Source organism: Fringilla coelebs (genome assembly GCF_963513975.1).
Source record: "Fringilla coelebs genome assembly, chromosome: 10".
Lineage (NCBI taxonomy): Eukaryota > Metazoa > Chordata > Aves > Passeriformes > Fringillidae > Fringilla > Fringilla coelebs.
In genome coordinates, this window is record NC_140036.1 from 17,812,284 (window position 1) to 17,956,462 (window position 144,179).

Here is a 144,179-nt window from a genome sequence, read left to right on the forward strand (position 1 = left end):
TGTTCTTACTTCAACCTGTGGGTTTTGCCCTTTTTTCCCCATCCTCCTCCCCATCCCAGCAGGAAGTGAGGGTGGTGAATGAGCAGTTGCATGGTACCTAATTGCTGGATGGAGTTAAACTGTGACAGACCTTTTTGGTGCCCAATGTCGGGCATAAAGGGTGGAGATAACAACAGATCTGACCAGACTGTGTAAAATAGATTTGTTACCAGCATTCATTATATTAATTTAATAGTCAGTGGTCACAGTGTTGTTTGTTCTCAGAGCTGTTGTACTTGTTCTCAGGTTTGTGTCATGTGATGATATCTTTGGTGTCCAAGTTGCCTTTGTGATGTTTATCACCTCCGGGGGCTGGGCTAAGGTCGATTCTGTTGTACTTTATTACACTGGCCTGTGATATGATAGAATTGCTGGTTCTGAAACAAAGAAAAAACAATTACAAATGGGGTACTTCCAGGAAAACTGCTGCTCCAGTCTCCAGTGGGCAGACTCCACACAGAGACAAAGAGCTGATCTTACTCCTGATCCTATGGAAAAAATGAATCTATATTTACAAGAAGCAGGGAATCCTAAGACCAGTACTAGAGGAGCCTTGTGTCTCTAGGAGAGAGACAGTCAGGTTTGTGTGACTGTGGATCAGATGGCCTGGCACAACAGACCCACAGGAGTGTAAGGCTCTAGCAGATACCCGTGCACAGTGCATCCTAATGCCATTAAGCTGTAAAGGGGCAGATCCCATTTTCCTTTGCTCCCCATCCCACTGGATGTGAACAACTGCGTGGTACTTAGCTGTCAGCTGGGGTTCAACCATGGCAGCCTCTTCTCCTGTGGTGCCACAGCAAAGCTTCAAAGAGTGGTGAAAAAGGCTGCTCCTGAGACCTGCATCCCTCTTTGGCCTCTCTGAAAGGAAGGTGACATCTTCTCCTGGGCTGTCCCCTTCTGCTCACTCACATGCAGGAACACTCAGTGACCAGTATGGGTGGGATCTGCTACCAAAGACCCCATGCCTGTTCAGTTTCCTGGGCTAAGCATCCCAGAAACATCAGACACAGCTGCTGCTCTACAGAGTTGTAAAATGAGGTAAAATAGGAGAATAAACCCAGCCCTGTTACATACAAATGTGGTTAATGCACATTTTCCTTGAGACCTGCCCCACTGTTTGATGCAGGCAGCCAGTCACGTGCACAGAGGTTACAATCAGGATGATATTTTTGGCCAGGTGGTGTAGACATGAGCCGAGGAATCAGTTTGCTCTTATAACATGGAGAAGGCCAAATGTGTGTAATGTGACAGGAGGCAAGAGCCATCTTACTGCTCTTGCTTTGTACAGCTGCAGTGTACCTACCTGCAAGGCAAAAGGCTCTACCTCCAGCAAAAGTGACTTAAATTATTGTTTTGTATACTAATAGCAAAGTATGTGCTTTGCATTGGGATGGCTGATTTTTATTACACTGAACAATTACAGATGGCACATACAGAAAATCAATGGGACAGGGAAATAATTGTGTCTCAGTCTTCTAGATTCTTGAAATCACTTGCAGTTCTTTGTAGTGAGAATGGAAAGCTGCTTACAGTTCAGAGGTTTTAATCATGAAGCTGTGATGGCACCATGTGGATTACAGCTTCGGAAAGTTTCAAAGAATTCTGGCTACAAACATTGTACCTTGTATTACAGAAGTTCTGTACTAAGAAATGTCCATATGAAAATCAGCTAGCTATGTCATTCTTATTGCCCTCCTATTTGCTAACTCATAATACTTAAAATGCCTTGTTTTCAGTACGTAAAAAACTAGTAAGTACTCAGTACGTGTATCTGAGTACTTACTAGTTTTAAAAAAATACAGAAGCCTAGCAGTCTGTTGCCTTTTAGGTGTCCTGGAAAGTCTCAGTTTATTCAGTCCTGCCAGAGTATGGTGGAATACAGGAGAATTTTTCAGATTTTCTTAGGCTCTCTGGCCTGATTTTGCTTCATCACATACAGCTGTCCTGCTCCCTCCCAGAGATGCTGTCACATGGAAAACTGCTCCTAACAGTGCCTTGGACTGGGTGTAGTAACTTGTTAACCTCTTGTGTAATGCAGGAAGGATGAAAAACTTAATAGAAGGTGAACACCCTTCCCTGCAACCTATCAACAACAATCTTCTGATATTGGTGCAGTGTCACTGCAGGTTAAATTGCTCAGACACCTACAGGAGGACTCACACTGTTTACTTCCTCTGTGCTTCTTTCAATGCAGAAAAAACCCGTAATGGGCTGATAGAGACATTCCAACTGTATCAGCTGAACAGCACAACAGGAGCAGACCGTTGGGTCTGCACCTCTGGATGCCTGCAGAGTGGCATTAACTACCCTTGTGCAGGATAGTTCAGGGGACTTTGTTCTCTCTTAACCATGGGGTCAGTTTGCAGGCAGAGGGCCATAGCTGTTATCACCCTATGGCTGTTACATCAGTATGTAATGATTTGGTGGTTTCATTTTCTAGAGCACAAAGTAGCTGCTAAAAAGATGTGATTATAAAGACACGTCCAGCCCAAGCTGCCCCAGGTTATTGTTATTCTTCATAAAGCTTTGGGCCTCTTCCTCAGAAAGTGCTCTAAGTTCTCAGCCAGGGGATTACACTAAATGGATTCTGCTTTGACCCAACATGAGACTTATTTGTCTGCTCAAGAGCAGAGCTCAGGTCAGTGTAAACCAGCTCAGTGTTATATTCAGTTATACACTTCACACAGTTGGTTTTAAAAAAATAAAATCACTGCCTCCTTTTCCTGGGGTTCACGCGAGAAGATAAAACATCACTGGATCACACAACAAAACAAGGCAAGTGTGTCAGCCTTAAAATAAATTGAACAAGTCATCATGTTACCCTGGTCACGGTGATTATGCTGCGTGCACGTTGCACAATGAAATTTCCTTCTCGTCTGTGTCGCTGAGGGCACGTGTCACGTTCACAAGCAGCAGAGCTGGGTATCCCTGCTCTGACCTGGGGCTCCATCCCGCAGGGACCTGTACAAAAGGCATCGTGTAAGCCCAATTCAGGTACCTTACACTTTTTGGTGGCCTCATGCTGCCTCTTGCTTTATAAAGCATCTGGTTTTGCTCAGAAATGGTGAGGGTGAAATTCATACAACACACACATCATGCAAGTACCCATCTCCATCTGTAGGCAGGCTCAAACATGTGGATATGGGTGGAATTGGAACAATCTGGCTGTGTCTTGAGGTGTGTGCCTGCCCATTGCAGTGAGCTGTGTTTGGAGAATAATTCAGCCTAGTCAGATCATGGTGACCAAGAGCTCTGGGTAAGGTAACCTCAGATTGAGACATTCAGCCATATCCCCATGGAAGCAATCTGGAAACCAATACAGAACACTGCAGCTCCCACTAAAATCAGTAACACTAGACTTACAACTTTTTCCCAGGTACAGTTTCTCCTGAGGAGTGATCTTGAATTGGAAAAAACCCACAAGTAGTATGCATGTTGTGAATAGCAGCAATCTGCATTTCACATTTTCTAATATATTTCATTATCATATCATGGGATTATCTTGTTATCTGGCCTGCTCAGAAGCAGTTAAGTATGATTTCCATACCTTATACAACTGGAATTCATAATATAGAGCAATCTATTAAGTTAGGGAGATCAAACCAAAAGCCAGTCAAAAAACTAAACACAAATATGATGTGCCCCCATACACTCAACAAAACCCACAGAGATACCCTGCATTACAAGAAACCTGCAAGATCTGCAGGTATTAGAAAAAAACAAGTCACTTAAAAAATCCTCTTTTCTCCTGAGGAGTCTCCTGCATGCACAGCTCATCTCTCAGATTATTGTTACATGTCACAATAATTCTCCAGGTCTAAACTGTGTCTTCAGCTGGCAAGAGGGCTGTCACAGCACGTTACACTGATGGCAATTAGCTAACTCAATCAGAGATTTCCAGGTTTGGCTTTGCCTCTCCTGCCGTGGTTACAAGGACTGGGCTGGTGTGCAGTGTTCATGGCTGTTCACGGGCCAATTTGCATCCATCCCCAATTTCAAAATTATGTTCTTTGGTAGGATTCAAGGTATCCAGGCAACTGCTGTCTCCAAGGATAGCTGAATTCAGCTATATTCCCATATACTTGACATCAAGCTCTTAATTTTACTGTTTTGTACACCAGCAAAATTGGACACTTGACAGGACAGGCCTGATTTTCCTCACTAAATACAACTTAACTCCTCACACTCCCATCTAAGCTTTGCTCTGATTTTCAGGAGCTAAGCAAGAAACTTAAGCAAAGAAATTCAGACCCTTTTCTATAAAAACACATACATAAACTCTGGACATCCATGATGAGGAATGGGATTGGCTTTTTGAAGTCTTAATTTCTCTGTGGTATGTGCAATCATACGAGTCATAATAAATACAGAAGCTTACTTTAATAGCTCCAATCTCAGCAGGAGATGAGAGAACAAGATCAGATCTCAAACCTTTGTCCTTCACAACAGCAGTTTGCCACCACTGTGAGTTTTATCAGCACGTATTTTGCTTCCCCAAACTCTCTCGGCTGCCAAAAGCCTGCAGTAGGTAGAGTAAGCTTTCCTGGGAAAAAACAACTGTCTGGAATAGTGGTACAAACCGTGATTTAACCATTGCAACCCCTTCTGCTAGTACAGCTATGCTACTGCAGAAGAGCTACATCTGTCCACAGCTCCCCAAAGGCGATCACAGCCTGGACCAGGGAAATCAGGGAAATCTTACAGGAGTGGAGGTGCTCCTCTGTAAAGCTGCTGCCCCGAGACTTCACCTTCCCCATGTGTCCGTGGCTGCTCAGCAAGCGATTTTTGCCTCTTCGGCGAATCCATCCTGGGAAGCCCGGGGGTTTTTCCCATCTCGCCCTTTCCGTGTTCAGGCCCCCGGGAATGGCGGCCACATGACCCTGGCGCTCACACTGGATGCTCGAAAAGTGTTTGACCTTTTGATATTGACGAAATAGGAACACACAGGGAGTTTTCCCGACAGAACAGCAGGTCCCGGGTTGAGGAGCCGCTGGGAGCCCGCCTGCCCCCGCCGCATCCCCTCCAAGACCACCCCGTAGTAGCCTCCAGGAGACTGGGGGGGACTTTTCCCTCCCCTTCCTTGCTCGGGCCGACGCCCCCCTGGTGCCCGCCACGACCTCAGCGCCGAGCGAAGGCCGCCCGCCGTTCGCCGCCGCCGCTCCCGGGGAACGCGGGCCGGGGCCGCCCCCTGCGAGGGCTCCCGGCTCCCCGCACTGCGCATGAGCGGGGGAAGGCGGCGGAAGGGCCCGTGAGGAGCCGGGAGCCGCCGCCGCCGGAGGAAGCGCCGCCGCCGCCGCCCTCAGTGTCCGCCCGAGCCGGGAGGGGAGAGGCCCGCACAGCCCCCACCATGGTGAGCGGCCGCCCGGGGCCCCTCTGGGCCCAGCGCGGCGCCTCGGGGCCGGGCAGGGGCAGCGCGGCCTGGTCGTGGCGCGCTGGGTGTCCGGGAGCGGCCGAATGGCCGGTGTCGGGGGCTCCGCAGCCGGGCACGATGTGGTGGCCCGCGGGCCGCTCGTCCTCCTGCCGGGCACGGCAGGGCCGGCGTGTGGGGCCAGCGCCGGGGCCGCGGGGCGGGCGGCAGGGGCTGCTCCGGGCAGGGGCCTAAGCGGGGGGCGCCGGGATCCCGCCCAGGCTCCGACCCGCGGGGCCCCGGCAGGGCCCGCACGGCGGGGAGGGGCTCGCTGGCACCTGGTGTGAGGGTTCAGGAACCTCTGCGAGACAGCGGCCGCGCTGAGGGCAGCTCTGTCCGGTCTGTGCCCTGTGCTTGCAGCAGCACTCAGGGAGTGCAAGGGGCTGCCAGGAACCAGGGGCTGCTCGGAGTTTTTCCGCAGGATTTCAGGTGTCTCAGGGCCCATTAAGTGCTGTCAGCTCACAGAGAAACTTGGGGGTGTTGATGCTTCTTGAGCTGGGCTTATGTTGGAGAATTTCTGGATAATTGTTCTAGGGTCTTGTTGTTTTCATAGAAGTGTTGTAAAGGAGGGCCTTGCAAAGGTCATTGTAATAAAGGTTTTGTAAAGGTTTATCTTGCATTTTCTCTGTAATACTGTTCTTGTAGCTGAGGATTTGCTGTGGACTCCCAAATCGACTGACTTTCTCCCTTGTTTCTTGTAGGGGGAAACCACAGTGTTTAGAACATTTGCTGGTTTTGTTTGCCTAAACAAAAGAAAAATATATTCCTTCAATTTAATTAAGGGGGCCCTCATTGGTTTCTTGCGCAGTGTCTTATGCACCAGAGGGAACAGTTTATAGCAGTACTTCCAGGCTTTCTCCATATTCAAATGTTGTAACAGTTTTAACTACTACACCTGTACAATTTAAAGCAGTACCTTTCTGTAGCAGTGTTATAGTCTTAGGAATGGTGTAGGAGGGAGTTGTAAGACCTACTGGTATATGCTTATTGGTATAAAGATATTTTATACTTCTTGTTAATATTATTCTGACAAGCAGAGTTAAAAACATATTTAAAAAAATTACAACGTCACCTCTAATTGATGGAGTTACGTCGGCATAAAAATTTGGTTAGCCAGCATTTAAATTAGTGGTGTGCAGACCTCTAATAAACTTGTCACTATGTAACTAGTATAATTTTTAATTGAATAGTTTGGTGTAGATCTTAATTTGTTTTTTTTTTTTATGAGAGCTTAAGACTAAAGTCTGAATAAAGTTCAGACTGTAAACTTTTCTTACTGTAATTCTGCAGGTCTGGGACTGTCTGAAATTGTGCATACACAGTGATGTTGCACAACTTTTTATGAAGACTTTTTTCCATAAAAATCACCTCAAGTTGTCTCACAATATATCCAGTGTAGGTAGGCAAAATAAATACACAGTTGATGAAATAGGCAGTTAATGTTTTGAATGTACATATATTATTGGCTGGCTATGAGATTAGAAATTTAAACTGAACTATACTGTAGAAAGTGGCATTATAACAGAAATAGTGAGGCCCATTATTCAGAGAATATCTTTTTGTGAGAAACAGCAGAGTTCTGTCTGCTTGGTCTTCTTGGAAGCACTTAACTGAAGAACCAGCAGACATATTCTGTGCAGCAATTCTGTACTGGTAGACTGGTATTTATCAGATGGGAGGGAGTATGTGAATACTCCACTCATGGCCCCGAGCAGAGCTGTTAGGCCCTGTGCAAACAACTGTCTTCCAGGTTGTGCTTGTTGGCTCCAGCACCCAGGTGAAAGGATGACACTGAAGAGGGACTAAATGACAGGCTGCAGCTTTTAGTAGTAGTAAATACAGGTATGGATGGTTTCCAGTGCCTGGGTGTAGGATTCTGTACCTTACTTGTGGAATGGCAAAATCCTGTCTTTGGTTAGGGGAAAGGTAGGGAGACTTCACAGAGATCTGAGGATGCCCATCCAGAAACATGAGATTCCATGTGCCATTTTTCTGCCCATGTACACAGCTGCTCTGGCTTGTCCTCCCAGAGGCTGTGGCCAGGTAGCTTGTCCAGCACAGCAAATGCCTTAGCACAGGCTCCTGCAGCTGGGGCCTGGCTCCTACCTGTCCATGCAGCACTGCCAGATTGAGCACTGCTGGCTCTGCCTCAGTCTCACCAGTGTCCATATGGCCAGAGCTTTGTGCCTTCAGGACAAAGGTTTCCTGCCCTTGAACCGTCTTTGTCCTAGATCTGGAAGGGACACCACCCTGCCAGTATTCCTTGGGCTCCTGGGAGCAGTCAGCCTTTCTTACCCACTCTTCATTTGAGCTGGCTGAGCAGCACCTGTAGAAGTGCTGTCCTTCACCTTCCCTGTTAGTGTTAGTGCTTCATCTCATCCTGAGGACAGTGCTGTGCCCATGAATCAAGACAGAGCAGTAAGCTGGTCCATTGTACTCTGAGACATCTTCACTGCCTGTACAATTCTGAATGATTTAGTGAATTTAGAACTGTGTGTGGTAATCGAGGCAAGTGTGTGATTATCTACATCTTTATCCAGAGCCATGTGCTAGCCTTGTCTCTATTTATATTATCTATTATAGTGTCCAGTTTGTGTTCTCTGAAAAATATTTCTGTGCTGATAAATACATAATTTCTTACAGCAAACCTCAGCTGACAGGAAGTTGTAAAATTTCATATTACAAGAATTTCATGTCTGACGCTGTCTCCTGTAATGTTAGTGTACTTCATGACATTGTTATGTGGTGTTTAGCTCCATGAGCTATTCTGCAAGGCCAGCTGTTTATACATGTAAGCAGTGGTGCATATGCATATCTGAAGCAGTTTGTTGACGTTAAATATTTGAGGTTTGGTTGTCCCATGGTAAAACTTTAGATTCTTGGCATTACGCTTCGGATGGAGTAGTCAGAGTGCTAGACAAGATGGTGCATGATTTTGTTTCCTCTCCTAGCTTACCAGAGATCCCTTTGAACTAATACTTTAAATCACTTTTAACTAGAGCCATGAAAAAAATATTCAAGAATATGAACTACTCTGAGAACAAGGTGTGAAATTTATTATGTAGTTCTTGATATTTTACTCATGTTTTATGGTGCCAATGCAAATATACAGTATGAATAGAGTTTGTGCCCCAGACCAGAGTTAAGAATACTAAACAACTGGCTGCTTTATGTTGCCCTTTTTTATTTGGAAAAGCCCTGATTTTTGTGTTTCCTTCACCTCTCAGGTTAGCATGAATTACCATTATATCTACAGCAATATTCTGAGTAGCTGCATATTGACCTTCTGCCTGCATGTGAATACTGATATTATTATATCCAGTAAATGACCATTATAGAAGGTGAAAAGCAACTTTATTTTTATGTTGTGATTTTTCCCTTGGATTTTATGTCTCAACAGACTTTTTAAGTGTTTTTGTTCTGTTCCATGGCAGCCAAGTAGATTTTACATCAGTTTGAAACAAAAGCTTACAAATGTCCTGACTGTCTTACTTTGTGTGCCCTCTCTTAGAGAAACTGCTGTGGAAAATAAAATGTAGTTGAAGGACATGTTTGTTTACATTATTCAGAAACTGTGGCTATTTATTTACTTTCATTGTTTTTGTCTTTACCTTAGATTTTTTTGGTAGTATACCTGTGTGCCATCAGTGTTGGTGGGTTAAGATGCAGTTCTGTCTATTCGTAGATTTTTGTTGTAATTAACGTTTTTCTTACAAAACAAAGAAAAATACTCATGACTCTGCCTTTTAAGCTTTAGCCATTTGTTTGTTGAATACAAGCAGTAAAGCAGACATTTTTAGGTGTCTTTGGGTCCTTTCATGGATACAGTCCAAGGTGGATGATTCAGGAGCAGAACTCCCCTGGCCATTGGTGTCACATCGAGGGACAGAAGCGGCAGTCGGGTGAGGGGCTGCATGCCTAAGACTGTGGGATTGAGCTGGGTCCTTGTTTGGAGCAGGGCTGCTTCCCACAGCCACAGCTCTTGCTGGAGTCTGAGTGCAGTCAGTGTAAAGGCCGAGACTTCGTGGAGGTTGATACTATTTTAGAAAAGGCTTTTACCTGTCACGTGCATGAGAACTTAACAGGCTTTTCTTTGAGTCCTGCTTGAAACAAAAACACAGATGTCACATCGTTCAAATTCCTTTGCTTAGCAGTGAAACTCACAGGATTTGGATGGTCTGTATCAGTGACTAGGAAGGGAAAGGTGCGAAGCAGTCACTCACTGATGAGTGACTGTGTGAATGCCTTCCTTGGGGACCACAAGGAAGTTTGGGCAGCAAAACTCATCGAGCCCTGCTTGTCTCGCTGGGGCCGCATGGGACCTTTGAGCAAAGTCCCAAAACAGGCTCCAGGAGGGTTCCTCAGCTCTCCAGTCCAGGCAGTGTGGGGCAAAGGTTGGTGCTGTTTCCCATGAACCTTATCCAGGAGAGTGGAGCCCTCAGTCAGCTATTAGCTGTCTGCAAAATGTTGATGACCAGTGTGCAGAACTTATTTTTGAATCTGGGATGACTAAAAACTGTGCAGAAGATAAGGAAAAATCATGCTGCAGTCAGGGTTGGTAGAGAAGTTCTAGCATTTTTTGTACCTGAGACTAGGAGAAAAAAATACTTGGAAAAATAAAAGTCCAAGTATTTTATTTTTTATTTGTAATTTTTCACTGAAGTATCTGATCAAGGAAAGGATATTGAATTAGAATATTCAAATTTGGTACTTCATAGTAAGAGGCAAATCTTCGTTTTAAAATCAAAATTATAGAACCAGATGTTAATTAGAATGAGTGTAGTTTTATGAATTGACACAATGTAGCTTTTCATTTGGAGAAGTTATTCTGTGTTTTAAAAGTAAGGTTATCTGTCTTGTGACATCCTTATTATGAAAGGTAGCTTGGATACCACACAAACTTAGTCAAAGGCTTGCAGAACTGAATTTTTCCTTTTGAGCCAAGAAATAAGAGTACAAATATGTTTCATTTGCTTTCCATTGGTCTTCATTTGTATATATAGGTAAGACACATCTCTTAAATAAAACTCTTATCTTCCTTTTTAATTTGTGTTAAAGTTGAGATGTTTTAAGTGGATTGTGTTGCATTACAGTGAGCACAATTTCAGTGTCAGGTATTTGTTGCCTGATGACTGTGGGATTAAAGGGTATGTGCTGCTCTGTATTGCACTTAAAACAATAATAGAGTATTAGTGCTCAGTGTCTAGAAATAGCCCTTAAAAGTGCAGAAGGTTTGGAACCTGTTCCTGCTTGAAGTGTGGGTTTTTAATGTGCTGGAAGAAGAGCTATAATAGGATAATAAAAACTCAGCAGTAATTCCATCTCCTGCTGTCCTGTAGTAGGCCTGCAGAGAGTGCCCAGTCACTTAGGATGTGGAGTGTCTTGTCCATATTGGCAAGGTTCTGCAGAAGCATTCATCAAATATAAAGGAAGGGTTTTGGCACTTCTTCACAAAAATAAGCTCATATTTGACCAGGAAAAATACGAATATTAAAGAGAAAGGTTATGGCTGAACAGTGTGATTTACTGCATCTTATACCTTACTGAATGTTGCAATTAGCTGCTTGATTCTTTGTGACTTCAGTCTTCTTTTAAAAAGGTTTTATGTTGTTGCTATCACTTAGGGAGCCCCAAGCATGGGAAAATCTCATGTACATATGTAGAATTTAAATTTTATCATTAAAGGCATTTAAGCTGCAAGTTTTTGTTCTAACAAATTGCACTCTTCTTTTATGTGACAAGATGCAGAACATACCACCTTCTGTGGTCCTGGGCATCCATGGTAAAGCCTATTTAAACCTGTTCCTTGACTTTTTCTGGGATGTCACTGCTTTTAGAGTTCACCCTTGCAGGAGCAGGGAAGAACAAAGCCTCCTGAGCTTTTACAGAGTAGTCACTATTAAATGGGCTATGCGTACTTATGTGTACATGTTTATAAAAAAAATCAAAATACTTAAGATTAAAGGCAATAGCTTTGTAAAGAAAAAACAGAAAAGCTAAGATAATTAAGTGTGGCTGCCCTATAGTGCAGCTGAGTCTGTGGTGATGCAGCAGTCTGGCTGTGTGGAACTAATTAGAGGAAGCTGGTAATTGATAGAGAAATTTAAATTTGGGATTGTTTCATCTTCACTTGGTATTTCTTTCAGTGATTTGTTTTCAATAGTCTGAGTTTACAATACATTTTAAAAAGCTGCAACTAAAAAGCCATTAGTCACTTCTGGAAGTTGTTCCACATGGCCTTGTCAGTGTAAGAGATTTTTTTGGAAGTGTGAGCTCAGTAGTGCAAGGCACTGAATGTCTGCTGTGGAGCCAGGCATCGACACATGGGGTGCACAGGAGCTGCTCTGGTGGCTTGGCCTTTACCAAGAACCACACCTGAGAACCTCAGTTTCAGAAATGTGTTTGTAGCCAGAGGTCTAGTGTGACAAACTTGGTCAAGAGACTGAAATAAAGCAGCAGCACATAATAGCTTTAAAAATGGTATGGTCTAATTAATACCACTCTGTTTGAAGTCTGCAGTCTGAGCTAAAAGTTTGGCTTCAGTTAAGTGTTGTAGATACAGGGTGGTTTTGGTTTGGGGGGGATTATTTTTATTAAAGGATACTGAAGGTAAGAGTATTGTTCTATTTAGTATATTATATTGGTATCAGTTTAAACCAAATGTGATGTTCTTGTATTTTTTTCCAGTGGTGTAACTCTGAAGCTGGTAAAATAACTATTCTTACAAATAAAAGTGTTCACACTTGTCATCAAGCCACAGAAAACAAATCCTGACTTTTAGGATGGATGAATTTGTGTTCAGAAGCATTAGTTCTTTTTTCTTATGATGATGTGATTGAACACTAATTAACACTTTGGAATTAAGAGCTTGAGCACATACTGCTCCTAAATCATTCTCTGGCTGAATTTTATCTTGTCATGGGATTTTTTTTTTGCCCTTTTTCTCCATATTCACTGAGAAGGAGCTGTCGAAATTACAGTTACAATAATGAACAGAATATACAAGCTTTGGTTAGAATACAAAGTAAACTAAAAATGAAATACTTGTGCCATGTAAGGAATTCACTCCTGACTTTAAATTTTGTCAGAACTTCTGTGTACCAAGTTGTAACATTGGGAGTGTTTGCTTTGACTGTATTGAGTGAACTGTGGAACTGAATTTGGGTGAAGTGCAGGAGCTGTGGTTGCTTTCTCCTGATGAGCAGTTAGTTGTGTGTAACTCATACCCTTGAAATCCTGAATGTGCTTCTCATCATCAGAAATATCCTTGGGAATACCTCTCTGCTGGGAGCAGCAAGTCTGCGTTCAGTTCTGAGCTAGAGCAGGGCAGGATGGCTGGGTCTGGGCAGGAGGCCTGGAATTCCAGAGCTCTCACCTTGGCTACTCACTCCCCCGCCTGCCTCAGGCACCATTGCCTCTTTTTTTCTTAGCTTCGGTTGCTGCACCTGTGAAATGGAGACAATGCCTCCTCGTAAGAATGTTTTGCAAATTATGTAGGTGGAGCTGAGAACCTTCAAAGTGAAAAATCTCTTTAAAGGAAAAGAAGTCTTTAAGGTATTTCAGTGTGTAGCTCCCTGAAATGGATGGCCCAGCCTAGTCCCTTGCTGCCATCCAGAGGCACCTCAGGAGATCCCGTTCCAGGTGTAGCCCTGGTCCTGCAGTAGCTGGGACCAAAGGGACACCAGCCTGATGCTCAGTGGTGCTAAACTGTTCAGTGGCCTGCTCTGCCCCACCTCTGGAGGAACTTGATCAGATATTTTAATATCCTGATTGCTTGGGAAAATTATACTAATTTAAAAAGCATTAAGAGACTGGTTTTTATTTACTGGTGGGTTTTTTTTTGTCCAGTAGACGTTTCTAGTTACAGTATTGTCTGTTTTCACTAGAACAAGTTGAAATCATCACAGAAGGATAAAGTGCGTCAGTTTATGGTCTTCACACAATCTAGTGAAAAGACAGCAGTGAGTTGTCTGTCTCAAAATGACTGGAAGTTAGATGTTGCAACAGACAACTTTTTCCAAAATCCTGAACTTTATATACGAGAGAGTGTTAAAGGATCACTGGACAGAAAGAAGTTAGAACAACTATATAACAGATACAAAGGTGAGTACCCTGAATTTTAAGCCTTATTTCATACTTGTATGATTCTTATTTACAATGTGTTGGTGATGTTGTGCTCTTGTGCTGGAAAATCTTAACTCACTCTTTCAGCTTCCTTTCTGTGCTAATAATACAAATTAGAAGGGAAATACAGGTAGGTTTCTGCTTTACAGGGATTACATGCAGTAACTTTATGTACTCATAATGTATCTACATTTATAGGACATTAGGGTCTGAGCTGGAACTGTGTGTGCAGTGAGTAATTGTGATGGTTAATGAGGATTTTAGGTAAGTCTCCTGGGGAAGGCACATCGCACAGGACTTGATCCTGACAAAGGACAAGGTTGCATACTAGGGATGGGTTCTACCTTAGTTGTTATTCAGCTTGTTCTTATTATCAGGTAGTTACAAAGAGAGTGTAAAAGAAAACAGAGTCTCTGTATCTGTTATATCACCAGTGTTCAGCCGATATCCTACTACATAAAGTGGATTCAGTAGAGCAGAACAAATCTTGTGTTTTAGCACTTAATCTAAAAATGAGTGCTCTGTTTTCTGTCAGTTTTCCTATGTTTTATATGTATAATCCAAATACCATTTTTGTGAAGTCTGTGTTGGCTTGTGTTAGTAGAGCTTTGTTAGCACAGTTGAAATGTGAGCATCTTACTTCCAGACCAGATGTTGATTCCTTTGTGGAAAGAGAAGTTGGCCTGGCTGACTTGGAATCACTAATGGAGCAGCATAACTTCCCCCTGGAGATTACTGTGTCCAACATCTGCATGCTGGAAACCTCCTGTGTGCCAGGAAATGCCTAAATCTGCTCTTGGGGTAGCAGTGGATGGGCAGATTTGGGTGTTGGTACAGCTTGGAAATGAACACGGCAGAATGGCTTCTATGGGAACACTGGTCATCAGTCTGACCAAAGAGGCCAAAAATTGAGTGTGCTGGGGGGAGAGAACCAGTGTGCTCTGTAGGGAATGAGTCAGAAGATCCTGCATATTATTAGGCAGAAAATAAATGTTTGTGGTGCTTTTGTGTCTCAATTAAAATAACATGATCTTCATTGTATGGGAGGCTTTATTGCAGTAACTGCCTCAATTGTTAAAGCTTAACCATTGGGAGCACTCATTTAATTTTGTTTTTAAAATATTCTCTTATAAGGGTAGATCCCAAAAATGGCTTCTTGAAAAAGTTTCCTTGTCTTAAATATACTTGTTGAACAAATTAACTTTTTCAAATATGTTTTTCTTGATACTTACTTTTATGTGCCAAAGATCCTCAAGATGAAAATAAGATTGGTATAGATGGAATACAGCAGTTCTGTGATGACCTAGCTCTTGACCCAGCCAGCATCACCGTACTCATCATCGCGTGGAAATTCCGGGCTGCAACACAGTGTGAATTTTCAAAGCTGGAATTCATGGATGGAATGACTGAGCTGGGGTAAGTGCTCACTGAGTGTTTAGATGGTGACAGTGTGATCCAGTGTCATGTTGTGGGGAATTCTCAGTCTTGGTCCTTTCTGAGATGTTTCAGAGCCCAGCATTGCTTGTCTGCCTCTGGAAAAACGCAGCCTGGCCTTGGTTGTGTGAGGGTTGGCACAGAGCTGCTCTGGCAGGTAGAGCAGGGATGTTGGGCAGACCTGGAGTTTCTCTGCCTTGCAAGAGTGCAGGAGTCTTTATCACATTTTCCTAAAATTTTTGTGGATTCTAGAACCTGCTATGTCAGGTGTATGTGCAAATGCGACACGAAGAAGTAACAAATGAAATTCTTGTAGAGGGGCAGACTCATCAAAGGCTTCCTGAATTCTGTTTTGATAATCATATTGTATTCTACAAACAGTTTATAGATTTTTGTTTAACTCACGTTTTTATGGCAAAATGAATAATAAATAAATATACAAACAAATGTGCTTTTTAAAATGCAGATGTGACAGCATAGAAAAACTGAAGGCCCAGATTCCTAAAATGGAACAAGAATTAAAAGAGCCAGGAAGATTTAAGGATTTTTATCAATTTACTTTCAACTTTGCAAAGAACCCAGGACAGAAAGGTTTAGGTATGTATTCTAATTCATAAGCATTTTTTTTCATAAATATTGGAAATGGCTAATTAAAGCAGTAAATCAATGTATTATTGTGATCCAATGAATCTGAAAGATAATCACCCTTGGGATAAAATGCATCTCTGTGTTTTGAAAGATAGATGTCAGTTTAAGGTATTCAAATTGATTATTAATAAAGGCTTGAGAATTTTATGGGAGAAGGTTTATTCGTTCACTCAGAGTGAGTGCAGTTCTCATTAAGCACAATGGATTATGTTCTTATATTGAAGACATAATTGCACCACTTAGAATTTGCAGCACTGAACAGATTAATTGAATTTTTACTTTTAGGATAAATTGAAGCTTGAAAACCATTTTCTGTGTAAGCACATTTGTACAATCCCCTGTAACACCAGAAATGCTTGAAAATGTCGTAGCAGGATAGAATTGGAATGGCACAAATGGATTCCTGTGTTCTGGGCCTGATGCCTGCTGGTGCCAACCTGCAGAGTTTTTTTTCCCCTTACCTCACTGAAAGCTTTTTGTCATTATTTCAGAGTTCACACGTGGAGTGTGGCTTTGGTTGATGTAACAGGTGGAGTGGAAAAATAACTTATTAAAAATAATTTCAGAACACCACAGTTTGGATGGAATTCAAGCACCAAACTGTAGCTCTGTCTATGCAAAACAACAAAAATGAGGGGATAGAAATTTCTTTCAAGCAGTGATGTTAAACAGCCAGGATGTACATTCATTTCTCTACAGTGAGATTCGGCTATTAGCCATAACTAGCCTTTCATGATCCTGTAACTTCTTAAGTTAATTTTTCTGGTTTTGAGAAGTAATAAAATATGGAAAGGCTGGTAGGTTCTTCCTTGGCAGCTTGTGAATTTGTTCTTCTCAGAAATGAAAGTGCTCTAAACTGGCTGCCACTGGACAGCTTTGCATTCCCAGGCTGTGTAAAGATGACCTTTTTGCTTTACTTTTACTGGCTTTTATGTGCAGACCAACTTTTGGCTTAAAATGAGCATTAAAAAATAAGTAAGTAAGCAAAAGCTCTATGTCCTTCTTTGACCTCTGGCTGTATCTTGTTTGTTGTTTTCAGTGGATTGTGTATTTCATTGTAGCTAAAGGAGCTAAAAGTGCTGCTAAACCATCTGAAAATACTTGTGCATGCTTGTAGTCATTTCTGAATCATGCAAATAAATGAATAGGCTGATTTGTATTTCTTGTAGAAAATCATCATATTTTTTTTAGGCTGCTACAACAAGGAAAATGTGGACAGCAACTGAATTGTGGGATTAATTTCCCAGGAAAACTCATTCACTTGCTTTATTTCTCATTCCTCATAAAGCTTCTTGGTGCATGTTAAGCTCTAGCAGTGGCAGACAGGTGTTGTTTTCTGAGATCCATATAGCATATACTTAGTGTAAGATAGGTTTTGAAATTGTTTTTGTTTTAAAGTCTGGGTCTGGAAGTCTGAGCCTGAAGTCTGGATGTTTACCAGCCATTTTGGTGATCATAAATATACAGTTCTAGGCATGAATTTACAACAGGGCAGAATAATTCTGGAAACCCTGGAGCAAAACAATACTGGGAGAAGTACAGAGCTGCAAAGTAAGTGCTGCTGGTTAGGCAATTAATTTTGGTGTGTCTAAATAACTGCTTGTAGGAACTTGCCAGATTGATTTTAATGTATATTGGCCTCTAATCTTGCAAACATTGTGCAGTAGTTCAGGCACAGTTCTGGAAATATATTTCCTCTGCATAATTCCTTACTACTGTGTAAGTAGGAGGGTGTCTGAAAAGTTCTTGTGATATTTGCATCTCATTGGAGAATACCGTGTAGCTGGTGTTCATCTCAAACATTGTTTGCTTCTTTTGCATCTGTCTGGATGAAATTCAAAATGGAGGATGTATTTTGAGACTCATATAGATCCAGGAGGATTTCACTGAGCATTTTCACACTTATAGAAATCTAAAATTTATATCTTTACCTTCCAGTTTTGCTATTTCATATAATTTATTTTTAAAAATGTAGTTTGTCCCAGGGTGTTATGTCATCATGCTTTACATGTTTGGACTCATACAGTGAGTTTGAGGTTGCAGCATCCTGAGATTCAGTTTTTAACAGCCTTTGCTTACCCACAAGAGTTACCTCAAAATTGTATAAAAATGTCAGAATGTACAGTTTGTTTATAGTGATTGTTTACAAACCACTGTAAAATGCAGTGATTTTATCACCTTGCCTTTTTTGTATGCGCACCCTTAATGCAGCACAAGTAAATAAAACTGTTTTCAATTGTTTTCCTTGAGGAACTGATCAGCTTCCTCTGAAGTTTGTATCTATTAATTTTTAGAAAGACAGTAGTTTTAGTTGAAAGCTAAAATGCTTTTTTTTGTACCTGAATCTCCTGGTAAAGAGAGATTTTGAGCCTCTACAGTCTTAATGAGTTGCCATTTTCAGAGACAGCTTTATTTACTGAGGAGTAGTGACTTCTGTCTAACTTCTCTCCGCTTCTTGCACTTTTGTCTGAAATCCAACCTCTTTGCAGCTTTACAGCAGAAAACCCTCCACAAATTTTATTCAGTACTTTGGTCAGGAGATATTATAATGTGACTGCTGTTTGAGAACTTTTAATATCAGATGCTAAACAATTCAGAAACTCCTCATCAGCTCCTATTTTCCCTCCAGCAATGCAGATTTCATACTTGGTTTTGTTTGCTGTTGGTTTCACCTCCAGGATCTACCTCCCTGTGTTCTTTTAAATATTTGGGCATCTTGGGGGGAGTGGAGTTCTTGGGTTATTGGTGTGGATTTTTTTCTTCTTTTCCTGAGGTGTGCAGTTGATCCTGTGCCTTCTCCCCCTGCTTCCACAAGGGGATTGTTTATAGAAGAAATTTGCTAGATTGCCACAAGAGTTTTTTGTTAAAAAGAGGCCGCTTACCTAGGCAGCTTTTTGGGGTCACTGTGTGATCTCCTGTGGCTGAGGATACTGAATTTGGTTAATTGACAGTGAGTGGGGTTTGCTGCTGCAGCAATCCCGTGGTAATTCCTGGAAGTGCAGGTGACCCTGGGCAGAGTTGTGGGTTCCAAATCTCTTTACGTGCTCACAAGCTCCTGTCTGCCCCTCCTGGCACTTCAGCCTTTGGCCCTCCTCAGGGAGGGGGGAGCTGGCTCTGTCCCTCCCCTCCATCCAGACCAGCCGGGGTTTTTGGGAGCTGCTGCCCTCCAGCAGCTCTGACAGGCAGGGGGGCTGCTCTCAGGCCAGGCTTCACTCAACAAGAAGGAATTTAACAGGAGTCTTGGAAAGAAGAACAAAAAAAAGCCAACCCACCACAAAAAACACCCAACAAAACAAAGGAAAAAAAATCCCAAACCAAAACGTCCACAAACTACCCACACCACCAACTAAAAAAGAACCCACAAAAGCAAAAACTCAACCAAAACAACACTACCAACAAATAAACCAGCTATCTATCTTCTGTCTGCTCAAGGACACTACCTAAAGATTCTTTTTCAAACGGAAATCTTGACTACAGAAACGAGCACTTGAAAAAATATCATTACAAAGGCAGCACTTGTAATAAGGTTCCCCTAAAGTGAAATCATTAAAAGTTGGTTTTACCTAAGTTATATTTTGTACATTTAAAAAAAGGTAAGTCTCAGTACAAAAGACTACAAATTTTCTTTTCAAGCCCATAGCATCTTCAACTGAAAATATTTTGCTGACTTTTAACTAAAGTATTGTTAGATAGCCAAAGGCATATGAAATGTCCTGGGGGGGTTTGAGTATGTTAGATGTTAATATGGGCAGTTTTCAGTTCTGTAAAATATAAAATTTGTGTTTAACACTTTATTTATGGTTGCCTTTTTGTAAAGGATCCATGAGTATATTTGCATTAGTTTAATCTTTTCACATTTATGGATACATGGTTCATCCTGGTGTCAGATACTTGTGGAGATTATGTATTTGGTATGTATATCTCTAAAAGTAATTATTTTAATATTACAGATTTAGAAATGGCCATTGCCTACTGGAATTTAGTACTTAATGGAAGATTTAAATTTCTAGACTTGTGGAACAAATTTTTGTTGGTAAGTTTTAACCTTTACATAATCTGGACTGCAGTATTTTCAGAACTTGGAAGAGAAACATGTTTCAGTTATTGAGTAGATGAAATAGACTGTCTTGACCTAAATCCCAGATACTCATAGTGTGTACAATAGAAATATGTTTTGGGGATATGGATGTGTTTGAGACAGTAAAAATGAATGTATAATAGGGTTTTAATTTATTTTTTTAATATAAATTTTTCACCTCTCCAAACAGGAACATCATAAAAGATCAATTCCTAAGGATACCTGGAACCTTCTTCTAGACTTTAGTACAATGATAGCAGATGACATGTCTAACTATGATGAGGAAGGTAAACATTGCCATTTTCTTCGTTAACTTCTCACTGTGTTTTATGTTACATTTATTACTGTATATCTGCTTTGGCACAATCTCAAAAGCAGCTCCATTAGAGTATTTCTGGTGATCTGAAGTCCAGTTAAGGCTGCTTTAATGCATGTTGTCACCATATCTGTTATTAATGTTTTAAAAAAGAAATGCTGAAGCTTTCATGGAATCCATTTTCTTTTTCTGTTCTAAGCTCAGACACAAATTCTTTCTTACTGAGACAACCTCAAATTCTTTCTCATTGAGACAAACCCTGCTATATGTCCATTTAAAACCCACAGATTCTCTGTTGGTGCAGTTCTTGGCATCTTCATCCAAGTAACTGATCCGTGGTTTGTGCAGCTCTGTGTAGGGTCCTCTGGTTACTGCATTTTGTAGCTGAGAATGTTTTTAAGTCTGGTTGCTTCAGTTTATGTGAGGCTTGGACATGCTTTGACATAGAAGTGAAGCTGGCAGCACACAGGGGTTGCTGAACAGAACTCACTTCCTACCAAATGTGTTTCTTGTAAATTTTTGTATCGATCTTTCCTCTTCAGTCCCTGTGCAGCCAAGAACAGCTGATTACCCTCAGCCCTTGGCAGCACATCAGTTCAGTGAGGGGGGAAACTAAACTTGGGATACCTCCAGAGCAAAGGACAGCAAACTTCTCCAACTTTATTTAGTATGGACTGTCCTCATTCTCTTGTCAGTTTTGAGTTAGGATTTTGGCCAGGTTTTTGGTTTTGTCTGGAAGATGACCCTTGAAAGTGATGTGTATTAACTGGCTTTAAAGGAAGCAGAAATCTTTAATGGGCTCTTAAATTTCAAGCAGGAAAATAAAATGATATTTTTTTGCTTCAGACTCTGCCTAGTTTAATACTGGAAAGCAAATAGCTTGTCTGGATATGAAGCTTGCCTTGTTGAAAGAATGCCTTGTTGAACCAAGTTCTTACATTCTGGTGTTTTCCTCTTTTAGGGGCATGGCCAGTTCTTATTGATGACTTTGTGGAATTTGCACGCCCTCAAATTGCTGGGACAAAAAGTACGACGGTGTAGCACTAAAGGACCCTTCTAGAGTGTACATAGTCTGTACAATACCTGAAATGGAAAATTGCACAGTCAATTTCTGCTGGCTGGACTGAACTGAAGATCAATCCTCACAATATGGCTGAGGGTTGAGACAAACCTTTAAGGATACATCTTGGACCATATCATATTTCATTCTTCTACTGGTGGTTTGGGCTTTTCTTCTAGTCTGGACCACTCTTGCCCGTTAAAATTCCAACACTGTGGATTTCATCATGGATTTATTTTTTGTTGGTGGATCAGCCTAATTTCATCTCCCATAAGTCCTAGAAGCTTTATTATTATTTTGAGGTTTCTGATTTCACATAAAGCACAACGCTGGTCATCATCAGACAACTGTTGTATGGCATCTGAATTATACAGATCAACATCAAAACAATTTTTAAAAGAATCCTTAAATACACACTTGGGGCTAGTTGCAAAGACTGTACTGATAGCACTTCCTGCAAGGGTGATATATTTAAGTGTACTGGGTCCGAGTTTTTTCTTTTCTGGAAAAGTGCAGGTGTCGTCTCAGTTTGAGTCTCTGGTCACAGCAATGGCAGGAATGACCCAGGAGCCCCAGGGCTGTTGATTGGAGGTCTCTGGTGCCTGGCTGAGGTTTGCTGGTGGCTCAGCTGCTCTGGGGACAGCGTGGGGACGACACCACTCGAGCACTTCCCCCCGTGGGCCACGGCAGATCCCGCAGTGGGCCGAGCTGTGTCCTCACAGAAGCCAGCGTTCTCTAGGTTACTCTCTAAGAAATCAGATTTCGTTACAGTTTTGAAATGCTTATCTGTCTGTCAAAGAAAGGTTTTTCATTTCTGTGGAAATCAAACACTTGAATATACTGAATTTGTGTCTTAACTGTTTGCTACACAATACAGTATTTTAAATTGAGACATGTGACTTTTATGGCTGAAGTGTGACAAAGCGAATGGCCCTGTTGTACAAAAAGCTGGTGAGGTTGATGTGAATCTGGGTTTTGAAACCATTATCCTGGTAAGTTAAATCTTCGTAACATAGAGGTACTGCCATTATGGATGACACCCTTTTAAAAATTATTTTGCTGAGTTTTCCTTAAATTGACGTATCACTGTGGTTGCCAAATACAGAAATTCAGTGTAAAGCTTTCCCAAACGAGCAGAGATCAGATACAAACTACTACACTGGCTTTGTTTGTTTAAATTATTTTGTTGATCATCACTACTTCTGTCTTGCTGCATTTGACTAAATCGCTTCATTTGGATCAAAGCAGGTTTTATCAGATGCAATTCTTTAATAATACAAGAGCTCTTGAGCTGCTTTTTTGGTCTTTTACTCCTCACTGAGTTACTTGGGAAGAGACCTGATAAATCCTGCTCTGGAAAACAAGCTGGAAAGAACGAGCTCCAGGAGAGGAGGCAGACCATACTTACAAGTGAGAAGAGGGGGTTTAAGTCCATGCTCTAAATAGTGCCCTGATAATGCAAGAATTATTCTTGAGATGAGTCACTGGTACTTGCACTAGACTGCAGCACGATTTTATGCAGCTGCTAAAAGTATTTTTTAAGAAAATTGACTATTAAACAGCTAAGATTTTTATTTGTACTCTGTGCAGTTGACCTTAAGGCTGGCTCCCCTTTTGGCAAATCCAGTTGTGCATTTTTTCCAAAAATACAGTTCCTCAAAAACATTGCAGACTGTCTCCAGCTACTGGAATTGGCTATGCCAAAAACTGTGTGTTTTGCTGCTTTCAGTATTTCCTTTCTCAGTTTTGTGTAAATAAAAATGGGGACTTGAAATTATGGGGTGGGTGGGGTGGAAAAAAAAAAAGCTCGACAAGGTTATCTCTGCGTGCTGTTTTCTGTCTTGAGGGTTTTGGTACTGTTTCAGATTGATTAGTTCAAGTATGCTGTGCTTGGAGAGGAGAACTGACTTGCTTTTCATCCCAATGCAGACTTGTCCCTCAAAAAAGTCTGGGATTGGGCAATGGCAAAATGCCGTGGTGTTTTAAGACTCTTCCTTTTGAATGCAAGATCTTTCCAACAAAATAGTGTTGTCATCAGTTTGGTACTACATGCTTATAATTACTGTGTAATTATAAAGAAATACATAAAAACTTTGACTAATTATGTTGCAGAAAAGGGTTATTTGTGCTATCATGGCATCTTAAAAGTTTTTCAAAATAACTGAAGTTGAAAGAAACATTGATTTAACAGGGTGTTGTTCTACGGACAAAATGCCTGGTTACAGGGAATATTTTGTACTGAAACGTGCTCGGATGTGGCCATGTGGTTTTTTCCTTTATATTTGTGTGGGGTTGTTTTTTGTTTTTTTGTTTTTAAGAATGCAGCCAGTTGCTTACTTGGATTGCTTAAATTCGTAAGTGCTTATGTCTTCAATTTGATGATCTCCCCGCAAATGGATTGATTTAATTTTGCCAAATGTCAAGAAAAAAAAAAAATGAAGATAAACATCAAGTTTGTAAACTGTTTTTATACATTAAAATATGTACAAAATTAGAAGTGCCCTGATATAAAACACTTAATCTTGAGATTATATTTAGTAAAAACCCATCATTTACATATCTCTGTAAGTTCAAAATGTAACTTCTTACAATCCCTCTCATTACCAACAGAGGCAATAAAGCTCCAGTGAAATTGCCATGACTGAGGTTTGTACTGCATTGTTTCAGTGTATTATTTGTAAAACTTATTTCTGGAATGTGCTTTTAGGGAGTCGGGGGGGGGGATAAAAGCATGGAATACATGTGTTCTGCATAAAATACAGCTCAGGACAAGTCTTTCTTTTGGGTGGGAAAAAAAAGTCTAAAAACTGCTCCTCCACCTTGCCTGTTGCTTGTTCCCAATGTTTACAAGTCCCACCTGGAGCTGATTCTCCCAGCCCTGGGCATGGCCGTGCCCCAGCTTGTGAAGGAAGACACCACACACTGCAGTGGCTCAGATATGCCTCAAGTACAGCAGTAAAGCCACTCCTTATTGATCAGCCTGTTAATAAGTAACTTATGACTTGCCTCAAAACTGTTTTACAATGAAATCCGTACTGAGACGTCCTTATTTAAGAAGTATATAATTTTTTTTAAAGAATGCATTTAATAAACTTTTGTCATTCACACTTTTATTTAAATAACGTTGCCAGAAGTCTCTGTAGATTTTATTGAGGACAGTAAATTGTCTGGGTTGGCTTTTAAACAAAAACCAGTGATGCCCTTCAGGCCTCTGAGCTCTCCAGCAGTTGACCACACCATTAAATACTTGATGTAATTATAATTGAATCTATCAAAAATAGGCCTTAGATTTGTAAATATGAAGCTGGTTTGCTACCAAAGTGTACTAAAGTAGAAGTAGCTGCAGAAAATAACCAAGAGTTTTGCTCCTGAATAGGCACCTGTACCTCAGGCCCAAGTCTGACCATTTAAACTGGCAGAAAACTCAACAGCCAGCCTCTGGAATTCTCAGTAAGCAAAAGCTGCCTAAATGCAATTTGAATGTTTTGCATGAAACTGCAGCTATCTCTTTTCTAAACTCAACTCTGTGTTTGTGGAATATACCGTTTAAGCCTTTTTCAGCGTTCAAAGGACAACTGGCAGGAGTCTGAGGGATCAAATTAGGGTGAGAGATGAGGGGGGCTGTAAGAATTGTGTGGGGACAGGCCCAGCTTTGTTATCTTTTTCTTGCTGGTGATTTCTCTCCAGCCCTGCTCCTGGGCCAGGGTGCAGCAAGCCTGGTTTTGCTCTGCCAGCTTTTCCTCTACCAGTTACATAATTAAAACAATGACTCAGCTAGAAGTGAAAATTTTATTTAATAAATATAATTTTCATAAACCATTTTCAAAACAACTACTGACCAAGCTGTACAAGGAGCAAGCACACGGCCTCGCTGTCAAAGGAGCAAAAATAACATGAGGCAGCCACAGTGTCAGAGGTCCAAAATTCTTTGTATTACTTATTGCTCATTTCCAGTGGGCAACGCCCCAAATCTGCCTAAAATTATAGATCAACAGCTTTTAAAATTACTTCTTGCAGAAATGAAACTATTTGTTTTTTCCTTCAAAGAAGCAAGCTCAATCCCTCTTCGGTGAAAAATCAGGAGTCTAGATGATGATTTGTTATTTTTGTATGCATAAAACCCTAAATCTGTCTCGGGGACTGCAACTAGGAATTGTAAAAATATAGTCTTTGAGATACAAATTAAAATCCTCCTGGAGTAAGGTACGCCTCATTTTTAACCATTTTCAACTGCATGCTCCACAGATCATCTTTTATCCTGTTGTCAAAATGTAAAAAGGGTGAGAACCTGCTGCAGTTCGAAGTAATTTCCTTAAAAACTGCTGAGGAGAGATGAATAAAGCCCCAGGCCACGGAGGTGCCCGCCAGGGTCTCTTCCAGGCAAGCGTCGCTCGGAGCCTCCGGGAGCTGCGCGTTTGTGCCCCCGCGTCCCGCTGAGCTCTTCCCCCGCGGGGACACGAGCGGGCTCCGCCGCAGCCGCGGTGACAACAACAAGGTCCCCGAAGGAGCAGCAGGCGGCCGTGGCAGCACACACGGCTCTGAGCCAGTCCTGGCGCCTTTGGAGCAGCACTGAGCTGAAGGGAGAGAGAAACCCATAGAAAGCAGAAGGAGCTGCCAGAGCATCCCCGCACCCCGGCCCTGCCCCTGCTCCAAACCAGAGCAGAAACCAAACCGTGCCACGGGGAACAAACAACAGAAGCAAGGAACGTGCGAAACAACCAACAATAGAAACATTTTCAGGAAAAAAACCCAGCCCAGAGGTGCAAAGGAGAGAGTCTGGCTGGGAAATTAGGAACAGGATAAAGGTTAAAATGAGGCCCCGGTGAAAGGTTTGCCCAGCTCTAGGAACAGCTCCTTTAAGCAGTGCCATCTGTGTAAAAAAGCAGTGGTGAGGGCAGTGACAATGGTGAGGTATTAGGAATTCTACACAAAAAAAAAAAAAAAAACAAAACCTCAAGCATTTCAAAAGCACATTTTGCTTGAGCACGTTGGCAGACTGAATTTCACCAAAATCACAGATATTCAGAAATACAGCAATAGCAGACAGAATGATGAAAAATAATTTAGGCTGCAGCTTTGAGACACTTCTAGCACTAGAAAATTATATTTTATTCCTATAAAAAATTATAGGTGCTTAATATGCATTCTAAGTTGCATAAGCTTTTCTCCAATCTTTCTGAAAATGGAAAACCAAAGTTTCCAGCATTCCTTCCTTTGAAGCTTCTGTTCCCCCCTTCCCTGCTGTAATCTTAAAAAATACAGAGTATTTTAAAATGGAATATTTACATTTTAGTTTTTGAACCAATTCAGAACATCTTAGGTTTTTTTCCACTGCATCCTTTTAAAAGCATGAGTTTGGCCACTAAAATTTTCCTAAGCAACAAAACCAAACCCTGTTTTTCCCAGAGGCAGAACTGACCTGCAGAGAACACGATCCCATGGAGAAGGTGCTTCTTCAGGGACACTGCATAGTAAAGTGAGTGCACACTACTCTTGCTTTGAACTACAAATATCTGCTACAGGCTTTTATGGATTTCAAGGCTAAAAGGTAAATAATAAAACTTTTCCTCCCCATGGCAAAGCCTCCCCCACCCGTTCACATTTGCACTGGGAGGTGAATGCCAGCATTACACTCAATTTTAGCTGGATTTTTCAGTTTCCCTCATGAAGGACTCTGCACTGTGCCCAGGGCACAGTGAACTGGCTCCTACACTTCAGCTATCAAAGAAATACACAAAGTCTTTCTTCCTTGAATAGGAGCATTTTTAAAAGATTTGTGATACCGACACAAAACCCCGGTGACTTCCACACAAAATATTTTTCACACCAAAAAATCTGTCCTTAAGCAAACCACATCTATGCTCTTACTCAATGAGACATTACTGACTTAGATTTACTGCAAATAGAAAAATATACCTTGGCCGAGGGATGGATTCTTAAGTCCTTCCTGAATTGTTTAAATGCAAGTTTCTTCGGTAACCTTACAAACACTGGGAAAAGGGAAAGTAGGGGGAAAGGGAGGAGAGGAGATGGAAGGTTTTAAAGAAACACATCATGAGTGCAAATTATTCTTTAAATACACGACTGTGCTGCTTTTGAGCAAATCTACTCAACACACTGGTGTGGTAAAAGCCAAAATACATCACCTACAGAGCTGGGCCAGTGGAAATGCTTGGAGTGGGGTTTTGGGCAAAGCCTCTGCTTCCCCTCACACCAGGAACCCAGCTCAGGGCAGGACACACGAACCACACGGATGGATGAGGGCACACGGTCACACACACTGACAGGACAAACAAGCACTGCTGAAAGGTGAAACACTCTGGTTGAGGTGTAAAATATAACTGAACAGCAGATATCTGATTAGAGTAGTAAAATAATTCTGTATTTCTTAGGTATCCATGGCAGCATGAAGACTCCTAGGAAGAGAAACTACTAGGAAGAAAATTACTATTTTAAACCCAGGTTTAAGATAGATATGAAATATAAAGCAAGTTACAGGAGTCGCTGAAAATGAAGTGTATTTTGCTGAGGGGATTGGATGGATTATTGCCTCTCCAGCTGGATCCAGGTTTTCAGCCCCATGCAGTGGGATTAGTCACGTGTTCATACCTGCTGCATGAGAAGACAAGGCTCAATTTTAGTGTTTCTTCATCCCCTGGGCACTCGCTGGGGGGATCTAGTGCACACTGACATTTTCAACCTCAAGCTTCACTGCACTCAGGCATCTGAAGACACGATACAGAAATGCACTATGAATGCTGAATTGAACACCTATTTAAAAGGAAGGTTTGCTGTATTTTGTTCCTCCTTCTTGTCTCATAATTTATTTTTAAAGCTTCTTAATTTCTGAACTGATCTTTACCTGTAACAGTGGGAAAAATTCCGTGTGCTGCAAGTTCAAGTCACTAGAAATTTAACAACAAAGTTGCAATGACAATTTCTTTCCTACACAGATGTTGCCTTGAGTACTGAGATCTTGTAAATTCCACAGTACCTGCAGCCTTCAGGTCTGAGAGAAGCTGCCAGGCACTAATGCAAAAACAAAGCTCCAAGAGGAGAGCTGAAATAATCCCAGGTAAAGTCATGGGCAGGAAAAGGAACAGCAGAGCTGTTTATAGGAAAGGAACATCTGAAGGATGTGATCCCAGGAAAGTGGGACCTGTTCCTTTGCTCATTGAACTTGGGAGAATTGGGGATGACAAGAGGGATGCACTTCCCTGTCAGCAGCCCAGTTACAGCCAGCCAGGTTTGCAGCAGGCAAGATTTACAGTTTTTACCCAGAGCGAATTTTAAGATGGATCTTTACACTTTTAACTGTCCGACAGGATGAGTATTCCAGTTATTGATGGGATGTCACTGTCAGAGGTGACAAAAGGGGGTGTCCTGGAGCAGCAGCACTTTTCCCAGTCCCCAGCCATGAACAGCTCTGTTGTAAGGCACCCTTGCAGCACCTCCACTTCATCTCCCACATCCCAGGACAAGCAGTGGTTTCAGCCACCTTGGCTGATGGAACAGTGAAATGCTGCTGCTCCCCAGCCCTCACCGTGCAGACAGGTCTGTACTGGGACAGGGGAGGCTCCTGCAGGATGCACCACCCAGAGCTCCAACTGTGCAATTTGTTTTTATTGGCATACTTAGGTATCAAAACATTGCCATCAAGGTCTCGGATCCCTCCGATAGACGAAGATAATTAAGCATTAATTATATCTTCAAAATACAACATGACCGAATATAAATACATGAAAAAGAACAAAACATGCAAAAATTCCCCAACTTTAAAAGGATTAATAATTCAAAAATTTATGCTAGTGAGACTTCTGCTCAATCCACTAATTCTTAACAAATTTTTCCATGTCAGGAGCCAGAACTGTTAAGAAAACATACAGGGCATAATAGAAGATGACTGGTTTCTGAATTGTACTTTAGGAAAACAGTGAGCTGTTATATCCCTTATTATTCCAAATTACTGATTTGTCACAGTTAACAGTGTTTTTCAAAGCAACAGCTAATAGATTAGCCACTCATACACCAGCATAAATATTTGAATTGCATTTAATTCTCAAAAATTACTAAACTGATTGCTTATAGAATACAGTAACTGTCCACAGAAGTAACAAAATTGATTTGCCAACTGCTAAGACAGCATCTGCAAGACAGCTCAAAATGAATGTGTGTTTAAAAGGAAGGGTCATCATTAAAAACACAACTTTTAAAAGTTTCATTGTGCAGATTCAAATTGATTCAAACTGGATCACTCAAATTTGGGAGGAGAAAGATTTCTGTCATTGCCCTATAGGGACATCTCCAGTATTAAATGTAGGATTCCAATCTGCTCATACAGCATCAAAAAGGATCAAATGGTCAGAGGTAAAAGCATTCCTTAAAAAAAACCAAAAAACCAAAAACTTATTTAGCAATTTGTAGATATAATTAGAAAAAATCCTGGAGGCAATTGCTGTGCAGATTTTGCCAGGCCAGACAAGCCCTGCCTGGACTCAGGAGTCCTCTGGGCTTTCCTAGGGCAGCGCCGGACACTGAGCTCGTCTCAGCACCTGCTACAGGTGTGTGAGCACCACATGGCTTCCACAAGGCATTCAAAAATGTCCCTGTCAGCAAGTGGCTGAGTCCATTGTGGAGAGAGTCAAGATGCTCCTGTCGTTGGCATAGAAGGGATCCGAAGAACTCCATGATCTAAAGTAACAATAAAAGAAAAGTTTGGCTGACTGGGAACTTGTATTTGTACTGGGAGGTGAGGAGAAAAGTCTATGAGAGCAAAAGATAGAAGTGTTACAAGAGCAGGCAAATTTACCTCTTTAAAGGACTAATCTACTAATTTCATGTAGGTACCTGCAGTTCATTCAGACCTTTGGAAACAGAGGCCAGTTCATGCCTGCTGTGGAGTTAGCACACAGCTACAGCTATTTCCATCACTAAAAATAAAAACAACCAGAGGTTTTTATGCCTATTTTGCAGCTGAAGTGTTAGTGCTGTGCCTTGGGAGGCTGTGAATGCTGCCTGTGTACAGAGGCACCGTGAGGCTGCTCCAGCAGAGCCCTGTGGAGCACACAGCCAACCCTGGGAACCCAGCACAACCATGTCCCAGTGGGAACCCTCCATGCCAGCTGAGAATGGGGGAGGCAAAACTTATCCACAGCCAGGAACCTGTTCCATCCCTTCCTGTTACACTTCAAAACATCAGGGAACCACCTCAGCCATCACAGCTGCTGACTCAGAGGGGGTCTCACTATGTTTTATGCTTGATTACTGCTTGGGAAGAAATGCTGTTCTTGGCTGCACAGCATTACAGGACTGTATGGGAAAAGCTGAAGAAGTTTGGAAGACAGGAAATAAAAACACAATGAGCTTATCCTCCAAATTAGGCTCTGTCAGAAATCTGCTGTTTCTTTAGAACTGTTCCATCCAGTGCCTTGACACAAGAATCACTAATGGGAGACCCAACAATTCAGCAATGATTCCTACTGTACAAGTGATGTATGTGATCCAGCATTCTTAATATTTTAGTGACTGACAAGTCGACAGACAATTTAATGGAACAGACAGACAAAATGCATTTTAACATACCACACCACACATTTTATATTCTAACTGGCTAATGAAGCTATAGAAAATACTTCTCAAATACATTTTACAAGCAGTAAATTAAGCACAAGAGACTATATTCCTGTGGCCCACTACTCCAAGCATTTGTGTCACTTTGATTCATCAAAGTTTTTATCAAAATTTGATACAAGGTTTGATTTCATGTTATCATATTTGACAGAATATCCTATTTGACAGAATATCAGAAGCAGAGAATACAACACAAGCTGCCTACAGCAACGTTATTTAAAATAGTGCTCTTCATTCTACAGCACTCGCACAAACAACATATTCATCAGCATCACTTCAATCAACAAAAATAATTTGCAGCTACTTCCTGGTTGAATACTTAGCTTTACAGAGTACAAGTACTCAAAAGACCATCCTGTTCGGGACTGCACAATCTTCTGGAGATTTAGATAAAAAACAAAGCAGCTCAAGCTCATGGACAAAGCCGAAACAATTTTAAAATCACCCAACAGTTTTCTTAATTGTACCTTTGGCATTTCACAACTTGTAACTGCTTCATGTGATTTAAGCAATTAGTAATTTTAAAAAATCAATACTTTCTCATATTAACAAAATAAGGGAGAAAATGGTCCCTTAACTTTTAGACCAGGTTGTCAATACTGAGTGGAAGGAGCTGAAATCACTGGAAAAAATAAATATGACTGACTTTAAAAAAAATCTCTTTTCTATTTGTACTGTACTTAAATTTAAGTGAAACTAGAAGATTGTTCAGAGCAATTTCAACCAGAGGCAGATGCAAAACCCAAAGAACTTCAAGCCCTTAGTGTAGCACCAAGATAGTTTTGCATATTCATTGAACATAATCTTAATGTCTGTGTTCTAAGAACTCTAAAATAATTTGGCAGATGGAACTTCATCTGAAAACTACATGAGGTAAGCAGGAAATAAACCTAACAAAAAGCAGTCTTGAAAAAAGTGCTTAATATTCTGTCAAATACAAGTTAGCTTCAATAAGTATTTTAAAGTTCTTAAGGAAAGAAAATTTGAGTGGAACAAAGAAAATTGTAAAACTGCAAATACATTGCAGAAAACAAAACACAGAATACCTACCTTATAAGAAGGCTACAGGTTACTAAGGCAATTGTTAACTAACAATCTCCCCTAATTAGATAACAATTAGCATGAGAAATTCCTCATTTGGAAAGCACAGTTTTACAGAGAAGTGAAAAAAAACCCCAGAAAAGTTAGAGCAACTGCTACCAAAATGTTGATTTTTAGACCAATTAAATGCTCACCTTGTAGATTAAAAATTCTATTAAACTGTTTATTTTACACATCATGCCCGCTTTCTACACAGCAAGTTTGAATTAAAAATGTACTTAATAGTAACAGTTCATTTTTCATATGGAATGAAACTTCTTGCATACTCATACCCTAGATTTGTAGAAACATTGAATAAATTTCATAAGCAAGCCAGAAGAGAGAGACTGACTGAAAGCACAGACACTGTGTTCAACACAAGAGTTCCAACAGAGATGAGCTACAGACCAGGCAATACCTAAAGGCAGAATCAGAGCTGACAAAGCTGTCAGGGTAAATTACCCACACGAGATTTGATACCCAGTGAATGATATCACAACCTTTAACTGAAAGAGACAAAGTTCTTCAAATACAAAATGAGTTTCCTTGAAAATGTGTGACATTCAGTCTTTTCAGGTTTGCCTTTTGACCAATGAAGGACCATGATATCATTCAGGGACAGAGATTACGATGTACAAAAGACTATTTTTATTTCTACCCCCAAATATTTCCATATTTGTTTGCTATCCCTTTTTGTTTGGAAATGGGGAGATGGCACATGAGAGGATTCAGTGAGAGCTCCTCTCCCAGCTGGGCTGACTGCAAGAGCAGCATTGCTCTGCAGACATGTTCAATTACTCAACATGCTTTTACCCCACTGACGTTTGTTTCACACGTGGTTTGTGAAGGAAAGATTTATTTAGCACATACTTTGGAATGGCACACATGATTTTGACAATATACCTTCTGGAACCCAAAAAACATTGAAAATTCTTAGAACCTGAAGACTCTGTTCTGTCAATCACTCTGATTTTAGAAATAGATTATAAAAGTTATACTACAAAAATATTTCATCTTCATATCAATCAATGGCTGAAAGATTTAAAGGCTCTCCTCCTAACAATGAAGTTAGATTTAAGGGGGGGAATGTGAGCCTTTTGTAACCTTCAGGAGTAATGCAAGCTCCAAGGTAAATATTTGGAGGTTGAACATCAAGAACCAAAGGGAAAAGTCTTTTGACTTTACAAACAACTCCTGATTTGTGAAGGCAAAAAAGTAATCATAAAAAGGAGAACAAAAACAGGAGCAAGGCTTGATTTTCTAAAGAGAAGAAGGTACAAATCAAGAGAAATTACGATAGATACAACACAAGAGCTTGTAAAGCTGAACTAAACACTTCAACAGAAATCTTTCGAAAACTGTTTTTCCCCTCCCCATCCCAAAAGAAACCACTCAAAAGAAACAAGAAGCTAATCTTTTAGGATGAAAAAAGTACAATAAAGAGTTGCGTTTTCTACTTAGATAAGCAAAACCTGCAGCTGGTTTCTAGACATCTATTGCTGCAGGCTCATCGGGTTCCAGTTTATAGGAGAATCGTCTGCAGCAAAGGCTATTGAGAGAAATGCCACACCTGTTGACCCGGGTTGGGCTACACCTTCCCATCAGTCGTTCCAGCATTCTTCTAACAGATGTGCATGCTGTTTCCCCATCTGAGAAGCAGCACATGGAGTCCAAGCAGTTGATACCTGAACCTGCCTCAGTAAGCTGGAAAGAAAGAAAAAAAAAGAAAAAAAGAAAAAAAGAAAAAAGAAAAATCAGTACTCACAAATTCTAGCAATGAAGATGTTACCAAAAAGCACTCAGGAAAAGTGGATTTTCTTAAAGCTAGAGTGTTGAATATTTTTCAGTTTTATAGGAGAACTACAATAATAATATAACCACTCCCTAAGGTCTACATACACTAAAATTTGTCCTTCTTCCCAAGGTTTGACTGCAGCCTTGCTGAGCACACGGAAATGGTCTGGCACCGCATCTGCCTAACTCTGGCAATTCCCTCCACCAAACCCCACAGCAGAGCACATGCACTTCCAGCTGGGATGCCTTGATTTACCTACAACAATTTATATCAGCTCAGCCCTATTGTAAGGGAAATTTATCAAGACAAAGCTTCAGGCTGCAGAATCCAACATAGCTACTTGGTCCCAAGTAATTCTTCCTCAAGCACACAATGCAACTTCCTAGAATAACTGACATTATATCACTACCATAGATACTCTTGGCTTGGTACAGAACAAAAGCACATTCCTGATTGTGTGAACATGGTTTAACCAAAAGCAAACAAGGCTAATGTCAGAAAGGTTCAGTCATGTTCATGCCAGCATGAAGAATAATTCAGCATTAGCATAACAAACTCTTTCAACAGCTCATGTTTTGTAGGTGAGGAAAAAAAGGAATAAAAGAAATAAAATTGAAAGAAAGCAGCAATAAATGTATGGGTGTAAGTGCCACCTACCAGTGTGCTCCTCTACAGCACTGCTGCACCAACTGCAGCATAATTGGAATTTCCTGCTTCTGCAGAGAGAATATCCTAAACTGACTTCAGTACCATTCTAAAGAGAAATAAAAATGTGAAGTGTGGGGATGCTTTTTAATTTCATATTAAACTCTCCATGAGAGCATCCTGTCAAACAAATACAGAACACAGAGGCTGAACTCTACCGTCTCCTCACACCGGGAGAAAGAAGAATTCTGGGAGAAGGAATCTTAGTCCATGACAGGACACAGCTCACTTAAGACCTTCCCACAACTTTTCACTGTGACACTAAAGGTCACTGACTGTTGTCTGAAGATTCTATTTTTGAGCCCGAATTTATTCCACGCCAGCCACAGTTGCCAAAAACTGCAAGGAAAGCAAAGAACCTCAAGAGCTCCCTATGGGAACAGTTCACTATGAGTGGAGACACTCTTCTTCCTAATCCCCCCAAACAAGCAGCTGGACACATTTACAGCTTCACAACAGAAGAACAGTCTACACAACAAAGAGACAGCTAACAGAAACAAGAGGCTTTTGGAAATACAAGAGAAAAATCTCAGCTGGTAGGATAAGGAGGAACACACACAGAACTGGTGTTTGTTTCCATGCATCTTTTCCTGTGCCTGTCCCTTCCTCAGCCCTGTGCCGCATTCCCCACAGCCCCTCCAGACCTTGCCATCACACCACTCATTGTGATGTTCACAGAACTATCACTCAGCAGCTGTTGGGATGTACAGGATTCTCCAGAAACGGAGCCCCCTGATCCTGTGGATGCTGCAGCTCAGAGGCTGAGTACAGGCAGAAGATACTTTAACTCACACACTCATCTGGGGGGTCTTTGGGACACAGACAGAACATTTACTGTGACAGTGAACTTCTGTACCTGAGAGGCAGGAGCAGAATATTTGCAAGTGACAGGTCTGAAAGGGGTTCTGGTTAAAAGACAAACAAAACAAAACACATCTCAACAGAGCCTGAGTCCCTGAACACCATCATGTGATGATCACCATGACTGGTCCCAACTGCAGTGCCACAGAAGATACCAGAATCAGGAACTGCACACTTTGCAGCACTGCAGTACCAACAAATATGACCTTCAGAGCCACCTCAGGCTGTGCTCCCAGAGCAGTGACACAAGAGATTACACAGAGCAGAAAGAATTCCCATTTGGAGCTCAGCAGGCAAACCCCCCACTGCAGATGGAGAGACCTTCACAGCTGTGGCCACAGCAATACAGAACGGTAACATTGCTACACTCAGGATTTCAAACAGAGTATTTAGTTCATCCATTATGCTCAAGCAGACCTTCAGATTTACTGCAGAAAGTCACATTACAGTGGCTGTATGCCAGATCAGATGAACCAGAGCATTTTTTTCCTTAGACTCTGTTACCTGAGAGCCAGGAGTCCTGGATATTATCCAAAGACTGTCAGAAAGAGGAACCAAGAGTAACCCAAACAAGCTTCCAAGGAGCAAACCCTCAACTCTGGATCTTGGAGGTCTAGTGTCTCTTTTTCTGGAGAATCTCCTTTATTCTTCACAAGTTAGATACAAAAAGCAAGGATCATGCTTGAACTACAACCTCTGGAAAACTTAATATCACTTTTTTTTAAAATGGCAAATGAGACCTTACATAAGTCTGGAAACAACAATTCTTTTCTGTCAAACTCACAGTTAAGTGTAAAGAAATGCTGTGAGAACATTAAGGACAAAAAAACCTAACTAAATTTTATATGTAGGTATATTGTTTATCATTGCCTGGTGAACATGGATTTTTCTATTTACATCCACGACCTGAAAGGAAGATACATATGCTAGAGAGTCCCTTTTCTCACTTTCTCTCTGTGGAGGACAATTATGGTCATAATTTTATGATTATAATTTTTACCAAAGTAAAACCTGTCATGGCAAGGCAGGAAGGCATAATGTTCCCTGGAGACCTGAAACAAACCCTCAGGAAACACAAGGCAGGAGAGACAATGCTTAAAAAAAATTAATGAGTAGAGAGAAATACCGGATATTATTAATATTTGTGTGGCAAACAAAGTATGTTCATAAGGTGAGATCTGGAATCTCAATAAACATAATACTTCATATGAGAATGGCCCATTGGATGTAATAAATCAAAAAGCAACTGAGGTGCAGAATTAAAGAATGATTCAGCTTGATAAAGAAAAAAAAAATCAAACCAACATTCTATGATGAAATTTTTCTTGCAGATATAAAAAATATGGGCATTTTGGAGATGGCTCAATGACTGTCTCTGTATGATATATGTAAATAAATACACACACATTAGGGTACAGTGGGAGTACTACCTAGTGGAGGTAAGAACTGTCGGGCAGGCAAGATGGGTCTAGCAGCTGCCTACTGTCCTCCCCTCTGTGCCTGCTTTCAGCAAAGTCACATGCTGAGCTGACTGAACCCTTATCTTCTTCCATCTGGAAGGACAGAAAAGCAACAGATCTTATAAAGCACCATGCTTGCATTGCTTTAAAACAGTTACCATTGTTACAAGAACTTTCACAGGTCTGGTCTTGAGAGAACAAGGCAATTTACAAGGTCAAGAGGCAATTTTTATTTTTGGTGGATCAAATGCAGTTTCTCAGCACCCACGTGTTAAAAGTGTTTGGCCTTTTTGTGCTCTACAGACTACAAGGAAACCCAACAAATTTGGAATCTATATAAAATTCTTAGAGATTCTGGAGTTTTATTTGTTTCTCCCCTTCTAACAGAAAGGACCATTTCAGTTTGTTTGTCTTACTGCAGGTTATTCCATATGCCACAAGACAGACATTTCAACCCAAAATTTAATCACACTGAAAAGTCTGGACTTTGAGAAATGGGGAATGTGTTTAATCATGTACACCAAGCTAAGGGCAGGGTATTCTCCTAAGCCCAGGTCCCAGCTGCCAACATTCTGATGCCACATGGATGTTTCAGAAGGTTGATATGAGATGGTTATTACTATTCCAAAATTAAATTAAAACTTGCTCCCTGCTGTAAATCTCACCATCTTTAACCCTTAATGTACTGTATACCAAAATCCCAAACAACTGGACTTAAAATTTTAAAAGAAAATATATAGGAATGTTGACATCTAACAACTTCACTGCTGTGATGTTTTTATCACTTCTTTTTCTACTCTTTGTACCAAATGAACCTACAAGGGCCAAATTATTTCATTATTTTGAAGTCATGAGACCAAGGTTTCTTCAAGTAAGCAGTATGTGCATTTCTGTGAATGAAGTCAAATCCAAAATGGTGCATTCTTCCTTCATTTCCTCATCTTCCTGTGAGAGATTCTGTGGATTAGCCAACAGATCAACACCAAGCTATGCTAACACAATGAACAGATCTGTAAGGGAAGAGATCACCCTTGATCAAAGTGCAGCACATCAGAGTGTTCTGGCACACCTCACTAGTGGGAATTCATGCTTCCACTAGGACAATTTTCTTGGAAATTGCATGTTCCTTACAGAAAACATAGACTGTAAAAGGAACAAAGACCTTTCTGCTCTTGACTCTACACAGCTGGGCTGGGTCAGACCTGAAAGCTGTAGGGGTGGAATCCTATGGAACAAGAGCTAGAGTTAAAAATATAGACAAGGAATGAAGGCCTTAAAGGCAGGACCTGGAGCTCTGGAGACAGAGATGAAGGGAAAACCAGGCAACAACAGACTCATGAGGCTGAAGATGGGGAAAGAACAGGGTTTGGCTGTGACAAGGTAAATGCTCCAGAGCCACAGATATAACACTGTGCACTGAGACAGCCTTCTCTGTAAATAAAACCCCTTCTGGTGTCTTACATTTCCCCAGTTCTGGGTACCGTTCATAACACACTGTCCAAAGGTAGAAACTTTGTAAACACAGTTAATCCCATCAGTAAGTAGAATTAAAACATCTGGCCAAGTAATACATCTCAAATGTGGCTTAAGATTTCTGACAGTTCTTACAAAGCATAGGACATGTAGACATACATGCACACAGAACACTTTCTTTACAGATAAAAATATGGAATGAGATACAGTGGGTCCCAGTTAGTACCCTAAGGTACATATTTCACACATTCTAAGAACAGAAGAGGCAGCTGTGAAAGAAAGCAGTGCTCTGCCAGACTCCAGTGAAGCACAACACCTGCACTTGCCTGTGCTGCCTCATTTCCTCTTCAGCCCACATTCCAGAAGGGACAGTAAAGTTCAGAGGCAAGACTTTAACAGGCACAAACGACTGCAATTCTGACTTACAGGAATCACCTGGATACTTAGAAGATCCCCTCAAAGATCTTAACTGTACATCACCAATGTACTCAATATAAACTTGAACATTTTTTGCACACTGTGAAACAAAGCCTACAGAAACAAAAAATTATTGTAACATCATACTTCTCTTTTAATTTGCATTCATAAAAGAAGTCCTCTTTTGATCTCAAGAGAAGAGTAAGCATTTTGGCAGAACAAGGCACAACTCAGTTTAACCTGGAGTTATGCTCCTCTTGAGACACTTAATACATATTTACAAACAACAAAAACCTGCCAAAGTCTGTTCATCAACCTCCATGCATTCTGCAGTCACAAAGGATGCAATCCTTGGGTGGGCACGTACAAATGAGGTGTGACAGATTAGCTGCTTTACAGCTACATATTCACCAGGCAGTTGTTTTGTGTCATGCTCTCACAGTTTTCCTTGCCTTCTTTGCCCTGTCGCTTTGGGAAAACCACAGAAACCAATTCACACTCTTCAATCTAAAATTAGATTTTATTTAGTATAGTGAAGTGAGTAATTTCTGTCTATCAATTGATTTTCCTTTTCACTGTTTTAGCCAAGGTTCCAAGGGTAACTTCTGAACTTTGTGCAAAGACAATAGAAAGAATCAGAGAAACCCAAATCTTTCTTTGCTTCTTGTTGCACTTTACAAGCTCAGCTGCACGTTAGAAAGCAGCCAGTGCTTGTACTTCAGGTACTATCAGACACTCAAGTGCAAAAATTCTGACTTACAAGAGAATTGGATTTGCATAATCATTTTTTACTCGTGGACAAAACAGATTTCCTCTTTTTTCAACTCTTCCCTAAGTTTAATATGAAGAAAATTGCCTCACATTAGCAAGGATTCTCCTGGTTTTAGCATTTTAATGGCTACAGTGCTGCATTCCTAGACAGTTTTATTTTTCTTTGACTATCCAGCTGTATAACCATTAAGATGTGTTTAGTTTTTGAAATTTTAGCAGAACTATCTGTTCTAAAACCTTTGGTATAGCTATGATGTGTGACGTAATTCACTTTAATAATTAATTGAGAAAACTTACATCTGCTTATCCACAGTTTTTAAAAGGTAACTTGATAAACCAAGATACGTGATAAACTAAGAATTTGAAAAGCTAACTTGTAAAGGCTTTTGCAGAGGAACCTCCCCAATATATTGCTAAGTTTAACAGCTTTCAAAAGCTATACTGTACTTTGCCTGCTTTAAAGATATTAAATGCTGAATTCAAAACAAAACAAAACCAGCCCACCACTATCCCCGGGGTGTTTGGAAATCCAAGGTGTTGCGTTTCACCTTGGGGTCACTTAAACCACAACACAATGGCCACTTCAAGTTTTGCCTTGTAAAGTTGTAGTGCACTCTCAGAGGAAACACAAAACTTTCCTCTTTTGGTTTAACAAACAGCAATTAAGTCCGTAAAATGTAGGTTAGTTGGTTCTCCTAGGCACCTATTTGCACATTTTTAACAACAAAGTCACCTTGAAAAATATTTAAAAGGAATCCCATCTCTGCATTAATTCTTGCTGTAGGATGTGGAATTAGACTGAGACATTGCTGATGTATGCTTAAGTCTTAATGAATGCTTAAGTCATACAAAAGAGAATCAGCATTTGACAGCATTTCATGTGCTGAACTCAGTGCATTTGAAGAGTTGCAGACTCATGTTTTACCTACAGACACGTGTATGCTTTGATCTTGTTTTGAATAATTTTCTGGGACTTTGTAGCCAAATGCCTTTAGGAATATCTATACACATTGAAAACAACAACACTCAATTTACAGCTGCACAAAACAGACACAAAAAGCCTCAGCTGCACAAGGGTATGGACGCACCCAAGCTTCAAACATTATCTGCTCTTCTGACACAATTGAAAGCAAATTAAAATGGGCAAATAACTTGCAAGAAATTGCTGCCTGAAGTACATGGATCTTCCTGTCACAGCCTTATAAAGCTGAAATTATCCAGCATGCAAAACGCACTGTTAATTTTTATCATAAAGAAAACAAAAGCATCATAACCATGCTAGAAACTACGATTATTTCAAAATGGATGCAAGAACAGCTGATCTTTATTCTGGAAGTTGAACATCATGCTAGGGATGTTTTTTCCTTTAAAAAAACAAAAAGCACGTCCAACACATGCTACTTAGGAGAAGCATTTGGCTCAGAAACACAGAGCAAAGCCAAGAAATCACCAAACTGAATGTTTCTGCACTACATGTATTGCCCTCTCACCCCACTAATTCATGCCTCTTCCCATCTCTCTCAGCACTGGTTAGTTCACCTTCAGCATGCATAAGAGTTGATGAGGAACTGTCCCTCCTACTCTACCTAATTTTGCTCAGCTGATTCCTGGCCCTGGACAATGGCTGCAGTGCGATGAACTCGTCACTTAAAGCAACTCTGTTGGAGTACATCTACAATTGGACAGAGAAGGGATGGAACATACATGTCAGTAAGTAGCAGCAGTAATTTTCTAAGAGAAAGACACAGGACAACACATTGTTATTTAAGTGGAATACACATCATATACAGAACACAAGCCTGGTACCTTCAAGACAGCTCCTGGGACCATCACAGCCACTCATTGGCAAAGTACCTTTGCTTTCATACTGAGAGAAAAGGCCTACACACTTTTACATCTGTGCTTCACCAGACACCTTTATTCTGTATTGCTTTTTTCCCTCAACAGTGCGGTGATTTATCCTTACTCAAAGATTTATATTTTGATTCACATTTACCTTACTGTCCAGTTCCTCCTGCATGATTCTGTAAAAGACCTATATTGAGAAATTGCCCACAAGCTTCTTCAGGGCAACTGACCTCATACCATCTTATGAAACCATCAAAGATGGCTTTTCTTTAGGCCAGCAAAAAACCTTTGAAACACAGCAAAACTAAAAAGAAAATACAGTAACACACATTCACCTTAAGTGCATTAATGAACATGAAGTTAACCAAGCTCATCCCTATAAAATTCAACTCATGCTTGCCTGTCGAATTTTTAACTTTTAGTTTCCCAAAATGAACGACACAGATTTAAGTTGCTGTAAAAGAACAATATTTACATTTAAAAGCCTATTAAATTTCTCTCTCATATCAGTTAAATTTCTCTGCTCACTTATGAAAAACAGCTACATGTAACATCTAACAGATCAGAGGCAAACTCACACTTGATGCTATCACCTTAATAAAATCAAAGTAAGGCAGATTCCTACAAATATAGTGAATTCAGTGCACTAAGGTAAGTCACACACAAAAAGTTCTGAAAAATTAAAACAACAGGGGCAAGCATTTTCAGCTGAGAAATGTGTATTATGCTCATTGCTCCAGGGATGACTTTAGAATTTAAATTATGGCAGACAGAAACAAATAACCTAAAAAGCTGCAATTTAAAAACAAGGAACTAGGGCATGTAACAATTTATCTTGCCATAATAAAAACATAGTAACTATAAACCAAGCTTTTTCTTTCCCCCAATATGAAAATATACCAATGTAGTCCTACAATTAAAAATGAATAATTGAACATGTTCAGTTTTACAGAGGGTGCACCTATACAATGAAAAATAATTTTAAAGGACAATACACAAAGTTCCATATTTATTCCTTCAATGACTTCCACAGAATTCATTAGCATCAGTCATCACCCTTAGCATTTAGGACAAAGATATTCTCCAAACCCTTTCTATCTGAAAGTCAGTCTCTTCCTCTGCTTGGAAACGGAAAGAAAAATATTTACTAGGAATTTTAAACCCAAATGAGGTATGATGATAAAAGAAGCATTCTGTCACTTCTTGACAACAAATGTGCTAACCTGATGATCTGCTCCTCTTCAGCTATATCCACTTCCCCACTGCAAGAACAGTGAATGGAATCCAGTGGAGCTGACTGTCCCATTAAAGCAAGAGTAGGAAATTCTCAACAGATTAAACCTCAAGAAAGGAACAAAGAGTTGCCTTCTTTTTGCAAATACATTTGTAGCTATTATTTCACTATCAGACACACAAAGAGAAACCACTGGATGGCTGCTGAAGAATTTCTGGTCAAATCCCATTTCAGATACCTTGACTTTGCAGCATTAGGAATTAAGAATATTCAGAGAAAAGACATATTTTGGTAAACAGAGACCTCAGTGCTGACTCTGTCAAGTGCATAGTAGAAAGCAAATAAATAAAAAGAAAAAAGATAACTAATAAAGATGCACAAAGCAAAATCCCCATGGCCAGGAATCAAGCTATAACCACAGGAAAGGAGTTACATATTCATCAAGATTCGTTTTTAAAAATAAAAAGTCTTACTGTGTCTTTGACTGCACAGCTGTAATGGAATCAAACTGAACCAAAAAATCTTTAGAAAGGAGTCCTAAAGCAAGAGAATGTAGCAGGAAGTATATGGATAAAGGCAGGAAATCCATGTGGCTTTTAGGGTTTTCATTCAAGCACTTCAAGAACATGAAAAACCAAGAACATGAAGAACCACACCAATACTGTGCCAGACAGTAACAGATGATGTACAGCAGGGAAGGAAAAAGAGTGTTTGATAAATGTTACCACTAGTTTTTGAAGAGAGAAAAAAAGATAGGTAAATATCAGACATTCTAACCCAAGAAGTGCAGTAATGTGCAATCCAGAGCCTTACCAGGTCTACCTGAACAGTCTTATGAAAGCCAGTGGTTATTTACTTTGGCTTTTAGCTCCTGAATTCCAAGACAGGAAAAAGCAGCCAATATTCCAATTTTTGAAAGGGACTAGTGGGATATTCTGGCTAGCAGTAGGCTTATCAGCATGATGTTGATCCTAGGCAAATGAGGAGAAGGTGGATTTTTTTTTTTTTAACACACATATTAGAAGGGTAATATAATTTAAGTAAATCAATGTGCACTGACATCAAAGTAATTACAAGGTTAGATGCTAAAGACAGCAGCACTGATGCAGTGCAGCCAGCAGTTCTGCATGGCACAGAGCTCAGTGCCACTCGCATTAAGCAATTAGGACACCACAAAATCCATCTGGCACACAGGTGGACAGAAAGCTGCTGAGAGGTTTCAGACCATAACTGTGCATGGGATAACTCTGTCAGCTGGGTTCTTCATACACTTTCACTATTTTTGGCCCTATGTTAATTGGGCTCTGATCAATGCCTTGAAAGAAACCAACATCACCACCTGCAGATGTGTAGAAGATGCAGAAGACAACAGGTTATTGATGTATGTTATTCTGTAATCTGAAAATAGCTGGGGACTCATTATTTCTGTACTTGGCACTGATGTCTGCTGGAATATTGGGTCCACTGGTGAAATCCAAAATTCAAGATGAGGCTGAAGAAGGGTGAAAATTACAGGAGGAACACAAGAATGATAAGACTCTAAAACAACCTTTTTGATGAAGATACAAGTCCAATCTACCTACCAGTGCTAATATTAGCTTGATCACAAAGCTAACTGTGAATAAAACAAAAACTGTAATTGAGACCTTCTCAGTTTAGAAGAAGTATCAAAAGATAAAATGTTGAAAACTGAAACCAGAGAGACAATTACTATTAGAACAATAGGCCAGGATGACTTTTCCATAACTGTCTCTAAAAAGAAGAAAACACTCAAAGATATTTATCTTAAAGACAGTCTAATCTCACCAGAATTATTTAAATGATTTTTTGTAGGCTGTGTCAGGCAGAAGGGAGATTTCATTACCACAGCATAACTTTAGACCTTGTCTATGAATCTGTGAAACTGCCACATGGGAATTTAGTTTTAATTACAGAATCAACAATCAAACGCATAGGATATGAAATGATTGAGATTTAAGAAATACTAATTAAAACAAGTTTTACTAAAGTAATTTTTACAATTATTGTTTCCATCACATTTTAAGAACTATTCAGTGCTAATTAGAGCAGTAGCTTCTAATACTTCTAATACCTAGACAAAAAGTAAGTTACCAGCTATAAAGCAGTATAAAAATCTGCAGTATTATCCTTTCATACAGCTGCAAGCTGAGATGCAAAAGACTGAGTGACCCCTTCAAATAATTCTATTCTTCTTATTGCCAATTACTAAACATCAACATTACTGCCTTGTAAACTGGCGTCCTCACTTTTGCAATTTGAAATTAACAAGTGTATTTTGAAATGAGAACACTTGTCTAAACTAAACATGACAGCAATGTAAGACGGTAACTATTGGCCAAGTTGGATACAAAAGCATAACATTACCTGAGCTTTTTCAGTACTTGTTGGTTGCAGATGTCTGTACAGCACTTTCTTCACAACATCAATAAACAAACAAGCAACTACTATGAGGATTATGGCAAACCAAGCAGAACCACTTGACAACAGTTGAACAAATACAAAGTACATGTCCTGGGTATGTAAAAATGGCCTGAAAAGTTAAAAGAAGTGGCAATTACTAAAAACTTCTAGGAACAAAAGTACAGCACAGGCTGTCTCAAGTGTATCTTATTTTACATCAAGCAGAGAGACCCAGGATGCAGAAACACAACTGCACCATGTCCATGTGAAGTCCAGCAACCTGTTGGACCTGACCTGCCCATAAGCTCCAGGGAATGGGGATACTGAACTTTGGAGGAAAAGGTTCTGATTTAAATTGTGCTGCAGAGAATCCATCACCACTCTATCTCCCCAGACTCCAAATTACAAGCAAAAATACTTCACTTTACTGATTCAAACCCCAGCATCTTTATTTCTGTTGCAATTATTCACCTATTACATAGCACCTCTGGGAACCTATTTACTTCTTAAAAACGCCTTTATAGTTACAGGCTGTCACAGCCAGATACTGTGTGTCCTTGAGCACAGGACAGCACAGCAGCACTTCTTAAATTTTTCAAAGACTCACCAAAAGCAAGTGGCCAGTCTAGATATAAAACCTTTTTACCTGTGACAAAATTCAGAGCAAGATGGTAGAACATAATATTTCAGTGTTTTTTAGCTTCATTGATATTACATGTGATAAAAAGGATGGGGGGGGGTGGTGTGACTTACCAGATAATTCCCCCATAAAACAAGGAGAATATGAAATAAAATACAATGGATCCCCAAGTAACAAAATGGTTTATCCATGTCCAGAAGTGAGTTTCTAGTGCCATCTAAAACAGAGATAACTTCAGTGAGCTTCTGTTTTCCACCCACTTCACAGAAAATTATAAATATTCAGTCAGAACACACTTATGAACTTCCAGCACAAACACTAAATATTGTTGTAACACACAAAAACTAAAGAAAAATTTCAACCACTGTTTAAACGAAACATAAAAATCACTTATCTGGAACCCTCAAGAATCAGTAACTTTAGAATCAATTTTAAATTGCTGTTTTATTACATATTTGCCTACACATCCAAACCCAAAGAGCAGTGTGATATCATACCTTCATCGTAACAGTTATAACCATAACGGTGAAGACCAAAGTACCAAATGTCCAGTTCCCAAACATCTAAGAAAATGGCAAGGCAAAAATCATGGAAGAAAAAACCATCAGTTAAGGGCATTCACAGTAAGTTAAATTCTTCTCAAGTCAGCTACACTAAAGAAATAAGACATAAGCTTGTGACAAGTAATCATCATGAAAAAAGCAAGGAGGGTACAACACAAACTACTAGAAAAAACAGAGGTTATGATAAGAGCATAATTAACAACCCCCAAGTCATCTCTTTTCTTAGTTCAAAACAAACCAACACAAAGGCTACATGAAATATGAAAAAAAAAGGCCAAAAAAGTAATATGAAATTATAGGGAAATGAAGACATCAATTTGATCAATTCATTCTAAGCGTCGAATAGAAAGGAAAGATTGGGTGGAAGGTATTCTCTTTAATTGCAAAACACTTTTCAGTTTAAACACTTCCAGATAATTATAAACATGCAGCATCAAATGAAGGTTCACTTTTAACCCCAAGCACAATTATACAATTCAAAAATAATGGTGCCATTGTATTTTATAAAGAAAATTCTAAGGAAAAGACACTTTGTTTCCAGGCTAATAAACACAAAATTAAGCTCTAATTCTGAAACACTGAAATCTGTCACTTTTGTATTCTCTTGTGCTCATAAATTAAACTATCAAAACTCTGAACAAGGTCTACAACAATAAAATCTCAGCTCTGACAACCGAGCAGGGATGCTGAGATTGTATCTATCTACATACATGCTACTCAGGGCTGCCATTCTACACCAGGTCCAGCCTGGAACTGGCTGGGGGATCACAGGGAAGATTTTGCTGTTTCACAGCTGGTTTTGCCAATGACAAACTGAACAATGACCAAATCCTCAACTCTGTGTTTACTGGTAGCAGACTAAGCAAGCAAGGAGGAAGGTACCACATGCAGACAGGCAACCAGGGTCATCCTAGAGCTGATGTGTCAGTACAGCACAGGGGCACAGAACTGGGATTCACACAGTTGTAGTTCTTGTTGCAGAGCTCTGACAAAAAATCCCAACAGCCTGAGGACAGATCTCACAACTGCTTCTCTCATCTATACATAAGGTATAAAACAGAGGCAGCCATGAGTCTGGATTTCATTTTAAAGATCTTTGTGGCAACATGCCTTTTTGAAGCCTTGGATTTACTTGTCCCACCAACAGTAATGGTTAACAAGTAATGTGCTTATTGTTAACTGCTGCAATATTCATCTTAAAAGTAAAAATAAACTTCTCCTGAGTGACCTGTGAAAGAAAGTGTCTTTGCTAACACTGCTCTCAATAGTCACAGAGTTAGAATGCAAAACACAAACAGGTTCTTGCCACCATTTTATTTTTGAACACATTTACACTGCGGATGCTGCATCCTTTAATCCTATGAAGTAACAGATACAATATTTTGTATCTCCTCCTCTTCTAAACTCTTACCATTTGCCTGTTAGGTTTCAATATCTGACGACATGCACGGCATGAAAAAGGGGGGAGAAAAAAGAACTAAAAGATCAAGTTGTTGCACAATGTGTTGAGGTAAGCCTAACAAAGCACCAGCATTAACAAAATATTTACAATCTCTTCTATTCTGCTGTGCTCTGAACTGAGAACTTGGAATGGAAACGTGAGGCCTTGCACCAACACTACCCTGTACCACAGATCTCTCTCTACAGGTGATCACTTCTTGAGGACTTAAGAAAGCACTTCAGCAGCACACAAAATCCTCTTGCCCTTAATTTTGGCTTTTTCAGGCACACATTAAATTTGCAATGCAGATATTTCACTGCAACACAGTTCTACCACTTCTAATCAATATCTTTTAGCAAACACAGAGAGGCAGAGTAACTAAAACCCAGAAGAGTCTTAGAATTTAATTGAAGTCATGTCACATAAGAAGCTAAAGGGCAGCTGGCAATTCCCCAAACCAAACAGTTGTTACTAATTACAATGGGAGAAGTCTCTTCCTGCCCCGTGGACATTTACTAAGCAATTCTGAAGTGAGGTGCTTTGACAACTGAAGATGGATGCACCACACACACTGATTCATAGTCTAAAATTACCTCATTACAAGAGTCCTGAAGGACCTTTACCAGCTCACAAGAATTTCAAATCCCACAGCTTGTAATGAATGACAAGAGAGGACACACTCATGCCTCAGCTGGAAAGAGACATTTTAGTCTAAAGCACAACTATTTTAATATTTTTATCAATCATCTGATGATGTGATGGGTGCTCCAGGTGGCTGCACCACTCTCCCTTCACTGCTCCTCCCTCTGCCAACCACCAGCTCCACCTGCAGCCCCTCAGGACCATTCTCTTCCCTGTTTGAACATCACTGTATTTCTGACTAAACTTCCTGAGCTCACACTCACTCCCTGGCACCAGCTGACACTGGGAATTCAGCAGGATGCTGCTTTTGTCCCTTGTGCCCTAACTCTGCCAAGCATTATGAGAATTGGCAAGTTCTTCATGCCAGTATTAAGTACGGCATAATGAGAAGGAAGTGTATTTTTCCATTACTACCCATGTTTAACAAGGGAAAAATCAGTATCTAATGGTTTTAAATTGAGTTAAGTAACTCAGAACCAAGGGAAATAAGGAAACAGACTTGGAATGGTTTCATGCAAACTTTAGAGTTTTTTGTAAAATTATTCTTCCTGTGAACTTTAACATCTTTAAAATAAAAAGTGTCAAATCAGTGTATGATGATTTCATTAAAGTATGGCCTTAAAAACACTCACTGAATAAATAGCATAATTTAAAAGCAGCTTGCACCAATACATTTAGAAAAATTCAGAGTAATTAAAATAACATTTTCAGGAGAAGCTTTAAGACTTTTGTCAACTTTCAGCCTAACTTTATAACAGCTACTGAAGAGAAACCATTGCTTCTCTTGCTTGACATTGCAATTAAGTCCAATTCAAAATGATTTTGAATGAATGAATATAAATTCTCATTTGCTGACATTATGAAATAGGATTTTGACAAAACAGTTTATGGAATACAATGAAGTTTAATACAACCATGATACACCTATTATCTTGAAAGATATGTTCTTCAGGGACATATGCTTTCTGACAACACCTTACAATTTCCATGCTAAGAAATGTTACTCTTGAGAGCACACACAAATACTGACAAAGAATCTTTGATAATTGTAATTCATAAAAACAAAATTTTTTGGACACAGAAAGATTTTTCAAAAAAGCATTAAGAAATACCAACAAAAACACAGTGGTAGAATAAGACTTATGATATTATACCTGGCCATTTCCCAGCAGAGAAGTGTCTTCTCCCATTAGAAGATACGAGCCATAAAAGAAAACAAATGCATGAAAGAAGCCCAAGATGGTCCAGTAAAGAAATGGTTTAAACCCCAGATGGGCATTTTTACTGATGTCTCTGCAGAAATAAAACAGATTTGTATTCATACTGTCCATAACAATCAACTATCCACACTGCATGACTGCTACTGCTTTGAATAAATGTAACTTCCAACTGCACCAAGACACATTAATGCTGACATATGAAAAAAATACATAAATCATGGGCAAAAAAAGAACTCTGAGCTCTCAAGATTTGGGTCTCCTTTAAGGAGAGGTCACCAATGGCCAGGGTCTCTAATGGATCAAATTCAGAAGAGCACAAATTAGAATTCTTGTCCCTGGAGGTGGAATTGCAAGAGGAAGAAAAAGCCAGATCCCCCTGATACTTACCCCTTGCTGTGCTTAAAAGACCTTTACAAAAACAGAAACATCTGAGAGGAGACATCTCTTTTTTACAAAAATACCTATTTTTTTCTCCAAAAAGTATGCAGTGCAACATGCTACCACTGGGAGGACATCTAATTCTACAGGAAATCACTCCTCCTCTTGGTAAAGGATTTTTTGTGGTGATTCCCCTAATCATGGTGTCCTAGTTTTTCATTCTCCTTGTCTGAGTGATTTTCATCTCCAGTAATGGAGGAGAAGGCTGTCAATCATGTAAGCTGACCAAGCGCTCAGTGCTCTTCACTCATAACATGGTTGACATAAAAAGACACTTCTCTTAAAACATCCCTTTTAATTAACTTTTTGGATAAGAACTATGTAGCTTCAATTCTTCCTCATCAAGACAGTTACTAAAAATGCCTAAATTACAGATAATTATTGCAGCAAGTTCAGAGTTGTGCAGATGCCACTGCTGTTGCACAAGATGTGTCCCTGTGGGAACTGATGCAGGACATACATACCTGTAGAGCACAGGCTTACTCTGCAATACATGCGGGTGTACATGCTGCTCAAAAAGACTGTAGATGAGGACAGGCAGGGAAGTGAAACAAATATTGTACAAAGTCAGGTATACACTGTCATAGAGCGTCTGCAAAGGAAAGCAAAAAGCATTTTATGTCTTGGAATTGATAAAGATTTATTAGCACACTTATAGCAGCATTGATTGATCAGTTACATTAATTTGCTAGTTAGGAAAACAGCTGCACTCACATAACAATCTAATAACATCAGCTATCAATTACAGAAAATGAAGCTGGGTATTTGCTAAGTGTAACATCTCTACTGCTCCTTCTGTCACCCCCCTATTTCTTAATTATGGACCTCAAGTGTTTCACAGACAAGTTGGTAGGCACACAATACTTACTTGTTGTGAAAACAAACAGAAGAACTGATATAAAAATTGTGGTGTAATAAAGCACACATTCTGAAAAAAAAGGGAAATTAAGAAAACAGTTAATCCTTAGTACATGCCTCAGAGCCCTAAAAGAAATTGCTAACTCTTAGAAGCTGCTAAAAATACACAGGGAGAGCACAAAGCCTTTCAGCATTTTACTTGGAAAAGTACAGCGAGTTACTTTTCTTGAGAGGATATTTTGTTTGTTTGTCCTTTGGGACAATGAACCTGAAAAGTATGAGCTTAACTATATGTGCTTGATGAGCAATCTCACTAAAGGAGTCTAAACAGTAATTAGGTAGAGGAAATCCATTCATTTTCCCCTTCAGCTTCTTTTTAAGAATTTCTTTGCAGAATAGTTTCCACATTTTATTCAATAAAGCTGTGACGTGCTCATGTGAGTTTGCTGCACAGAAGCAAACAAAGAAGAAACCAAAATATAACATCATGCTATTGCTGTTAAATGAAAGAAATCAACTTCAAAAGGGACTTGGGAGCCAAAGCTGAAATCCCAGATAAAATTCAATAAAGATAATGAGTTTTGACTTGTTTGAAAACTGATGAACAAGTGAAAAAAACCAAAAGCATCCCAACCAAACAAACAAAACCCCTGCCTTGAGAAAACAAACACATCAGCCTCTCAACCTGGACAAACTCACTGCAGTATTTAAAGGCTATTTCTAGGTGGAAAGACTAAACAATTTCACAGTTAAACTAATGCATTTGGTTGTAAAAGATAAAATTAAAAAGCTCAGAAAACATGTTTAACAGAGATATTTAACCTGATCCCAACAAAAATCTCAGATCTGAAATAAATTTCTTGCTGGGAAAAAAACTCACCTTATAAAAAAAGTACTGTACAAGGGTTGCTATTCTAATATAGTAAAAGTGCCCATGAACAAAAAGCAACTTGGAGAGGAATTTAAATCGCGCTATTGCATAGTCACTGTTTCTCACAGCTTGCCTTCCTTCCTTGCCCATGATTCCTGTAATGTTTGGAAAACAAAACACAAAACAGGTCAAGTATAACAACAACTCAAGTTTAAAAAACCCAACACCATACATCTGAAGCTACAGGTCTGTTTTCCTGCACTTCAACACCTTAAGGACTTCAGCAGTGTTGCAAAGGAAGATACTCCTCACACTTAAAACTAAAGGAAGCTGCTCATTTGATGCTGATTCAAATAAAGAAGCCCCAGTTGGTGGAGACAGAAGGAAGTTACCTATGCCAACATGTGCCTCCTGGATCATGCTCACATCATTAGCACCATCTCCGATTGCTAATGTTATGGGCTTCTCCGGAGAGGTTTTTAACAGTCGAACCACCTGGAAAAAGAAAATTAAACACTTTCAGACTAGACAGTCTACCTACAAACCATGTCAGCAATTCCCAAGTATCTCAGTTAGCAGCCAATCTGAGGATATAATTAATATGTTTTATGAACATGTATGTTTGGGTAAAAAATATCTTTAGCATATCACATCATACATTAATTCCTTCTTTAGAAAAGCTGCCTGTTCTGGAGCACAAGCCTGATTTAAATATTACATCTGCCTTGAGCCTATTTTCCTGTTCTTATTTCAATGTTCTGTTAAAACTCTTAGTTTGGTGCCTTATCATACAAAACAAAGTCAAGTAAAATTTAGAACTGAAAATTCACTTACAGACTAGTACAGATTTAATGCACTTTAATAAACCCAGATTTTTCATATTTATAATTAATGGAACTAATCCAGGTAAAAGAAGAATTTGAAAAAGCACATGCATTAGCTAGAAGATCAATATGCCATTATTAAGGAAAATAGCTTCTTTCAAAAGCAACTTCATTATCATCAAGGGGTATCCTCAACTGACAAAGAAACAGAAGAAGATATGACAAAATGAGGGAAAAAACTGTTGACATGCAAGGCCCTAAAATACTCAGAAGAGGAGCAGTGATAACAGATCTTCAATGTAAGTGTCAATAATATTCTAAATGCAAAGGAGTTAGTTAGATGAGGCTTTTGGTTAAGGAGAATTAGTGATTCATTAACCTCCCACAGAGCCCTAGCTTAAGGTAGAAGCTTCACTATTCATTGTAAGTGGGCTGCAGGTAAAGGCATGAACGCAGATCAACAGGTTTTCCAAAATCAAGAAATAAATACGTATGAAAAAATATTTTCCCCCTCAAGTTCCAGAATCCCCAAAGTGGAAATAGCAATGGAGCAACTGCATGAAGTAGACACAAAAAACTGTATTGGCGTAATTGAGTTGAGGCTGGCAGTGTCAGGGCAATAATTCACAGGAGTGGGAATTCACACAAGGAACACAACAGTGATTAAACAAAGCTCACAGCTCAGAGAAATCCACCTGATTGTGAGAATACATTCCCTAATTGCAGGTATTAATATTCAAGTTTAGAGGTTCCCCATTCCTAAGGGGTAATTATTTCAAACACATTTAGTATTAGATCCCAGGAAGCAGCCTTAGAGGGGTAACAAGGCTGCAGGACATCACCCAGATCAATCCTCTTGAGATCCCCAAGGCCTGGGTAATTTGGACAGACAAACATCTATGTGAAAAGGTCAAGACAAATCCTTTAGCAAAGTTTAACAGCAGCAATCAGCAGCAGCTCCAAATGACTGAAATGATGATGTTTAAACAAGGTTTTGAGTCATAAAACATACCAAAATTAGTAGTGAGACCACTAACCAAACAGTAACATGCATTATCATTAGAGATGCAGGAAGTATTAAGCTGAATTCCAGCTTAAATCTTGGAATAAACCTCACAAAAATGTTGCCTACAGCAAAAAATAATGTGCAAGACTAAACTGCCCTGCACTTCCTTCCCTACCCCTCAAGTCTGATGGCATTTGTATTGGTGATTTATATATGTCAATATTAAAAATAAAAAATTCGCTGCAATTAAAATTACATTTTGCTGTACTTCATGACTCAAGACAGGAAGTAATCTCCATTATCTGCTGGTGAGGAGAAGAATTAAGAAAAGCAGTACAAAACATTATAAATCAAGTTAAATGACAAAATAAGAACAAGGACACGACACTGACAATTAACTGCTCCTTAAAGAGACAGGATGGCAAAAATTTCAGCCAAAAGAATGTACAGAGCTGACGTATCCAACAGGTTGGTTTACTCAGTGTAGTTACAATTTCCTTTCAACATTTCATTGAAACTAACACTATACCAGGTGAACAGTTCTATACTGAAGTGATTCTAAAGACTGCATAAGAACTCTGGAAGGAACAGTGACCTCCAAACAGACCACTCCTGTTACAGTAAAACAGCCTGCCTCTTGAACATCCTCACAGAAGGGTTTCCTGGTGCTTTAAGGTAAAGAGATGTCTTTTCATTAAGAGAAATTTTCAAAAGGAAAAAATATTATAGTCCTTCAGAGCTTAGCATTCAGAGTTAACCAAAAAAAAAATCACAAAATCTGATTTTGAATCTTATCCAACACATATTTTAGTAAAATTCTGCATATGTGAATGAAAAATGGTATTAGAAGATAGCATTAAGGCAAATCTTTCCTGGAGACTAGGCCTTCCATTCCCTTTTACTTCTTCCTCAAACTTGGGTATTTTTAAAGTATTTAGAGAAGCACAGTTTCTCCTTACAGGTTCATGAATTTTCAATTTAGTTTTTTTGGTTTGGAGAAGTGATGGAGCAGCTATGGCAAAATCATGCAGGAGACTGGAAGAGCTGCTGCCTTACTGAACACTCAAGAGGCAGAATAAAGATGAGCTTGGTGGCAATACTTTGATTTCTCCATCCACTTGCAAATTTTCAAACACACATGAAGAAACTTCTGAGCAAACTACTCTAGATCTGAATTTAACAAAAATTCAGAGGTCACAAAAAGGGTCAGACAAACAAACAAAGCAGTTTCAGAAATCCTTGCCTCTTCAAAGCATGATAAAAATACTTGAATGGCAATCCTGACCATATTCTAACTTACCTTTGCTTTCTGAAGTGGTGCCATGCGACAGCACAACACTGCAGAACAGTTTTTGCAAACTTCCATGAACAATTTTTCATGTTCCCTGAGAGCAAGAGAGAGGCTGGTCCCATCCACAACCAGTCCATGCTGGATAACATGGTCTTCCTTTATTCTGTTTGGGGACAAAAATGTTGACTTTGTACCAGTGTTAATGGTAAAATTCCAATTTTGCTATAAACTATGTTGTTGGCCAAGACAATAAGCAAAGGAGTTAACCTGTCAGATAGACTACTTCTTCCAGTCTGTTATTATATTAATAAATAATTTTTTTAAAAGACGGCTTCCTTGTTTGGCATATGCATCAAAGAGACTGCCATAAAATTTAAGAATGAAAGCAACCCAAGCTCAGATCATCACTGAGATAGTGACTTCTCAGGTATTTTACCTCTTGGCTAGCTGCCTCAGCTGTTCTGCACAGGTACTGTCTGACTTGTGCTGCACAAGCTCAAGGATGTTCATGGTTCTGTGAAAGTGTCCACAGGATAAACTGACACTAACAGCTGTTTCATGCTTGTCTCCAGTGAGCACCCACACTTTGATACCAGCCAGCCTGAGGGCTTCTATAGTTTCTTGGACTTTCTCCTGCAATCTAGAAAAAAGAAAAGTCTTAAATAACTAACTGAACACTTTACAAACAAAAGAGCTCATACTGTAACTCCATGCTACCACTGTAACCCCACTGTCATGGAGAGTTAAGTCTGCCTTTCCAATGTTACATGTGTTTTCAGAGAATCATAGTCTGGCAAATGATATTCTCTTACCAGCAACAAAACAAAAACCTTGATGAAACAAAAACTAAACTTCAATCCTTCTAAGAGATCAAAAATTTGTACTAAGCATATTTTGACTTAAACTAGGCACTGTCACTGCCTTTGAGAAACTTTAAAACAGTCCACAGTAATTCGTGGTACTATGGTGCATGAAAAGCTTGCCAAGCCCCATGTGCTCACTTCAGTGTTCACCCTGTGACCTACAGAGCACAAGCAGAATGCTTTGCCAAGGAGCTGCGTGTAGAAGCTTTCCTAAGGAATTTGCTGTTACACTAAATATTTGCTGCAACTATTCCATTTCACATACATGACATCTCCTGATGAAACACACTGTACATCACTGTTATTAAGACATAATCAGTTGGTACAAGTTTTGGTTTGAATCTGCCTCAATCTAAAGGTAAATATACTAAAGAAGAATAGCACAGAACTTTTGGTCATAGTGGGAGAGCTTTTCACACTTTATATTTCAAGTATAAATCCTAAACTCGCTGGTTTGAGCGTAGATAGCAGTAACTCCATGGCATACTTGTCTTCTACTCCTGTAGCCCCAAGTAACTCCAGATCCCTTTCTATGAAGTTGAACACATCTGCTAATCTCTCTTCCCGCTGCTGTAAGGCAGTCCTGGCCTCATGAAGGCGTTTGCCAATTTCTTGGTACTCCTCAGGTGTGAATCTTCTGTAGGCCACACACAAAGTTCTTAGGCCTTTCTGCAAGAAAATAAAAGACTACATTCAGAGTCGACAAGTTTCTGATCTAACAAAAAAGTGTCAGCAGCAATTTTTTCACTTCAAGTCACAATTTAAACTGCATGAATTTTCTTCTGATCAGCTGAGGCTGGAAGTTGAGCAATCATATACACTTACCAAAGCAAATTCATCCACATGTATCCTTGTTTTATCTATTTCTCCACTCTTACTACGAGGAAGAATGGAAGATTCTGCTCCCTTTGTGAATAAAAGCTTCTCCCCTAGAAAGTCAAATAGAACTGAAATTAAAATAATGTTGTTTAAGAAGTTCTTAGGTGCTGCTCGTGCAATTTCTGATCACGTACCTGAGGGACTCTCTACAATGACACTCATGCGTCTGCGATTTGGATCAAACTCCAAAACATGAAGCAATTTATACCTGCATTTTGTGTTTTAAGAGGGAATGGAAAGAAAACATTTTTAGAAATAAACCTCCAAAGACAATTACTTATAAATAGACTCTTACACCACAGACCTTTCCTCAAAGTGTTATTTTTGTATAGCAACTCCAAAAGTGATGCTATCACTGCTGAACAACTATCACTGTTCATTGCTTTTTATGAATTTATATATGCTTAACTCCATTCTGTAAGATTAAAAGGTTCTTCTACCAACAGGAATAGCTTTCTGAATACTAACTTGACATTTGGCAATTACAAGCAGCTCCTATTTCTTCATCCTTCTGTCGTTACTTCAAGTACAACTTTGAAAACTACATTTTGTTTCTGAGAAATTTGTAAAAAATCTAGACTGTCAAAAAAGTGTGTGTGCCCTGGTAAGTGGATTAGTTTTTGTTATGTTACCACTAGCTTAGCAAATTAATTTTAGACATGTAAATTCAAAGTACTGCCAACTAGCTGACACAGATCAAATGAGTAAAAGGAGTTATGGAATACTGCACATATACAGTTATTAATAATTTGTACTCATTCTAGGAAAGTTTAAAATATCTGATTAGATTATGCACAAACGAGACTGATTCTGGAATTTCAAGAGCTGAAACAAGACTTGAATAAGCAATTCCGTTTTCCAACTCTGCTACAGTCTCAACCTTTGAGGAATGGGCAAAGATACAAACTGTTACAACACACACCTACACAGAGTAACTCACACAAAATTCTTGCATCTCAGCTACAATTGGTAAGGAATAAGATGCAAGCTGTCTTGAAGACATCAAGGGAAAAGCATTAAACAGAGCACGCTGTGGAAAGGCAAGGTTTGCTTATGAACAAAGAGGATTAAGAGGAAAACATTACATTAATCTTCACTACTGTTCTAGCCTTCAAAATAATCAAGGAAAAAAAACAAATACCTCTCTGGTTTTCCAAGACTTTTTACTTCCATACTGTCTCCACTAATTCCAGTAAATACTACTCCAACCCTAAAAGTAAAGAGAATATACACTTAATTATGACTTTAGACAAAATGCCTATTGATGGAGGGAGAGGAAGATGGCAGGGAAGAAAAGGAGAGACTCTTACACCCCATTACTGTACTCTAGTTCTAGGGAAAATTAAGAATGCCCATTTCTGCAGTATTTTATTCAAATCATACTCTGACCACTGTAACTTCTCAAGCATTTTCATAAGTATTAGAAATCATCACTTTATAATACACCTGGGGGGTTGTGTATTTTACATTTGAATGTTTTCCCAGTAAGGTGACAGTGCCAGGCCCTGGTCTTCACCAGGGTCCTGAGCCATCTGTAAGGTTGTCCTTGCAGGAAATTCCTGTGTCAGACAGCCCTGGCAGTGCTGCTCACCGGCTCGCAGCTTCCACCAAAGCTTTCTCATCTGGGGAAGAAGCATAATATTCCAGGGGGGATGTTATTCCATTGGCATGCCAGGGACCATCAGCACCATCTGTCTGATCTGCATTGATCTGCACTGTATGGCACAGACAAACTGCTTTCAAGAAGAGCTCTTCCTCTTTCACCTAGAAGGAAGAAAAAACTTGATTTGGAACACATATCAACCCAGATTTGAACACACTTAAGGAAAAAGTGGTTTTACTTACAAATCTGCCAAGCATTTCATGTTAGATAATCACATCTCAACATGTTTAATAAATATTATTTGTTCAGTGACACTTGAAAGCTTCAAACTATTCAGAAATTCTGATTTATGTTTGGGTTGGTTTTGTTTTATGCTAATCGTACAAGAATATATCTCTGAAATAAAACACTTTCAAACTAGGATGACTAATGATGGGGAAACCAAAGAGCCTTACCAAACCATGCCTGTTTCCATCTGGAGAATCTTCAGAAAACCCCTCTGGAGTTAGTTTACCATTGACCTCTTGGTACTTTATGCCATTAATAGAGCACTCCCGAAACTGCATCTCATTTTCAGTTAATGTACCAGTTTTGTCTGTAAACACATACTCTACCTTTTGTAAAATAAAACAAAAAAACAAACTTGGAATTGCATGCACTTGTTATAAAAAAAAAGATACAATAATCTCCACTCACACTTTCTTTTACACACAGTTTTTTATTCATATAAGAATTTTAACTTCTGCCATCACATCTTTATACCTTGTTTTAAAATTAATCAGAAATAATATCACAGTGATCAATATCACTGTCACAAATGTTAATATTAAAAACTAAGCAGAAAATAGGTGAAAAAACCCAACAGACAACATATTTTTTACCTGTCCCAATTCCTCATTGAGGTCTGAAGTATTTACTTGCGCTCTCTGGTTTGTTTCTTCATGATAGAGGTCAAGATCCCAGCCAATAAAAAAAGATCCAAGAAATTTCTGCATCTCAACAGTCACATAGAGTGAAATGGGTATGATAAAATTGTAAAGTACCAGAAAAGCAAGAAAATCTGAAATAAATCTCAGGATCTACAAGAGAAAAAAAAGAAAAAGTGAAGATTACCACAGTGTTCAGGTGAAACATGGTGAGTTAATTATGCTTCAATATGCATGAACAGTGACAAACTGGGAGAGCCAGAGAAGCCCAAGTCCCACACACACATGAGGAGAGACAACACTCCAGTGACAACACAGGCATTTGCAGGTTGCCCCAGTAACACGCCTTCACACTGAGGCAAAAAGTCTACCTTAAGCCTCTGAGTGGAGGTTTCAATTCACAAGTTCATTAATTTTTGTCTCTCTACTGAATCTGTCAGGAGAGGTGCCAATTAATATTAACTGTCATGGTGATTCTGTTTTCCATCTCTGAAAGAGTTTGGTCTGAGAAATCAAATGTATTCCCCATTCCATCAAACAGCATCATTCATGTAAGCTTTTCTAAGGAACCCTAAATTGTGAAGACCAACAAGTGATTTTCCAGGCAGTCAGAGGAGCCTGCAAGTACTCTGTTGTTTCAAGACAGCAAAGTGTTAAGAGGGTTCCTGTCTGCTGGCATTCCCCAGTAATTTGGGTGATCCAGACTACATGAAAAGAAAGGGATCATGTGGATTTCTTTTATGTCTCTTCAAATCATTGTGTTTCACACACACATTTCAGGCAAACACCAATGTGACAGGAGAGGAACTTCTTTTTACTAGGTATGATAATTTTAACAAACCCTGAAATGCAACACTACAGTCTCTTTTTCATCTGCACAACAAACTCAGTATCTAAATTGTACTTTGGAAAGACTCTTACCAACACTTGAATATTGAGCAAGGGAGACTTGAGATGACAAAAACCAGGCCACCTCTTTAACTCCTGCACCAGAGTTAGGAGGAGTTAGGTGCAGGAGAACATTTTAAATAAAGGAAGCATAAAAATAATCAACAATTTGCAAAGCTAAATAATGTCTATTCTTCCTCTTTAGGGAGCATTGCTGTAAGTATTTAATAAATAATAAAAGTAACTGACAAAAACTCAGCAAGTTCTGTGCCTAAAGACATCTTCCAAACTAAACCAGAAAAGACAGACAGAAAGTGAGAGCAGTAATTCATCTAAGAGAGGTAGGGACAATTACTTAAGTTAGAGAGGTTCTTCAAGCAATGGCAATGAAAAAACAATCTGCATACGCAGGAGGAGATGGACAGGGAAAGACCTCTGAGTAAGGATGTCAGCATGCTGAGAAATGAAAAGCAGATTGTAGAAGTCAACATGGGAGACAGAAAAAGACAGAAAAACAAAGACATGACAGAAGGAGAATGACACTGCAGAAACACACATGGCTCTCTACACTCCTGATGGCAAAGGAATGGAAAGATTGAGGAAATACTTATCCCTGCTCTATTCAGAACTGAAAGGCTCCACAGGCTAGACTAACTTGCATAGCAATTATTTCAGATTAAGCTCCTGAACTGCTTTGGACAAAGGCAGACTCATACAGAAATCAAAAATTAAAGAGAACACAGAAAAATACCGACTAATTGGAAAAAGAGATACTTTTCAGAGCCACAGATTTCAGGGACACTTTAAAGTATCCCTTCAATCTCTGAAGAGAACTGAGCAGACAAGCAGGAGCTTGAGCAAAATTACAGCCTTATGAAATTGCCCAAACCATCTCAACATCACAGAATGTACAAAATTCCTGAACTGTGAAATCATTGCAATAGAACATACACAAGAACAGCCATCCTCGTCCGCTTTTCCTTTATGGAATGACAAAAGACATCCTAAAGAACAATAATTAGAACATAGACCATCAGAAATATGTCCTAACAAAGCCTTTTCAAAAGTTTTCAAAAAGTCTAATCTTTTCATAAAGGAAGGAAAAATCCAATCAGTAACAGTGGTAGAAATATTTCTACACAATGGTGAGGCTACATGGGACTAACTCAAATATCACTGAGACAACAGCACAGAGACCTGCAAGTGGATCATGTGGTGGTTACATAGCATAGAGACACAATATATATGACATTGAGTGCATATTGGTTGAGTGTTCCTCAGATATGCACCTGGGCAGAACTACGTTACCTTACTGCTGTTCCTTTCATGCTCTGTTTTTTCATTGTACCAAGGCTCATCCCATTTCTCTTCAGCTTGCCATGCATACTTTAAAATAGTGCTCAAAATGGCTTCAAAGAGGAGGATTATTAGATAAATAATCAAAAAGGAATTCATGGACCTATAAAGAGGCAAAAAAATAAAGCAAGACATTTCAGTTTATTTTACTTCATCTGTTGACACAGTGTGGTTACTTTTTAAGAAAGTGTAGCCTGTGCTTGATACAGATATAAAGTTTCTATGCAATAAGCAGGCAACAGAATGGGAAAGAAATTCTACATGTGACTAAGCTAAACTCTACATAGCAATATGAAGACTAGATTAAGGTGCAGGAACACCCCAACAGCTGACTTGGGTCACACCTACAGTCCCACACTGGTCCTCTTTTTCCCCAAGGAGCCCAAGGAGCTTGCAAGGCTGTGCAGGCAGTACAAACGAGCACAGCAGAAATTCATGGCTGCACTTTTTCTTCAGTTAGAAGAGCACTGCCATGTGCAGCTGAGCATTTAACCCAGGCCAGGCTACAGCAGGACAGTCACACCTGCTTCTTCTTCTGTAACCAGCAAGACCATCCTTCCTCCCCGTGCTTTGAAGACTGAACTTCTCTTGTGCTACATACAGTTGTTTGTATGTAGCTATATATTTGCGCAAGTATGTCAGGGGGCTCTCTCAGATTTTTAGTAACTGGAATAAAGGCAACACATCAGAACTCCTTTTCCTTTTAAAATAAATCATGAGACTCAATATAAATATCTATCCTGCAACCAGGAGCAAGCTTGGATATTTCCACTGTGTACACTACTAAAGGATGTAATATCAAAAAATGGATTTTATCTTTATAGCTTCCCACTGAAGGTAAGGCAATTAACACTCTCTTCCCTTTGCCTATAAGTCAATGATGAGACCACCAGGGTTTTAAGGCTACACAGGAAAAACTAAGTTAAAGCTCTACAAATATGAGAGATATTAGAAAATAAACATACTTTTCTACTGCTGACCGTTTCTGAGATTTACTCTTGTAATTTAATGCCATCTTTGTCTCCATACCTGTATACACAGCAACACCTGGGAAGGAAGGGGGAAGAGTAAGACTTCATTTTCTGCATAAATACAATTTGCAGAATTTTTAATTTTGAGAGATATAGGATAAAAGCAAAAGGTGGTACTACTTCTGTGTTTACTACGAGACAGTATTTTGTACTATTTGCAAGACTCTTCTGTAGTAAAAAAAGAGTACTACTGAAGTAATTTTAACACCTACTTTAACACTCTTCATTATTATGACTGTACTGCTCTTCAATATGTATTTTATGGAAATCAGCAAGGTAAATCTCAGGAGAAAGCCTTCAACAATAGGTAACAGTAAGAAGAGTCATTTATCCATTGAAGTTAAGTTATTCCTTTATCAAACCACTTCAAATATTTTCACAGAGCAGAGCTGGAACTTTATATCCTTAGAGGTTCTTCAGCATAATATCATTAGTTTCATCTATAATCATATCCCCTCAGGTAACAGTCAGAAAGAGTATTACAATTTCTTCAGTGCAAGTAGAATTAAAACACAGTTCATCAACATGCTTTAAGAAGCGAATACTCTTTAAATATTTAGATGTCTACAAACCAAATATTTCTTTAGTGTTTTTTAATCTTGCTCCACGAAGTAAGAGACTTTCAGGCCCAAGAGGTCTAAAAAGAAATAGACATACCAGCATGTGAACATCAGCTGTTCTGTAGTCTGGAGAAGTACTGAAATCCAGTTTCCTATGCAAAGCTGTCCTGTATCCCCAATAAATTCCCAATGCAGCAACTTAGTGATCTTACCCTTTTCACCACACCTCCCACAAACCTCCACAGAGCTCTCTGTTTCCTTTCATGTCTCCTTTGGTCACTGCCATACTCCCCCTCCACTGTTCCATATCCCATAACTACTGACTGAGCTAAATATTCCAAATGCCTGGTTCAGACAGACCCAGAAGGTACTTGGGAAGGAAGCAGAGAAGAAACCAGCGGAGCTCACAGTGCACCCAAAGTGCTGGTTTAGGTTTGGCTAATTTACCAGTCCCCTACCCCTCTGCCAGACTGAAATGATCTAGAAAATTCAAAAGCTATTCAGACCAAAGAAACAAACAATTAGATGGACACCATGGCAGCCATGCCAATTTTTTTTCCTAATACAGAGATAAAATTTCAGGAGGTAAAATAGATGGTTTCTCCTCACATCTATCACAATACAATAACAGATTCATTTCTTTGGCTAAGTTCACCACAAGCAGTGCTGATAAAATAAGTGTCTAGTTAGAAACAAGGTTAATATAAGGTTAGAACCATATGTTCTACTGCAGCAGCTGTATCATCTTTAGAAACTGGCAGCAGGGTTGGTTTGAAATATAAAAAAAGGTATATTTTCCACTATTTCAAATGAAAGCAGAAATTTAACAACTGCAGTGGCCAGACTGACATAATAGGTAGAAATAAAAGAATTAAAAGTTCAGATGCTAAGTGCTTTGGCATGCAAGCCCTTGGGTTTACCCTATTTTTCCTTTAGCTGCGCCGCACGCAGGCCATGATCACTATCAGATAAACAAAGCTCTTAAACCTGAAGTCCCTTTGAAAGTATAACCTGAAGTTACTCAAAAGAGCCAAAGCCAAACCCACAAGCCACCTTCCACAGTCCAAAATTTAACTTAAATGTTACTGCAAATGTAGCAGTTAACATCACAAATACCATTTGTACCAATTATACACAGAGATTATGATGGATGCTTTAAATTAAACATATATATTTTAGGCTAAACTCAGACTTTACGTGAAAATTTGAACTAAAAGCAACTAAATGCTTGAGCATTTAAAATTTTCATATAAGAAACATTATTTATATTTCTGGATTCAGGTTTGTAAAAGCAGCCTGACAAGCCCAAAATACCAAACCTGAATCAGTGCAACACAGACCAGACAAGTTTACCTTAGGCAGAAAATATAGCTCCACTAGTAGTCAGAACTTGCAATTATTTTTTTCATCTCCCTTTAAACCAGCTGTTTTACATTGTCAACTGGATTATTTTGATAAATTATCCCAATGCTGAACCTGTCAAGCTCGGCAGGAATGAATTCTGAAAAGCTCTCAATGAAGTAGCAAAAGTGGCCTTAGAGAACACCTGAGTGGGTTTTTGGGGGTGGCATAGGTGAGGCTTTTTTGTTGAGGGTGACTAAGCCACTGAACTTGTGGGCAAGTAACCTGCCTGTTACACTTCCATATTTCTGGCAAAAATCCTCAATTCACTCTGAACTCCATGTCACTCCCATCCAAAGTTGACAGATGTTTGCCAGCCTCAGATTGAGAGACATTCAGCTCCTCAGACTGAAGGCAGATATTACAAGGAAAACAGTAGTCTTTTAAAATTTAAGTAGAAATTTTACTAAAAAAAAAAAAGTGTAAAGGATAACATTTTGGACATTAGAGGAGTGAAAGAACCATGGCAGATTTACCTGCTTCTGCAACAAATTTACACACAGCACTTCACCTTTTCAGATGAGGTGGCAAAGTTTTTTTCAAAGCTGGACAATCAACAACTTTCATGAAAAAATAACTAAACTTGAATGCTAAGTATTCCTGAAAATTTGGCAATTTCTTGTGAGTGATTTCCATGTCTTTATTTCAAACCATGATTCTTCTAACTCCTGTCCTTCCTGTTTTTGCTCCTATCCTGTTGTGGTTGTGGGAATTGAATGAGCAGCTGTTTGGATGCCTCACTGGAAGCTGAGACCAGCCCACAGCAATTAGAAATCTTTCCAGGAAGGCAAGATGGAAGTCTGTAAATGGCTTCACATCTTTATTTTTGTAATTGCAAGTGTGCTTGTTACTTGCTGTGACTGCACAGGAAAGGTGGTGAGCCCATGATTATGCGCACACAGCTGTGTTGCCTGTAACAGATGTAAGTACTTATCTGCACAGTCCAGCTGTAATTTGAAATAGATACTAAAAATTACAAATTCATAGCAGAGGCTTTGTTAAACCAAGAATTTCTAGCGATTTCAACTACAAAAACTCCTTCTCAGTGCCTCTGATGACAGGGGATCCGTTGTAGTATAGCTACTACGTCAGTAGAAACAGTTTCACATCAAAAAATGCTTTAATTAACAAAGAACAACAAAGTTACCAGCTGATTACCAGTGCCAAAAAAATTACCTGCCTCGCAGCAGCCAAGCTTTCCAGAACTCTTTTATTAAATGGGTAGTAAAACTGGGTAGTAGTGAACTTTTTTCACTCATCTTTTCTCATCTCCATCTGAGGTATGCAGCTGCAGCTGATACTTTTAGTAAAAATACCTCCCCTTTTCATATATTCAACAGTAACTCTTGTGATGGTCAAGATTTTACATGTTCTAAATAATTATCTTATACAATTTTACTCACCGCACTATTTCTTCAGCTTGTTGACTTACAGTTATTCTTCCAACAAATCTATGAAAGATGGGTATGTCTTAGAAGTATCTACATAAAGACTCAAAAATGTAAAAACCTTCTCTACATTTATAAAATAGTCATTAAAAGTTCCCCAGTAAAAAATAAATCAACTTTTATTAGCAATCAAACTAAACCAATATGGCAAAACTGGCAGTAATTTTACAAGAGACATTTAGCAACAGAAACATTCATCCCTCATAACAGAAACATTTGAGAAAGCTTATTAACTCTGATTAATTGCCACAAAAGATTATATTTCTATTAATTTAAAACAGATTGTGACTTCTGGATGATTCAGTAAGAAATAATTCCTCAACAGATCTAAGTTTGCACATTATCCATCAGAAATAGAAACTTTCCATTTAATAAGGCCAATCTACTACACATGTCAAAATCTGACACACACATATTTAGCATGACTCCAGCCACAAAAGGGGACCCAAATTTATATAGTGATTGTACCTTAATTTGAAAAATATCAAATATTTGAACATCTACTCAAACTGAGTATTTCACTTTTAAAATACCTAATATTTCTCAAAGATCTCCAAGCTTACTTAAGAACAGCTGTGATAATATACTTGGATTTTAAAAACTACTACTTCATAGCTACCATTTTCCATTATACAATTCAGAAGAAACTTGGATAGGAACGCAACTTTTGCTACCCATGATGCTGCTTTACAGAGTCTATGACCTTGCTTGCTGATGTTAAAGCATGCTCAGATATTCCTTTTTTAATCTAAGGTTTGCTGCTGAAGAATGGAGTTAAAATCTTCTCTGGAGCATATGCAAAATAAATATGAGCAACACATATCCTTAGAATTAGACTTGAGTCAATTCCACTTTAACATATCCCATATAATATTGAAATCTCCAGCAGAACCTTATCGAACTTCCTTCAACCTGATCAGACTGTTGGCCATTTAATTCTTTAAAATCTAGAAGCACATCTACTGATTAGAACTGAAATGCACATAATTAAAATAAAAAAGATAAATATTATAATGTTTGGTTACTACTCAAGTACTCAAGTTTAACTTGTCACTTGCAACTTTCAGTAAGTACATATGACAAGCTGATTATTAAAACCTAAAATTCAAGCAGATGTCTGAAGCTATTTTAACCCTAGCAAGACATGTAACATTCTGAGTATTAGACACCTCATTTTGATTTCAAAATATTTAATAATAAAGTGATACCTGTATAGATCTGCTTCTGGCTGCTGACATTCTATAACAGCTACCAGTTTGTCCAGGTTGGCAACAGACTGCAGCACTGCTGTTTCTGGGACTGCAACATGTGTCTGTAAAACAGTGCCCATTGGGTTACTACAGGACTACAAGGCAGCAGGGCAGGTATTTCTACAGGCTGAAGGAAAAATGGCACCAAAATTAACTACATTCTATTTCACAGAAGTAACCCAGACCTTAAGATTGGTCTCTCCATCCAAACTTGCAGTGGTAACATGGCATGAACCATCCACTCGGTCAGACGACAGGAGCACCAGATCGACAGGGAAGGTCTCATCTTTGGCTACTCTGACAATGTCCCCCACCTAACAAAGTGAACATAGATCAGAAAGATACAAAGAGGTTAAAAGGGCAGAATTCCTTTCAGCATTGTTACCAAATCACAATCATTAGCAATGAAACAAGAGTTTCAGCTGTATAATACAAACAAAATGCTCAATTTGTCCTTTACCCGAATGTTTTTAGATCTGGTTTTCACAAGGCCACCACTTCGAACAACATAAACTGGAGCACCGTTGACTTCATTGTCTGCTTTATGTCTCAGCCAGTCCTCATAGCCCTATGGAAAACACAAAAATCTACTTTTTAAGCAAGAAAACTAAAAAACAGACTAAATTTAATCTACTAAGCAAATGTGTTCAAACTACTTCCTGTTTTGTCTGAATAGTTACTAAGTTCTCTTGAGTTTCTGCTCCAGCTGTTACTCAAGAACCTGTGAACCTCTTAATTTTGTCGCTTTACACAAACATGTAAAGGCAAATAAAGTAGCAGAAGTGGTGAAGAAAGTTAACAGTCCCATGTTCTCTTAAAACAATCAGGCAGTGACATTTTCTGTGGATCAGATGACCAAGCACTCAATAAATCTTTGATCTATATTGATTAATGTAATGCACCACAAAACCAAGAACAGTCAGTCCTCAGGCTTTGTGGTTCTTTTTTTTTTTTTAGAAGTAACAGATTGAAATTACTTTCTCAAGTCACACCATATAGCATTTCTAATAGTTACTGCCATAGCCCATGCATGAAACCTCAACTTAATTCTGTGTGACATGCTGTTGACACACCAGCAGTGTCCAGCAAGAGAAGATGACTGAGAAGATTTTTGTTCTTTTTGAGTCCTAATGGAACAGTCTGCAGCAACAGGGCTTTTAATAGATAAGCTAAACAGCTTTTTTTTACTTGTACTTCACACCTGTTTAGGCACCCTTTATCCCATGTACACATGTGTGCAAACATTCAAGACTGTGAATCCAAACATACTATTCGCCTCCTATTTTTCTAAAGTATGAATCCTGAAACTGCTTGTTTAATCTAACAGCATTAGATCATAATAGCATATTAATCTCTAATCCCCAAGTCTAGGTACTGTTTGGAAAGCCCCACTAGCAAGCACAGGAAATGGATCAATCATTCAGGAAGTTCAAATGTCTCTCACAACCTGGCAAGACTCCTGCAACTAATCTGCAATAATAGAGACTTCCTAAAATGCTTTTCTGTAGGTATAAGAACTGTGAAAGAGCTAAAAACTTTTCCTTGGAAGTCTGCAGACAGAAGAAGGTAAGTGTGTGAAACAGCAGGCATAATTCCAACTCACCCTATAAACATATGAATGTCATTGTACAAGAAGTACTAATGCAGATGCAATTTAGAGTTCTGGAGTTTGTAGGAAAAGTTATATGATGAAATTTGCATGTTAAAAATAGTGTTGTAGTTCTACCTTTGCACATCTCCACTGTTACATGCACAAATGAGTAAGGACAGCACAACTGCACTACCTGTGTTTGAAAAGAAAGATGAAGGAGAGGAGGAACGGGGAAAAGAAAAGAGCTTTATATTCCAAATAGCTCAAAATCAATAATTAAGAAGTGTGCAGTAACAGCAGCCAGAGAGATACTGGGACATCAGAATCCTGAAGTCCCTAAGTACAACTCTTGAATCCTTCCTAAGCAGTATGAAAAAGCAAGAGTCAGTACCTACAGCTCCTTGTTAAAGGTGACTGACAGAAGAAAACAAAGATTTAACTAACATCCAGTAACCTTGGGGCATTTCTGAACAGCTGAGCAACGTGGGCATTTGGCAAAGAACAGAAATTTACCTTCTTTAGAAAGTACAGATTTCAGCGCTTTCTCCATCTGACACCTCCTGCCTCCAACACAAGGGTGACACCTCACACCAAGGAATTTTTAAGAGCCAACTTAGTGTGGTCAGTTCAAATTCCCCCCAAATTTACCTACTGTGGCATTTTTGAGAGGTCCTTGTCCTCTCTTGAAAACACTGGAAAAATACAGTGAGAAAGAAACATGCAAGAGGGATACAGGGAATGTTACCTACTTGCAATAAAATAAAGATCAAATTCTCTCAAATAAATTATATTCTGAAGTCCTGCTTAAATAACGACATCAATGAAATTGAGAAAAGATCTGCATTTTATACTACCAAGTTTTTAGTTTTCAGTTTAGGTCTATAGTTAATCAAAACCCGCAAAGCAGTTGTTAGAATTTACCTGGTAGTCAAGTAAATATCTGTGTTCCTTCAGCTAAATACCTATGAACTTATTAAAATGCACTGTTTCCTAAAGCTCCTTGGGAAATACCTTTATTTTGTTGTATTTTTTTTGGTTTTTTTTAATTATTTTTGTTTTGTTTTTATTTATTTGCTAACTCTGAACTCCTTGGAGGACTGCATAAAGATCTTCAGAGGCATAAGGAGGAAAGTGCTCTGGCTAACAAGACAGACAAAATGACACAGCATGAGCTGCATCACTTTGCAGTCTTGTATGTCCTTCTTCTGACCTAGGTGCAATTACACTTCCAAGTAGAAAAAGTTCTGTCTCCTTGGCTGAGATTAAAACAAGGCTGAGTTCTGAGGTTTGCAAGAGGTGCCATATTCACCAGTCTTCTGGAAGGCAGGGGACTTTTTCCATCCACTGCTAAGCTTCTCAAACCTTCCTATGATTAATGCTTCTATTTTTCCCCTTCATCTTTTGAAATAATACTAAATCATCGTTTAACATTTATCCTGATGTAACTTTGTAAAGAACCAGTGCCCCACAGTTTTCAAAAAGTGGTTCTTTCCTTAAGATCTGCTCCTATTACACTTCTGGTTTCGAGAAAATGGGAACTGATTTTGAGGCAATACTGGGGATTTTTCCCTCTGCACTTCAACAGATTTATTTAGTTCTTGTCTGAGGGCAGCCTGTTGGAAATAGCACAATTCATTGTCCCTTGAAGATAACAGCCTGTGAATATTGCTTGCTTCCTTGCAGCAGGTAGGAGAAACATCAGAGTCCATTAGATGAGTTTAGGTGGTTCCAACAGTCCTTGCAGAGATATTGAGACAGCCAGAAAATCTCTTGATGCCTGGCAAGTCATGAATGATTCGAAGCTTCCAGAAGGAATGACAGAATCTCTGGTCTTCAAAATTGATGATAAGGGAGTTAAATTTCCCAATAAAAGATTGGACATCTAGAAGCAAGGTGGTGTTAAGATTATTTTGGACTATTTTAGACTTACACAAGTCCAACTTCTTTCTGGAATAAATCATCTAATATTTATAACTCTGTTTCATAACCCCTTTTAGTCCACAGAGTTTAATTATCCATTACTTACATATGATTATAGCTTTTGAACATGTGATTTTTTTGGGGGTGATGGTAACAACTGCAATTGAATAGGATTAGGGCATTCTACATATACAAATTGCACAGCAACAAGATGAAATATTAGTCCAAATATTACTCCAGCTTTAAGAATCACTCTGTCCCAAACACCTTTCTATCTGCTTGAAATCTAGAACTATTTTTACTTTTGCCCTATTTCTAGGTGGCTTTGGGTCTTTCTGGCACAGAAGGCAAATTGAAATTCTGGTTACAGCTCTCATACAGTCTCCTGCTTATTTTTCAGTTGCGAGGCTGCATCTATTCCCGACAGCACTGTCAAATCCCTTGAAGAGGATAGTTCCTGAAAATTACCTCCCTGCAGAAGAGATTATAATTTTTATCCACATCACTTCTTTATTTATGAGCTTGTTTCTTTCTCCTCTTGCTTTAAGGGCACAAAGAAAACAGAAGACCTTTTTTTCTTTCTTTTTCTTTTATTTTTACATTCTGATTACAGAGGCTCTAAGTCTCAATAGGATGTAATATGGTGCTGGAACAAGACTTCTGTTAAACTCAGATGATTTTTCTTATTTTAAGTGCTATGAAACACTCCAAAATGTTTTATGTGACCGAACAAGACCAGGGGCTTTTACCTCATACAGAATCACAGTTAATAAACATTTTACACCACAAAACTTACAACTTGGGACAAAATTTGCCTTTTAACTACTGACAAACACAGCCCTTCATGTGCTCAAGCTCCTTTCTCAGGGTGTGATGTGGGAGGACTGGTTCTAACAGGCAGCGAGGTGTGCCAAAGGAATAAGTGAGGAGCTTTCAGAAAAGGTCTGATAACAAGTGACATGTAATGTTTAGACAAAAATGCTGCCTGACAGTCATCCACTGTCCATTTTAGGGTACTGCAGTGAGTCACTGAGTGCCTGACAACCAACCAAATGCTGAAGCTCAAGCATCTAACTAGAAGCATTAAACCCAAAATAGTTTCTAAAAATTACACCATTTTTATGTATTTTTAGTATCTAAGCACTATCCTGGTCAGACTCTGTTAAGTAACTTTACTTCAGTAGGACTTCATGCTGCCAGATTTTTCCCCTTTACCTGTTTTATGGCTGTCACAGTTATGACAAAGAATAATGGCAATCCACTGGTAATAGGACTGGTAGGGGTATCTATCATGAGCTAAAAGAAAAGAAAATATGAAAATTAGTCCAAACTTCATTTTTACAATGGTAATTTAAAAAAAATAAAAAAAAGTAAGACGACTATTTTCCAAACTCTTTATTATAACCTGTGAGTATTTTTACTGCATGTCCTGCAGAAGTTCTCAAGCAAAATTCAGTTTCTGACAACTAAATAATATGTCAGCAAACAAATGTTTTAGTCACATTCGTAAAGCTTGTGACAATTTTAAGGGTCCTTACTAAAAGGAAGGTATTAATTTCATCCTAGAAAAATGAATTCAAAAGAATATTACAAAGGAAGGAAATCTACATTTCAGGAAGCTGTTTCAACACTCTATATGATCTACTGCTTACCAGCAATGTAGAGTATAACATCATCCACTTTAGAAATGAAAATAAAGTTAAGAACAGTAATTTCCAATGGTTTAGATACTAGAGAACGAGTTTTTAAGACTGCACCTTTCTGGTTGCCCCACGTTAACATGCGGTTTTTACAATTTGTGCAATTATTGCTGGCATGCCAAAAGTGCAGTGTACACACTAAGGTTCTGTATGTGGGGGGATGTTAGTGGTTCTCTTCTGCTGCAGGAAAAAATCAACATGGTCAAGTGCTATAAAGGAAATATACACAAGAACTACTCAAAACCACAGACATTGATTTGATCCACTTTACCTGAGACTTATGGCATTGCTTTGGGAATCATTAAAGAAGAAAAAAAAAGTCATACATGAAGTTTACTCTATCACTGGGGAAGGACCTCACAGAGGAAACAGATCATGCCACTTTACAATGCACACATAAGGTTTTTGGTTGTTTTTTTTTCCACTGAAACAGACAATTTATAGAACACAACAAAAATGAGACCTAGCCTGCAATGCTGTCTGTTCTTTAATGGTAGCACTACAATTTCAGCTTGGCGGCATACTGACCAAGAAAAAACAGACCAAAATCATCTGATTTTCAGCTGGATAGAGTTAATCATGGCATTTCTGCCATCTATACTCTCTCATTCTTTCTCAAGAGAAGCTCATATATGAAAATGAAGCAGGTTTTGTGCTGGTGGAATTGTCATGTTTCACCAGGACACCACGGTCCTCTACCTGCCACACAGCTGCCATGACACACCTCGTGTCACCAAAATGCAGTCTGTCACCTTGTTTTGGGCATGCACATGTGTGGTGAACAATGTGGACTGGATTGTGCTGCAAGTTGAAATCACACAACAAGAACCTGCCCCAGCTCTGCCATCCCCAGTGGATAAGGTGGTAATGACAAACACTGCATCTTGGCCACATGAGATTCACAGGACAGGGAAGGTACCATGGTGGTCAGCTTTAAAAGGCAGCTTTGCCTCATAAAAATAAAAATATCTAATATTAATGAACTTCCAAAAGGGATTTGAATAAAACCAGAGCTCCATTCTAACAAATGAACAAAAATTACTTCAACTTTTCTGCTGTTCTGTTTCCAAGAACGCAGACACACAGACAAGAAGACATTTCCCATACAAGTGACGACATCCACTTGTCATAAATGGAGAGAACAGGATTACACTCAGAACAGAATTTCTGCCTTAGATCCTTATTTAGATACTACTGAAAGGCAACAGTTTAAAAGAACTATGACACAACATTGAACTGAAGAGATAAATTTGCATTAAAAAGAAAAGCCATGCTGTCTGTGGTTACTTTATTAACATTTATGTTCCATCTTCAGCACATTCCCATCTTCCCCATGCTACAATATGTTAAACACCATGAAACATTATAACAGGAGTGATACAGTCATTATTCTTAACAGAAAGATGTGATGGACAACACATTTTGTCAGCCTAAGTTAGAACTGCGTGACTTTAGTCTAGCAAAAGAATTTTCAGCCTAGGAATGTTCTTCTTTTTAAATGTGAAAGAACAAGATCAAGGGACACAGGAGGCAAAGGATTAAAAGCTGCAGACCTGGCCCTGATACTGACACCTTACACAACCACAGACAAGTTTTATGAACTCTTCACTATCCCCATTCTTTGTCAAATGAGGTGCCATCTTTTTCATATGCACACTCTCAATGTTGGTTAATCACTGTGGAGGGCTGTACATGTTCAAATAATTCTATTTTATAATGAAAGAAAAGTTTGTGCACCCCAAAATCTTGTGTCTGCCTCAGATATTAATTAGTCTTTTAAAAGTTTCTATCTCTCCTCTGAACCCTTCTCCCACTTATCCTTCACCTACTAAGCCTACAACAGCTCCACAGAATTCAGGTACATTACAGAGCTGGAGGAGGAATGACCACAGAAAATGTACAGACTGTCCTAATCTTCTCGTGGGTGTTCTTAATTAAAAGAAATTTAGTCAGCTACAAAAGCCACAGCAGTATTTCTAACATAAACTGTAACAATAACAGCACTAACTGAGGTCTTCAAAACTGGCAAAACTACTGATTTTATCTGTAACATCTGTGTGTTCATTTTATCTGAACAAATTGAATCTGAGGATCTTAGAACTATATCACAATAGTCTGTTGATGACAACCACCTACAGTGGAAGTATACAAACATTCAAACACCACCAACGCCCACTAAGACAAGAAGCATATCTGGCATTTCATTACTCCCTTAAGAGCTTTAAAGTTGTATTGGAGGCAGACCACTGAATCCCTGTGCTGACTGTGCAATGGACTTTGAAGCTGGACACTTAAATACATTAGCATTCATAAAGATAAAACCTAAGGATAATACTTAAATTTGGACATAATTATTTTTAAAGTTATGTTCTTGTTCTTTTCCTAGAGAAACTGGAAATGTATTCTTTTTATAGACAGAATATATAAATATATATATAAAAGAGAAGTTAAATTCATAAAACAAAAATCAGTGGCAAAATTTACAACAAAAATTGCAATTTCTTGAGTATTATTCAACTTACCTGAACCAAAAATATAATGAGAAAATAAAAGTTGGCTACTCTTCTGAACTGCTCAAATAAGTTTTTTGGAACAAAATTCCACACTGTATACTAAAGGGAAAAAAAGGAGAGAGATGAATAATTACAACACAATGCACAATTTTTCAGTGCAATTCAGTTCTGCTCCCATTGAACTCTCCTAACCTAAATGTTCTCATTCCCCAGGTCCCCTTCCCCAGACCTTGCCGCTGTATCCAATTTTTGTTCTTTTTTTTTTATTCCTTCTGTTTTAAGTACAGCTAGCAGGGAAGCAGTGGTGGCAACTGCATTTCCTCTACAGGCCAAGTTTAAAATGTTTTCCTCCAACTGGGACAGGGGCAGCTGGAGTCATTTGGCTGCTTGTGTCCTGGGTAGGAGGAAAGAAATTAATTCCTGCAGCTGTAGCATTCCCTCCAACACTACAGCGATGAGGTACATCCCCACCATCAGCTCTATTGATTTCAATCCAAGGACATACCGGGAGGGAATCCGCAACTGCAGTCCACTGCTGATTTATTTTATGCAGAGTACTGGCTTTCAATTTGGCTATTTTAAAAATCCTCATAACCAGCTTCATCCTGCCTTTTAAGTAGTTTTGGTAACACTAGATGAAAAACTACTTTTCTTCGGAAAGCCTGGCCAACTTCCTTAATGGCTCTGTACTTAAGTTTTGAGAAAAAAAGGGTGAGAGAATGAGACAAACTACACCAGAAGCAATTCAGCTTTTCCCTCAAACAGTTCAGAGTTTGTTTTACTTTGAATATTGTATATGCACCACTAGACATAATACAGGCATGCACATCAGCCACACAACTTCTTAAGCAAGACATCAAGTGGTTTTGCCATGACAAATTGATTCCTTACCTTGGATGATATGATTCTGTTGTCTGCAAACTTCTGAGGAACATAATGGCCATGCTGGGGAAAACGGTTTGCTATATAAATAGTTCTTGTGTCGCTTTGATGCGGTGGGTCAAAACCCTAGAACATAAAATAAAAAAAAAGAGGTAATCAATAAAGTTGATTCGATTAACTGCTGTTTTGTAAAATTCTGTGGGAAAAGGACACTCAGACACCAAGCAGCAGTTTTCAAAGAGTAAAGAAAATTACTGTATAAAATTGAAGTCTGCTATGTCCAGACAATTTTCAAAAACTGTGGGGAAAAAACCCAAAATCTTACTTTTGAGGTTGTGTACTCATTCTGAAAAAAATGAAAGGGAAAAACCCTGTCTCAAGGTTAGAGGACGCTTGCTACCATGCAAACTTGAAGCTCTGCAAAACTTAAAAAGGGAGAAACAGAAATAATTTACAAAACCTCACAGCTGTGCTCATGATAACCCTAATAAAACAGATTATTGAGAACAATAAAAGGTCAAAACATACAAGCTATACTACTATGCCGTGGTAACTAGATTTTGAAAAGATTCTCACCAGAGAAAAGCCAAAAGCCTATGCATCTGACCAGCCAGCAGTATTTTTCCAAACATGTTCTGTCTCCAAGAACTAAAATTTTGTCTCATTTCAAATGTGATTTCCTGCCATTACCAGCAATTCATACATGAATGGTGCAACAGTAAAAGCAAACCCATGGGGGAAAAAAAGAAAAAGCATACTCAGCAATACTTATCAATAATTTCCTGCCAAAACAGATGATCTGAGTGAGGTCCCTGGGAATCAAAGCCCTGTTGCAGGTCTAATGGTCAGTGTTTTCATCATTTGCTTCTTCAAGAGAAGTGGAACACAAGTGTTAAACCTGCAGATGATACCACCCTGGGACTGCAAGAACACCAAGTAAGAGAAAATTCTTGACCAACCAGATGCACAGAACACAAAGATCCAGCACAAAGAAACTGCATCCAGAAAAAGAGAATAAAAGCCCGCAAAGGAATTTTGCAGAAAAATGTCAAAGGCTATAACAGATCACAGGCTAGACATGAGTCATCCACATCACCCCACTGAGAAAAAGGCCTTCAGTGCAGAGGAGGCTGGAGGAGGAGTGGAAGCCACAGCTGAAGAAGCACTGTGAACCAACTGGACAGCACCCAGAGGAGTGCAACATGAGCCCCAAGAGATCCTGAAAACATGACATATAACGCAAGGCTGAACAATCTAAAAAGCAAAGAGCAAACAAATTAGAGTCATTTAGCCTGGAGGAGAGGAAACTTGGGATATCCTAGTAAATCTCCTGATACACAGAAGACTGTTCCATTGAGAAAATGGGTACTTTGAAGGCCAAAGAAGAGCAGAAGTAAACAGGCTTAAGTTGCAGGTAAGAAAACTTAAGTCTGGATATTAGAAAGCAAACAAATTCCTTTGTTGTGGAAAGGAATAATTAAATACCAAAACAAGTCATGAGAAAAGGTTGCAATGTCTGTAACACAAGGGCTTATATCTAGGTCATTCAAGTCTATGTTTAATTGAGCCTTTCCTGGGGCTACATGACTCACCAGAACCCTTCCTAGCAATAATGTTCTGACCCGGAGAAGCAGGTGATGGCAGAAGACAACCAAACAGTAATAATTCAGATAACAGGCCAAGAAAACTACTAAAGAAAAAAAGCAAAAAGCTTCTAGGCATGAAATAAACTAGTGAAATTAAATTTGGAACTGTTGTTTGATTGGGAGTCAATGACTGTCTGCAAAGTGGTGAATTCCAGCATCAGCATCACACACATTCCTAATCTTAGAACCAACCTGCAGAGTTTACACAATCTCCTTATTCTTTGATGCCAAGTGCAAGGACAACTGGTGGTGTCCTTTGCTAGAAAGGGCATTATAAATTCCACCACTGCCGGTGAGGAAACTGCATTTGCAGTTATTTTGCTTCACTTGTGAATGAGGCTCAGAGCTTTAGCCATGTCAAATAAAAAGTGACATTTCACACAACTCCAGAAGAAGATACCTCTGTACCGGTTAACTACAGAAGATGAACAGTGAGCACAATGACTGACACAAAAAATGGTTGGTGTAACCAAACATTAATTTTTTTAAATCCATTAATATCTCTAATGCAGGTCATTATGTATGTTCACATTTGGGATGGTGTCATTTTAAAGTAAAGGAATAATTTTAAAAATCCTCTCAAACATACAAATGTTTGTATTTGGCATCATTACTACAGAAACATTCTGCTTTAGAAAGATAGAGGTCCAGAATAATGAAGTGAGAAAGAAAGGAAGGGGGATTTTTCAAAGATATTTGAAGGAGAATAAACTTTAGATGACAAGCAGTGGAAGGCTGGTCTAGTCACATGCTCCAGGGTGAAAACTTGTTTAAAGATAAGAGTGGAGCAGGGAGACAAAAAGTAGATAGGGGAAAGGATGGAAAAAAATACACAGGATACGAAAAGCAAAATGCAAGGAACTCTTCACAGCTTTAAGAAAAGAAATACAAGCATGACAGGAAGATGAAAAAAAATGTACCTGTTAACTGCTGACACAAAACTTAAAGAGAAGAGTGTTTGTAGCAGAAGCATTTTGGATATCTGACATTAGTGACACAGTATTTCTAAATCAATCCAGAAGATGCCACAAATAAAAGTGTTTTTCAAGCAAGAAAAAAGATGCCTAATTAGTAAGACTTCGTGCACAGCTCTCTTCTACATCTCAGAAAATGTCTGGCACTCACAAAATGCCAGACATCCTCACTTTGGAAAGTCAGACTCTACAGCCTGAAAAAATTCCACTCTAAATCAAACAGATGTAAAGCAAGGAAAAAACCCACAAAGAGCAGAGAAAACAAGTTGCAGTCTTCTTTCTGACAGTGATAAATGCTAACCTGCATGCCACTTGCTGAACACTATTAAAAGATAAATCAAAGATTACTGACTGACTAGGATATCACTGAATTTTTTATATGCCCTTTTTAAGCCGCTATCTGAGCACCTGAAGGTTGATGAGTATGATGACATTTTATGATGAAGAGTAAAGACAACTCCAGTCTCACTGCACAGGCACTTCTACCAGAATGACTACCTCTACTGAAGCAGGCTCAGATGACTAAAAGCAAGAACTTTACTTTCCAAATAAATCAGAAACTCAGGCCATACAAGTTTACAGGTGCAGTTGTGGAGCTAAGGCAGCTGAAATTTGCAGTCTATAGAGATTGAATTCTGTTTTGTTGACATTTGCCACAGAGAAGGCACAGAAGCTGTGCAGTCAGCAGATCACAGTGCACACGCAAGGCAGGCCGGGGACAAAACCCCCACAGTTGTCAGAGCTGCGGCTGGAAAAGGACACATCCCTGACAACCTCAGTGACTCGGCTGTAGTCACAGCAGGAAGTGAGTGTCAGAGCTCGGAACAAAACCCAGATTTCCCAAGTTTTACAACTATAACTACTAAAAAACCACTTGAAATTAGCCAACAACCCTGCTGTCTCATAATTAGCTGATGAGACCACAACTAAGCAGATCTTCCAGAGAAATTTTAATTACACATCTCTCCAAGGAAAATTCTGCACAGGCATTGAACTTCATTGTTCGAGATCTGAAATGTGTTTAACTCTTCCCTAACTATGGGGCTGGTCACAGAGCCTGCTCCTGACACTAAACTGATTTGTAGACCAAATTTCTGCCCAGCAAGGGATTTTCCACAGTGATGCTGTGCAGCCAGCAAAGTGGTGCAGAAAGCACACTGTTCCTAATTTCACTTAATAGACAGTTCTCTCTCTTTCTAACGTCATTCTCCAACTCAGCTGCAAAAGTAGGGTAGCATGCCCTTGTCAAAGGATTTCTGCAGCTAAACAGCATGAGCAGAGAAACCCTAAATTAGAGTCTTGCAAAATGATTAAGTTGTCACCAATCTCTTTCCAAAAAAAGTTAGTTTTCCTGCAGTTATCTAGTGAAGTGATTTCTTCCCAAGTGCACAGATCACTGACTTCATAACAAATAATGCTAAGTGTATGACAAGACCTGGTATTTAAGGCTTCTTGACCAGGTATATTACAGGCATATACATTACATGAATCTCCTTTAAATAAAATTCGACCATAAGATGAAGTGACCTGATTTTTCTCCCCTTCATGTCGCAAATTAAATCTAGATTTATTGGCTAAAGTTCAGTTCTTCAGATGATTTACTAAAACAAACCAGGTGTTATCTACCCTTGGAATACAGCTCTCATTTAATCTTTGCTACACACTTCCCCAGCAGAAGTTTTGCACCCAGATGAACTTAATACTTTGGTTTTGAAAACAGCCTAAAAGTATGCCTCTTATACACAGTACACTCTAGTCAAGCTGATTCATAAAGCACAAATAAAAATAATCTTAAATAAAAAGAAAGAAGTGATTCATAGTTTTCATTTCTTATAAATTTGAATGACTGTAAGCAAAGTAATTTTCACTAAACTTCTTCAGCAGTTACTGTTCTAAAAGTTAGACAAAGATATTCTCTGTTCAGTAAATTGGGCCCCTTTAAAAGAGCACAGAAAACATCCTGGGGAACTGAGGAGAAGTATCTGACTGCAATTTTATGCAATTTATTTCATGAAAGCCATGGGATTCAACAGCCACCCCCAAACAACTCTTTCCTACATTTTGTCTGCATCTCAACCACTCTATTTGGAGAAATGCCTATTGGCCATCAGGTAAGGAAAACTGATCCATCCATTTTGCCATTTTGCTTTGTGGTTTTGGTTTTGTCTTGTTTTTTTTTTTTTTTTCCCATCTTTTTTAATATGTCATGCCAGTTGTCTGGTCATATAATAAAAACCTTCCCCATGAAAGAAGAGTTTTACACTGCTGCTGCACATAACGAACTAGGCAACCGCACAGGAAGCAAATGAGGATCAGCACTACAAAAAAGACCCTCCCAACACCCACAAGTGCAAAGGAAGAAAAGAAAAAAAGGCTTTTGTACTCAACCTGTTGCTGTAACATTCACATCTACTGCAAGACTTAACACTTCAATACCAATATTAAGATACGGCAGTGTGCACCAACACCCTCCCTACACACTCCACAGCACTGTTAGGTGAGACAGCAGAAATCCACAGATCTTTCAGCAAGGATTACTGACATGAGACTGGCAAGCAACATGTCAGTTTCATTATCAAGCTTTGCAATATGTGCATTCATAATCACAAATAATCTACCAGCTGGTTTTTGCTTATGACTTGCATAAACTTAGTATACTTTAGTATCATCTCCCAGGGTTTCTCATTCATTACTCACAGCTTTTACAGAGGGGGAAGAAAAACCAAACTTGTATTTGCCAAAAGAACTTCTGCTATGTGACCACGGAAAAGTGAAAGGGTTTTGAAAGAAGGAAGTCTCATTCAGAGCCTCTTCCTCCTTTAAAAACCCACACTGAACACAACAGACAAAAGCAGCAGCTCCCCTAAAACCTTTCTGAATATCACAAACTATTTAATAAAGCTAATAAACAGAAGAAAGGCTTTCTGAGACCAAGTTTTCTCCTAGGGAAGTGACTTGACTGATCATGGCTACAGAAGCAGAACACCACATTTCCTGGCAGACAGCCCAAAAGTCTGCTATTACACTGCTGTCAAGATATATTTTGATTAAAGGTGTTTTGAGGAAATGGATTTTCTTGCCTTGGATTTTCTTCTGAATATACACAGAATACTTTTCCCTCTGTCAGATAAGATGATCTATTCACACTCCATGCCCATTTTCAGAAGTCTGTGTAAATTTGTACTCCATACAGTCAGCCAATAATTCTTTCAGTCATGTAACTGGGCAGCAGTCAAACTGAATTTGCCTTATCAAAGGTTAGCATGAAGGAAGAAACAGCCTCTCACAGCAATTTTAAACACTGCTCTAACAACTAAAATAGTGAATCAGCTGAAGCACCCTGGTGTGTACACAGTGCTATGCAATTTGTACCTCCCCTTTTAAATACCACTGCAGTAAAGAAATAAAACTACTAAAAGTCATGCACTATTTGTGCAACTTCCTCTTCCCTCTTACTGTATCTACAGCTGTTCAAAATATCTGATAATAAATCATGTTGTAACTTCCTAAAAGACCTATAACCAGATTACATTCTTTTGTGAAAACACACCCTCTAGGTAACAAGGCCTGTGAAATCATGAGGCAATAACCCTTCCTTTCACAAAGTTAAAATATGCCTAGTACTGCAGTAAGAAAAGTTGTACTGGAGCTTGCCACAAAGTCCTGCTCACACTCAAGTGAGCTCAAGCTGTTCTTACTTTACATACTATTTTGCCAAGATGCCCACCAAAAATAACTTGGAAAAATCCCTACTTAAAATTTTTAAAAAAAGAATCTATCTTTTCTTTATTTACCTGCAAACAGAACAGGCAAGGTAAGCTGGCCTCATTCACTGCTAACATACTGCCCCTCACCAGTTTCTCTGCTCAGGTCACCGATGCCAAACAGACTGGTCTTGTAACATCAGTAAAGTCAGAAAGGAAAAATGAGCTGAACAGGCAAGTTAATATTTCTAACACAACACTCTCAAAGACTGCTATAGTATGTCCAGTTCCTGTTAGCAGCAAGGGATTTGAACAGAGATTCAGGTAAATTGTTTAATTTAATAACAGTCCAACTCTCATCAATGAAGGAAATGGTTTTCTTATCCTCCCCTAAAATCCAAATCACAGTATTTATAAAGCATAATCCATTTTGGACTTCATACGATAATACAAATCCAAGACCTTGTAATAGCTGTTCTTTCATGACTGTCTTCAACAGAATGCCAAGATTCACTTTATTAATCCAGTAACCAAAGAGGGCCTACACAAAAGCCAGGCAGGGACTGTTTAAGTTCTTGTAGTGATGTGACAAAGGGGAAGGGCTTTAAACTGAGACAGGGCAGATTTGGATTAGATACAAGGAAGAAATTCTTCCTTGTGAGGGTGCAGAGGCCCTGGCACAGGTAGCCAGCAGCCAGCCCTGTGGCTGCTCCATTCCTGGAAGCGTTCAAGGCCAGGTTGGATGGGCCTTATCCTCTTGCCTCAATGTGCTTAACCAGCCAAATGCCTCTAATACATTCCTTGTCTATTGCTGTATTTTAGGATGCTCGCTGCCAGACACACAGATCACCAGCAACTTTTGCTCAGATGCTTTTTGGAAGAAAAGAGACTCTACAATAAATTGTCTTCAGCTCCAATGAAGGAAGAAACTTAGTTAACATTCAGGTTCTAAGAAGCAAGCCTCAATCCCAAAGGCAGGGCTAGTGGCTCCCAAGTTACATTTCAAGGCCTGTCATTTTTGTTTTCCTTTGAAAAAAAGTGCTTTATGTAAAGTCCAAGAAGTTGATGAGACACTGAGGTTTGACAGTGTCTGTAGTCCAAAATGTCAAATGTGGTCTTCTGCCACATGCTCCCAAAGCATCCCACTGCTCTACCATGAAAATGAAGATGCCTTTGCAGTTCCAACTACACAGTTCTAATTTCAGAACTAAAAGTTTTCCTCTGTGGGCTCCAGCAATTAGTTTTCTTTATCTGCAATATCATCTTCCTGTCAGGCACCTACAAAAGGAGAGTAGGCAAGATTTTTAAAGCTGAAGGGTGACTTCAGACACACATCAGGAGACAACTACAGGGCATCACACCTTATAAAATAAGAAATGAGAGCTCATAAATCACAAGCTAATTTTCAGAAGACTTCTCAAACTATATAAACTACATTGAACATGGAAAGTGCTACAATCCTGCAATAACCAACCACAGAAACAGCAGCTACTAAACAGGCCACACTAAGAAATACATAATCAATGCAAGAAATGAAACATTTAGCACACAAATCCTTCACATACCTCTAATGACCATAGGATGGATCTCAGAAAAAGAACCCCCCCAAATGCATCCTTTCTGTACATTCCCTGCATTTGTTAACTAGGTTTATAGCAGGTTTTCAATATTGAATAAAGCATTCAAATCTGTGACTTTCCCTTAAGGCTAGAAAGCAGCTCAAGTTTTGTAGATAGCAATTTAACCATAAAAAAATGACATTTCTCATGTCCATGACAGGAAAAATACAGAGCAATCATACATTCCTTCACGTATTGGCATGCTAAATACACTATTATCTTAAAATGAAATGCAGTTTACTCTCTGCTTTGAAGAATCATTTATAAAAGTATTTCACACAAGCATGAAGGGCTCCTGTTCTGGACTACGCATACAGCCATTATTGAAAAGCCTTGTTTTCAATATTTGGATTTGTTCTAGTAGGCAATAGCTATTTATGCCAATCAGCTCCTGCACTGAGAGTCTAATTCATATTTTCTTTCACAATGGAACAAAAACCAACAAACCCCTTCCAAAAGTATCTTCCCCCAAAATCACCATTAAATAATAAATCTTAAGGCTCTTTCAAAATGTGTGCCAAAATTATACTGACAATTGCTGACAATGGCTGCTCAACAAATTTCACAGGAAGAGAATTTAGTTCATTGCTGGAACTGTCTGGCTCTTCTTTTAATATGCTTTGAAAAAGTGTGTTCTGTAAAACATTACAGTTTTGAGTCTACTGCATCCACCCAATAGCATTTTTAGTTATAATTCCATTTTGAACACGATTTATGATTTGTGTCAGTTCAATGCCCTGCTTTCAGACATGTGTAAAGACTAGTCTATCCTTAAAGCTTGCCAAATCTTAAGCTTCCTTTCCATTTTGTTGCAATTCTCTTTCAAAAGAGAAATGTATATATCTACAAAAATGTGCGCGGTCACACAAAGTAGCACAAAAACATGCAAAGGAGAAAAAAACCCTCAACAACAGATGACAACATGTATTTTGGGGGATAAACCATTTAAAACCTCTTCCTCTAGTAAAACATTGCAGGATAAAAACAAACAGTTTGCCTTTTGTCTGCATCATTATCTCTCCTTCCCATTTACAGGGAAGTTCTCCTTTCCCAGACTTATTTTTACTCAAAGTAAACAAGGGAAAAAAAATCCTCTTAAGTCACTGCATGTGGGAGGCCAAGGAATTCAGGCATTTGTTTTTTAAATCACAGTGTAGTTCTCAGTCCTACTTTCTATCTTTTCTACCATGGTCTATACTAATGCTAAGTGGTTTTCTCAACAGCAGGTGAAAAGAGGTTGAAAAAAGTCTAGCTGCAAATATGTCACCTGTGTTTTGCTAGAAGACATGACCTTGCATTTACAGAGACACTTTGTCACATCTATTTTGCTGCAGTTCTTACCTGCTTACTTAACAAACAGATTTTTGCTAGAAATTGAAAGGTTTTTTTGAGAGGTAAACTTTTTCCTGGTGACATAATGACAAAACCAGTCATAACTACTGAGCACATCATAATATAGTCAAGAAAAAGCAAGAGCAGATCGCCAGTGAAAGTCACAAGTCATGACGCTTTTAATGAAATTTAAACATATTGTTATATTTTTCTTTTCTAACTTCTGCCTCTCCATCCCAGAGGAAAGCAAATGTCAGTTTTAATGAAGTCAGCCAACCCATTTAAAACTAGAAAAACAAATACCAATGATATTCAAAACACATGTTGAATGTTACTAAATCCAGCAAGGATCTACTTGCCTTAGATTACAAATTTTACCTTCCACTGAGAGTGCAGAAACAATCTCTGAGCAGTAAACAGAGGCTTTCACCCATCCCACCAGATACTCCCTATAGACCAGAACACAAAATACTTTATGCTCATTGTTAAAAAAATTCTTTTTTCCTCCCTCTTCTCTCTTAGTCACATAAAAACCATAAACAGAAGCTATTAAGGGAGCAGGACCCCATTAGTGCAGGAATATCATACAGTCAATTAAATAGTCCTATTATTGAGTGATAAGTGGAAATTTGGCACAAGAAAAATTTGCTGTTTAAAAAGGTCATGGATAGGAGAAAAAAGAAAAGAGGGTGGGAAAAGACACAGGTCAAATACCCAAGTCTCATAGCTAGGCAGCACATCAGACCGATCTTCTCATTTTTAAAACACCGATCTTCTCATTTTTAAAACAGTCTTAGAAAGAATCAGTGTCAGGACTGGTTTGATTATGTTTTGGTATGCAATTCTTAGATTTAGAGTTTAATTTCCATGAGGTAAGACTTATGAATTACACACAGGACACAACGGATGTCTCCATTTGGAGCAGACAGCTGGCTGAAGACAGGGCCAGGTTCCGCATGCTTTGGAACACATTGTGCTGCAAATGTATCAGCCCTCAGCAGCCACAGAATACAAAGGGAAAATAAGGTTAAAAGACCCTAACACACGGGAGCACTAGTCCAGCAGATCAAAAAATATCTCTAGCAAAAAAAAAGATGGCCACATTTGCTCCTCTGCTAAGTTACAGGAGGGGAGTCCTTGACCTCCAGCTCTCAAACTACTCGAGCAAAGCAATGCAACCTTTGGGCTGTTCCAACACGCACCTCGCTGATCCCTCAGTGATAATTCAGAAGGTATTAACTGTGCAGTCTGAGCCCCAGGAACTCTTCTGAACAAATATGTATTTACTTTTCTAGCATAAGTAGTTAGTTAGTTTTAGCCAGAAAGGGGAAGAGGCTTCATTGACAAATAAGAGGGGGGAATATAGTACTCCAGAATAGCAAGGTGATTTCAGAAGCTAGATTCTCAATCATTGGATTAGTTTAAAGTACTTCTGGCATTTAGAAAACAGAACGAATTTTGGAGAGGAAGGGAAGTAACTGTATTCAGAAAAATGATTAAGAGAAAATAATACACACTTGTCAGTGCAAACAACAAAATAAATGCTGTCCACCTTGTTCAGAATGCCAGTAACTGCAAGGTATTACAAAATACCATCTGTCCTCTCAGAACATCTTAACAGTAACCAGCATCTGAAAGGAAAAAAAAAAAAACAGCCCAAAAGACATCCAATCCTCTAGTGCTAACCTATTTGAGGACATTCCCTTATTAGTAAAAATTTTTCATTAGAACACATCTAGAAGATGAACACTCCTACAGATACTGTGCTGGCTGTGGAGGGTGTGAGGTGTGACAGGCACTACCTACACAGAACAGTCAAAAGCATTCCCTGTGATCACCCCTCAACGCAAACTATGGAAAACTTCTGGACTTGATAAACTCCTGACATCCCTCCCAGTCTGAACCTTCTTATAACCAGGAAATAAATAAAATAGCCTGGTAGCAAGGTTTTACAGTTAATCTATAGATTTTATCTTTGATTTACAGTAAAATAAGAAAACTGCATTTGCCCAAACCCAGCTCTCCACAGCATTAAAGCAGTTGTGCACTACAGCATTCAGGTCCTTAAACTGCAAAGATACTTGGCCAAATCCAGCACAACACTTGTCTTGAGTTGTCATTAATATAAGAGGGGCCAGGCAGGCAACTCTTAAGATTTTGTCCATGTAGAATCCTTTGTACTTTACAGAGCTATTAGATAACAGCTCAAAAGGCTCAAACTCCTCATAACAGCAATAAAAGAGAAATCCTGAGTCCCTTCCTCAATTGACACGACTAATAATCTAAAATTATGCAACTAAAATCATACATACAAGGGTATTCTACCACAATTTTCAGACCTCCTTGCCAGAGAACTGAAGGTGTCAGTATGTTCTGTTAATAGCACTGCAACAGCCCCTGCACTGCATGTGCACCATCAGAGAGGAGCACAGCCGAAATGCTGCCATAAACCCACCGAAGGAGAAGCGGAACAGAAAGTCCCTGGGTGTTACAAATGTACTCTCCTTTTGTGGTGGCACTGCTCAAACTTGACCGTGGGAGCCACAACAGCACTTGGTACACAGATTTGCCATGAGGTCTAACCCATCATATCTGGAAATGCAAATAAAACAAACTCTGCTATTCCTGAATATTAATGATGCTTCCTATCAACTGTTGTTTATCCGGTTGCTTTTTTCAAGCAGAGTTGGCTGCGCCTGTGGTGTTATGCAACCCTCCAAATCCACATGCCTACTGCTCTCTGAGATCTCAAGGTAACAGAGCTGGAACCCAGACATCTCTCCTGCCCAAAGCTTGTCTTTATCACGGCATTTTACTCAAAGCCATGAATTGTAACTTTATTTGGCTCTATATTTTTGCATTACTAAAACCTAAGTACTTCCAACTATTAACAACATTCTATAAGATCACATTAACTAGGAAGTTAATGACTTTGCAGCTTATTTAGCATGAGGCAGCATTAGATGAAGAAAAACTGATAAATTGTCTCTGCTAAGGTGGTGTAAATTGTTTCGGAGCAAGAAAACCAGACTTTAGACTAAGACACCAAACAACCTGATGATTTGTGCTACAGAGGCACTGAAGGCTGTACTACTGTCACCCATTTCTTAGATACAACAAATCACTAAAAAACATCTAACACCCCAGTTGAAGAATTGTTACAGACTTCTAAGATGATAATAAGGATGAATGAAGCCTGACATTCTCCGCATGTCTCCTCAGATGACTGTTCATGCCTTTCTATTCCTTTCTGTAGCTCTACAGGCATGCACTGGACTTCACAGAGAAAGCACAGCAAAGTCACTGCTTTCAAAACACAGCTAAAATAATCTGAGTTCCATACCAGGTCCTCTCATTACCTGAAGTTCACCTGATTCATTCTCCCCCCATCTTAACAATTCAAGTTCTCAAAACCCTACCCACTCCTGAGCACTCAGTATATGAAATACTGTTCCCTTAAGCAAATAGGAAGTTGCAAAACAATTCATTGGTTTCAAACAGACAGTACTTAAAAACTACCTCAAAGCACCTTCAGCTAAGTACCAGTCCCTCCCCCTTTCCCCAATCCCTTACTACTTTTCCAGCATTTCTGCACACCAACGTTTTTCTTTTGTATTACTACAACATCCCACTTCCATCACTCCCACGCATTTGCCTGACTCCAACCCTCCTGTAAGGATGAGGACCCTTTTATAAAACCCACATCAAGCACAGGTACAAACGCACGCTCCAAAGGCAACCAAACCCACACATTCCTCTCTTCTCCTCTCAGACACAGATTTTGGCACCTTTTGATTCGATTATTTCTGTCACCCCACTCTTCCCACTCATTCTGGTTATTTTGTCAGCATCCTTCCTCATGTTTTTAGCCCTCTGACATTCTTTCAGAACCTAAACATCACAGCCATGTGGAAAAGCAAACATATGGTGGGATCTATGTTAAAACAGCAATTACACACAGGGATGAGTTGTCTGAGTGTCTTTAGGAAGAAACATGCAATGTGATACCTATCTTAGGTCATTTTTCATCTTTATGAGAAGTGAAACAACCAAGCCATTAACATCTGTGACATCTGTACGAAAAAACCCACAAAACACGTATCATTGCAATAATTTTTTCTCATCAGTACTATATTTAGATGTCTGCCAAGAATCTTGAATTCTTATTGTCCTGCTTTCCTACTACACTAATTCGTTTCTTCCCTGTCAAAACTAGTGCAAGTTTTAAACAGTTATTTTCCACCATTTTCCTTTAAGAAGCACTAAAACCTCCTAGTGCCAAGTTTATTGCTCATCCTGTTACACTAATATTTTACTTTCTATTAAGAGCAAACAGATTTCTGGAAAGCTGGTCAGTGTACTACTTGCAGTGAAAAAAGCAACCATGTTTGATACATGAATTGCTAGCACTGATACAGTCCCAATCTAAACTCTTTGGAAAACTCCATAACGCTGCTTTAAAAACCACACACACAAACCTCAAGCCACCCTCAAGTGGAAAAAATGACAGCTATGTTATACCAGGGTTATTTTTCTAAAAAACGTGTGCAGGACTGTAACAGAACAGAAGAGTGCGGTCAGAGCTCAAACAGAGCAATTAATTTCCAGGTCAGTAACTCTTGGTGTCAGACCAAACTACTGAGCACAGTCAAGCTGGCACTGAGACCATGACCACAAGCTCCCTGCCTCAGACACAGAACTGGGAAAATCTATGGGCCATGGGAAACCAGGTCAGGGAAGAACAGGAGGAAAAAAGAAAACCCAATTTTTTTAATCTTCTTTTGGGTAAAAAGTGATGCAACAAATTAAACAAATCATTAGTGAGACAGAAGCTTTAAGAAATCAAAATCTGAAAACCTAACTAATGTAAACTCTTCCACTAACCCGGACAACATCTGTGACGCAAAGTAACTCCAAAGAATAGAAGAAGTTATTTTACAAATACATGATTTAGAGAGAATTTCTCCCTTAGAGAAAACGCAAGTAGGATAATGCTGGTGGGGCAGGAAGCCGGCCAATACCTCAAATCAAAACAGTAAATCTCGATGTACTTCCCTTCTACAGCAGCACAGACATGACAGCCACGGCCGCCTGGTTTTCCCTGCTCGCTCTAACCCAACACAGCAAGCAGCGCCCGTGTGGGGGGACGGGCACCCTCACTGCTGCCTTTTCCTAGTGGTTTCCCCGGCCAAAAGCATTTCACGGATGTTTTCCTTCAATTTCATTCATTTTCAAATCCTCAGCACGCAGCGGCTGCAAAGCGCTCAGGTACGGGGAAATATTTGAGAGAGACGCACGTCGAGTGAAAAAGCCTGAAAACATTTCGCAACGGGAAGGAGGAAGAAGCTGCGAATCTCTGAAGTGTCGGTCCAGGGAAAAAGGCACCGTCATTTCTCCGGGAAGTCTGGGGAGCCCTTCCCAACGGGGGCCACACGAAAGGGAACGCGCTCTCCTCTCTGCCAAGGGGGTTTCGAGGGGAAAAAAAAAACAAAAAAAAAAAAAAACCCCACAAAAAAACCAACCAAAGGCCAAAAGACTGAAACACCCCAAACCCTCGGATAGGGATTAAGAAAATAAAATGTAAAAACCCTTTAATAATGATCCAGGTGCAGCCTGCGGGTCTCCCCAGCCCCTGCGGGGGGAAGGACTCTCCTCTCTCCCGCACCCCGGCCCTGTCCCCCGCTCCTTCCGCAGACCCGCGGCCCGGGCAGCGCCGTCGGGACGGGGCCGAGCCGAGAGCTCGCCCGGCCGGTGGCGCGGAGGGTGCAGGGAGGCACCTACCAGCTGCTGCCGGACCCAGCGCAGCATCCCCGGCGGCGCGGGTCGCGGCCCCCGCGGCGGGGCTTCCTCGGCAGTGCCGCGCCCTCCCTCCGCTGTCGCCGCCGCCTCAGGCGATCCGCCCGCCGCGGCTGCTCCCCATGGCGCGGGGCCCACGCCGAGTCAGGAGCGGCACAGCCCCGCCGGCGCCCCGAGCCGCGGCTGCCGCCGCCATCACAACACGGCCGCTGACACTCGGCGGCTGCGGCCGCCCCGGGAAGTGACGTGACGGGGCGGGAAGAGGGGCCGGTGTGGGCGATGGAGCCGTGAGGGGGGAGCAGCCGTTACCTCCCCCGGCCCCGGCTGCCGTGGCCCGGCCGCTCCGCCGGCCTGAGGTGCGGCTTCTCGGGCACAAGAGCCGTGCGTGCGCTCGAGTCATCCTCGGGTAAAATTCCAGCTCCCCACACGGGCTCCGGCCGCAGCCTGTCAGGGCTCAGCGCCCTCCGCCCTATGAGGGTCCCCTGTTCTACCCAAGGGAAGCTACTTCGCAACTTGACTGCTTTATCTTTCTTTTCTTTGCAAAAAGTGCAAAGCGTACACATGTTGGAATAAAGACTTTGAAAACAGAGCAGATAATCACTGATTTAAAGTAAAAGCCCAAGTGCACGGTGTGTGGGTCTCCCAAAGCAGGGAACGGGTGCTGGAGGATCTGGCGCCCTGCTGCTGGCAGCATCGTCTGGGACCGCTGTGTGTTAAAATCGGGTGTAGAAACGTGCTGATGTCAGGCAGTGATCTCTCTGAAATCTTCCCACCTGGAGGCGTTCCTGTGTCACCTGCTCTGAGTGACCCTGCCTTGGCAGGGGGTTGGGCTCGGTGATCTCCAGAGGTCCCTCCCAACCTCGGCAAATCTGTGATTTTCCTCTGAAAACAGTTGTTGCTTATCAAAACAAAACAGTGTTCAGCGCCAAACACGGGACACACCTATACAAGTCTGCAGCTTCTGCGCCTCTGTGACTAAGAACTAAAGGAGATTATTTTAAGCAGTAAAGACCTGGGCGTTTGTGACCAAATACAGTTGTCCCTGAATTCAGTGACAATTTTGACACTGAATTAAAAAGACGTGTTTCTGTGAGTGAAGAGCACTGTTCCTGCCGCTCCCATTTATTCCCAGGGAATTAGGATTTACAGCAACGAATCATAATCTTATCTGCTGTAGTATTTAGTGTTCATATAGAAATTTAGAATGTAATTCAGGATTTAAGATGGACGATCTAATGTCTGAGCAATGGAATCTTGTGGCGGTTTAAGCATGTGCATTTAATTAGAAAAATAACGTTTAAACAGCAGGGAATAAAACTATTTTTATCAGGCACTTAGGAAAGCTCATGTTAGCAAAACTTGGTACTAAATGCTAGGCATTATTTCAAAACATTTAAATACATCAAAGCAGAGTTTCAAACAGCTTGCACTACCCTATTCATCTAATGAGAAGTCGAAAATAACAGAGTGATTTCATAGCTGTGGCACATTGCCTGGAGAGTGGCCTTAAGCCAGAAGCTGAACTGATACACTCAATATTCGTGCTCCTCTTTTATCATCAGATGTAGAACAGGGTCCTGACCATTACACACTAAAATTCATATGCCATTACTCTGAAGTGCAAGAATATTTGTCACTCTCTCCCTGCCAAATTCCAGTATGAGTTGCACTTTCTGCAAGCCTGTTTCCATGGCTTGCAGTTGTGTTACATAAAGCTGCTTGGCGCTGTCTGTTCCACATTTGCTGTAATGATACTGTTTCACCAGACAAAACTTGGAAGCAATTTGCAAGTGATTTGAACTCTGCAGTTTGTATTTTTCACTCTAAAATGTTTGTATTTTAGTAGATGAAAGTATATTGATAGGATGGGGTTTTTTTTGCTCTGTGCCACAAAGGCACATTTTCAAATATAGAAAAATTTCACTAAAAAAACATTCTTTCCTACCATCCTGCCTAGTAAAACTTTGCACCTTTTAAATTGCTCAAAAGCTCACACTAGACACTTATGAAGTTTCATCTCACCCTTGAGAGATAAATAGTTTTCAGAAGAGAAAATTGAAGCAGAGCAGCCAAGCCAGATATTGATTAGCCAGTAACACTCCAGCACTTCTCAAATCAGAGGTCAACTGTATTAAGAATTAAGATTCCCACATCAGAGACCCCACTTTAAAATAGTGCCATGGAGTCACCTGAATTCACACAGCAGGCTTATACAGAAAAAAAAAAAAAAGCAGCTGCTGAAGAAAAAAGTCACCTTCCAAAGATTAGGTTTAACCCATTGCCCAGGCTCTCTTGATTAGACTCCAAGCTTTCCACTTAAGTTTCTATGGAAGTAATGATTTCAGATGTTTGTTTAGCAAGATCAGGATATAAATGCTGTCTGATAAAGAAATATTTACATAAACATAAAAACACACACTTGAATGTTAGGTCCAGCAAGCTTTTATTTATGCGTGCATGAGTAATTCTTATATAATCAATGGTGCTACTTTTAGGTTTATAAAATTAAACATTGGTAACCACAGAATCATTGCCTGAACATGCAACCATCAACTTGTCACTGGGGCTGCTGATGCTTCTCCCTGAGCTTGTTCCTGTGGGAGACACTCACACATTTCCATTAGTTTTGAATGGTGTTTTGGGACCAGCAAATGGTGTTTTTTCCAGCAGGAACTGGTGAGATGCTGTCAGGCTATATGGCCACATCCAGTGCATGATGAGAGGAGATGGAAGTGCAGCACTGATGCCAGAGGGTGAGCTGCCTGCAGCATTCCTGCCTTGGAAAAGTGCCTGGCAGCTGAGCCCTGTCACCTGCCCCATCCCCGGATGTACCGGCCCCATCCCAGGCTCCCAGGGTGCTGCAAAGGGGGTGGTCTCATCTGGTGCACTGACTTTGGGGCAGCCCAGCTCTTGTGTTGCATCTCGAAAATACCTCTGTCCTTTGGGACAGAAAAACAGAAAAGCCAGAGAGGTGCAGAGTAGAGATGGAGGTTCAGAGTAGGGATGTAGGTTTCTGTAGCAAAACCCAGTAATGCTCCTTACAGTATCATCTTCCTGGTGGAAAATTCCTTTGGTTTTATTGAAATATTTTGTTATTTCTCTAAATTAGTATTTTAATCTATGCATTATTTACTTGCTAATTGCGGTGCTAATTAAAAATGCACACTATAAAAATATCTGTTTTGTTTCTAATCCATCGAGGTTAAAGGCTGTCTGACAGACACAGGGCTTCTTCAAGGCATCTTTATTCCTCAAGCATTCACTTACTGGCTGAAGCATCAATTATATAGAGATAATCAGTGGCTGATTTTCAGTCACAAGGCTTTTCATCTAAAGACATGTGTATTCTTACCTAGAGCAAGTCTTCAGAGAAAAAGTAAAAGAGTTAAAAAATGAACTGAACTTTTTAAAGAGAAACCTTGTGTGCAGTTTGCTACTCCCTTTTTGTGCCCTGAAAGAAATAAAATCAGATTAAATGACAGGATGCACAAGGTGGCATTTCCAAGACACTGGATCTCCACAATAATTCAGTATTTTTTATTTCTTCCTACCCTTTATCTCAGTTTTTAAAACCTGGATCTTGTTGTCACACCTCACCTTTCCATTGCTGTTTTTTCCTTTTTACTTGAGAGCTTTGTTGAGAGTGTAGAACTTCAACTTCTACCCAACACATGAAGCTCAAGAGATCTGGATCCCAAATGCCAGGTGAGGGGCTCCGTGTGACACACAGAAGGTCAAACCTGTCAGTGTCCTGCAGGCACAGAGAACTTTGCACTGCACCACACTTCACCAAAAGATGCTCTGCACTTACCTCATCCCTGGCTGTGTGGAATGGCCTGGCTTGCTAAATGCAAGTCAAGAGTGTTTACAATCAGTGCTACTCAGTTTGCAAGGCCCCAGGATAACAGGAAGCTGTGGAAAGCATCAAAATTCATCTTCCCTTTCAGCCTCACTGTTAACTTTTTAATTACGTGTTGCCTGTAGCCGCAATGTTCAGCTTGTGGCTTTCTCTAAAGCTGTTTTGTTTTCTTTTTCCCCAGGGAAGCAATCCAAGATTAGAAGAAATAGGAAATCCTGGAAAGCCATCCCTTCTCTTCATGAAGCTGAGTATGACCAGGATGAAGTATAAAATGCTAATTGTTCATGCTTTTTTTTTTTTTTTTTTTGGGAAGAAATACAATTTTTCAACCCATGGCTCATGAAGTTTGGAACATCTCCAATGGCCCTGTCTTGATGGAAAATGGAGGACTCATTATCTTGCAAAACAATGGTTTTGTTGGAAAATGTGTTCAGGTAAGTCAGGTAATTTCTAATATATCCTTGACAGTGACATAATTTTGCAATTCTGTATTATAAAAGGATAACCTTATAAAATGTGAATTTTTTTCTCCAGACTCTTTATTTAATGATTTATAAAAATACACTTTTACAACTAATTCATTCTTATCCTCATCTTTTTATAACACTTTCCTTTTCTAATTTATAAGCCCTAGTGATTATTGGCATTCATACATCACCTCATGGTTAACCTTTGTAAAAAATTACCAGGCAGAAAATTATGCATCTCAATAAAAAACTCATGATATTCTACAGGGTTTTTTTTTTCCCCTTCTGCTTTGTAGCGCTTCGGTTAAGATCACTGAGTGGATAAAGAAAGATTGAACTCTGGAGAATAAACACAGGGCTGGTTTCCAGGTCTCTTGACACCAGTCACCTGGGACATTACTGTGACAACTGCAATACAAACAGTTACACACCTAGGGATGTTACCTTGGAAAGGAGTTTGAGATCTTTATGGGAAAGGAACATGGGGATTCTGGTCATGGTTGTACACTCTCTCTGGGTTTAATAGCTTGCTTCAAAATAGTGTAACATCTACTATATGAAATGTTCTCCAGGTAGTGCGAGTAGGATTTCAAGCACCCTCATGCAGAACTTCAGTTTCCCATGCCTTGGAGGGCAAACTGCTGAATTGGATGGAGGTTTTCTGAGAGCACCTTCTGGTTCGGACTTTACAAGTCATATAAATCTCTGTGGGATTTAGATATGCAGTGAGTTTGTCATAACTAATATATTTTTTTTGTGTTCAGGATTCAGCTTTTTAGTATTTGAGTTAGCTCATATAACACCAACTAACATGTTCCTATACTGCACTCAAATGATGAAGTAGGTATTTCTGAAGGTGTTCCTTACTGTGCTGTTGGCTAGATTGTTGCCAGCTTGAATGCTGAAAACCCAACTTGAATGCCTGTGGATCTTACCTGTCCCAGCAGCAACAAGCTGTGATTATACAGGTTCCTTTTCCAGAGTCTTCCTTTCTCTCAAATCATCTAAGGGAAAAGGGAAAACAATTTACCAGAGCCTTATAATTCAGTGCTTTCCACCAATTCCCCTTTATTTAAGCCTGTGCCTCAATGGTAAGCGGCAGGATATTACCCAATATTGGTGAGTTCCTCCCTTTCTCAAGGGTGAGAGATTAAATTCATGCCCATAGACTTTACCCCATCCCTGCTTTGTTCAGCTGTTTTAGAGTAGCAGTCACTCCCTTCCACAGGCGTGTCCATGACAAAGCCCAGGGCTCCAGCCTGGCTGGGTTACACAAATGCCTCAGGGAACAAGGCAAGGAGGCTTGGAGAGGCAAGACAGACACCTTGGGGAGGTGAAGAAAATTTCAGTACCTCATCTAAAACTGATACAGCCACCTTGGGTGACAAAGGACAAAATAGAAGAGCTCTGCCAACGTTGGCCATGAACCCAGGTTTCAGATATATCAGTGGGTAGGAGAGGGTCTCACAGATGAAAACAAAATCTTGTACCTGCTCAGCACTGGAGAGGCCGTTCATTAGTGCAACTGTAAAAGCAATTTTTGCTAACAGAGATGCATTTTATATAGCAAAACGGTTTTACAAAAGCATCTACCAAACAGAGTAAGATGGCAAAAACAGCTTTTCCTTCCAACACAGTGTTTACAATAAAGTTTTTGGCTCTTCAGAAATTGTAAATTAATCACATCTCCAGCTGGTATTTATGATTGGACCTGTCTTTCCACCAGCTTTCCTTTCACCACCATCCTTCCCACCCAAACCAAGACCGTTCACATTGTGCTAATAGCACCCTGCATACCTCTGGGCAGATCTCCCATGTAGGTGTGTCCATCAGGAATGCCAGGCTGGCTCCCGACTGCTGCTGACCCCCCTTCCCACCAGAGCCCTGACCTGGGCCAGGCTTCCCTCACAGAGACACAGCACATTGTTGTTTGGTTCACAGCAATCACAAAAAATGCTCTTGGTTGGGGTTTTTCCCTCCCCTCCTTATTTTGGCATAAATATAGTAAAATGGGTTGATTGACACTGCTCTTGGGGAATGAGACTTTCCTGGCCGTTAGGCTGGAGATCACTTTCAAGTTATGTATCATACAAGAAAAGTATATGTTAAGTCTGATGACAGGTCATGGTATCACTGATTCCACAGCACCTTCACATCTCATTTCCAGCTAAGCTTTAAGAAAAGTCACATAGGCTCAGAGTTTCAAAAACCTGTCTACCATTTCAATCAAGTTTTTGAAGTAGCTGCAGAATAAATAAACCCATAGGAAGTGTTTAGCACTTAAGCTTTATAAATCTGAAGCTGGATACTCAAAACTGGAGAGGGTGTGTGCATATATTTATTATTTTTTTAAAATCCCCTCATGGCCTAGTATTCTAGAAGTAGGGTGCAATAATCTACCATGCAGGGATAACTGGGGACTCTGCAGACAAAAAAAAAAAGGCTATGAACATGACAGATGATGTTCCTACAGCCATATGAGGCAAACAAACATATGGTTGCTCTGTCTGAAGTTCCTACAATCCTTTATGTCTTCAAAGTGTAGCAAAACATTGGCTGATTAACATAATTAAAGCATTTTACAAATGATTCCTAATAATTTTTGCAAATGTAAATGAAGATGCTGACATAAAGTTTTTTGCTGTGCATGATGAATACTGAGTTCTCATTTTACTGAGTACTGTAATCAAATTTAGAACAAATGTTATATAAGTGCATAAGTAATCCTAATCCTAATCCCTTTTCTGCTGTCTCACTTTCTCCATCTAGGCCTGCTGCAGCTGTAAATCTATAAATCTCCCATATTTTGTAATTTCCTCACATATTTTTATTTTTGTTTCACAATCTCCTGCCTTTCCGAAAGGAGACATTTTTAGTTGCTAATGGTTCTGATGGAATTAAAAGTTTGGTTTTTAGCCTTCTGCCAGTTTTCTTACAGTACTGAATGTTTGATCACAGCAAATATACAGTACTGATGCTATTGCTAAAAGATGTTAAGCCTCACCCTGTTGAAACAAATCTAGAGGTCTTCAGACATTTTTTACTCTGTCCTTAGTTGAATATCTGTTGTTTTCAATGTTTTATTAATATCAGTAGAGGTTGGCTGAGGGTATGTCAACAATGCATAATTCAAAGTAGCCAGAAGATATCAAAGATAGCTATAAACAAACTAGTTGGTAATAAATCAGTTCTAGCATTGGAGCACTGAATTCCCTGTGAGCAACCTGACCCTGTTTCTGATTTTACCCTAGGATTTGTGCCACTGCAATAATCTGAAATTATTTCACTGGCTCAATGAAAAACAGCCAGGAGGGACGGGATGCAGTGCAGATTTAATTGCTGGACTCAGAAAAACAAGAGAGACTGTGCTAGTGATTGTGTTTTGTGATATATTTCCACAAGATATTTTGGAATTTGTTTAATAATTTCACAAAAAATTATTAAATAATCCACATATCAATAAAACAATATTGTAACAATTCTTTAAATCACTTTTATTAGTCTGTATTTCTTATTTGGAATATTTCTAATGGTACAAAATAGCAAAAGATAAGTATTACAGATGAGTGGTTCACAGCATATAATTTATCCAGTTAATTTAATTTCTTTGTATTTGTCTACAAATTGCTTATAATTTTATGTAATTAATTCATTATGTGAACCTAATTGCTAGAATAACTCTGAGATTGTCCAGCTGAAAAAAATAGCAGCCTTTCATTGCTTTGAATGGGAACAATGCAGGGCCACAGGAGGTTTATCCCTACTATGTAGACCTTACCGGCGTTATTCTTTGGAAGTACCCCTCTGACATACTATTCCTTCTACTTCTTGCTTCCTATAACAAAAATTATTCTTAAGCAGAGAAAATTCACATTTATAAATTGGCGAATGAGACACAAATATTCTCTGATTTTATTTATTTTCTTAATGTCATACTGCATATGAATCTATTTGTTAAAATATATCTGTAAGAAATATTAGATGATGAGCCATAGCAAACAAAATAGTCTTCCATGTTTTTTTAGTTACTATATTTCCTTCTTTTCTGCTTACCCTCAGTTTTACTTGTTCCACAAAAATATATGCAGATATTTCAGTACTGACATCAGTTGGAACTGAAGCAATTGTTTTCTAGAAGAAGATAAAATGGGCAGCAGTTTTCTAGTCCCATACTCCTGCCTAAGACCTGCAGCACCAGCCAAACCTGGTGTTCCAGCTGCTCCTAAAAATCAATCATAAAAGCTCAATATCCCCCAAAATGTTAAATTTTTCTGAACCTCTAACCTAGATCTTCTTCACCAATAGGTAAATTTTTTGCTTCTTATCCTGGCCCAAATATGAAGCCTAATACTGAGAAATACCTGTGCACTATATGAAAATAATCCTACTTCTATAACCTGAATATCACCCAGTTTCCTTAAGTTTTCTGATAAAATCTGTTGGTTTTTGTTGCTGTCATCTGGGCATTATCCTGGCCACTACCTTTCCAAATCTACAAGTACCAAATGGAGCTGGTACTTTAACTGAGGGCTTATCTGTGCTGCACGCAATGGAAAAATAATTTCACTTATCTCACACGTATTTGTATAACCCATAACAAGATATGCTTATTTTTCCCCCTATAGCTATTATGATTTTGACTACTAGCAAATGTATGCTCTGTAATATTTAAAACTTTTTTCCTGGCAGGCCAAATTGGTCACTTTGTATCTAATATTCATGCAATTCATTATTCTTAAACAATTCCGATTTTTTTTTTAATTACCATTTTTATTTTAGTACCACCCAAACTATTTATCTACTTTACCAAGATTTTTTTGAATTTACCTTTTCTCCTGCAAAGTGCCTCCCATCTTGATATCATCTGCAAATATAATAACACAGTATGCCCTAATCCCAGTGCTTAATGAAAACACTGAATAGTATTGGACCAAGAACAGACTCTCATAAGAACCACTCTTTGATGAACACAATGAGAATGGATTTGACCAGTACTAGCTCTTATTATTAACATGGAATTGAGTTATCCTTAGACAACAGATAGACTCCAGTGCACCCAACTTGCCTGGCTGCTATGGAGCCTTTCTTGAGCCAAACAGGATTCTGGGTTAGTCAAAGAATTCATTATAGAGCCCACAGATGGCTAAAACCACTGTTATTGAACTGCATCAGCCCTTTGGAGGAATGCCACCTGAAAGTACCTGAAAGTGATATGGACAAAGTGCATTGTCCAACTCGTACATTTTTAATGCTATTCTGCAAGGTAAATGTGTGTGGTGCCAGCTGAGCTTGCCCTTCTGCATTTTGCCAAAAAGATACTGCAGGTGACCCAGAAAGTACCGCAGTGAAGAGCTGAGGTTGGATCACCTACACCACTGCTACACATCCTTATGCTCCTTTCTCACTTCTCATTTTCTGCAACTCCAGCTCTGGTGCTGGGCTGATGGCACCCTCAGGAGTGCAGAACTTGGCTGTAAGAACACCATGAAAGCCATCCCAAAGAGATGTGTTCCTGTCTATCTGTCATACATGGTTGGAACAGGGAGTATTTCTCATTATTTTTTGGGACAAAGAACAGAGAAATTGAGAGAGTCATGGATATATTCAAAATTTATCAATGCCAATTCAGATGGGATTAACTTATTTTTAATATATTTCTCTTTTGTGAATTTACCCATCTTCTTATTTGAATGCATGTGTCTTCGAGCTGAATAAGGAACTGGGGATTTGCCTATGTAAGGGCACACATAAATTAAAGAAACAAGCACGTTCTTTTGATAGAAAAGGCTGTTGTTCAAAGAACGATCTGTAAGGCAAGATTATTAACTTTTTTATTTCAGATTTGAGGATCTGATTTCGATTCTGAGATTGAAGCACAGTAGTAACAGTATAATTTAGATATCAGATTTACCTGTTCCTTACTGCTGCCAGCCTGTATTTGGTTTCAGGGTTCTGATGGTGACTATTAACCTATTTAAATATTCATCAACAGCCTTCTGCCAAGGTGGATTAATTCACCATCTCGGGTCGCTGTCAAGTTGTCAATTTGTCATTTGCCAGTGCCCTTTAGAGTGACAATGATGGCACACTTACAGCTGAGCAACAATTTTACTCCTGGTATCTCCTGCTAAAGAAAAGCTCTCCAATACTTGAGTGGGTAAAGCTTGCTGCTGTGGCAGGTCTGAAAAATAGTCTATTAACCAAAAAGTGAGAAGTGCATATGGAAAGGAGCTGATGAACCATCTTGTTTGATTTATGACAGTGAGGGCCTATAACACCAATATGAAAGTTGCCTCTGAAGCTAAAGAAACACTGTCACTTTTTATACCCACTTAATTTTTCATCTAGAACCATGAATAAAAGACATTAATATAATTAATGGAAGGATTCTGGCTCTCCCCTCCAGTGATGACCAGAATTAACCCCATAACTTTGATAGAATATGGAATAATTAACTTATTTACTGAACTAATAATTAAACATTAACTAATTATCATTAATGCAATGTTTATTTAATATTCACATTATCATTAATAACAGTGTCTTAAAAAAACCCACATACAAACTAACTAGATTTCTTTTGTTTGCCTCAACTTTTAGACCATCTTTCTTGGGGACACCTTTAGAAACATTCAAGACATACTCCTGCAGCTGATGATTCATGTATTTTTCATGATGGAAATCAAGTCAGCTGCATCCAGGGCACAAAACTCCTTTTATAGCTCAAGTACTTCCAGCTTCCAAGTGAGTATGAAAAACACAAATTAAATAAAACCATTTCCCAAAGCAGTGAAACTGTTGAAATGTAAAGAGACAAATGTTGTTGTTTTCTTTTTTTTATTTTGAGGGCATTTAGGAGTGCTAGTCCTCCAGGAAGGAGTCTAGGTAAGCCAGTGGAATTACAGTGGGGATGTAAATGGGATGGGAATGAGACCCTTGGGCTCCCATTTATTTCCTCCCCAGGGGCTGTTTTAGGTCAGCATACCACAGTGGAAAGGGATTTTCCCTCTCTCAAGCATATCTGATGTGGAGGATGAGCAAAACAGATCCAGTGTGACAGCAGGTCAGAGCCCAAGAGAACTTCACTGCAGCCACAAGCATCCCAGAAAAGCATCTCCAAAAAGTGGTAACCCAAATATGGCCTTTTCCGGCTCAAACACCTCTAAATGCATCTCCCAGGACATGCACACAAAGAAGAAACTCAAGCTTTAGAGAGAGCTCTAGGCTGGAAACTGAATTTTCTCCCTAATTATGCAGAGGCCCTGACTCCTGACACCCACTGACTTCCAGCAGTTTGGTTCCAAGTCTAGAGAGGGCACCAGTTTTCATTTAGTTAAACACAATATAAACAGAAAACCATCTAACATGTGTCTGAAATGTCTGACAGTCCAGATTAATAGCTGTGTTTAAAAAGATGACCGAACACACAGAGATCTGCATAGTTCAGTTCTAGCCCCATTTGCTAGAAGCAGTTTGCATACAGTGATTGACTTCAATGTAGTCTGCAATTCTGTTGAGCAGGTGCTGTATTAGCAAATCTATCATTAAATAAATATGACACATGTAATTCTACACATGGGGATGATTTCACAAGGCTTTGGATGTGTTACAAATTGGTACATGGGTAGACTGTGCTATAAAAGATCAGATAGCTGAGGCTGTAGCCTGTGCTGTATACATTTCCACTCTGATAGCAAAACTCCCTCAGAAGATCCCTATTTCCTGCAGAAAATTTTCTTTTTTTTCTTTTTTTTTTTTCAGTTTTGACAAAAACTGAAGTTTTGAATGGTGAATTGGAGCAAAGAAAGACAGGAAATTATGTGTGGATAGGGAGAGTCAATCATCTGGGAGATCAGTTCCAACAGATCCATAGGAATGAACCTCTTTCATCATCATCAGGTTCCAGTAATGCTTCTGCAGGCACTCAGCTACACAAACAAGGTCTGGGCAAACCAGGAGCATTCAGAACTGAAGTTAATGGGGTGCACGCTATTTTAGCATCTAAATTGAGTTCCAGAAGAAAGTTAGTACGGTCAAATAATGATTTGTGTTTGTTTGCAGCTTCTGTTCCTAATTAGTCCATAAAGCTGTGAGCACTGTGCCAACAGCGCATTTCCTGAGAGACAATTAATCCTCATCCTTCCAAAGCCACCTTATGGGAAAGGTGGTTCTGAAAAACGTTAACAACACTTGACATAGACAATGCAGAATATATTTTTAAGTCACTGGTGTTCTATTTGCTCCAGTGAGCATGTCTGCTGCACGGAAGTGCCCATCTGAGGTACTTCTCACACACCAAGAGGTGAGTCTGGTTTCTCTCCAGGATCCTCAATGGCCTGGTGAGTTGGGAGATTAGGACTCTGAGTCTTGTCATGGTGTTGCTTTCATTACATTTCCACAATTCACTTTTTAGTGCTCTCTTCAAGAGCTACTGGTGAACTGCCAAGTTAATTTTAAAACATTTATTCCAATGGTTAATGGTAGAGTAGTTTCACAGGCTATTAGTCTAAACTTTCTCCTGCTACAGGCCAGGGAGTTTCACTCGGTGTGTCCCACATGCAGACTTTACTTTTTAGTGAAACCAGGTATTTTTAGTCCTTAATTAAAAAAAAAAAACCTAACAATTATTTACATAATGATTTCAAATGAGAAGCAGCCTAGCCCTCCCTTATGAAGCTGTTGCAGTGTTCAATTCCAAATGAAGGCAAGCCTTTATCCCTAATCTAAGGTGTCCACTGGATTTCAGAGTCTAATACTATCAGATATCTTAGTTATGTAAATATTTACAAACCACTGTCTAGTCATCACTTCACTTTTGTGTTAATCCACTAAATAGGTTAAGCATTCTACAATTTCCACTGGTCCGCTCGTCCAGCTGGTTTGCAGACAACCAGTGCTTTGTGGGGAATCAGATGGTCAAAAGTAGAATGAATGAAGGATTACAGATCAAAACCAGAAAGAAAGAAGCACCAGTGAAAGCCAAACTCTGGAGTTTGGAGTAGGAAAACAGCATTACCTGTCCTGGCAAGACTGGGGTTAGAAGAGGACTCACTCATCAGGCTCACACCTAACTAATTAATCTGGTTTTTACTGCCCAGGCCAGCTTCCCCAATGAGTTTGCTGTTAGCTGTGCCATGGACAGCACAGAGCAGGCCCAGGGCTCCACCTATTTCACATCCTGCTGTCAGCCAGCTGAGGAACCCTCCCCCTGCTGCTTCCTCACACCTTTGCACAGGAACCACAAAAAGGATGTCACACCCTAAAACCAGCCCTGTCCCGCAGTCTCCTGACACTGACAGAGGCGCAGCCTTCTTCAGGGAGAGAAGAGGTTGCTCCCACATCTTGGCAGCCCTGGATGCACCTGGGTGAATCCAGCTCCTCCTCCCACTCCCTGTGAGCTCATTAGAAACATCTTGCTGCTGGGCAGGAGCAATTCCCAGTGAGGAGGTTTGCAGGCAGGACTGTGAGTCTGGACCTGCCTTGTCATGTCCAGCAGCAGGGCTCACCATCCCAGTCTTGCTCCAGTGCAATCCTGAGTTTCAAAAGGGAATGGAGAAGCCGGTTTTAAGGGGCAGAGGAGTAATTGGGTAATCGCCTTCAGTTACATGCTCAGCTCTCTAGTGTTTGCACAAATGAATCACAAACAGGAAGATTGATACCACTGGAAACCTTGGGCTGCCTCTCGAGGCAGAGATAATCGCTCATCTCATGCTTAGGCAGTCAGTAAACAAACAATAGCACCTTACACTTCATTTGTCAGCCTACAAGGCACGGGTTGTATTCATGTTTTATCTCTACGCTCATCTTACACAATGCTGCCATGCAATTCGCAGTGATTTTTTTTGAATTAGCAATAATTATAAGGAGAAACACACCACTGAGTAAATTATAGAGTCACTTGCCATTTCCCCAAGCAGCACACTGCTGCTCTCTGCTTCAGTTTTCATGCTCATCTGCACCTGGTACAGGGAAAAACTCAACATGACACAAAGTCAAAATATAATCAAAACCAAGCTGAACCAGTCCAGAGAAGAGTGGTCAGTATTTGTAAAGCACAAATATTTCTCTATTATAAACTGGACTAATCAGCTTTATCAGCATTTCTCAAGCTACAGTTTCAGATTCTTGCTACAAATATCTGAAGGATATTACAAGAACTTTTCTTCAGTTTAAAGCAGAGTGCCAGTCATACGTATTTTTGTAAAAGCACTGATGTTTGTCTGCTTGGCCCAACAAGGTCCCTAGAGCTCTCTGGGAATTTCTGAGAACTGAGAAATGTCATGCAAGGACAAACCACTTCCTGCATGCTGCAGACACCATTGCCTAGTGCCCTTTGGCACCTAAATAGAAGAGGATGTCACCACGTTCAGGTTTGGGGGAATGCAAAACCCAAAGAGACACTGCCTGTAAGTTTGCCATGCAGTGGTCCTTCTCTGAGGACCATTCTCACTAGCACTGAATGATTCCTGGCAGCCCGAAAAGTAATTGAATCTTACTGGCATCAACCAATACCATGGAACTGAGGTGATGAATCTCTGTTCTTATCACCATAGATTGTACAAATGGGGCTAAACATTTAATCTGCAGTGCCTGAAATAACTCAGGAGTCTCTTCCAGCCATTTTTGAATGGCTTTAAACTTCCACCCATTATACTCATAAGAAATTACATTTGCTCAGCCTGTTCTTTTTCTCTGTTCCCTGAACATCATTTTCTTTCAAATATGATCTCAGTTTCAAAGCCTGAGGAGTACACAGTTCCTCAAAAATCCCCATAGAGCATCTGTAAGCTGCAGAATATCTATAAATTCCAGTATGTAGCCTGGAAGCCAAATACAGGTGATGGAAACAAGGACATTTTTATAGGCGTGAGCTTATAATAATTTAAAAACCTGAATACTGAACAGAAGGATGGAGCAGCTAAAACTCTCAGATTTATACTATCTTCTTTCAACACAGCTGTAAGTAAGCAGAGTCAAAAATTATAGGAAACCGAGACAGGAATGTAGTTATAGTATCCTGTGCCACTTGTTGGCAGCCAATGCACTGGGAAAATTTTTAATATTGGCTAAGGAAGAGCTCACGTGGGGATAGCAAGGATTTCTCTTTACCAATCCATCTTCAGCTCACCCTATACGAATAGAAGTCCTGGATATATCCACGCCTTGGCAGGATTTGTGCAAGGAAGAAGCTCTTTTAAACATATCCATAAACCAGTTCTGAAAGCTGAGGTAATAGAAACACTTCTCTGTCCAGCAATATGTCTGTAAAGGACTTGGCACTGTGGAATGTGATCCACTCATTTTCTTGAGATAATTGATGATAATCCCTAAAGTGTCCTGCTCATCTGTTATTGCACCTTAGTGTTATTTCCATGGCCTATGCCTGTATATTTCCTATACTGCGATGCTTTAAAATCTGTTGTATGTGAATGACATGAGGCAATGCATCATATTGGATCATCAATTCAGATTCCCCTCCAGTTCTACTGGAACTCAAGAGAACCAGATCCTGCTAACAATGTTACCCTGTTATCAGCAATACAGAGCTACGGGCAGGCTCCAGCCCAGGACATTTGTTTATAAGGCTCTTTATTAAATAATCACTCTGCTGAAAGGCTTTAGTAAACCCAGTCTCCTCTTACAATGGACTCTCTTACAGCTTCCCTTGCTTCTGGCCATTCCTTATTTATACCACTCAAATTACTCGGCTCATTAGTCTGCCATTATAATAGAAGTCCAGTTTAGTTTATTTACTGTTTGTTAACAGCCTTTGCTTTACAGAATGACATACGTATTTCTGCATTTGCAGAAATCGGGAATGTAACAGGACCAAGAGAGTAAAAAAATCAGTCAGAGCTTTTAAAGACTTTAATCATTCACATAAACAGCCAGATGACTGCAGTCATTCAGAATAAAAATAAAATCAAAACATGCAGACTTCCCTAAGAAGTAGATAGCTCTTAAAATGATTAACCAGATGAAGGAACAAGCTAGTTAAAACAGTATTGACTGAACCATACTGCTTTTGGAAACTCTGATAATGAGAGAGACAACAGAATAAAATAAAAAGATCTTCCAAGTATTCTGGCTACACTGAAACACAACAAAGCAGATTGCTTCCACTTAAGGAAGCTTCAGCTCTTACTGTTCTTCTTAAATGGGTTGTGTCACCAGGATTTATAATTAATGTGGACTTAAGCCTGCCAAGACACTCAGCTTTATGTTAAGAGGCCCGAGTGCAGATTTAAGGTGCCAGTTTGGCATTACACACAACTTCAAGTAGATGCTTAACTTCAAGATCTGTTGTTCCTACTGCTGATCCTAAAGAAATCATCAATTTAGATTACTTATGTTGGTATGACAGCAGGAACTGGAGCCTCTGAATTAGAGGCTCATGCCCTCCTTGACGTACGGTGAATGCTGTCAGAAAGGCCATGTCAACACGTAGGCAATTGCTTCTTAAATCCTTGCAGGTGGCTTCAAAGGACACGTTAGAGAGCTGTGTCTAGGCAGTTGGATTTGAAAATTGTGGCTTAACAAATTGTTTGAAGAAGTGAGGCCAAATTTTCCACTCTGAAATTTTTGCTGTGACTTTTTGGACTGTCTGGATCAGCAACAGGCCAAGTTCGGTGGGGGAAAAATTAAAGAGTTATCTCCAAACAACTGCAGCCAACTACACGAATGGAGCTGGGAAAAAGAGAAGGCTGTTTGCTTCATAGTAAGTCCAGACAGCTACTGCTTTGCAAATCTCCTGGTGCAGAGGCTTGGAAAATGGAACAGTGTTCATCTAGAGAGATGTACTCTTACACCAGAGACAGCTAAAAGCATGAGTAAAGGTTTACTTACCATCATTGGTGTTTAGTTTCACATTGATGGATTGTTTCAACTTGTAAACCATGATTGTTTAATGTTGCACAGAATCTCCTGCTGTGAGCTGATGGAAATGTTAACTCCTACCTGATAACTCCTGTTACATCTCTCTTGTTACACAAGATGTTGCTTTATGGATTCTTGTGTGTAGTAGTACATCTGATTGAATTACATTACCAACGTGCTCTTAATGAAAAGACAATGCAGCTAGGTTAGGATAAACTAAAAATAATTTCTAGAAAAAGCTATTGGAAAATTAATTAGTTTTGGGTCTAATCCAGTATTCACTGCACTCCATGGAAAATCCAGTGCTCTGGTAAGCACAAGGAATTGCAAACCAAGCCTTCACAAGATTCTTTATCCCTTGGCAAGTTATTTCATAAATGCAAGTCCATAATAGCACCACTAAGTGAAGAACTGAGGATAAAAGCTGGCTGTATCCCTAGCAGCCCATTTCAGGTACTTGTTCACCCATACTGTTTATCAACTGAAACCAAGTCAGTTAAGTTATTTTACACTTGTACTGTACTCTGCCACAGGCAAAACATGAGTTCAGTTTGCTGTTGTGTCCTTAGAGTCCCGTGCTGTATCATGAAGGCTCCATTCCTGTTCTGGTTAAGGACAATTGTCACCATAAACTGTTTTGCTACTTTGGTTTTTGACCTCAATGTTACTTAAACTAGAAAGGAGACAATATTAAAATGCAGACCCAAGTAATCCAAGGAAAGAGTGTGAATGACTTCCTAAGCTTTAATGAACTCTCAATCTTTTTAATTCTTTCTGAATATTCTCCTTCTATACTTGTGCTAAGCAGCCCTAGACCTCCCAGCCATGAACTACTTGCCTCCAGTTGTAAGCATTTAGATGTCAGTTATGGCATTGAATTCAAGACTAAGTTGTAGTGCCTTACCTAGGTGTAACTCTACTGGCCAAGGGTTGCAATTACTATGAACTATGAACCACAGCTATGAATCAGCAGTGCTGATCTCCATCCCCTCTCACCAAACCACTCCTCAGTTACACCAGTGTGAATGAAAGGAGAACTAAGCCATAAGTACCAGCACGACAGCTTAACATGCACAAAGGTTTCTAAACTTCTAAGGCAAAAATTCTTTTAATATGATGAGTATGTAAAAACACCGACGTTGCATTCCCTGGAAATCAATGCAAGTAGGAATTAGTAGCTCAGTAGTTGACAGGATGCAGAGTTATTCTAGAGCTGCTGACATACACTGATTTCTTTCTTAGTCATTTCCAAGCATAATAAACACAAGGTGTTTCTTCTAAGCATGTTAAGGTACTTTGCAGGAGATATCCTTCAGAACCAAGTGAAGTGAGCAACCCAAGCCAGGAGTGAAATGCAGATACAAATCTGCATCACTTCTAGGAGAAAGCTCTGACTATCAACAGTGTCCTGTGGGATGCAGCCTGCCAACTGAAAGAGATTTTCAGGGAATGAAGAAAGTAATTACTGGTTTACATCACATTGTGGTCAGGACATGCACTGAGATGTGTGTTCAGGTCTGTTTTCAAAAAACGTGTTGGGCCATCTCTGCATTACACAAGCAAAGGAGAGATTTAGACAAATTACCTCACAATAGCCCACAGCTCAATGACCACATGCCTCTCAGTACCTCTGCAATGTTTAACCATAACTGTGGTTAAAATAACAATATTACAGCAATGAAGACTTACATAGAAGCTCCAATGCTTTTTACAACTGATAAAATTCAGATGTTGTATGACTGAATCCATTTAGTTTTCTGTTCTTTTATCAGCCTGAGTGTTTGTGCAACTGGGACTGGTAATTTACTCACTAATAATCAAAATGTAATTATTCCCTTACTTCATGCCATGGAACTGTAACTTTTTATTTCATCAATATAAATGTTTAGGCAGTAACATCAGTGCGGAGCAGCTACATATCAGCTGAGCTGTAAGTGACCTACATCACCAGTTGATCATGCTTCTTGATTAGTGTAAGCTTTAAAGCTCATAAGCTGTATTCTGCACTAAGATAGACATTTAATAACAGTGATAATTAGCTAGTAGCTTGCAGTTTTCTAGTACTAGTCTACCTATGAAAATAAAAAATCCTAACCTATCTCTATATATGGTATTAAGAAGAAAATTTTGAGCTACTCTGAAATTACATGTCTTCATACATGATTCTTGGGTGCAATTCTCTCCTCATCAATATATACTACTAACAAAGTTTTTGTAAACTAAACCAAATTGCTAATTTAAAATCTTTAATAAATATTTTCCGGAGTTGATAGCTTTCTTGAATCTAACAGGGATAGCCATAAAGCAATCACAGATGAAAATATTTCTGTGTTTAAATACATACATATGAACAGCTGACCTGAATCAGTCTTCCAAAACAGTCAGTAGCAGATTAGGGAAAGAGACAAGAATGAGGAACACATTCAGGCAGCCCTCCTTGTAATCTGGTGTTGGTTTCAGGCAGTATATTTGGACATTGCAGCTGTCTGTATTCTGCAGGTCAGTGATTTTGAAAATTATCTTGGCTATAGCAACCTGAGGGCTTTCAATTTCCTGAATTTCTGCACCACCACTTCCAGTGGAGCTGGCCTCCCTATTCCACTGCCAGGTATTTCCCGTGCTCGTGGCTAGTGTCAATCTGTCTGCAAGGGGAGGAGTGAGAATGCAGATGAAATGGGAGGAGAAGAAACCCCAAGGCTGCAGGAGAGACTCCTTTCCTTAAAGGCAGATTCCCCTGCACCGTGTCACTCACCTGCCTTTGCAACCAGGGTACTGGCTCGGTGCCCAAGTAGAAGGAAGTTGCTCTATGAAACAGGGTGAAGTACTAAAGGGATAGATTTTTAAAAACTATTCAAATGGCTTATGGTGTAGACAGGCAATTAGTCTGACTTTCAAATTGCATTTCCTAATTGCATTGTTAAATATTTGAACACACTTCATAAAATTTAGTCTTTGTTCCTTCTAAGATCAAAATGAAGGGAGAACAGGATAAATTACAATCCAGCATGTAAGTAGCCTGTTTTTGTGCACCTAAGTAAGATGCCCATGTGAAAAGTGCAGTTTCTCATCTCTTCCATGGTATTATTATTTCTGCCTGGCTATGCAATGCTGAGCTGGAGACTGAAGATGAGCTGGAGCTCAGCCACAATGAGCCCAGCTTCCACAGAGCATGAGTGGATGGGCAGGCACCAGCAGTAACCCCACCAGCCATCCTGGGCTCAACCAGCCCCACCCTTAAATCAGATCCTTAACTCCATCTCTGAATGTGAATTGGAGCCACTAAGCAGGACTGTGGGTAGTGAGTATGGGGAGGCTTGTTTTGAGGCAGCTGTGGTTTTTCTCAATCTTTCACAGATCAATTCATATTCCAGGTTGGACATGCTGACAATGCAAGGGCTGCCTCCAAAATGGGGGGGTGGGGTGGGCTAGGAGTGGGACCTTGAGGGTGAGACAAGATGGGCAGTTAACACTCAGACCTACAACACATTCAAAAATCAAAGCCTTTCTGTGGTTCAGAGAACTTTCTCTGGCTAGTTTGAATATCTGTGCCAGACACTGGCAGTTACATGATGTGAACACCCCGTCAGAGGCAATTATTTTGCTGATTTGTTCTTGTGACAGCTCAGTTATACACCAGCACTTACGGAGAGTAACAGAACAAAAAAACAACTTAGAGCATAGCCTGAAGTGCAGTGACAAGAGAGATTCATCTCAGGGGAAAATAATAAGGAAATACATTTGAGCACAGGAGCTTCAGAGGGTTCAGAAAGTCACTGCAGAGCGTGGGAGGGCTGGGTGTGAAGGCAGCTGACAAACGAACGCAGGGACTGCGAGATGAAGTGCTCCCCTCCGGAGGAGATGGCAGCCTTTGAAGAACACAGCCTGGCACCCAAGAACCTGCTATGTGGCTTTGGCTACTCTGACTTCCACATTCATCCTTAGCACTGCTGTTGCCCTGCAGCTGGATCCTTAATCCCCACAGGTAAATTACTCCCCTCCTTCTAACTCTTCAAATCTATGTCTCTTATCTGGGTTGCCCTGAGCCTGGCAGTTTTATTTCTGGTGTTTTCTGAAACGGTGAGCCTCCCCCTCCTCCCTGGTCTCCGAGAACTCCTCCTGCTCCAGCTGAGAGGTGCAAATCCCATGGGCATTATCATTACTGCAGGCAGGCAGGTGGAAAGATGGCAGATAAAAGGAGTACTAGGCACACTCTTCTGCTCTCCAACTCTAGCCTCATTTGAAAGCAGAAGCACCCTTCTCTGTCCCTCTCAGTGAATACAAATCAAAAAGCCTGGAGTGTGAGAATGCTGTAAATAGTCAGATGGGAGATGTGCGTCTGACAGCTCCTGCACTCCGCGGGGAGGACGTGTTCTGGGTATGTGACAGACTTCTTACCTCCCTTTGAGCACATCTCCGACTATTTCTGAGTTCAGCCCTAAATGTGCTTGTCTCCCCAACTTTCAGACAGGACTTACAGAGGCTTAAATCATACAGCCAGCCTCAGTCTTGACCTGGCACCCAATCCACTGAGATGCCTTTGGGAACTCCAAAGTCAAGCAATATCATCCAAGTGCTTTTCCCTTCTGAAATGAGTCTTGGAAATGCAAAGCAACACTGCAGGGTTGACCCTGAAATGGTGATATATTAATTTCTGAGTGCTCACAGGATAACTTTTCCAACGCTTTCCCAGTGCAATAGCTGACCCTTCAGGTGCCCTTGACAAACCAGCTAAAACAGCATCATCCAAATATCACCTGTCAGTCAACACCTTCCCCCCACTGCAGCCACAGACCATTTTGCAAGCAGCCCTCCTGCAATAGTGAGTGGCATTGCTCTCTGCCACTGAGTCCAGTTGTAAAGTTATATTTTTTCCAGAACAGTTAGAGAGCATTAGTTTTAATCCCTCTGATTTAAAAGCACAATGGCCAATCAGATGACTGACAAGCAAACAATGTCACCATTAGCTCTGGAAACCAAACACACTTTCAAAATAGCCAGAGAACAAGAGGAGAAAAAAAGGCAATGCCTTTTGTTACCGAATCGTGCAACAGAGGCAGGCTCCAAAAAGCTCACCCATCACTTTGGGTACTACCCAGCATACATTGTTTATGCCTGTAATCAGTATTTTGGGGGAGCTAGTGCAGCAGGAGCCATTCATTGGGACACCCTTTGCTGAGGCAGACAGTGAACATTTGACTGATCACTGGGGGCTGGAGCAGAGTAAAGCACTTTGCATGGGGAGTCAGAACACTGACACCCACACTGAGCTGTGCCAGTGCCTAGGGAAGGCTCAGAGCTGAGCAGCTTGTCAGGCCCCAGACCTGCCTGGGCTTTCAAGGATGACTGGGGTAATTTTGGCCAAAATCTTCACTTGTAGCAGAATAACTGCTATATCAAGAGCAAACTTCCAACCTTCCTGTTCAGGAGAATGGAAAACAGCTCTTCAACAGAGTTTAATGATGATCAGCAAATTTGAGTTTAAAGAACATCTTGAATTTTTGAGTTGATAAATTGTCTGGCAGCTAAAGTCTCAACTTAAACAAAATAGCCTGGAAATAATATTGCTATGTGATGTTTGTCTGGGGAATCCTCCTTGCTCAGTGCACCCCGTGTTTATGCCACTTCCTACTGGTATTGCTGTGATTTCCAAGACATTTCAGTCTATTCATACTACATTCTGTACAGCCTCACATGAACCACCAAGGTGATGTCAGTCCTGCTCCAGGTGTTCATTCAGAATTATTGAAAATTACAGATGCATCTCTTGCCCTCAGTTTTATGTCACAGATTTAACACAGATACAGATTAATAAGTTTTTCCTAACTGTCTAGGGAAGCAATACTTAGGAGAGGACCATTTTTCACCTATGTGAACTGGTTTAAAAGACTGATTTATATCATCCCCTCAGAGAAGTAGAGTCTCAGGTCTGAGGAAATCAGCAACTTCACCTTAAGCTTTACTTTCCTTAGCACTGAATTCTTTCTGCAGCTGGTAGTTCCCTCCTACCTCGATAACAGAAACTCCTTTCCTATTCAAAGAGCTCAAAGACTTTGCTTGTGGAATACACAGTATAAAAGCAGTGGAAATTAGCATATGCGTGGGTTGAGAAGGGCACATACACAGTATTAAAACCTCAGAAAATTACCCAGTAGGCTTACTGCTGATTTTCAGAAGATACAAGGAAAGGGATGGGTTTTTATTTTTCCTTGCAGACTGGGAAATCAGATTTTTTTTCAGGAAACACTATTAAACTTCTCATTCCTATCAGGCTTCAACAAAATACCAGTGATTATCTGGTCATCACAGAGCCCCTCACAGAACAACTTTCATATCTGTCTAGAACCATTTGCAATGAATTTAGTAGTGACATGAACCCTAATGTGACTCACCTTCAGAGCCAATATACAGCACAGCCTGACCAGCCCATGTGGCCCCTTCTGCCCACACCATCATCACTACAGCTCTGCAGATTCAGACAATTCTGCCATCAAATGGCACTGAACTAGAACAGAGTCCAGCTAGATTTTGGAAGTTACTTTCCCAAAACCATAAAACCCAAAGCTTATGATGAAACACAGCTACACTGAAGTCTAAAAAAAAAAAAAAAAAGCACTCAGATGATCTGTAGGACTATGCTGCTCTGCAAACAAGTGTGTGACTTCAGGAATCCTCCCCCAAGGAGTTTGCTTGTGGGGTCTCTGGCTTTCCACTGAGAAATAATTTGTGGTTTTTAGCAGAGGAAAATAAATGTATTATTAACGATATGGTCTGGCAAGAATGATACCAGTAGTGCAGGCCAAGAGCCATAACTGCACTGCTGGATGCTGCTGCTCCTGAGCAGAGCATGGGTGCAGGGAGCTGCAGGGATGTGTGGTAAGGAAATGCTCAAGCTCCATCTAGTGGAAAATAAATCTCTGTAAGGTCAGATTTGGACACATGGTTGTTGGGAGTGATATGCACTAAGAAAAAAAAAATCGAGGTATGGACTCAATTCCCTGGGAGGGAATGGTATCTTTTCTCTTTCAAAGAAAGTTAGGGTGTAATCATTAGTGAGAAAATAAGTAAAGGCTAGGAAGAAAGGAAAAAACCTCTGTCTACCTACTGGGACTTAAAGATTTGACTTCCTGCACATATATTTAACTCTCCCCTGCTCCTGTCATATCCACCTTGAGCTCCCTGTCAGAGAGGGATGGATGTTTAAATCAAGGTGGATGTTTACTGCTCTCCCCTGTCAGAGACAGTGTGCCGGCTGGTACAGGCTGACCATGCCAGTGTGACCAGGGAGAGTTAAGGAAAAGCTTTTGTTCATTTGGCTTCATGGCCCTGCATCAGAACAGGGCAGAAAAGCCCCCTTCACATGCAGTGACACAGTGTTACTTCTACAAGTAAGAAGAGTAAACAGCTTCAATGTTCTACTTGTACAAAGGGAGAAATGTGTGTGCTGGACTCACACAGATCCAGCTGACCTTGTCATTTGAAGGAGCCAAAACAGAACAGTGACCCTGTGCCTGCATGCTGGACTCATATGATGAGAAGAACTGCTAAGTTTGAGCCTGGCTTGTCTCAAGATGCCTGGAGTTTCTGCCTGACTTCAGGGTCCCATTAATAGATGATGCATGTGTGTAAATCCTCCCTATGCCTCCAAAAAAACCTTGATGTAGAGCTTTAGAAAAATGGAGATAAAAACTTAATACCTTAGGTTATTAAAATCTCAGCACTTCTTTTACTGCAGAAGCTTTTTGCAATATCTACTAATCCTTTTCCTCCATAAAACTCCCTATCCTATCTCACAATATACTTTTCTGTGTTACTGCTAATCTTTTAAATTTGTGCATGTTCTTCAGTAGGTGGACATTAACACAAGCACTGTGAGAGCATTGCACTTAGGGGATGCTGGATGTGCTGCCTTCAGCTGCAAAGTCAGGGTAAGACAAGTCTCCACCACTCGTGCCCACCCCACCAGCACTGTCAGCACAACAGGGCTGGGCAGAAACTGCAGCAGGGGCACAAGGGGATGCAGCAGGGTGCATAGGGGAGGGGAATTTATAACAGGGCTTTCTTACCAAAACCAGGATGATACATATGCAGAAACCAGCATCTGTTAGAAACCATCTCATTCTGCAAATGGCGAATGCTCTCTGCATGTTGAAACTGCTCCTTCATCTCTGCTCTGCAAAAGTGAAACAAGCAGAGAGAGAACTGTAAAGGCAGGTACTACAAAGCCACAGGTTGTGTTGACAACACTTACAGGTTCACAGTGTCACCTTAGTTTTGCTCAAGTTTCTACCAGCAAAGATAAAGAGAAACTTGCCATTCCTTTCCTGAGATAAACCCCACCATAGTATTTTTCCATTCAAGGATTTTTTTAAAGAGAGAAAATGGTAATGTTTGAATTAAACTGTATATGCACATGGAAATAATTTTTAGAAGCTTTGTGGCAGGCCAAGTACAAAACAGAAGTTCAGTCTAAGTAAGGTCCTTCTCCCTGTAGAAAAGAACATTGTTCTGCTTATTCACATAGAGAGCCTCTGATGCCTTTTCCTGTACTTTTATTTTAAATGAAAGTAAAGTGCTTGCAATAGTAAAAATGCAGTGATTGATCATGTTCCAAACTCAATGAACTGTTTCTAGAGATGAGACTTTTCTGCAGAGAAGGAAGACCTCAAACTCCAATTTATGTATTAAAAAAGCAGTTAACTGTCAAGAATATGGGAGAAAGTAGGGAAAAAACCAAAGCCTGGAATTTGTGTGGGATAAGATATGAAACCACAAAAAGTCTTAATATGCCAGTGCATGCAAATAGGCTGTGGCATGGCCAGACACATATAGGACAGCTTAGGTCTGGTCTTATCTTTAAATCATTTGCCTCTTTCCTCTTCTCTGCCTGTGCCTATTATGCCTCCTGCTGAAATAAGAGCAAAGGTGATACAGGTACAGCCAGGACAGTGCCCTTCAGTGTTTGGGCGCTGCTCTTTTCTGCTTCAAATGCAGCTGCAATCTCCTCTGCATTTGTTTCACTTTATCAGTAGCAGAGGAGCTCACATCCTCCAACCTACTTAGTAAGAAGAGAGTTTGTCCCTCTCTTGGGCCCCAGCTTTATTATCAGAACTGTGAGAGAAGGCCTTAAAATGCTTGTCCAGCACTTTCATTTGTTGTGCTGTAATGTGGCTGCTGTAGTCGCTGAATATGTAGATTTAGAAGTAAGTTTCTAAAGCAGGGCTCGGGAGGTATTCATGTTAATCCCATTATCTGATAAACGGATTTTTGAACACACCTCCCTCCATCCTGCATTAATAACTATCCCTTAGTCACACTAGGAAATGAAATTTAAAGGGTTCTGAAAAGTTGATGGACCACATGTTCAAAATCATGAAATTAAACAAAACAAGTTTATAGAAAGTTGCAACGTTGTCAGGATCTTATCCCTCACTCTTTCCTGCCAGCTCCCCATCTTTCAAAGTCACCAATTAGACTGCTGCTGATTTCTTGCCCATCTGTTGAATGTGCTATTCCATGCACCTTGTCTACCCTGAAGTGTGCTGGAAGCCAAGCAGCATGAGATCTGACTTAGATTTAGGTTTTGCTCCAAAGCTGGACACTGGCTCCTGCTCCTGAGGAAGCCATTCATTCTTTATCTTCTTCTGAAGCACACCAACTCCTATAAGATAGAAGGTTCAAATTTGCATTTTACTCTAATATCACTACATTTTATCAGTACTTTTCCATCACATCACTGTGAAGGATGGCAAAGAAAATCTTTTGCAGCCAAGACAAGGAGTTGAGACTGGAATCAAACCTTTTACTTCCAGGCCATCAGCAATGTAGAGCACTGGTTTTCATTTATCTGTACTGAATGGATATGAAGACTGGACTTAGAGTCTCCTTATAAATATATATTTTCAAGGAAGAAACTTATCAGTGCCCTCTAAATATTTATTATCAGAGCTATAGATTACTTCCTTGAAAATTGATGATGCCATAGATTGCAGCGCTACAACAAAAGAACCCTACATCATCCAGGATGTGAGGGGAACGTACACAAGTTTTTGGGAACAGGCTGGAGTACAAACCTGTTATCTGCCCTGTCTCACCACACTGACAGGCATGGGGTACAGGAGAGGCTTGTAGCACCCACTCCCATAGCAGGGGCTCTGGGAAGCAGAGCTCACAGGCCACAGAGAACCACTATAACCTGCTTTTCCAGAGAAGCCAGCACAATCTGTCCATGGGGTCAAAAGAGGGAAAGAGACCACAGGACACAGTGCTCCAAATGGCCAAGGTACAGCCACCTCAGCCAGGGGAGAGAGGGAAGGTGAAACCAGTGACACACTCAGCACTTGAATGTGAGAGTCCCACAGGGCGTCCTCGTAGTGACAGGCCACACTCTGGAGAGAGGCGTCTGTTCCTTCCCTGTCACCCATCTTTTGCTTTTGATGGGCAAAAGAGGTCATCTGGCCTCTTTTACTCCCCACAGATAAATTGGGTCCTGAGGTTTTCCATTGCCCTTGGCTGGAGCCCACAGTTAACAACAGCACACTTGTTTTTGTAACCCACTTGACCAAAGAAGGAAAAAGTCATCTCAAGTCCCACCAGTCCCAGCTCTAAGAGCACAGCAATAAAGAGGCACTCGCTTTCCAAAACAAGCAGAACCAGCTCAGCTGGGTGGTTTCAAGTCCAGACTTGCAGCCTCTGAAGGAGTCCGGCCTTTTGCCTTGCCAGAGCATTTTAAATGAAGGACTGGCTGGTCTTCTGCTACCGGGTGGGAATTGGGAACGCTGGCATCTCTCCCCGTCTGCAAGTGAGATTCCTTCGAAGACTGGTGCCAGCCTTGCCGAGAGCCGGGCTTTCTGAGGGCAGCTCGGCTCTCGGGCCGGGTGCGGGAGCCGGGCCGGGTGCGGGAGCCGGGCCCGATGCGGGGGCCGGGCCCGATGCGGGGGCCGTGCACTGCCCTCCGCCGTCGCTAAAGGGAGCTCCAGGCTCGGAGCTCGGCTCTGCCTCCCGCTCCGAGTGACACCAAACCCCTTCTCTTCCCTCCTCCACTAACCAGGTACGTGGAATTAATGCGGCATTTACAGGGTCATTCGCGAAATGTAAATCTGCTCCTTCACTGCAGATTTGCAGCACAGCAGCTACAAACTCTTTGGGGAACTGGGCACACCGTGAGGAAACTGAGATATGCACCATTTCACTGGGTATTTCCCTGGAATGTCTTCAAAATATATTGTATTTTCGAGCCGAATTCTGTTATTGGTGTAATAAGCATTTACAGCCTAAACTTGCAAAGAGAGGCTCAATAAATCCCCCGTACTGCTCATCAGTTTTTGAAGCCTAAGATTTTAAAAACATAGCTACACATCACATACAGTTTGCAAGAGAAACGCACTTCTGAAATAAAATACCTCCACTGATTTAATGTGACTGGCTTTGAAGAGGGGCTGTATAACACTAGAATATTTCAGTCACAAAGGCAGTGTTTGCAGAGGCACACATCACCCTTTCACAGGAAAGCACACGGCAGCTTTGGATTCCTGCAGCATCGCCAGTGCAATCAGTGCCCAAAATATTGCAACAGGTAAGCAGAGCAGTTCAGCAGAAACACCCCTGGAATCCTGAGACCAGGAAAATACCACCAAAAAAAAAAAAAAGACCTAATTGTGTTACAATGGCAGTGTGATTTAAACACCAAGCAACAAAACCCCCCAGGGAACAGCATCTGCTTCGTGGCAAGCACAGCCTCCAAATTCAAGTGGCTCTGAGGCAAAGAAATCAAAACCTGCAAGCACCTCCGAAGGCAGTGATGGTTGGCAAGGGCTGCTCGTGGGGCTGGGGACCAGGCAGGAGAATATTTCTCACTTTAAGTGTTAGTGGCAGGTGATGAAGCTATAAAAGCTACTCTTCTGGTATGAGCAGTGGTACCTTTCCCAATTTTGCTGGCCCTCCTGAGGAAGCTCTGATTAGGCAGTTTTGTTCAGTCACTGCTGGAGTTAACTGTTTATGAAGAAGTAAAACACCTTGTTTTCTACTGTTCCTTCCTACAAAAAAGTAAAAATACAAATCCATGGACTTCTTTGGGGGACTGCTTAGAAACAGGTGACCTTGAGGTACTTTCTGCATGTTATTTGTGTTAAAGAGACTCACAATTCTATTAATATATTAATAATAATATATTCATTATCATTATTCAGTTTATCCAAAGCAGTACATACAATGCAGAAAGCAGCAAGGGCAGGCAGGCAGTCTCAGAAAGAGCTGAGAAATGTCTGAGAGGAAGGAAATTCCCACCACTAGCCTATCTGCCATGCCAAGCCTGTGCCTGTATAGATGCAAAGCCATGGGTATTCCAGACAACACATGATTCACTTGTTTATAATTACTGCTAGCATTTACAGGAAAAAAGGGGGGTTGTTTTCCTTGAGGCCTATATACTCCAGCTCTGGCTCCTCACCTGAGCAACTGCAGCTAAAATGAAGATAAAGGACAGATTCTATCCCAACTCTGGAAAGACCCCAGCCAACTCCAAGTTGATGGCCCGAATGTTACTTAGCCAGCCATTAGGGACAATAAAATCCTCTAATCAGACCCAATAAAAAACCCCTAAAATCAGACCCTGCACTTAGTAAGACAGGGTTATCTGCTGCTAACCCTGGCTGACTGCTCTCCACAGGGCACAAGTAGATGTGCCATCAGGAGGGAGGTGGGAAAGAACAACCTCCCTTAGTTCACATAAGTGCAGCAGAGCTCATTATGTGCCCTGCTGCCTATTGCTGTGAGAGGTTAGAAATGCTTCCTTATTTCCCCTGCCCTAATGCACTTGCTGCCTTCCCCATTCTGTTTATTTTGTGTGACCAAAGCAATGACAATCAGCCATGTGAAGCACTATTCCCTTATTCCCCAGCCTTCTTTCTGAGGTGAGCACAGTCCTGAAAACAGGAACAACTTCCAAAATTTTAAAAAAGAAAAGAAAAGAAAAAAGGAAGAAAAATTACTGCCACATCAATTTCTATTCAAATCACTTGGCACATTTCTCCAGTTCTTTTGCTGGAGACCAGGGTTCACTTCCAGCTCCCCAGCCTTCAATACCTCGGGACAGTGAGTGCTGGCACAAACTGAAACCTGGTGACCTTCCTTTGAGAATATTAAGTCTTGCTGGAGTTTCTGTGAGGTTAATCGATTCCACTCAGCCCTCTCTTGTGAAATCCTCAGACAGGAAAGAATAAGAAGATAAAAAGCCAAGGGAGATTTTCATGCAATCCTTATAGCCTCCAGATTGCTTCAGTTTTTAATGGTGTTTGTCTCAGTTTCACCATCTTTGGAAAGTATGCTGCTAGATACTCAAATTACTCCTTAAATAAAAACCCCCAAATACTGAACTGCGCTTTTAATTTGCCAAGACCACCCAGTCTGTGCCACATTTGAAGTACTACACAGCAAATTACAGTGCAGCACCATGTGAGTTACCAGAACCACTTGAGATCCCAAAACTTTGTGAAGAGATAGATCTACCTTGTACAGCCTGGCACACAAAGAGAATTGAATGCAAGGAAATTTGAGTGATTATAGACACATGGAAATTGGCATGTTAAACACTGGCCTATGGAGCCATCCAGGCAACACTGAGCCCGATCAAATTGCCAAACCCTCTTTCCTCTTTGCCATAATTTCTGTTTGACTGGGCACTCACAAATGCAGTTTTGCTACTGAAAGGTCCAAACTCATTGGTTTTTAGCAGCTGGAGCTCAGTGGTGCCTCTGTATTTTCCTGTAGCTGATGGAAAACATGGACTGGCTTCTAGACTTTCCTCTTGCTCCCTCACATTGTGAATTGCACCATGACTGAGGCAGTGGTGGACCTTTGTCTATTGTGGACATTTCCCATGTGGCAAAAGCAAATGCTACATCAGTGAAATACAGAAGGAAGCAAAGTGCTAAACTCCCCTTGACTCCTCCCTGAGTAAACTGGTCTCCAAGAGGCTGTGCCATCAAGGCACTGCTCTTGTACCAAAGTTTGGCCACACCTTGGAGTGTGTACAATACTGGGCACAGGAGTGCTTGAGCTGTGCCCATGATTGGCTGAACTGGCCACTGTCCTGCTCAGGGCCCAGCATTTATGGAGCTGTGGACCACACAAGGCATCCTTGAAAACAGATCTGACCAAAAGGATTTTTCTGCTGCAAAAGCATCCCCATTCCAGTGTCTGCACCTCGCCTTCTGTGATCAGTACTGCTTTGATTTGGTCAGGATCACTTTATACTGCAGGTCCTCAGCCATCGCAGCAGCAGAAGGATCCATATGGAATAACTGGGCAAGGACTGCTGGCACAGCCCAGCTCTGCACAGCACTCAAATCCCTAAATAGCAGCATGAATAAAAATAGTTCAGTGTGGACATCTAAAACCACAATGGGGTAGGAATATATTTAAATCAAGAGGTAGTTTCTGAAATGTAGACTGATTCCTAATTATTTGCCACTGTTCATGAGGTTGTACTGAGAGATGCTGCTTCACTTCATCACTTTTAAAATGCTACACAAACATCACACAAATAACTGACATTTTGAGCAGCAATCTTTCCATTCTTTCATCTTAAAAAAAAAAAATCTTCATTTTTCTTCTAGGTTACAGACACTGATTAGGAGTGCTATATAATCTTTGGATTCATCTGTCCAACAATCATCTAATTAATTAATCATTGGTAATTAAAATGACCTCCTTTTGACTGATACCTGATCTCAGAAAGGTTCAAAAGAAACCTGACACATGTTGTGTCATGTTCCAGCATAACCCACTACAGGTATTTTATCATGTTATGCCACATCTGGTTTCCAGAGAACAAAATCAACTGAGAAACAAATTAAAGGAGGAACCAGTTGTACACATATCAGATCTAACCAGTTCAAGTATCTGGCAACATACAGGAGCAGGTGAACTTCCAGTGTACTTGTAGGACCATCGCTAACCCCAGAAACAAAATTATTTTTGGATATGTCTAAGCAGGGACATCTGATAACAGCATATTATCTGTGCAATCCCTGCTGTACTTAGATGCTACAAGAATGCTTTTTAGGGAAAATCTGAGTAAAATCTCAGCTAAACTGACAAGAGAAAAAAGCATCCCTCATGTTTTGCCTGTACAAGTACTGAAAGGCCTGTAGACATTGAATCTGAGATGTGCAAACTATGAGGAAATGAATGGTCTGGCCATCCTGCACCTCTTGTGATTTTCTTATCTTACATGGGATTTGCAGACTGACCCACAGCCCCTCTGTTGTACTTCCTGGTCCCTGCAGTGATGAGGGAAAAAACCTCCCAAGTGGTTCAGATGAACCACCACCACGAAAATCTCAGTTCTCCAACCACACGAAATAATGTTGTTCAGGGAAAGCTGCTACCCCCATCCCATGGGCAGTCCAAGCCTCAGACAGGGAAATCCATGTGCTGCAATGATTCAGAGCACTTGGCTCTCATTTGCCTTTTCTAGGCGTTTCCTTCTCATAGACCCACCAATGCACAGCTCTGACTTCACTTTTAAAACTAATTAAAATGCAGCAATAGTATTTACTTCTTTCTTCATGGATATTTTATCAATTAGAGGAGGAAAAGCATTTTTTGGGAATGGTAGCTCAGCCACAGAGTCGGAGTCCTGCCCTCCTCACAGCAGCACAGTTGAACATTTCCATTGAGTATGGAAATGGCTGAAAACAAAAATAAACATTTACATTTTTTTTCCTGAGGCTAAATAGGAGCTTTTTAAAACAAACATGGAACAAGTGAACCAAGGGGTTTTGGGGCAGAAAATCTATAGAATATAATGAGTTGTAGGAGTCCTTCCAATGGGATATTGGTTTTCAGTATATAATTAATAACAAGAAAACTGTATCCTGACTTTGGGGTCTGCATCAGCATCCTGGAACAAAAACGACCATAAATTAGCATCAATTATGTATTAAAGTTCCAATTAACCTGGCTGACACTGATATACTTTAACAAGGTACACTTAGATAAAAGAAGCAACTCTCTAATTACTTGGAACAGGACCTCCTGACCCATTCTGCTCTTTTATCCCAATGCCAACCTAATGAGGAAGGAAGTGTGAGATAGGAAACTGTGCAAAGCTGTAGCACCACAAGATGCCCCTTGGGAAATAATTTTACCTTCTTACTAATGATTAACACTTTATTGCTCTCAGTGCCTTTTAACTGTTTTCAGAAGAAGTGGTATTGAGGCTGAAATTGCTAATATTCATTTTAATGTGGAAATCTGCCATCTAATGAAGGTCCTGGTTACAGGTTCCTTCTCTGTGACACACCACATACACATAATTTGGGATGGTGGCACCCAGGGTTGCTGTACACTGATTTAAAGTGTGCTCCTGAACACGAAGAATCTTGGTTCAGGCCTGAGCAATGATCACAGTTAATTTTACACCTTAACCACAACAGTTGTTTAAACATATTTTTCAGCACTGAAATTTTGTGCAGAGACCAAGGGCAAAACGTAGACCTGTGTAAAACCTGTGCTGCCTGTAGGGAGAGCAACACCAAGGTGAGGGTGGAACCAGGAAGGTGTTTATGGAGCATCTAATAAGGCACAACTTTTTTCTTCCTTTCTATGTTCCTGGAAATCAGATAACTCCGATATTATGTCCAGGGGAATAAATCCAGAGGCGTCTCCTCTCCCTTACCAAACAACACGTGGTTGTAGAGTGCCCAGTCCAGCAACCTGCTCTTGTTCCCTTCTGTTCAGTGCTCAACTCTTCTACTCTAGACTGACCCATCAGACTTTAAACATATGCAGTTATGCAAAGGCCCAAGAGAGCTGTTTTTTTTCCTCTGGTGTTGTGCTTTTTCAAACCACTCAAAAATGTTGTACTCTACCACTGAAGAACAGTTCCTCAAAGCAAGGCAATTCCTGTAATGAAAACTGCAGAATAACTAACCTGTCTTTGAAGAACAATCTTTTGTCAGTGCCAATTCTTTCTCTGTGTCTTGTTATCAGCACATAAAATAGTTTGAAATTAATGATGATGCTGACCTCTTATTAGTGGTTTTCCAGTGCAATAGAGCTGGGAGTCTTGGCTTTCACACTTGATCTCCCACTAGCCACACAAGTCTGACTTCTGTCCTTTTGGAAAAGAGGTGTTGGTGGAATCCATCAGAGGCACCTCCTAATTATAGTCACAGTCTTCAAAACTCAGAGGGAAGCAAACTCACCACTGAGATTTCAGCTGGATGATTCCTGCAGCGAGTGCTTTCCTGGGCCCTTGCAGTCAAAGGTTATCTTCCACCTAAGCCATGTCAAAATTTAAACTTAAACACATTGGGTCATGCTCTTCCCTACATGGAATTTCACTGCAAAGGGAGAGAGATTTTCCCCCAGTGCTGCTGAAATACACAGCACTGGAAGAGAATTTCAGCAGCTCCAAGCCTGGAATCACAACTCCTTTCCCAAACTATTGCTGTTGGATGTAATGTGCTCCATTTGCAAAAGCAGCCAGCAGACATTCCCCAAATGACAGCTTCTCCAGCAAGACTTTCAGAATTCCTTTGCTTTAGTTGGGAATTTTGTCTCTATCATTTTCCTCCCAACTTTGAGCAATCCTTCCAAAGCCAGCAGAGAATGAAGACAAACCTAAAAGAAATTCTTTAGTTGCTAAAAGGGTCAGAGTAAGGTCATCTGCAAGATTTGAAGAGTTCATCGATGCCCCAAGCTAACATGGCCATGTGCATTATTCTCCTCCCCTGCATTTTTTGCAGGAATATGTCTGGATCATTCAAGTAGTTTGTGAAGATTGAAAAAAGTTATACAATCAATTTTGGCCTTTTGTGACATCCCTAGCCACTTCAGTAAGCCCTTGTGGAAAAAGGCCCATCCACAGTTCATATGTGATGCACACCCCTTGATCCAGCCCCATTTAAACCAAGGTCTAGCTGAAGCATCAGTGGGAATTGAATCAGACTGACAGACTATTATATGTGCACCATAGGGGACTGCCTCATAAGTCTCTTGTGGCAAACATGCTACTTATACAGTATCCCATTCAGATCAGTGACCTACTTATGGGTTGCATGTTGTAAGCTATTTTGGCGAGAGCAACGTGATCCTTGCTGTTCTTTGCTTTGAGTAAACTTTAGCTTTCGGGTATAAGAAGAGGGAAATTTGACATCCATGTAATAGAGGACAGCCATATACATTCAGAGTGGGATTTTCAAAACTGCATTCATAACTGCAGAAAGGAGAAAGAATAAACTCACAGAGCTTTGATTCTCACAGGAATACAGCCACTTCAGTAAATATCTAGGTGGCTTTATTCTCTGTCACACTGGAATGGGCCTAAATCCTGGGAAAATAAGACAATTATTTGGTGCTGCATGGCTGCAGGTGTACAGGAACATTAAGGAGTATTGCCATCTCTATTTCTCACCGTTTGTAGGGAAAAAGTCCAGTTTTATTAGACTATTACTAATATGAAAAAGGGTAAAGGACAGGACTTCAACATTTTTTTGCTACTTTGTGCGATTGATTAAATATGTCCATCATCTTCACTGCAAGACTTTGCATAGGAGTGAACAGATGTGAAACCCACCATAGAACATCCAAATTAAACACCCTTTTAAAATGACACAGAGAGGGAAAAAAAGGTGTTGTTCTTATGATCTTATCTCTTTCCCTTCCAGCTTTACCCCTCCATTGTTTTATGCAAAGCAAGCTGCAGGAAGAGCTGTCCTTATCAGCCAGTGCTGCCATGGCACACGTGCCTCAGCACGGGCTATAAATGCATGCACACCCTGGCTCCCAGTTCAGATGACTCCGTCCACTGGTGAGCAGCTTGTGAAAGCCCTTCAAAGCTCTTCAATGAGCCAAGGGTGACAGTTTACTCAATCTTTTGTAGCTCCTCTGACCCTGCCTCGTTCAAAGGAAAGCTTTTTTTTTTCTTCCTAATTCCTCCCACTCCCTCTTTTAGAGGAATGAGAGAAAATTTAAGTGCTCTGCTTTGACACTCAGCTTGCTGCTTGCGTGCAGTCAGGCCAGCTGCTTCCCCAGATCTCCACTGCATTGTAGATATGCTCCTCTTGTGCCAAGACAAAATTTATAAATAGATTTGCCCAGTCAGTAAGCCCTTTCTCTTTAGAAAGACAGGGATTCAGGCAAAAAGAGGATTATTGATAACATGCAACATCTTTATTATAGCAGAGACTGCTACTGCTACTATAGTTAAGGACCTGTCAGCATTTCTATTGTAAGATTTTTTTTTTTTTTTGTGCAAGGGTTTAACTTGGCAGTAAAAATTTAAATATACTTGAAGCTGGACTTTTTCTTGCAAGAATTCAGCAAAAGTGTTAGGCACAGGGCTCTCTCCTCTCCCTAATTAGCAGTGACTTCAATGAGTTTTAGAGCTTCTCTTGTGAATATGCCTCTCCTGTTTTCTGAGCAGTGGTGAGTAACACCTGATCCACCATCACATATTGTAGAGCAGAGAGAAGAGCACAGGGCAAACAGAGGGCCAAATCCTGCTCTCATTAGTCATGGTGCTTGAATAGCATTTGGCCATTACAGGAACACAGTTCTGGCTAACTTCCCATATTTTCATCTACCAAAAAAACAGCAGAGTGAGATGCTAAAAGAAATCCTTTCAAAATCATCTCATTTAGGTAGTTAATTTTCCTTGCAATGCATGCTGGTAGGACAGCACAATCTGCCAAGTGATGAATGTGTCTTGGGTGTCACCAGCCCCACCCCTCTCCCCTTGTAGTCTGTGCCTCTCTTCAGCCTCTGGCAAATTGCCTAATTTCTGCTCTGCCTCAGTTTCAGGATGGAAAACAGTAAAACCCACACAAATGGTTTTGCACGCAGAATTCATTCTGCTGCAGCTCAAGAACTTTCTGGCAGGAAATAATCCAGCTCCCTTGGACTTCAGCAGTAATTAGCCTGAGTGCAAAGCCACAGCTTGTTACTGCAGAGTCGCTGGCAGCCCCAGCCTTGTGTAACTTCAGTAGTCTTGAGGACAGGACTGCTGAAATACTGCAGTGTGCACACAAGGGTTTCATCAAAATAAGGCCATCTTTGCTTTCAACCCTGCTCACAGACACATGCAAGTAAGCAGCAATGTGTCCTCTGATCAATTTTCTCCTCTTCTTCAGGTTTAAAAGAAGAGGAATAAAGTATTCATGTATTTCATGGTATTCACATCTTCTGGGGAAAGAAGAAAAAAACCAGAGGGGTATGTTGATATTCAGCCACTGATACTTGCTAAGATATATGAAAAAAGAGGGATAAATTGACTGGGGGCCTGCATGGAGGACTGGTAGATTTATTTTCCTTTGCCTTCCTTCTCCGTGGGATGCTGCATGCCTTTTTCTCACAACCAATACAGCTTTAAGGATCTGAACAACTTTGCTCCCTCTCAGCCTGAAGTTAAACCCTTAATATTAGGAGAATGTGGGCCTTTCTCAGGGTGATTTAAGCCCAGTGTATGTTACATAAAATCCTTTACACACACGGCACAAAACATTCTTTGACTTGTGTCTCTCAACATTTGTATTTATGGTCAACTGAGTAGTCTCTTTTGTGTGCTGATTCCTACAAAAGAATAATACTGGTCTGTTTTTTCTGTTGACAACATCTTCAAATCCTACTGCCCCTCTGACACATTAAAACAGTGCATTTCTGTCTAGTTTTATTTTTATGATATGAGGATTTAGCTAAGACTTTGACACCATGGAAACTAGACACAGGACACGATCCTGTTCTATCTAAATATATCCCCCAACTTTCAATCACGCTTGCCTCTTTTATATTTCATGAAAACTGCTCTTTACCTTCCTCCATTTAGGCAAGTTTTTTGGCTAGCAGGATAACCTTGAGCCCACCCTTAGATTTCATCACCAGCCATAAACACATCAAGAGAGAATCACATGCACTGAGTGGAGGGGAGGCAAGAAAACTGGCCCTGAAATGCCATTTAGAATCATGGAGGTAATTCTCAAAGAAACTGAATGTTAAATGGAAAGCAACTTTTAACCCTCCTAAGTGCCAAATGCAACTTTAATGAAGCAAAGCAGATCATCTTCTTTTTCCTTGTGTTGTAACAAGAAAGAACTGTCTCCTTCTTAAGCCATCAGCTCCACTGTGGATCTTTGGTATTTTCTATTACTGTCTTTGGGCATTATAGTTTTTTATGGCTAGTTACAGCTCACACTCATACTTCTTACCTACAGGGCTACAACATTACCATTATTATTTTTTTAAACCACCAAATTATCTCTTTGTTATAGTTCACACAGGTTCTGCTTGAGTAAAAGAGGGAGAAGCCTGAAATGCAATTTGATAAAATCAAATTTCCCATTTCAGTGTGGCATCAGAAAGCTGCACTTCTGGAGACAAAAAAGCTATACCTGTCTCTTAAAACCAGTTTTGTGGGCTAATGTGGGTTTTCATACCACTGTGAAATCAGGACATAAGATTGAGGCCAGGAACTCAGTGTAGTTATCGGGTAACCCAGGTGCAAGTGAGGGCACACACAGCCCTCACAATGCAAGATGGAGCTGCCTCTACATTCCTTTCTACCAGACACAGCAAAAAAGCCAAAAAACAAAAACCAAAAAATTCCCCTCCAAAAAAAGTCAGTATTTCTGCCCACAATGAGCTGAGTGGCTATTTTTGAGCAGCTTGTTTTAAGTGTCAACATGTGTTATTTTGCCTGCACCAGCCAAGTGAGCTGATAGCTGAATGGAGAAGGCAAGACATGCAGGAGGAGTTGGAACAAATGTCTTAAATTTTTGAGCCTGTCTGTTTTGCCAGTGACCCATAGAGTGAGGAGCTGTGTCAGCTAATCACTCAGCTGGCCACTGCCGACAGACAAATGCCTTGTGGTGACATCTGATGGAGTCCTTACAAAGAGCCAACCTTTCAGGGCTTGGAGCTGAGGCTGAGCCAGTGCCTGGTGCTTCTGCACAGCCCCAACAAGTGCAAAAAGTGTTCAGATGAATTCCTTAAAGAGCAGGCATTTGTGTTTACTTGGGCATTTTTATCCTAAACCGGCAATGATAATTAACTGATTAAAGATATGACAGTCATCAAAAGCGAGAGCACGTTTTCAAGGAGCATGCAACAATCGCTCCCTGCTTGTATGGCTTTAATTGTAAAAGCAAATAATTACATCCTTTTCAAGGCTTGAAGAGAATTGCTTTCAACTGTAAACAGAAACTATGAAAATTCTCCAGCACAATACCAGTTTTTAAATGGCCACTTTTCCTAAAAGAAAAAAAAAAAGCTTCCAACAGCTGTGTTTCAGGTGCATATTCAGGAAGTAATTACTGACATGGACAGTACCCAGATAATCAGATGAGGCTCTGCTCATCATGAGGGTGTCTTGACCCACAGATGGAATTGGCCCACATAATTTTTTTTTTTTTTTTTTTAATCACAACAAGGCTCCACATGCAATGCTGGCTACACAGGGAGGAATGCAGATGACCTCAGGACTGAGTCAGTTCCTCTCTCATTACTCTACAAACCACTGCAGTGGCTGGTTCACTTTTCTTCTTTCCAGTTCTCCTCCTAGCATCTGATAAATTTCATATTCTTTGTGCACTGAGAAATAGGGACTCATTGTAAATTCTGGATGCAAACCATAGAGGAAAGTGTGAACACAGCTCTGTTTACCTCACAAACCTTGTATATTCCTGATGGATTTTGGTGCCTGGGATTGATCTCCGTATAAGCTGCACCAACAAAACAGAGGTCACAAAGGACCATCCAACAAATAAACCTAATTACTGGTACCTTCCACCTGACACAGTCAGCAGGGTTTTTACATCAGCTTTCTTCTACCCCAACTTCTCTGGGGTCTGACCCAACCTCCTCTAAAGTGGCAACAGAACCAGATTTAACTGGACTAGAGTTGAATGGATCTTTGCAAACATAAGTTATAACCCATGCAGTAAACAAAGTTTGATATCAAAACTGAAGTGCTTTAAAAGTCCATTTTTAGCTGCTTACACAGGAACAAGGAACAGGCTTGCCAACCTGTGCGGTATGAAGTGTATGTGGAGTATGGAACTACACCAAAAGTCCCTTTCACATCAGCAATCTTAAGCACTCAGCACTGAGCATTGTTGCTTTGAATGTTTCCAGCTCCTGAAGCAATTCCAGGCAGACATGCTGACAAAAGAATAATTTTATCAGCATATGGCTGATCACAGCATCCAATTCCACCAGTATGAAATGGCCCCATAGCGCACACCAGCCTTTCTGCATACAAGTGGAACAGATGCTGCAGAGATCAATGTAATAACAGTTTAATTAATTTTAGTGTCAAAGTCAAATGCTTCCTTATTTCCAGTTGACACATCCCTAATTTCATGGTTGGCTCTATAAATTTTGGAAACGGGAGAAGAAATTTGATTTGAGGGTTAAATATTGCAGAAAGGCCTTAAAAAATGCAAGAGAAGCACTTCATAGTATTCATAACTTGAAGCCATAGTATTGTCCATTGTCCTCACTTTGTTATGAGTGCTTTACAGTCACAGTTTCATTTTCACAAAACACACCCCTTGCAGCAAGCAGTCCTCTGGCATTAAAGTGTAGTAGCATCCTGGAGCTCCAACCCTGGAACAAGATCCCATTGCAGGTGACATACTGGGCTAGGAGTCAAGAGACTTGGCTCAGACTTCATTCTGCCAGCAGTGTTTTCTGTTGGAAATCCTGACAATCTATTTACCACTAAAAAAAGTCTCATTGTATCAAAGTGAGGTCTTTTACCCCACTGCACTGGTCAATGTTGTGCAGCTTCTGCTCCAAAATGGGGTTCAGCAGATGAGCTTGACATATGAAAGAGAGGAAATGTCTCCTTGGAAAGTTCTTTTATATTTCAGGTCACCAATAGCACCAAGCACTCTCTGTATATTACAGCAGTCAAAAGGCTGCATGTCCTGCATCTCCCATTATCACCCTACTGTCCAGCTCCACAGAACAGACAGGGGAAAAACAGCACTTAAAATAAAAATATATTCAACAAGAAAATATTGCACCCTGACATCTGGTCAAGGGAAGTTAAGCAATCTATTAATGAAACGATTCTAGGAGCTATTGACATAGTTGTGTTCTGAGTAGCCTTTGGATTGTCACAACACTGACAAGAGACAGAGGGTGCTGAGAGACTGCTTGCTGCACAAAGTATTATTAAGCTGAAATGTGTCCAGCAAATGTTTATTCCACAGGCAGGAACTACGAGTGCCTGTTGTGGTCACTTAGGCCTGAAACCCAAGATTTCAGCGATTTTGTCTGAATGCATTTGCAGAGCTCTGGGTGACATTCACCAACACAGGCAGCGTCTCAGGTTTCAGCAGGAACTAATCTACCATCCTCCTGCATCTATCACTTCCAATGACCCAAACTAAAGAGCATCATGCACACCCTGCCTGCTCTGACACTCGCTGGGGTATCACCTCACAATTAGGACTCTGCCTCTCAAGGCATTTCATTAGCAAGAGGTTGCCAGGACTCTGCACACGTTGTCAAACAAAGAGTGCCCCGATCACAGCAGGCACTGCCACAGAAATCCCCCACCCCTCCAGCAGCCTCCTCCCATCTTGAAACAAAGGCAGGTTGAGGGGAGAAGTGATGGGGATGGGAAGAAGGGAAACCTTAGCAATGCTTGAGCAAACACATTTGGAATGAGGCTTAGGTTACTACACATGTCAAGGGGATTTTTTCCTCCCCCTCCTCATGTTGGCAAACTGTTGATGACCACAGGCATGGAGGGTTCTCAACAGGGGATCAGCAGATACCAGAGGCAAAAGGACCTGGGGGTTCCTTCTGCAAAGGAGAGCATCTGACAAGGCACATCCTCTGCTTGCTTTTGTTCAAGGGCTATGCTTCACTAACAAATCCTGTTGCACTAAGATTGCAGGCTGCAGATATCCTAGCAAAAACAAACCCAGGGTACGATCTTTATATCCAAATGATTTCAGGGAAGAGCTGTTAACAGCAGGATGACAAACAGCACAGTCCTTGAGCTCATGTGAGCAAATCTGGAACAACTGCTTGCGTTAGGATATCACACAGAAAAATCCCACAAATCAAACACAGTAATACCAAGTGCTTGTATAGCATGTTTTACCTGCAGCTCTTGGAGCGATTACAAAGAGAAATGAAGAAGAAAGGCTCATTACCACCATTTCACAGATAAGGAAACTGTGGCACAGAAAGGAAGTGATTTGTCCTGCAGCCCAGTGGAAGAACAGGGCAGTCGAGTCAAGCCTCTTAAGTCCCAGTCCGATGCCCTCTCCCCTGAACTATTGTAGCCGACTCTGACCCTGCAGGAACTTCACATTTGTCATTATGCTTTACACCTTGATCATGAGGCTGGGTGTCTTCAAAGCACTGCCCTCAGCTCCTTGGCCAGGAGAGGAAAAAGCTCCCATGTACCTAATCAAATATAATTGCCATTCCCAGAGAAAAGAGATTCCTTCTTAACTCCTCTGGATGATAATTCTCCCTGCGTTCAGGTGTAAATGTAATGCTATATGTAAGCCAAGATAAAAGTAGCTCCTCTGACCACTTTTAACTCAACATCCCTTATGCAGTAAATTTCATACACAGCTATTGAAATAGTACCAGAAATTGGCTGCAATTTTGTTGTCTATTAATATAATTTCATACAGCAGTTTTAGAGTATTCTTACTAAAACGTAGGCTCCAGGGAAAGCTTGTTTAACAATAAAAGCCTTTCACCTTTAAACACAGAGATAGCAAAGAATTAGTTTAACTACTGAACTGCAACTGGGGGACAAGTTTGCACCAAGGCACTGGCCCAGCATCCTTCGAGGCTCAGGTACAGCACTTGTACCTGCTACAGCTGCAGTTGTGTCACACAGGAACAGAGAAATAGCCAGGACAGAAATATGGGTCAAAATCAGCACTTGAAAGTTAACCTGGAAAACAGTAAATCACCAGTGGGTATTCCAGAGGGTGAGCACAGAGTGCTTGAAAAGAGGGATGCTGCTTAACAAGTCTCTGCAGAGTGTCACTCCCACGGTCAGCAGTGTGGGTTTAGGATGCAACATGAATACAACTTCATGAGACATACGAGAGCATCCTGGTGGGTAGACAGCAGGCTTCCTCCCTGTGCTGCTACCAAAAGGTCATTACTGTGACCAAGCCACTCAGTTAAATTATCAGATGTGAACAGTTAAACAGGGCCAGGGAGGAAGGGATGTTTTTCCCTTAGGTGCCTTGTGTAAACTTAGAGCCTGTTACGCGCTAAAGGTGGCCATAGGTGACTTGTAATCCAGGCCAAAAGCAGAAAATCACAGGATTAAAAGTGGGTGGTCAGATCATTCATTTGACTTGCAGGGGAATAAAACCCCACGATATCTGCTCGTAGACGACAAGCAGTTTTGCAGAGAACAAAGAAATCTCTCTCACAGACAAAATTGGTCTGCCAGGAACTGAGCCCATCTAGCTCCTCACCTCCCCACCACCCTCCCCATATCTTCCCCTCTAAAAGGATCTTTTCTGGGATTCAGGGAATGCGTGTTTATAAAATAGTTCCATTCAATTAGGGCACAGAGTACAGCAGCTTTATATCAGAGGCAACCCAGAGCGAGAGCTCTGTGGAAGTGCAGGTACATGGTAATGATGACAACCCTGCACTGGTTGTAGTGTCATCACCTCTTATTCTTAATCAAAAGGCTTCCAATCCCTTCTCGACGTGTGCACTCGGAAATGAAGGGACTGCTGGAGCATCATTTGAATGTGGCAGCCCTAGATAATGATGAAACGAATAAAAGACTGACTTTTTTGTTTAGGTTTGAGGAAAGATTCAGGATTCCTCTCGTGAAAAGGCAGCAGTTTAATAGCAGTGAGGCAGAAGGGCTTCTCGTTATCCACAGAGCTGCTGCCAGCACAGCACTAATGGCCACGGCTCGGGCTTCCCCGGAACGCTCCCTGCGCCGCCGCGCCCGAGGAACCCGTGTGCCAGGGGCTGAGTGGAAACTGCACTGCTTGAGACTCCTGGCCTGGGACTGGGCAACAGCACAGGGCTCAGCTCCATAGGCTTTCTCTTGTGGAAGAGGCAGGAACGCTGTTTCTGGGCTGCCCCAAGCAATGCGAGCCACGCAAACCCACAGCTGGCTGGCCAAGTGTAGGGTCTGGGCACCTCTGCCCCCCAATATCTTCATCCCCTGCTGGGGAAGCAGCTGCTTCAGCAAATGTGATGCTGCGCACAGCAAAAGGTCATGTACATCGACTATGGGTCAGGAGTGGCTTCCATGAAGTAGGGCCTTGGGCAGGCACATAGCGCCTCTGGGAAGCAGCCTATTGATAAGCTGTGTCTTCCTATACACTGCCCTGCAAGGCTGATTTTGATACTGGATTTGGGTGGAAGGAATGGAGAGCAGCTAAACACTTTGCTTCTCCCCATAGCTCATACACACCTCCCAACACAACCTTATTAATATCTCTTGACATAACGTTTTTGCAGTGTCATTTACATGCTCCAGGTAGCAGCCACTTAAGTCTTAGGATCTTTTCTCTAAGGGAGGTCAGGAGCTGAGCTGAATGACCCACTGGATACATGCTGGTTCCATTGGGGGAATACCAATTCCATGCCAGGCAAGAGCAATAGCAAAGGCTTTTTTGTTTTGTTGATTTAAAAGAGCATTATTTCAGAAAAGGAAGTTGATTAGCAAACACTTTTTCAGTAACTTAGGAACCCATGGAAAAAAATTTTGTTTCTATTTCATTACTGGCCTCTTTGTCTACAAGTAAAGTCTTCACAAAAAAAAAATATTTGACATGTGCAAAATCGCCACTATCTTTAGCAATTTGCTCAGCCCTTCTCAGGCATTCACATTTATCTATTCCAGAGATAAATACACAACCTAAAATTCAAAACAACCTGTGTTTAACATCAGCTAAAGTTACTCTGTTCACTGTGGTAACATTTGCCCCAAATGCAGAGCTGGCAAGGTCAATAGTTTCACTTTTTGTGCTTCCGCTACATTAATATAACAGTTTGCCATTCCTCTCTATTACTATATACGTTCAAAGCTACATGAGCTATCATGAGCAGCCTGATCTCTGACACACAAGACATGTTAAAAACAGCTTTTCCCATTCAGAGAGCCAGCAAGGAAGAGAAGTCAGACCTTTCAATGTATGTTAAGTAACAAATATAAGATCTCCATGATGTCCTACATGATGAAACACCTTACAGCAGGCTAGAAAAGGAGGTATGGGGAATCAATACATTTCTTCTCACAGTTACATAGCTGCATACATCACCACTTTTAACTTCACTGTCTTCAATCTAGCCCACTGTGTCCACAAGTAATATCATAGGGACAAGGCTATAGAAAAGCCAAGGACATTATAAATGAACAATGTGGTTATTCAGTGCATACATCTAGGGTTAGGGCACAGTGACCAGCCACATAAAAAGCCCAGAACACTATGATGAGATTTCACTGCATAGCAATACCTGTTAGTATGAACACCTAATAGGAAGAAACAGCTGATAAAACGAGCCTGCAGAGCGTGCACAAGAACATGTGTTTAGGCAAGAGACTAAATGCAGTCAAGCATAAACACAGAACAGACATGTGAATGATTTCAGGATTTCCTCTCCCCTCCTCAATCACAAAACCATAGTGAGTGAATTAGGACATTTGGTTTATGTGGCGCAGCGTGGTCTGCAGGGGTGACCCCCGTGACAAGAGGCCGGGAGCTGCCCCAATATCAGACAGAGCCAGTCACAGAATGGACATAGCCAAACTGAGCCCAGCAGCAGTGCTGGTGGCACCTCTGTGAAAACACATCTAAGGAGTGACAAACACTGCCCAACAGCTACAAGAGACAGGAGTGAGGAAAAAGTGCAGAAGAAACAGCCCTGCAGGCACAGGGGTCTGCAATGGAGGAGGGGAAAGAGGTGCTCCAAGAGCTGGAGCAGATTCCCCTGCAGCCCATGGAGAAGGCCATGCCCAAGTAGGTTGTCCCCTGCAGCCCGGGAAGGCCAACATGGGAACAGACAGCCACCCTGCAGCAGGGGCCTGTGCCCTGAAGGAAGCTACAGCCCATGCTGGAGCTGTTCTTCAAGAGCTGGTGCCACGCAGGAGCAGTTTCTGCATGCCATGGGAGGGAGCCCATGCTGGAGCAGTGCAAGAGTGGCAATGACAAAGTGTTATGAACTGACCACAACTTCCCCCCTCACCACCTCCCTGTGCTAAATATGGGGAGAGGGTGGAAGAGTTGGGAATGAAGGAGTGAGGTTGAGTCTGGGGAGTACAGGTGGAGAGGGTGTTTTTATTTCCTACTTTCGTTCTTTGTTTTTAAATTGAAAATAGATTAAATTATTTTCCCCAACGATGAATTCTTTCTATTTTGTTGGTGATGCTGATTGGCAAGCAATCCCCTCAACTTTATCTTAACCCATAAGCTTTTTACACTTTTTTTCCTTCCCCTGCTCCATTAAGGAGAGGAGCAAGAGAGTAACTTGGTGGGAATCTAGCAGAAAGCTCAGGTCATTCCACCAAAACAGCATTGGGCCCTAAACACTAAAGTACAAAACAAAGCTCCAGAGCTCCCCGGAAAATGAGGTTTACTCCAAAAATATGTCTTCGACCAAGAGCAGGAAAACTATTGTCATAAAAAAAAAAAGGAAGAACTGATTAAAATTCAAATAGCTACTAATTTTTTTAAACCAAGTGAACAAATGCATCCCATTAACTCTTACCTTTTTAAGAGTTTCAATGGTCAATTTCTTTTTTTTGTCCCAAATTACTCATGATAATTTCTGACAAAAATGCCTTCCATTCCCCCTTTCATAGCCTCTCTGCCATCTTGATACACAGAAAGTGACCTCACCTGTGAGTTAATAAGCCCAGCACCCTTCTTTTCTATTGGTCTGCTTCTTCCTCAGTCATTTTCAATAGAGCAATTAGAAGGCTCAGCAGTGCTCTCCATCTGATTTGCAGGTAGCTTGGTGAAATGCACAGTAAGGGGTTGGCAGATGGATGTACACACGAACTTCAATAGCACAAACTGCTGAGAAAACATTTTAATCTTGGATTATAATAACTATTTCAGGTTGAGCTGACACTGTTTCCTAATCATTTCAAGCTTCATCAGTCATAAAAATGTCCATTCACTTGGGTGTGAGTTTTATGGAACCAGCCTATGATCTCATAATAAATCTCTTATAAACCAGTTGAGGATCAGCCCTGATTATGGACATGGGAAAGATTCAGCAAACATAAGACATGAGAAAACAGACTATATTTTTACTGTGCTTTAGTTATTAGGGGATCAGCTGAAGAAAAGCTTGATGAAAGGCCCTTTCATCAAGAAAGGCTCTTGTATTCCTTAACTGGGTAAAGAAAAAGTATCTCTTCCTATAGCAAACACATTAACGCAAATGAAGAGGCTGGGTCTTCTACGTTATCTGACTTTATTGGCATTGATGTGTTTGCTGCAGGAAAAGATACTTCTCTAAAGTGTGATGAGATCCTTCTCTCCCAGCACTGCTGGGTGGGTGCATGCTCTTACCAGGGTAAATGAGCATCTTGGTTAGCTATAAATTATCTGCAGACAGTTCAGCACCCTGCTTAGCTGTAATCCCCTATTTGGATTAGTATGTTGCTCCAATTGCATGTGCCATTTTGGGTGCTAATGAGTAAAATACAGTGTGTTTTACTTACACTGAATAAACATCTTGTAATTAGTACTAACCCACCTCATTGCAAGGCTGTGTTCTCCCACAGATGCCAGGAGCTATTGCTGGTGGATAATTGCAAGGGCATGTTTTGGCCACAAAACAGCAACTTTACACCATGATCCTTATAATCACATTTGACAAAACCCATGTCATCAGCAGCCCCTCATGCTAAGGATCCTCCATGGAAGCTCCATTGGGACTCCTGGAGAATGGAGCAGTGGAAAAAAAAAATCTTTCTGAAGAAGTCTAAAACTGACCAACAAACGATACTTCCGAGGTATTGAAATTAAAAAGCTTGGGTGGAACTCAGTGAATTATGCAAGCCTAAAAATATCTGTGTGTCAAAACATCAGATTTATGTAATGTCATGTTCTACTTCAGAAAATTCCAGTGTGTCTTCTCTAGAGGCAAAATATTTCAAGGCAAAACACACAGTGATGTAGAAACCACCAGCCACAGCAGTTTGCAGTCCTGGTGCGGGCAGCGCTCCCATGGCAGCTGCGGAGCCAAGCGGTGCGAGCTCCTCACAGTGCTTCCCACAGGGTGTTAATCCTAAAGCTCAGGGACAGAATTTTAATATCACAGCAGCAAAGCAGCCATTAGTCTTGTTATAAAATAGATGTACTTTAAGTGCACTGTCCTACTTTGTTCTGTCTAGAGAAGAGATCAGGAGTGGAACTGAACCCAGACTTTGCTCACGCTTTGTGCAATCCTTTCTCTAGGAGCCATTCTTGGTTTTCCATTATTTCTTTATGAGTGTAGTAAAAATGCTCTGAGTTTCCTAGCTGTAAGAATTCCAAATCAAGTGGTATCTTCTTCCAGCTTTCTGTCTCATGTGATTAGTTTGCATGCTCTTCTAGTGGGCAGTTGCACCAGGGCCAGTCTCAGAGGGGACCTCACTGCTGCTGGAATACAAATTTTGCTGGAAAAATTATTCTATGACTGTATGAAATGCTTTTCCTGCTATTTAGGTTGTGAAGTGCTAGCAGTGTGCAGTAGATGATTTTCAGGCTATTGTGCTTTTATTTTGGATTCAGACCTGGATCCTGTCACCTGCAAAACACTGCACCTAATGCTCAGTAGGATGACATATCCTGCATTTTGCACATCTGTATCATTAGCTGGAGAAGAGAGGGAAAAGGGGAAAGAACAAAAAAGTCCACCTTTGTATAACTAAAAAATCTCTCAGTGGTGTTTGTTTAGTGTGAAAGAATTATTAGTAATTTTTAGAGAATAGCAATTTTCTCCCTCAGATGACTTTTCTGCATTCCCATAGAGCTCACAAACATATCTGGCCTGCCAAATGGGAAGGAAAAGCTGAGACACCAAACGTTATTATTTAATCTTTTTTATTTCACCATTTTAAAACATCCAGTCTAATGAACATAAAGAATATAGTCCTTTTTTTTTTAATCACTCTCTGTTTGTGGAAACTATGTAATTATCTATACATATTCACAGAGTATGTATAGATTATTTATACAGATAGAGGGAAGAGGAGAACGCTCATCTAGATATCTGTATAGATGTAGATAGATAGAGATATATAGATATCTATCTAGGTGCTTTCCCCTGTTCCCTGCATCATTTAGAACTGAACAGAGATGAAAGAAACCTCTTGGTTATGCCCATTTCCCCCCTCTCTCCCCTCCCCGTGACATGCTGAGGAAATTGTACTCTGGTTTCTAGCACTGGTTTTCTCTGCCCCATTGTGCAACAAAAAAGTGATTATTTTTAATGTGGTCAAGAAAGAAGCATTTTTCCCTTCTCCTTTTTCCAATTGATTCTGCTGCAGGAGGGAACTTGCTCTATTGTATGAGTGAGGAACATGGGGCCAGATTCACACGTGGGTAACTCTTACTGATGATGCTGGAGTTGCCTCAGGGATGGAGTTGACCCACGATCTGTTATTTTTTTGCTTTAACTGTAGCTCGTCTGCAAAACCTCAGTCATTACACCTGGTTAGACCAGAGCCTTGACAAACTGTGTGGCCTCAGCATTTGCTTTTATGAATCATCCTTGTCTCATATAAAGAAATCCAAGACAAGCTGAACACGGGTGCTTAGTTTGATGGCAATCACACACTTTGCCCACCTCAGGGCTGTGTGTCTAACCCTTTCCAGAAGCTGGGAAAATATTCTCAGCTTCAACCATCCCATTTAGTGCTGCTTTTAGAACAGGAATCAGAATATTCGCTGCATTTACTGTAGGGAAAGGTGCTGGAATAAAACCATTGTAGGCTGAAGTTGTAAACATACAGAAGTGGTGCCACCTCTTCCTGGCTGCTTCATTAATTTCCTACCCTGCTAACCCACCCCAAGGAGCAAGAGGACAAATTAGACTTTACAGACAGTCAACCTTAAACCAGTAAAGCCAGCAGCAGTGGTGGGTTTTCATGTGAAAATGACCTGAGACTTGCTAACATTATGGCGATGTCACTGAACGGGCTTTTTGTGAGAGCCAGCTTCCAAAGCTCCAGATGTTTTCTCATGGTAAGGCACAAACTCCCCCAGGACTGGATGTGAATTAGTAATAGAAATAAAAACCTTATTTCATAGCCCTCCTGAAAAATCTGACTGGGCAGGTGAGAGGGAAGCTGAGGAACGGGGAGTCCTTCAGTTTCTCTTCAAATTTGTTGAGGTCCTCAAGCTCACACCATCCAACGCCCTGAGTCACCCTGAGAAACAGTTTACAAGGTAAACAAATGCTGAAAAGCAAATTTAAACAGGGAGCTTCAGAAAGATGATGAGAGGGTTTTGTTTTGTTTTTGCTTCGCTGTTTTGCTTTTGAGTCAGAGGAAATTATTAGGTCTTCAAATTTCCCCAGTACTCATAGACATGACAACTCAGTGGCCCCCCTGAAGGATGGGATGCAGACAGAGAGATTGGAAGCCTTGGGTTTGGCTTTTCTTTGTCATTTTTGTTTTAGATGATCATGATGCTGATCATTTAAATGGGTAAAATACAGTATCTCACGTGCACGTGCACAGACACAGAGTTTCCTACAACCAGCAAATTTCCTCAGCTTGCTGCTTTCCCTGGATCTTTATCTGCCTGAGGGATGGATGGTAATGTGATTATATTTTTATATCCTTTCCTGGCTGCCAGAGATTCCTCATTTACTTAGGCAATGCAATTTGGCTTTTTGGCTCAATGTTTGCCCTCACAGTTGTCTTCTCCCACCTTTTGGTGCGCGTGTGTATAAAGGGATGCAAACTGGGCTTGGGAGCACTCGTGTGTGCTGCTGTCACAGAGGAAGGGAGTTTCTCATGCAGGCAACAGCACTCTCAACTTCAGGCAGGCTGTCTGGAAAAGCCTCTCTCTAGGCTGTACCTGCACCCCTGGGGGAGCTGGCAGCCCACCCTGAGCTGGCAGGGTGCCCTCAGAGCCCACATGGATTTGGGCTTTGGGAGCACACGCAGCCAGGGAGTCAAACAGAGCCTCCAAGGGCTTTGCTGACAGCAGGGATGGATCCAGCCTGGGAATGTTAGGATGTTTGGGCTGTTGCAGAGAATGCCAGCCCTCCTCAGACTCCAGACGAGATGTTCTTGGCTAAAGAAATTATGATTTCCTGGTGGAACAAGAGCTACTTAAAAAATTATTGTGAAATTTCTGCAAGTGTCTCTGTATAAAGAAGCAAAAGAGGATTCCACTGAATAAGTAAATTTTGATTTGTTTAATATTGGAGTTAGCAGATATTTCCAGGGGATGATGCCTCTCTTGATGAGAGCAGCATTTTCCAGGTGCTACTTCTATTTCTTCCTTCTGCTGTTCCCAGGAATGGGGTCCTTGACCTAGTCAAACTTTTTACTCACTGTTTTTTGGACTTGGAACTTACATGGGAACATTCTGATCTCATACAGTGCTATTACAACTCATAATATCATTCAGCAGGATTACTCTCCATTTATACTTTATTGAGCAAAGGAATTATTATCACCTTCTCTTTGAGAAGGGAAATATGATAACTGTCTGATTTAGCAACGGTTTAACTGTCTGACAGAGGATAGGCAAGAGAATTTCTCAGAGGTCCCAAGAATAAAAGCACTGTGGGAAAGTCAGTGTAGAACTCAGATTAATGGAGGAGTAAACTGAGGCATAGAGCAACCAAAGGGATGTCCCAAAGTCTGTACCTGCCAATGCCCACAGTAGGGTCCAGTAGAAGATGGGACCTTACAGAGATTCAGTCAGTGGGAACTGGTCCAAAAACACTGGTATAAAAAAGAAACATGAAATAGTTTGGAGGAAAACTCTCGAAACTGAGCAAACACAGTTATGCCAGTGTTTGTTTTGGAAACACAGGGTATGCTCAGGTGAGAAAATGTCCCAGCTTGCAGCATATTTCAGCTTGCCTGTAAACAAAGCTCCTCTGGGCTTTACACAAGAATCACTTTCCCTCCTTTGGAGAACAATGACAGACCATCCATTTGACACGTATCAAAAATGAAGAAACAGAGGCCAAACACAAACTTAGCAGAAAAATCTGCCTTAAGAATCAATCATTATTTTTCTCTTATTTGGAAGATAATTAAATGCTAGAGCTCAGGCTTCCTGACTTATGAAATAGGATATTTATAATTTTAACTACAATTCCAACATGTATCCATACATTCCTCAGGATGCTCTGGCTTATTGCTTTTCACCAAAGTCACATCAATGTAAGACCTGGCAATAAATGTTCAGTCTGAGAACACTCACAGGCAGCCTGCTGGAGTCCAGTGATAGAGCAATCCTGCTCTTCTCCATTACTTGTGTCTATGTTAAGAAGATGATGAAAATATCCGGATTTTTCACCTGGGTTTTACCACCTGCTGCCTCTTGGACATGGAAGAGCCATCTCTAGGACCATGCTTTTGCTCTTCTTCACATTCTTGTCCAATGTGAGGAAAGGAGTAGGGTATCAGTGGGATTTTCAGAAAAAACCCAAATGCAACTGTAACAAACTGCAGTGATGACCATACAGGGGGAGGAAGAACAGGGATGGGTAGTGAGAGTGGAACATAAACCCTCCACTTCTCACCCAACCTGCATGAAGCCAGCTGAATGCCAGTCTTTGATTTGTTTAGAAACCAAGTTACCTGAGTTCTTACCTTTACTACTTGAATTTACCTTTTTCTTTCCCTCAGGAGCTTCCCCAACTCTGAGACTCTTTTCTATTTTTGGTCTCAATTCTGTTTATATTTATTTCTTTCTGCAGTGCTCTGGTTCAAATCCATCTTGACTCCAAGGGATCCTGACAGCAAAGTTAGTAAGAAAGCAGAAACCTAAGTGCTGCAAGTGGTCTTCAGGATATCCAGCCTCAGTGTAATTTTCAGGAGCATAGCCTTCCTTCCAGAGCACTTTACTCTTGTTTGAGGCTCTCGTGTCCTGATTTTCTAACCTGTTACTTCTAACTCAGAAGGCTCTCCAAGGCTTATCTTATCTCTTGCTTTCTCTAGGAATCTTTTCTCATAGATACCTGCCACCACACCCCCAAAGTTATCATGCCATTCTCTCAGGGTGAGAGATTTCTCCATGGAGCTTGTACTCTTTCTTCTGCTTTCCCATACTCTGCCAAATCTCCCACCCCAAGCACTTTGCAGTTTTGGGTGGTTTTTTAACTTTTACTGCTCAGAAGCCTCAGCTGATCACATGGCAGACTCCTCCTGATATCCTCTTGTTTTCTATGCCTGAAGAGGGGCAGTTGATGGTGCAGGAGATGATGTGAAGTCCAGTACACCTTTACATGCAAGAAATAAATATTTCAGAATGTGCTGCTATAACCTTTTGCTCTACAGGCACTGAGCT

The 144,179-nt window shown here is 40.4% G+C and overlaps 2 protein-coding genes across 7 annotated transcripts; one reads left to right on the forward strand and one right to left on the reverse strand.

Annotated features, from left to right (window-relative positions):
* Positions 1-5,264: 5,264 nt before the first annotated feature.
* Positions 5,265-23,732, forward strand: DCUN1D1 (defective in cullin neddylation 1 domain containing 1). 2 transcript variants are annotated; one of them, XM_084212662.1, is made up of 7 exons: positions 5,265-5,392; positions 13,336-13,552; positions 14,821-14,989; positions 15,474-15,604; positions 19,606-19,688; positions 19,924-20,020; positions 21,011-23,732. In XM_084212662.1, exons 1-7 carry the CDS (start codon positions 5,390-5,392, stop codon positions 21,088-21,090), a joined length of 780 nt encoding a protein of 259 aa, XP_084068788.1. In that variant the 5' UTR covers positions 5,265-5,389; the 3' UTR covers positions 21,091-23,732. The 2 variants fall into 2 exon arrangements, with proteins under 2 accessions (XP_084068788.1, XP_084068789.1); XM_084212663.1 differs by lacking the exon at positions 5,265-5,392 and adding an exon at positions 9,279-9,351.
* Positions 23,733-28,714: 4,982 nt separating this feature from the next.
* On the reverse strand, positions 28,715-90,683 carry ATP11B (ATPase phospholipid transporting 11B (putative)). Of its 5 annotated transcripts, XM_084212518.1 has the most exons (31): positions 90,466-90,683; positions 75,419-75,535; positions 74,537-74,626; positions 71,530-71,610; positions 67,264-67,371; positions 66,989-67,117; positions 66,762-66,865; positions 65,509-65,556; positions 62,717-62,781; positions 62,079-62,160; positions 61,066-61,216; positions 58,825-59,022; positions 58,399-58,557; positions 57,932-58,104; positions 57,482-57,550; positions 56,475-56,548; positions 56,287-56,390; positions 55,949-56,148; positions 55,035-55,238; positions 54,608-54,761; positions 51,870-51,972; positions 51,487-51,632; positions 50,617-50,676; positions 50,213-50,340; positions 49,245-49,383; positions 45,942-46,007; positions 45,558-45,661; positions 44,769-44,934; positions 40,888-40,973; positions 33,390-33,523; positions 28,715-29,800 (listed from the first exon to the last, which is right to left on the reverse strand). In XM_084212518.1, the coding sequence occupies exons 1-30, from the start codon at positions 90,490-90,492 to the stop codon at positions 33,421-33,423; spliced, it is 3,438 nt and encodes a 1,145-aa protein (XP_084068644.1). In that variant the 5' UTR covers positions 90,493-90,683; the 3' UTR covers positions 28,715-29,800; positions 33,390-33,420. The 5 variants fall into 5 exon arrangements, with proteins under 5 accessions (XP_084068644.1, XP_084068641.1, XP_084068643.1 ...); XM_084212515.1 differs by lacking the exon at positions 40,888-40,973; XM_084212517.1 differs by having other exon boundaries at positions 28,715-33,523.
* Positions 90,684-144,179: the final 53,496 nt, after the last annotated feature.

Excerpts from the sequence above, each read along its gene's own strand:
- DCUN1D1 (XM_084212662.1), top strand. Across the intron at positions 13,553-14,820 it reads ACTATATAACAGATACAAAG|ATCCTCAAGATGAAAATAAG; the intron begins GTGAGTACCCTG and ends TATGTGCCAAAG. Across the intron at positions 15,605-19,605 it reads CCCAGGACAGAAAGGTTTAG|ATTTAGAAATGGCCATTGCC; the intron begins GTATGTATTCTA and ends TTAATATTACAG.
- ATP11B (XM_084212514.1), bottom strand. The coding sequence starts at position 90,492 with ATGCTGCGCTGGGTCCGGCAGCAGCTG. Across the intron at positions 74,627-75,418 it reads ACAGAATCATATCATCCAAG|TATACAGTGTGGAATTTTGT; the intron begins GTAAGGAATCAA and ends TTTTCCCTTTAG. Across the intron at positions 54,762-55,034 it reads CTGAGGCAGCTAGCCAAGAG|AATAAAGGAAGACCATGTTA; the intron begins GTAAAATACCTG and ends GTCCCCAAACAG.